The 121,896-nt window shown below is 45.8% G+C and overlaps 1 protein-coding gene across 2 annotated transcripts; it reads left to right on the plus strand.

Moving 5' to 3' along the window:
* Window positions 1-32,430: 32,430 nt before the first annotated feature.
* Window positions 32,431-121,596, plus strand: SOCS7 (suppressor of cytokine signaling 7). 2 transcript variants are annotated; one of them, XM_073572484.1, is made up of 10 exons: window positions 32,431-33,150; window positions 56,973-57,037; window positions 60,692-60,796; window positions 65,764-65,865; window positions 97,553-97,683; window positions 97,770-97,938; window positions 98,242-98,370; window positions 98,715-98,850; window positions 117,447-117,604; window positions 120,069-121,596. In XM_073572484.1, exons 1-9 carry the CDS (start codon window positions 32,552-32,554, stop codon window positions 117,565-117,567), a joined length of 1,557 nt encoding a protein of 518 aa, XP_073428585.1. In that variant the 5' UTR covers window positions 32,431-32,551; the 3' UTR covers window positions 117,568-117,604; window positions 120,069-121,596. The 2 variants fall into 2 exon arrangements, with proteins under 2 accessions (XP_073428585.1, XP_073428587.1); XM_073572486.1 differs by lacking the exon at window positions 65,764-65,865.
* Window positions 121,597-121,896: the final 300 nt, after the last annotated feature.

A 121,896-nucleotide genomic window follows, 5' to 3' on the forward strand; every position in this document is an offset into this window, starting at 1 on the left:
CGCAGAGGTATCCTATAAGTCTTTTCTCCTGGGGGAAACGGCCGCACTGGGCTCACCGAACCAGACAGTGCCTTACTCACTAGGCTGCCCCACGGTTCCAGAACCACAGCCGGGCAGTGGCTTCTCCAACCATCAGCCTTCCTGGCTCAGCATTGCCCTTAGCAACCGACTTTGCAGTCCTCTTCCGTTGTTCCCAGCAACAAGGCTACAACAATGCCCGCATTCTCCATCAAATGTGAGGTAGCGCTGTCATTTAGTTAGGGGATTCTCGCTAGGCAGCGAACAAAACACATCCAGCACTGGGTTTTCCTTAAACCAAACCAGTCCATGCGGTTTATTTAGTAGCATAAACCCATAGAAGCAACATAAGTACATAGCATCTGCATAGCGTCCATTATAGTGCTTCACTCTGGTTATCAATGTCCAGTACGCAGGCTCTCTTAGCCTCACAATTATCTCACCCACGTCAGGGCTCCTCATGCGGCTTCAGCATCCCGCACACGTTTATCCCCTCCAGGGAACTCAGGCACACATCGCCATTGCTCACAGCGTCCACACGAGCTATCAGGCAGGAAGCTCCATCTCAGCGGAACCTTCCACACTGGACCAACCAGGTCCCAGCATTCACCACTTGTGACTCACCCTGGCCACATTATATCGTTCATAGCCACGTCCACTGGGTCACATGACTCTGACCTCATCACAGGTCCTTCAGGCATTTTCACACTCTTTACAACCATGCTTTAAACACACCCCCTGGGTGGGTTTGTAGGTAACCAGAACTCGCCCATCTCTCTAGTTACCCGGAGACTTCTCCCTTACACTTTGAAACAACACCTCAGCAATGATATTGCTGATCACACATACACAAGTCTCCATCTCAAAGCCACCCACTTTGAGATACACAACGGCCACTCAATACTCTGCCATTCATCCTTTCCCCTGGGACCTCTACCCAACGCCCCCTAGCGGACACAGTGGACACCACATAGGTTAGGTGAATATATCAACCAACGTGGAAACAAATGACCAACTAATATGGTATTATAATAATAAAATAAAAATAAATAAAAAAAAATAAAAAATATATAAAAACGGGTTGACCAATTAATATGGCATTAGAATTTTTAGGGGGTTAAGGGGACCATCTAATATGGTATTAGAATTTTTGTGGATTAAGGGGACCAACTGGTATGGTATTAGAAATTGAGCGCAGTCTCTGCAGAGAAACCTGAAAACAAAGGATTAACCTGGGTATCCAGATGTGTTCTTTCTTGTGGTAGTAGGTAGATGCGGTAGACAGACTGTGTCTTGCTGCTTTCAAACTGTATTCACTGATGATAGCCTATGGATAAGAAAACAAAGCGCTCACGTGCTCAAAAATAAAGGAGTTGTTGTAGATAATGACCCCTTTAAATGGATCCAATATGAAAGATGAAATCCAATTCGAGGGTTTTGTCAGGTCTGGTATTCTATACAAGGCAAATTATGTCTTACATTTTTTAGGATAACTGACCCCTTTGACTCAGAGATAGAGATTTCAAGGGGTCAATTATCTTGTGAATATATAACTATAAAAGGTGCGTTCCCTCTAAATGATTTCACAGCAGTATCTATGGTAATGAGGGGTTAATAATATAGTACACTCTTATATATGTTGGTAGAGATGTTTGTGGTAGTAATCCCTCTTATTCAGAGCTTATTGAAATTTGATACCTCCGCTTTATGAGAAAGCTATTATCCTTGTGGCCTCGCAGTAGTCAGCCACTTTTCCTTGTGAATATAAAACTACAAAAAGTGCATCCCCTTTAAGTGATTTTAAAGCAATATCGGTGTATTGAGGGGTTATTTATATAGTGCACTCATATATATTGGTAGAGATGTTTGTGGCAGTAACCCCTCTTATCCTGAGCTTATTGAAATTTGATACCGCTGCTGTATGAGAAAGCGGTTTTCCTTATGGTCTCTCAGTTATCAGCCACTTTTTTAACAGCAGTTGCGGCTCTTCTCAGCTGTTTCAATAGATGTGCGCTTATATCCCCAGCAGAATACAGGGATCTCTACCCCATTTAAACCGGGGAAAGCAAGGCCCAGGCGGGGGTTTACTTGCTTCTGAGTGGAGCGCTGAGCCTCTGATGACAGCGGTTGGTGTTCAATATGTCAGGAACTTAGATGTAAAACATGCAAAACAGAAGCCGCGGAGACACCATCACATGTTTCTCAACGCAAGCAATGACCAGCCAGGTCTTTCCCCGGGAAGGAACAACCACGGAAAGGGCAGTCTCCAATGAAGGAAACCACCTATGCCAAAACATGGTATCCATCCACATACAGCTGTTTCGGGGTATTGCCCCTCATCAGTGTGGAGTAGGAAACTGGCTGGTAGGAGCAATGCCTAGTAAAAGACTGTGAAAAATGAGGATGAATGAACTCATGGAGATCAACATCCCACACTGCGGAGACACCATCACGTGTTTCTCAACGCAGTGATTCTAGAGCACTGCTCCCATCCCTTATGGGAAATATGCAAAACATGCAAAACAGAAGGGATGGGGGCAGTGCTCTAGAATCATTCATCCTCATTTTCCACAGTCTTTTACTAGGCATTGCTCCTACCAGCCAGTTTCCTACTCCACACTGATGAGGGGCAATACCCCGAAACAGCTGTCTGTGGATGGATACCATGTTTTGGCATAGGTGGTTTCCTTCATTGGAGACTGCCCTTCCCGTGGTTGTTCCTTCCCGGGGAAAGACCTGGCTGGTCATTGCTTGCGTTGAGAAACATGTGATGGTGTCTCCGCGGCTTCTGTTTTGCATGTTTTGCATATTTCCCATAAGGGATGGGGGCAGTGCTCTAGAATCACTGCGTTGAGAAACACGTGATGGTGTCTCCGCAGTGTTGGATGTTGATCTCCATGAGTTCATTCATCCTCATTTTTCACAGGAACTTAGATGTAAGCTTTTGGCAGTCTCATAGGTACAATAAAGGGCTGCTGTAGCATATGAGGTAATTAGGCCTCAGAAATGTGGCCTAGCAGGCCTCCCTCAGGCTGGAGCCAGCATAAGTCCAAACTTCGCCAATTTGCACAATATTGGGTTTATTTTGCTCTAGATGGTGAGCTTGTGATGTCTCTTAAATGGATGGATAATAAAAATCGATTGTTTGCAGGAATGGATGTCGCTTTATGTAAAAGTTCCTCAGAGCTCATAGATTGCACCTCTCACTCCATGACAGTTTTAGGCCATGCCCCCCTCCATTAGTTTCAAACTGGAAGTATTATGACAGGCGCTGTGTGCATAGTTGATGTGTGAGCGGCATGGCTGTGCTATGAAACGCACACAGTCCTGGAGTGATGTTCCCCTTAAAATTCAGTGGAGATACTGCACTCAGGCACAATGTAACACTCGATATGACCACACAGGGTATTATTAGGAGATACACGTTGAGAGTACTCTGACAGACCACTAAGTGTACAAACAGAAATATGACCTCGGCATTAGGTTACCTACAGACTGAGTTTTTGCATTTTTCAAAAACGATGAGTTTTCTATTGGATACCACTTAAGGAATCGCTCCTTCTTTGCGGTATTTTTGGGGGCGTTTTTCTTTTTGAAATTTTTTTTCTCCTGAATTGTTTTTGACAGCCTTCTGATTGGGCAGTGCCTAGCTTGGAGCGCATTCCTTCAGGAGGCACAAGACATAAGAACAGCAAAGTGGTTTTACAATAGAAATGAATAGGAAGAGTACTCTTTAACCCCTTACTGCCATGTGACGTACTATCCCGTCCATGTGCCCTGGGACTTAATTCCCAGGGATGGGATAGTACGTCACAGCGATCAGCGGCGCCCACGTGGTGAGCGCCGCTGATCGCGGCCGGGTGTCAGCTGATTATCACAGCTGACACCCGGCACAATGTGTCAGGGGTGGTCACGGACCGCCCCCAACACGTTAACCCCTTGCACACCACGATCAAACACGATCGCGGTGTACCGGGGGTTAAAGGGAAGCATCGGCAGGGAGAGGGCTCCCTCCGTGCTTCCCTGAGCCCCCCACAGCAGCGCAATGTGCAGCGCTGCTGCGGGGGTCTCCTTCCCTGCAGGTCCCCGAATCCAAGATGGCAACGGGGACCTTCGGGGGCCTGTAGGGAGCTGGCTTCCTCAGTGCCTGCAAAGCGCAGGCAAGAGGAAGTCTTCAATGCCTGTGACAGATCGCTGATCTGTCACAGTGATCTGTGATGTGAGAGATCAGCGATCTGTCACAGGACAGTGATGTCCCCCCTGGGACAACCTAATAAAGTTTAAAAAAAAGTGTTAAAATAATTTTTAAAAAATCGCTAAATAAATTAAAAAAAAAGAAAAAATATTCCCTAATACATTCATTTTTTGGAAATAAAAAAACCAAAACAATAAAAGTACACATATTTGGTATCGTCGCATCTGTAATGACCCGCCCTATAAAACTGTCCCATTAGTTAACCCCTTTAGTGAACCCCTTAAAAAATAAAAAATGAAGCAAAAAATAATGTTTTATTATCATACTGCCGAACAAAAAGTGCAATAACGCGTGATCAAAAAGACGCATATAAATATCCATGGTACCGCTGAAAACAGCATCTTGTCCCACAAAAAAACGAGCCGCCATACAGCATCATCAGAGAAAAAATAAAAAAGTTATTGCTCGCAGAATAAAGCGATGCAAAAATAATTATTTTTTATATAAAATTGTTTTTATTGCATAAAAGCGCCAAAACATAAAAAAAGACATAAATGAGGTATCGCTGTAACCGTACTGACCCGAAGAATAAAACCGCTTTATCAATTTTACAGCACGCGGAACGATGTAAACGCACCACCCAAAAGAAATTAATGAAACGCTGGTTTTTGTTCATTCTGCGTCCCAAAAATCGGAATAAAAAGCGATCAAAAAATGTCATGTGCCCGAACATGATACCAATAAAAGCGTCAACTCGTCCCGCAAAAAATAAGACCTCATATGACTCAGTAGGTCAATACATGGAAAAATTATAGCTCTCAGTATGTGGTGATGCAAAAACTATTTTTACAATAAAAAGCGTCTTTTAGTGTGTGACAGCTGCCAAATATAAAAACCGCCATAAATAGTAAATCAAACCCCCGTTATCACCCCCTTAGTTAGGGAAAAATAATAAAATTTAAAAAATGTATTTATTTCCATTTTCCCATTAGGGCTAGGGCTAGGGTTAGGGCTAGGGGTGTGATGGGGTTAGGGGTGGAGTTAGAATTGGGGGGTTTCCACTGTTTGGGCACATCAGGTGCTCTCCAAACGCAACATGGCGTCTGATCTCAATTCCAGCCAATTCTTGTCATGATCCAAGGTGGATCTGACAAGTAAATGGACAAAGTGAACTTTTTTCCCTTTGGCTTGGTGCCAAAGTGGGTTGATTGCCCCCGGTGGCCATTAGAATTATTTCACGTGGTGTTGTTTGTTCTAAGTTGCCCCGGTGGTGGTGAGTGGTATTACACTTTAGTTTTAATGTGCACGTATTACAAATCAGGTGTGAGGCTCTATAAAAGAGTTTCAGGTGTGTTTGATGATCGTTGGTGACATTGATAGTTCGTCATTTGGGAAGCAAGCCTGGGTGATGAAGGAGCTGAATGAGAGTCCTGGGCAGCCCAGCCAGAGGGGTTGAGTAAGCTATGGAGTCTGCAAGGAGTGCTGGCATGGATTGGTGGAGTTCAACGTTGGTGTCTGCAGGAAGGGCTGGCATGGCATGGTGGAGTCGCAGTTTATGGTGTCAGCGGGAAGTGCTTGCATGGCTTGGTGGAGTGGCAACTATGGTGAGAGTTGCACTCAGCATGCTGGACTTGGTTGCCGAAAGCTGGACTCAAGCATGCTTGACTTCTTGGCAGAAAAGTTGGACTCGAGCATGCTGGACTTTTTGGCAGAAGCTGGACTCATCTTTGGGACTCTGTTTACTGGGCAGCTGCAACTGGTGGTGGACTCTGCTCCAAGGCTGCACTAGGGTGATGGATTTGGTTATGGTGATGTATCCGGTTGGAGGAGAAGATGCACGCAGGTGGTGGGCTCTGTTGCAGGGAGCGTACGCAACAGAGCAAAGCTAAGTGGTGTTCCCCCTGTATTGTCATTTTTCCTTATGTGTGTTTAGTGCAGTGGTGGGATTAGTTTCTGCACCGACCTATTCCCTAGTGAGGGTTTAGGTGCAGGGCGAGTCAGGGTTTGAGGTACGCGTGCGTCGCTCGGTGCGGAACCGGCATAGGGAGCGTTAGGAGTGCAGGGACTCTGGCTCAGGGGAGTACAGGAGGTCTCCACGTCTCTATTCCCTATCGCAGGGCCCACCATTGTTATTATTACCCAGGTTTCCCCTTTATTATTTAAATTCGCCTTACTGGAGGCAGGGTTTCCAGACTACGGTATATATAACGTGTATTACCTAAATTCGCCAGTTGGAGGCGGTGTATCCAGCTGCACGTTTTATTATTTAAATTCGCCCTACTGGAGGCGGTATATCCAGGGACACGTGTGTCATGGGTTCGCCTTGCGGTACTCGCTGCGTCCAGACACACGTGACCGTGACAATTCTGAGTTGAATAAGTCAAATGGTGCTCCTTCCCTTCCAACCTCTGTCATGCGCCCAAACAGTGTTTTACCCCCACATATGGGGTATCAGCCTACTCAGGACACATTGCAAAACAACTTTTGGGGTCCTATTTCTCCTGCTGCCCTTAGGAAAATAAAAAATAGGGGGCAAAAATATCATTTTTGTGGAAAAAAAATATGATTTTTTTATTTTCACGCCTGGGCATTATAAACTTCTGTGAAGCACTTGGAGGTTCAAAGTGCTCACCACACATCTAGATAAGTTCCGTGGGGGGGTCTAGTTTCCAAAATGGGGTCACTTGTGGGGAGTTTCAATAGTTTAGGCACACCAGAGGCTCTCCAAACGCACAACACCCGCAGACCATTCCATCAAAGTCTGCATTCCAAAACATCACTACTTCACTTCCGAACCCCGACGTATGCCCATACAGTAGTTTTCTCCCACATATGAGGTATCAGCGTACTCAGGACAAATTGGACAACAACTTTTGGGGTCCAATTTCTCCTGGTACCTTTGGGAAAATAAAAAAATTGGGGACTAAATGATCATGTTTGTGGAAAACTACGATTTTTTTATTTTCACGTCCGGGCATTATAAACTTGTGTGAAGCCCATGGGGGTTCAAAGTGCTCACCACACATCTAGATAAGTTCCTTAGGAGGTCTAGTTTCCAAAATAGTGTCATTTGTGGGGGGTTTCCACTGTTTAGGTACATCAGGGGCTCTCCAAAGGCAACATGACACCCGCAGACCATTCCAACAAAGTCTGCATTCCAAAACGTCACTACTTCCCTTCCGAGCCCCGACATGTGCCCATACAGTAGTTTTCTCCCACATATGGGGTATCGGTGTACTCAGGACAAATTGGACAACAAATTTTGGGGTCCATTTTCTCCTGGTACCCTTGGGAAAATAAAAAATTGGGGACTAAATGATCATGTTTGTGGAAAAAATACGATTTTTTTATTTTCACGCCCGGGCGTTATAAACTTCTGTGAAGCACTGGGGGGTTCAAAGTGCTCACCACACATCTAGATAAGTTCCTTGGGGGGTCTAGTTTCCAAAATGGGGTCACTTGTGGGGGGATTCCACTGTTTAGGTACATCAGGGGCTTTACAAATGTGACATGGTGTCCGATCTCAATTCCAGCCAAAAACGTCAAATGGCGCTGCTTCTTTTCTGAGCTCTGCCATGCGCCCAAATAGTCGTTTACACCCACATATGGGGTATCAGCATACTCAGGACAAATTGCACAATAACTTTTAGGGCCCTGTTACCCTTGGAAAAGTAAGAATTGAGGGTGAAAAGATCATTTTTGTGGAAAAAATTGTCAGGAACACCGCACTGCACTTGCTCACTGTGCCAGTGCGGGTGTCCTGAGTACAAAGACAGTACTCACAGATACCTGTGGAGCAGGGCGGCAGCGGTGACGATGCGTGCTTCAGAGTATCAGGACCTGAAGCACATGACTGCTGGGGGCGTGGCCTAAGCTCCACAGATCTAGGAGCTGCAGGGAAACTCCTAGAAAGGTAACTACGGGGCAATGTTACCAAGGGGCATAGACAGAGACAGAAACCAGACAAAGCCAGGGTCAAAGCACCAGATAGCAATACAGTACCACGGGGTTTAGACAGAAAGGATAGTCAGGACGTAGCAATAGGTCAGAAAACCAGAACGGGCAATAGACGGTACAATAGGGACAAACTGTAACGGAGTAACGATAGCCAAGCCAGGAGGTCAGAACCGGAGAAGACAGTAGTACGAAAGTGAGAGACGGAGTACAGAGTGAGGGAACAGGCCGGGTCATACACGGGAATCAAACAAGCAACGCAGAATACACGCACACCAGGGGTCAGACACACCAGAACAACAGTATAGCTGACAGAGAACCCTGGTAAAGAGTGAGTATAAATACCCCTCCCAGATCCACAAAGAGGCCACGAACACTTAACCCTGTGAGTGCAGGGCAAGAACCCTGTTCAAACCATGACAGTACCCCCCTCTTAATGGGGGGCCACTGGACCCCCACGCTTGTCTGGGTATCTGGCGTGGAAAGCCCGCACCAGACGATCGGCATGCACCGAACTGGCCGGAACCCATGACCGATCCTCCAGAGAGTACCCCTTCCAGTGTATCAGATACTGGAGTCTCCGGCGCACCCACCGGGAGTCAACAATGCGCCCTACTTCATACTCCAGCTGCCCCTCTACCAGCACTGACGGAGCATTTGATGAGGGATCCTCTCTCACCGTCCCCACAGGCTTTAACAGGGACCTGTGGAAGACATTAGAAATTTTAAAGGAGGTGGACAGCTGCAGTCGGTAGGCTACTGGGTTAACAACCTCCACAACTTTGTATGGGCCAATAAATTTGGGGCCCAGCTTTATAGAAGGTATCTTAAGCTTGATATTGCGGGTGGTTCTCATGAGACTGAGGGAGAATCATTTGTATGCCAAGCTGGAAAAATGCTCATTTTTCATGCAAGAAGTATCCTTTCTGGGGTTGATTGTGTCAGGAGAGGGGTTCCGCATGGATCCTAAGAAAGTCCAGGCTGTTACGGAGTGGGTGCAACCTCATGACTTGAAAGGGTTGCAACGATTTTTGGGCTTTGCCAACTTTTATAGGAAATTTATTAAGGGCTTTTCGCAGGTGGTAAAGCCTCTAACGGACCTCACTCTCAAGGGAGCTGATGTAAAAAATTGGTCTGTAGCTGCAAAAACCTCTTTCATGACATTAAAAAAGTGCTTTTCTTCAGCCCCTGTATTGGTACAACCCGACCCGTCAAGACCTTTTGTCGTGGAGGTTGACGCCTCGGAAGTGGGGGTGGGGGCAGTTTTGTCTCAGGGCCCTCCTACCCTTACTAACCTGCGCCTTCTTCTCTAAAAAATTTTCCTCTGCTGAGAGAAATTACGATGTCGGCAATAGAGAGTTGTTGGCGGTAAAGTTGGCTTTTGAAGAATGGAGGCATTTCCTGGAGGGGTCTGTTCATCCCATTACAGTCATCACTGATCACAAAAATTTGGCCTATATCGAGTCTGCCAAGAGATTGACCCCCAGACAGGCTCGGTGGGCACTTTTTTTTTCTCGTTTTCAGTTTACCATCACATTCCGCCCGGGATCTAAAAACATCAAGGCAGATGCCTTATCCCGAAGCTTTGATTCGGTGTCCCCTCCAGAACCTCCCTCCTCCATTCTTCAGCCAGGAGTAGTGGTGGCCGAAATCTCATCTGCGTTACAGAGAGGGATTTTGGAGGCCCAGGCTCGGGCTCCTGGTGGTAAACCCCCGGGTAAATTGTTTGTACCGGAACGTTTCCGTCTCGGACTCATGCAAGAATTTCATGATTCTGTGTTGAGTGCTCATCCTGGGATTGCAGCTACCCGGGGGGCAATTGCGAGGGATTTCTGGTGGCCCTCTATGGTAACAGACATTAAAAAGTTTGTGACTGCATGTGGGGTGTGCGCTCGTTCTAAAAGTTCTCAGGTCCGGCCGGCCGGGGAATTGGTGCCTTTGCCAATTCCGGATAGACCATGGACACATTTGTCCATGGATTTTATCACAAATCTTCCTCCTTCCAGGGGCAACTCGGTGATATGGGTGGTGGTGGATAGGTTTTCAACACAAGCTCACTTTGTACCTCTCCCCGCGTTACCATCTGCTGAAACCCTGGCCCGCTTATTTATGCAGCATATAATTAGGTTACATGGAGTGCCTATGAATGTGGTGTCAGACAGAGGGGTACAGTTTGTAGCCAGGGTCAAAGCACCAGATAGCAATACAGTACCACGGGGTTTAGACAGAAAGGATAGTCAGGACGTAGCAATAGGTCAGAAAACCAGAACGGGCAATAGACGGTACAATAGGGACAAACTGTAACGGAGTAACGATAGCCAAGCCAGGAGGTCAGAACCGGAGAAGACAGTAGTACGAAAGCGAGAGACGGAGTACAGAGTGAGGGAACAGGCCGGGTCATACAAGGGAATCAAACAAGCAACGCAGAATACACGCACACCAGGGGTCAGACACACCAGAACAACAATATAGCTGACAGAGAACCCTGGTAAAGAGTGAGTATAAATACCCCTCCCAGATCCACAAAGAGGCCACGAACACTTAACCCTGTGAGTGCAGGGCAAGAACCCTGTTCAAACCATGACAAAAATATTGTTTTCTAATTGTACCGCTGTACGTTATAAACTTCTGTGAAGCCCTTGTAGGTTCAAAGTTCTCACCACATATCTAGACAAGTTCCTTGGGGGGTCTAGTTTCCAAAATGGGGTCACTTATGGGGGGTTTCCACTGTTTAGGTACATCAGGGGCTTTCCAAACGTGACATGGCATCCGATCTAAATTCCAGCCAATTTTGCATTGAAAAAGTCAAACGGCGCTCCTTCCCTTCTGAGCTCTTTCATCCACCGAAACAGTGGTTCCCCCCAACATATTAGGTATCAGCGTACTTTTCCAGTCCAATTTCTCCTTTTACACTTGGGAAAATAAAAAAAATTGAACCTGAAGTATTTTTTTGTGAAAAAAAGTTAAATGTTCATTTTTTTTAAATATTCAAAAAATTCCTGTGAAGCACCTGAAGGGTTAATAAACTTCTTGAATGTGGTTTTGAGCACCTTAAGGGGTGCAGTTTTTAGAATGGTGTAATTTTGGGTATTTTCTATCATCTAGACCCGTCAAAGTGGCTTCAAATGTGATGTGGTCCGTAAAAATAAAATGGTGTTGCAAAAATGAGAAATCGCTGGTCAACTTTAACCCTTATAACTTCCTAACAAAAAAAATTTTGGTTCCAAAATTGTGCTGTTGTAAAGTAAACATGTGGGAAATGTTACTTATTAAGTTTTCTGTGATTTAAGGGCATAAAAATTCAAAGTTGGAAAATTGCGAAATTTTCAACATTTTTGCCAAATTTCCATTTTTTCACAAATAAATGCAAGTTATATGAATGAAATTTTACCACTATCATGAAGTACAATATGTCATGAGAAAACAATGTCAGAATCACCGGGATCCATGGAAGCGTTTCAGAGTTATTACCTCATAAAGGGACAGTGGTCAGAATTGTAAAAATTGGCCCGATCATGAACGTGCAAACCACTATTGGGGGTTAAGGGGTTAAGTGATTTTTCAGGATTTTTTTTTGACCAGATAAAAAAAAACTGCATGTGCACATACCAATCACACTCGTCATAAAATGGGAATCTAAAATGAAACAACATATAGCCCATGATGTGGTATTGGAGTAAAGTGGATTCTAAAGGGAGGACCTGGAGAGCATTCTAAGTAAGAAAAGATTGGGGCTTTATTCACATTCACTTTTTTGTAGACAAGATTGATTACGATATCAGAAAAGTATATCCAGTGAAGAGCCGCTTTCCATTCTTTTTGCTCATGTCAAGTCATTTGTGTTTTTGGAACATTGTGTGTCAACAGAATATACAATATGTTTTCCCTAAAGCCTAAAATGGTTTATTGTGTTCATTTCTGCAATAGTCTCATGAACTGACAGTTCTAATCTGCGATTTAAATACCAGATTATGATAGAATTCTGATCCAGCTTTTCTTTCAGTATGTCTGTAAATCCACACTTTTTCGCAATCATGACACTAGCTCCATTTGATGTTAAGCCTGCAAGGTTTTTTCTGTTCACTTTTTTTTTTTTTTACAGTGCACACACATTAGGATTTGCCTCCCCTTGCTGGTTCCAATGGTCATCACATGACTGTAGGTACGCAGTTTGCATATTAGGGGTCACATGCCGACTAGAGTCTGAATAGAACATTGCAAAGCATGACTAAAACTCGGGAGGTAGAAAAGGATGAGTTATCCAATAAAAACTAATTCATGACATGATTAGTTTTTTAAGGAGTTTTTGGAGAAATTTTCCATTTCATAAAGCGGTTTGGAAGAAATCAACAGCTATGTGCACATGGCGTCTTTTAGACACTAGTACTGCTTCTGAGTTTTCCCTGGCGAAGCACCTTCAGGAAAACACTGTGATAAAACACTCCGGGATCGCCTTTGCTGGGGTCAAAGGTCACATGCGTTCAGCATGAAACTCAGGTGCAGAGCTGGGATTCGTGTATAACTGACCCTGGGTCAGGTTTATTAACGGTGAAAGCAATGCAAAAGGAAATAAAACATAAAACAAATCCTTGCCTGTCTGGCACTAACTAAACAATGGACTACCTAACTACCAACTGCCGGGCTTCTCCCGTCCAGCCAAACCACAGTTGCAGTGGGCACTGCTTCCACTCACGTGTGTCTCTCACACAGACAGGCTCTCTGTGTTCCCAGGCTGAGACACTCACACAACCACCTGGCATCCTTTTATATCCACCTCCCATTATTCATTAGTAAGCAGGTGCGATACTGACCAGACTAGGCCACATAGGAAAGGAATCTGGGTGAGATATACCTGCCCTCATCCACTATTCCCACATGATTCTCACATATCCCCCCCCTCTGCTCAGACCACTCCGGTCGAGCAATGACACCCGCCAAACAGTGCACTCGGGACAGGGCATCTGCGTTTCCCATCTGTACTCCTGGGCGGTGCTCCACCGTAAAAGTGTAGGCCTGCAGGGCAAGGAACCACCGGGTCACCCGGCTATTCCGTTTCTTGTTCAAGTGCATCCACTTGAGAGGGGCATGGTCAGTGATCAGCCTGAACTTTCGGCCCACCAGGTAATATTTGAGGGCCTCTAGAGCCCACTTAATGACGAGGCACTCTTTTTCTACGACTGCATACCTTTGCTCGTGTTTATTCAGCTTCCTGCTGAGATAGAGGACTGGGTGTTCCACTCCGTCCCTCACTTGTGAGAGTACGGCCCCGATACCGGTATCAGAGGCATCCGTTTATACCACAAACTCACTGCGGAAGTCTGGAGTCACCAGTACGGGCTGAGAGCAAAGTGCCCGTTTTAGGCTATGGAAGGCTTCTTCAGCCGCTAAACTCCATTTAATCATGACGGAGTCTTTCCCTTTTGTAAGATCCGTCAGGGGGGTAGCGATGGCTGCAAAATTGGGTATGAACCGGCGATAATAACCGGCGATCCCCAGGAAGGCTTGCACCTGCTTCTTGTTGACAGGTTGTGGCCAGTCCTGAACCGCCTGAATCTTATCAACCTGGGGTTTAACAACACCTCTCCCAATTACATACCCCAAATACCGGGCTTCTTCTAGCCCGATGTGACATTTCTTGGGGTTCGCGGTTAGCCCTGCCTCCCACAGGTCGTCAATCACAGCTTGTACTTTCTGGAGATGAGTCTCCCAGTCCAAGCTGTAAATGACAATGTCGTCCAAATAGGCCGAAGCGTACTGCCTATGTGGCCTCAGGACTCGATCCATCAGTCTCTGGAAGGTCGCCGGTGCTCCGTGCAGTCCAAACGGCATATACACATACTGAAATAGACCTTCTGGGGTAGCAAATGCTGTCTTTTCTCTGGCAGCCTCCATCAGAGGGCTCTGCCAATACCCCTTTGTTAGGTCTAGGGTCGTAATATACCGGGCTTTTCCTAACCGATCTATTAACTCGTCGACCCGGGGCATGGGGTAGGCATCAAATTTTGAGACCGCATTCAGTTTCCTGAAGTCATTGCAGAACCGGATGGTGCCGTCCGGTTTAGGAATTAGCACAATCGGGCTGGACCAAGCACTGTGCGATTCCTCAATGACACCTAACTCTAACATTGCCTTCACTTCTCGGGAAACGGCTTCACGGCGCGCTTCCGTTATTCGGTAGGGCTTTACGTGAACTGTGACACCAGGTTCCGTTACGATGTCATGTTTCATTAGCGTAGTCTGCCCGGGTTTTTCTGAGAAAAACTTTTGGTTGTGAAGTAGAAATTGCCTGACCTCAGTCTTTTGCCGCTCTGAGAGAGTCTCTGCAACCCGTACCTCCGGTATGGTATGCGAGCAGACAGGACGGGCCAGCTCCGCTGACAAGGCAGACCGATCCTTCCAGGGCTTTATCAGATTTACATGATAAATCTGTTCAGGTTTCCGTTTACCTGCCTGGTATACTTTGTAGTTTACTTCACCAACTCTTTCCTTGATCTCAAAGGGGCCCTGCCACTTTGCCAGGAACTTACTGTCCACCGTGGGGACCAGGATCAACACCCTATCTCCGGGTGCAAACGTTCGGATCTTGGCGCCCCTATCATAGATTCTTTTTGGGCTCCTTGAGCCTGTATCATGTGTTCTTTGACGATAGGCATAACAGCCGCAATACGGTCCTGCATTTGTGTGACGTGATCTATCACTGTTTTAAACGGAGTGACCTGACCCTCCCAGGTTTCCTTTGCAACGTCTAACAATCCGCGAGGACGTCGGGCGTACAATAACTCGAAAGGCGAGAATCCCGTGGAAGACTGGGGTACTTCCCTGATGGCAAAAAGCAAATACGGAAGTAAATAGTCCCAGTTCTTCCCATCCTTGTCTATCACCTTTCTCAGCATCTGCTTCCGAGTTTTATTGAACCGTTCGACCAACCCGTCTGTTTGAGGGTGATACACGGATGTGCGTAACGGTTCGATTTGTAACAATCGGCAGAGCTCCTTCATTACCCTGGACATAAAGGGGGTCCCCTGGTCGGTGAGTATCTGTTTTGGTAAACCGACCCGACTAAACACATGCACCAGTTCCTTGGCAATCGTCTTGGTGGCCGTGTTACGCAAAGGGATGGCCTCCGGGTAACGAGTGGCATAATCCAAGATGACCAGGATATGTTGGTGTCCACGTGCAGACCGTGGAAGGGGCCCAACTAAATCCATCCCAATCCTCTCAAACGGGACTTCAATAATAGAACCGGGGCTTAGGTGCAGAGGCTTGGCAGTCAGGACAAGACTCACAATATACACGGATATCGTGATGCATGCCTGGCCAAACAAAACAGTGTAATATCCTTTCGGTGGTTTTCTGGACTCCCAGGTGACCTCCCATCACATGTCCGTGGGCCAGGTCCAGCACCTGCCGCCGGTAGGGTTTTGGCACGACTAATAGTTGCACCGTATCTTCCCCCTTTTTCTCTATCTGATAGAGTAAATCATTCTCCAGAACCATGTAAGGATATGCCAGCCTAGAGCCAGGTTCTACGGGTACCCCATTTATCACTTTTACATTTGTCCTAGCCTGAGAAAGGGTAGGATCCTTTATTTGCTCGCTTTGGAAGTCATCTTTCTGAACTTCTAAATCCGGCAAACGGGGAGGTGGACGGCTGTCGGCCTCCTCCTCTTCCCCGGTCTCCTCTGTATCACCCGCCATGACTGAAAACGGGAACTGCAGGTCATTTCCCGCAGACTCTTCCCCCGAGTCTTCCGGGGAGACCTCTTCCCGGGGTTCGGGACCCACACGCGCCCTGGGAGAAGAATCATGTACACTATTACCCGAGGGCATCAACTGATTCTCCCACAATTGCCAGAAGTGGGGAAAATCCCGGCCCAAGATAACATCATGCAATAACGCCGGGACGAGTCCCACTTTATGTTGCACAGACCCATAGGAAGTAGTAATGCATATGACCGTGGTGAGGTACAAACAGGTGTCTCCATGCACACACGTTACAGAAAATTTGTCTGATGGTCCAGTCGGGGCTGACACCAGACTGGCCTTCACCAGAGTCACCACACTTCCCGAGTCTAACAATGCCACCACATTTTTGCCATCAACAGTTAAATCACACAAGTGTTTTTCCACATCCTTTTGACCGGCATTCACACTCACTACCCGTGCAACCATAGACATGCGGTTTTTAGAGTCTGTGACGTCGCACTGCATGGGTTCAGTAGTGACCGGACAGTTCGCAGCAATATGTCCCATCTCTTGGCAGCGGAAACACCTAACGGGCCCCTTGCTTAGACCATAGTTCGTTACTTTCAGCCTCGCAGTGCGGGCAGTCCCGTTTTCCTCCCCCACTGTCTTAGGGATTTTCCCATCTCCCCTACTCCCTGGAACAGTCTTACCGGTTCCACGTGGAGATGATGAAGAACGAGGTGGGGTAGCGTCGTCTCGGAGTCCTTCCGCCACGGAGTAACGTTCAACCAGATCCACCAGTTGATCTGCCGTCGTAGGATTTCCATGGCTTACCCACTTCCTCAGGGCTGGCGGTAGAGCTCTCAGGTACTTGTCCATGACGACTCTCTGGATTATCTCTGGCGATGTCAGCACCTTGGGTTGTAGCCACTTCTTCGTCACGTGGATCAGGTCGAACATCTGTGACCGCGGTGGTTTATCCGGCTGATAAGTCCATTGATGCACTCTCTGTGCACGGACAGCGGTCGTCACTCCCAGCCGGGCCAAGATCTAGGCTTTCAGTTTGTCAAAGTCCTGCGCAGCTTCAGGCTCTAAGTCATAATAAGCCTTTTGGGCCTCACCGGAAAGAAACGGGGCAATCAGGCCGGCCCATCTTGCCTTCGGCCATTTTTCTCGCAACGCCGTCCGTTCAAACGTGGTCAGGTATGCCTCGACGTCATCTTCGGTCGTCATTTTCTGCCAGTACCGACTCACGTGAATCACTCTCGACTCGGCTTCCAGGTTAAGCTCAGGTAAGCTTGCCAAGCGCTGCGCCACCTGCTGGAGAAGCGAACGATCGGTAACTGTCATGTCCACCAACTCCTTCAGCTGGGCCATCATCACCCGATTAGCTTCTTGCTGGACGGCGGTGGACTGTACCAGCGCTTTCACCACGTCCTCCATGCTCATGCTTGCAACGTGATGCCCACATTCTCCACCACAATGTGATAAAACACTCCGGGATCGCCTTTGCTGGGGTCAAAGGTCACGTGCGTTCAGCATGAAACTCAGGTGCAGAGCTGGGATTTGTGTATAACTGACCCTGGGTCAGGTTTATTAACGGTGAAAGCAATGCAAAAGGAAATAAAACATAAAACAAATCCTTGCCTGTCCAGCACTAAGTAAACAATGGACAACCTAACTACCAACTGGCGGGCTTCTCCCGTCCAGCCAAACCACAGTTGCAGTGGGCACTGCTTCCACTCACGTGTGTCTCTCACACAGACAGGCTCTCTGTATTCCCAGGCTGAGACACTCACACAACCACCTGGCATCCTTTTGTATCCACCTCCCATTATCCATTAGTAAGCAGGTGCGATACTGACCAGACTAGGCCACATAGGAAAGGAATCTGGGCGAGATATACCTGCCCTCATCCACTATTCCCACATGATTCTCACAACACCTGCAGTTATTTTCCTTAACCAGCTTTGCTGTTGTCCTCACGGCGTCACCAGCATCCTTTACTTTTACGCTAAACTGTGAAGTATGGAGAGCGCTCAGATTCTGATCAGAAACCGTCCAGAAAAATAACCTTCTTTTAACCGTTTTAGGGTGTCCGAACCCTGAGGCAGTTAAAAGATATGACATTACATGGTACATTTTCACAGCAAAGTCATTTTGACATTACTTGCATTATGTTCATTTTATTGGGCACTTTTGTGGTACTTTTTTAGGAGGATTTCAGGTGGAACATTCCTGAAAAAGATGCAGTGTTCATGTAGCCTTGAATTGTTTTGGTGGAGTTTTTTTTTTCTTAACTTACCACTCCAGAATTTTCTATTTCAGAGCTGGAGAGGTGCAACTTATCTAAGTTCCTTGGCCCTAGTATTATACGAGGAGTGTTCAATAAATTATCTACCCCAGCATGTTCTGTCTGTTAGAGAGCTGAACTTTTTTGTGTATATTTTGGGTCAAGTAGTTTAAGGGTAGGGAATCAACTGAAGATGACCCCTGTTAAGTGCCTGAAGAAGCATCTTCAGAAGAAATGTGCCGTAAAGTGAAGGCCATGATTTTGGAAGATCATTGGGTCAAAGTCAATGTTATATAGCTCTTGAGTTAGGCATTTCAGTTGGAATGATTTCTAGTATCATTCATGATGTTTTGATTATGTCAAAGGTCAGTTCCGCGAATGTTGACGCATGAGGAAAAAAAAGAATTTAGAAATATTTAGAGAAAGTTTTGCTTTCATATTCAGGTAGATAAATTATTAATCACCCCTCATACTTTCCAGCCATTGTCTTCAGCTGATTCCAACGCTGTGCCAGTCCTGCGGTCGCAAATTTTTACCGCAACTTCTGACTAACTGGAAGTCAGAGGTAGCGGTCACATGCTCTTAAGGCAAGTCTATAACAGCCTCATTCTGGTTCTCATAGACTTACCCTGAGTTATCACTTCAGGATCAACAAGGAAATACTGGAGCGATCCGGCAGGTCACAATCTTCAGAACACTGAATGGAGTGGCACCGATAACAGATGAAGAAGGCAGCTGGTAAGTATAACGCTAGGGGCAGGAAACTTACATTAGTTACTTAGATTAGTTACACCACTCCAGCCCTGCGATAAAAAAAAAACTGGAGTGGTGCTTTAAGTGTTTTTTTTTTACAGCCTTTTGATTGGATAGTGTTTAGTTTGGAGTGTTTTCCATCAGGAATTGCTTTAAAGAAATGACATGCACTCTTTTTCCACCACCCAGCATTTTTCCAAACTGAAGTGGAAGAAAAACACACAAAACATATGAACAGCAAGGTGGTTTTACAATAAAATTTAATAGGAAAAGTCTTTAATGCATTTTTTGAGTAATTTCTGGGGGTCTTTTGAGCGATCTAGCTCAAAAAGGCACCTCGAAAAACTACATGTGCACATATTCTTGCGCTTACTGTGTGACTCAGGTGAATTTGTAGACATTTCAGTACGCATTTGCAGAGATTCAGCTTATGTAACTTTTTAATTAATGGGAACTGTCACTTACATTTTTGAGATTGTCACAACAGGCAAGTATTGTATTTTGTATTAGCCACAGTCTCCAATTTGACATTTAATATATTTAATCAAAACAAGCATTCTTGAAAGCGTTAATGTTTTTCCTTTGCTGTATTATGTGAATAAAGGGCAAAGACCCCCATACCCAATATTCTAAAGTCATTCAAAATCGGTGGGACTTGGCAATAGTCTAATGTGCATGGAAGCTTCCCGAATTTCCCCCGTCAGATGATGTAATGGAAGAGAAAGATCCAACCTGTTGAATTTCACCACACGATCTTTGTTTTTCTCTGGGAGATAAGACGCTGCTAGACTCTGCTAGAGGAGTCTGACAGCGGCTCTCATAGAGAACACAGGAGCACTTGACAAAGCTAAGCATTCGTGTGCATGGGGAGCTCGGGGGAGACAACAGTTAGACAATCGATTATTCGGTTGATAACTGTCTAATGTGTATTGGGGCCTAAATAATCCCCATATCAGTAGCTTTCATAATTTGGAATTGAATATATTGTTCAATAATAATAATCTTTATTTTTATATATCGCCAACATATTCCGCAGCGCTTTACAGTTTGCACACATTATCATCGCTGTCCCCGATGGGGCTCACAATCTAGATTCCCTATCAGTATGTCTTTGGAGTGAGGGAGGAAACCAGGAAACCTGGAGGAAACCCAGGGTTGCGTCATCCACAAGAAGCAAGCAGGAGTGCGGCGATCATTAAGAAGATGTTAGGCGCGGGACCAAGATATATTATTAATGAAAAAAATTGTGATGTAATTTCCTTGTTCAACCTCTTTTTCATTCTCCAATTCAAGACCATAATGTCATTACATACCATGTTCAAATTTATAATGTTTACACAGACAAAACAAATATAAGTGAATATCTATCTATCTATCTATATGTAATACCAAGCCCGAAGGTTTAGTAATGAACAGGTATCAGCCACATACCCTCATTAATAAAACTGTGCATAAAGAGTTAAATAATCACACACACTCACCAGCCTATGTAGGAGCAACTGTAAGAAATCTGCGTGAAAAGCAATATCTGTAAAAAAAAAAATTCCGTGGACTCCCGCATAATTTTCATAACAGCAGAGGGAAAGCAGATGGATGAGGGCTGATGTTATATTTCTGTGAAGGAACCAATAGCCATAAAAGTTCCCAGGCTATTAATATCAGCTCACAGTTGTTTGGTTAGCCTTTACTGGCTAGTTTACAGGGGAACCCAAGAATAAAATTGACACGGGTCCCTCTATAAAATCAAACCAGCAAAAGGCTAGGCAGACAGCTGTGGACTGATATTAATAGCCTGGGAAGGGGCCATGTATCTTGGCATCCCCCATCTAAAAACATCCGCTCTCAGCTGCCCCAGTAATGGTGCATCTCATAGATGTGCCAATTCTGGCACTTAGCCTCGCTCCTCCCACTTGCCCTGTAGCGGTGGCAAGTGGGGTTCAAATTTGTGTGGTTGATGTCACCTTTGTATTGTCAGGTGACATCAAGCCCACAGGTTAAGCCCCGTTACACACTGCGATATCGCTAGCAATATCGCTGTAAAGTCACCGATTTTGTGACGTTGCAGCGATATTGCTAGCAATATCGCTGCATGTGATACTTACCTCCGACCGGCTCCCCCGCTGGTTATCGCTGATCGCGCGAGAAGCTCCTGGATCATTCCTCGTCGGTCACTTCCTGCGGCACAGGAGGACGCAGGATCGCCTCATCTGACAGCTAAGTAGCGATCCCCGACCCCAGCGATGTCGCTAGTGAGATCTGTCTGTGTGGCAGCTCACTAGCGACCACCTAGCGATGCACCAGCGATCCTGACCGCGTCATATCGCTGGTCGGGATCGCTGGTGAGTCGCTAGGTGTAACGGTACCCTTAGTAATGGAGAAGCGTCTATAAGACACCTCTCCGTTACTAATCCTACAGTTACATGGTAAATAAACACACAGCCAGAATAAAGTCCTTTATTTGAAATAATCACAGACTCTATTATTTACTTTATTGAATCTAAATTTACCATACTTACTGAACGCCTAAACTCCAATGCCCTCAGCTCCTGCAACAAAAATAAAATAATTAACCAACATATAATACTGTCCGACGTAGTCCATTTAATACTGAGTGTCCCACGATGATCTCACGTGTAGAACAGTCACATCGGGAGTCACATATTCTCTGCCCACACACTCTTCCTCCTTCTGACATAATATCCTTTGAAAATTCTGCAGAGTTTTGGGCAGCAAATCTGCAAACCTTTTTACACCTGCGTTTTTGCTGCGGATTTGACTGACTCAATGGAAGTCAACGGGTGAAAAACGCTGCAGGTCCGCAAAAGGAACTGACATGCTGCGGAAAATAAAACGCTGCAAATAAGGAGCGGAATTTCTGGATCATGTGCACAACACTTCAGGATTGTCATTGATTAACCTTGCTTTAGTATTCCATTGCGTTTTTGGAGCATTTCCGCGTGGAATAAAACGCTGCGAGAACGCAACAAATCCGCATCGTGTGCACATAGCCTAAAGGTCTATTTACATGGACTGACCAGAGTAACATTTCAACTGTACAACTTCCGAATCGTAAATTTTTACCTTTGGGCGGTCGTCTAAATGCCTGTTTACAAGGCAGACCAATGTAAATGATATGCAATGAGTGATCTATACTAGATCGCTCATTGCGCAGAGCATGCCATAGTTATCAGCAGTCCAAGCCCTGTTTCACGGGATGATGCATGGCCAAGAACGATGATCTTTTGTGCTACACAAAAGATCATTTCACCGTGTTGTGTCTCCAACATTTAATTCAGAATCCCTGATTATCTGCTTGTTAAATGTTTTCAGTGTTTTTGGCTCCATCTAGAGACCAGAGTCATAACCGCAGTGTTATTCTATTTTACTTTCACTTTGCTTCTATTTTCCCTCCATGCAATGCATTCTGGTAAGCCTTTGCAAAGGATTATGGTCAGTCCAGCCCCCATTTTCCCTCCAGTTCTCTATTTTCCTTCAGCCTGCTTCCAGGAAGCATCTCATTTCTCTTCTCCCCTTGTGAGCGCATCGCTGGTAAGTAATCATGCTTCCGGTATCTAATTTCTGTCCGTTATTAGCCTGCTTAGTTAGTTTTCCCTGCTGAACTAGTAGTGCAGATCTTGATTTATAATGTATATATGTATTCCAATGTACTCTGTATTGACTGAGTGTATTTATATGTTTGTATTGTAGTTTCACCGCACCAATATACTGTACCATCATGTTCAATAAAGCACAGATTCAACCTACAGTCTCCTTATTGGACCCGGTATAGCGGTTTAGCTGCCTGTATAAGCTACCTGAAGTCTGCTTCATTTAGTGAGGACAGAACAGTGAAACAGCAGCCTTCCAGCTAGTGGGAATTCAGGGAAGAGATAGTCTTCCACCTTGCAGGACTGCAGTGAAACAGCGGCTATCCAGCTAGTGGGAACTCAGAGAAAGAAGAGTCTTCCATCCTGCAGAGGCCAGTTACACAGCGGCCACCCAGCTAGTGGAATTCAGGCAAAAGACAGCCCTTCATCCTGCTTGCAGGAACTAGTGAAACTGCACTCACCCAAATAGTGAGATTCAAGTCACACAGAGACTAAAATAGCTACAGCAATCTCTGCACAGCCAAGCATTCCCCCAAGACACCATGTCCCACAAATCACACAGGACAAAATCTGCTACATCCATCTCCTCAAAGACTATATCTATCAGCAGCACAGTTGCCATTGCCCGCGCAAATGCTGAAGCCGCCAAAATGCGAGCAAGCTATGCTGAAGAAGAGATGCAAATTAAATTAGAGAAAGCATGCCTAGAAGATCAAGAAAGTCACGCATAGACAGAGAGAAGTCACGCTTAAAAAGAAATGAGCAAGCGAGAGGGTTATGCATAGAGATAGATGAGCAAGAGAGAAAGACGCAGTTAGAGAATGACTACCTTGCCCCTCGCCAGGTAACCAACTTGAATCACCTTGATGACACACCGCACGTCAGACCGAAGCAATATGACACCGGCTGGCGCCACCCTGAGGATACTAACAGGTATGAACACACCTCACATCACTATCAGGGCGACCCATCACCAGTATACTCTGCTGACAAACAGTTCACAACAGAATTTGCTAAGTTCTTCACACAACGTGATCTGGTTGCCAAGGGACTTATGAAATTCACTGACCACGCTGAAGGTTACAGAGCTTGGAAAGCTTCCTTCCAAAATGTCACTAGAGACTTGGGGCTACAACACAGGGAAGAGATAGACCTCTTAGTCAAATACCTGGGAGAAGAGTCAGTCAAACACGCAGTAAGGCTCAGAGTCATTAATATAAACCACCCTCAAATCGGCCTTAAAGAGATCTGAAAGAGGTTAGATGAGTGATACGACTCAGCAGAGGTAATAGAGAGAGTCTTGTTCAAAAGAATCAATGACTTTCCTAAAATATCTAACAAGGGTGTACAGAAACTTAGAGAGCTAGGTGACCTGCTAAAGGAAGTCCTAGTTGCCAAATGTGAAGGTGACCTACAAGGACTTGCGTTTCTTGACACAGCCAAAGGTGTTAACCCTATAGTCCAAAAGTTGCCCTACAATCTACAGGAGAGGTGGCTCACACGTGGTTCCACTTACAAATACAGTGTTCATTCCCTCCCTTCTCCATTTTTGTAGACTTTATACATGAACAAGCGACAATCAGAAATGATCCCAGCCTTGACTTTGCAATGTCATATGCCACACCATCACCAGCTGCAGATCCAAGCAGAACATCTGTGGCAGTGCACAAGACTTACGTTTCTTCTCCAAGTTCCAATTACAGGTCTGCTGGCCGTTCTCAATCAGAGACAAAGGTACAAGACCCTGATAAGCAGTGCCCGCTCCGTCAGAAGCCTCAGCCTCTCCTGAAATGCAGAGCCTTCAGGGGAAAATCTATGCCAGATTGCAGAAGCTTCCTGAAAGAGAATGGTATCTGCTACAAGTGCTGCTCATCGACAACTCATCTCGCCAAGGATTGTAAGGTCAGCGTAAAATGCACAGAATGTGGCACCACAGATCATAACACTGCCCTACACCCTGGCCCAGCTCCATGGATTGCACAAAACACGCCAGCTGACAGTGAGCATGGCGGGGAGGAAAGGAGCACTGATGCGGCTATGCCAGTGATCACTTCACAATGTACTGAAGTCTGTAAAGGGACAATAGACAGTAGGTCCCATTCAAAAATATGCCTCGTCAGGGTGTACCTAAAGGGTCATAGAGACAAAGCTGTGAGACTGCATGCTATCTTGGATGATCAAAGTAATCGATCCTGGCTAGATCAACATTCTTTGACCTATTCAACATCAAAGGGCCAAGCACCCCCTACTCATTAAAGACATGTGCAGGTATTGTGACAACAGCAGGTAGCCACTGACTACCAAATTGAGTCCTTAGACAGACAACTCTGCCTACCACTACCTACAATCATCGAGTGTAACCAGATCCCAGACAATAGATCTGAAATACCTATGCCAGATGTGGCAATCCATCACGCTCACTTGAAACGCATAGCACACCTTATACCGGAACTCGACCATCAGGCACAGATAATACTGCTGTTGGGAAGAGATATCCTACAGGTCCATAAAGTGAGATGTCACATCAATGGACTCCACAATGCTCCCTATGCCCAAAGGCTAGACCTAGGATGGGTCATAATAGGAAACGTATGCTTGGGACATATGCACACCCCATCTTCTGTGACAAGCATGTTAACAAATACATTGGAGAAAGGACACCCATCTCTGTTTCAACCTTGCAACGAGTTCCATGTCAAGGAACTACCCCACAGCATCCAACTACCCAATCATTTAATAGACTTTACTCATGACAGCAGTATGGTGTCAGGAAGCTATGAGGATCAGTTGGAGTGCACAGTCTTCCAGAGAACCAAGCAAGACAACCAAGTAGCAATGTCGGTAGAGGACAAGTTGTTCTTAGAGGTAATGTACAAGAGACTTGTAAAAGATGAGACCAACAGCTGGGTCGCACCTCTTCCCTTCAGAACCCACAGACCACGTCTACCGAACAACAGAAACCAAGCATTAAAACGCTTCTCCTCTCTCAAACATAATCTACAAAAGAAACCATAGATGAAAGATTACTTTTTCACCTTCATGTCAAAGATTTTTGAGAACTGCCATGCAGAGCTAGCTCCCACTCTCAAAGACTCTGAAGAATGCTGATTCCTACCCATGTTTGGAGTATACCACCCCAAGAAACCGGGCTAGATTAGAATGGTGTTTGGCTCGAGTGCTAAGTTTGATGATGTCTCCCTGAATGAAGTTCTACTGACAGGACCAGACCTCAATAACAAACTGCTGGGAGTACTTATGCGCTTCCGTAAGGATTCCATTGCTTTCATCGCTGACATCCAGCAAATGTTCCATTGTTTCCTTGTGAGAGAGAGAGACAGGAACTTTCTAAGATTCTTCTGATACAGAGACAATGATCCTACTAAAGAGGTCACAGAGTATCGCATGAGAGTGCACATCTTTGGCAATAGTCCTTCTCCTGCAGTCGCCATTTATGGTCTCAAAAGGTCAGCTCAAGAAGGAGAAACAGAATACGGATCAGACGTCAGACTATTCATAGAAAAGGACTTTTATGTTGACGACTGTCTGAAAGCCATGCCTTCAAATGAGACTGCCATCAGTCTTCTCAGGAGAGCCCAAGAGATGCTTGCTTGCTCTAACCTCAGGCTTCACAAAATAGCCTCAAATAGCCAAGAACTCATGAAAGCATTCCCTTCACAAGACTTGGGTAACGGTCTCAGAGACCTGGACCTGGGGTCAGACCCCACACCAATGCAACGCAGCCTTGGGCTTCTCTGGACTCTACAGTCAGACACTTTTACCTTTCAGGTCAGCCAGGAAAAAAGCCTTTCACACGCAGAGGTGTCCTGATTACCATCAACAGCCTGTATTATCCCTTGTGTTTCGCAGCTCCTGTTACTATACAAGGCAAAGTCATACTAAGAGACTTAACTAAGGAGACATCTGACTGGGATGCACCTCTACCACCTGATAAGAGAATCCAGTGGGAAGTATGGAAGAACTCTTTAGCAGCCCTCTCCAACCTGAATGTTCCAAGACCATACACCCCTGTGCCGTCTACAGAAATACAAAGCCAAAGACTGTATTTATTTGCAGATGCTTCTGTCAAAGCAATTGCTGCTGTTGCCTATCTCAAAACTGTAGACTCCAAATGTCAGAGCCACATTGGATTCGTTATGGGGGAGGCCAAACTTGCTCCACAACCAGAGCAAACTATACCAAGGTTAGAACTTTGTGCTGCAGCCTTAGCCTTCAAATTAGCAGAGTTCATCGCATCCGACATGGACATCGACCTTATACAAGCCAAGTTCTACTCAGACAGCAAAGTAGTCCTGGGTTACATCCACAATGAAACCAGACGATTCTACGTTTATGTCAACAAGAAAGTGCTACGAATTAGGAGATCAGTTCATCCAAAACAGTGGCATTACATTCCCACGACCAAAATCCTGCAGATCATGCAACTAGAGCAGTTGACGTAAGTCAACTAGGGAGCACAACATGGCTTTGAAGACCAAAACTATTGTACACTGAGGAACGGTTTCCAGACACCTTTGAACTAGTGAGAGTGGACTCAGATGCTGAAATTCACCCTCAGATGTCTACACTTCATACATTGACTCCAGCTATTGTCCTCACCCAGAAAACAGGACTATCCAGTGCCCCTCCAGGAGGATTCGACGCTAAGGACCATTACAAGCGCCAATGGAGACAGGTACAAAGTCTTGCCAATACTTTCTGGGACAGGTGGTGCAAACAATATTTGTCTACCCTGCAGCCACAGACGAATTGGCAATCTACCAGGCCTAATATGAGGATTGGTGATCTCCTCCTTGTGAAAGACTGTCAAGCCCATCGGAACCAGTGGCCACTTGGTCTAGTGACTGCAACATTCCCTAGTAAGGATGGCAACGTCTGCAAAGTTGAACTGAGGATGGCCAAAGGGAATGAACTTAAGACATTCTCCAGACCAGTAACTGAGCTGGTCCTATTGTTGTCTTCGGAGAAAATGAATAGTGACATCCGTTTGATGCCAGAAGGAGAGTGTTCTGTCTCCAACATTTAATTCTGAATCCCTGATTATCTGCTTGTTAAATGTTTTCAGTGTTTTTTGGCTCCATCTACTGACTAGAGTCATAACCGCAGTGTTATTCTATTTTACTTTCACTTTGCTTCTATTTTCCCTCCGTGCAATGCATTCTGGTAATTCTTTGCAAAGGATTATGGTCAGTCCAGCCCCCATTTTCCCTCGAGTTCTCCATTTTCCCTCAGCCTGCATCCTGGAAGCATTTCATTTATCTTCTCCCCTTGTGAGCGCATCGCTGGTATATGATCATGCTTCCTGTATCTAATTTCTGTCCCTTATTTGCCTGCTTAGTTAGTTTTCCCTGCTCAGCTAGTAGTGCAGATGTTGATTTATAATGTATATATGTATTCCAATGTACTCTGTATAGACTGAGTGTATTTATATGTTTGTATTGTAGTTTCACCGCGCCAGTATACCATCACGTTCAATAAAGCACAGATTCAACCTACAGTCTCCTTATTGGACCCGGTATAGCGGTTTAGCTGCCTGTATAAGCTACCTGAAGTCTGCTTCATTTAGTGAGGACAGAACACACCGAATGAATGAATGCATGTTTTGCTCGATCATGAGGTGATCAGCAATCTGGTTACACAACAAGATAATTGTGAAAACAGCGTTTTAACAACGCTTGCTCTTCATTATCTTGCAGTATAAATGCCCCTTTGTGGCTCGGTGAACAAAACATTGAAATTTTGGATCCATAGACAGGAAACTCCCCAGAACTAAATCCCATTGAGAACCTTTGATGAATCCTTAAAAAGTGGATAGACAAACAAAAACAAAGAAGTTATGATAAACTGCAAGCACTGATTAGACACGAATGGGTTGTCATAAGTCAGGTTTTAGCACAGAAGCTGATATCTAGCATGTCAAAGCGAATTGTAGAAAACTTGACAAATAAGGGACAACACTGTAAATATTTAGTTTTTTGTATAAAGTTGATTTATATGTCAATAAAAGTTTGTATCTTATGAAATGTTTATAACTGAATTTAATTTTATTTATTTTCCTCACTTATAGCACCAGCACAGCGATTTACAGACATTATCATCGCTGTCCCCATTGGGTCTTACAATCTAGATTCCCTATCAGTTTGTCTTTGGAGTGTGGGAGGAAACCGGAGTACCCGAAGGAAACCAATGCAAACACGGGGAGAACATACAAACTCCTTGCAGCTGTTGTCCTTTTTGGGATTTGAACCCAGGACACCAGCTCTGTAGAGCATCGTATACCTTAGAAATATCTGCATAAAAAAATCTAAACCAGAAGCAGCAAACTTTGTAAAGAATTAACTTTGTCTCAGTCTCAAAATGTTTGGCCTCGGCTGGACATTCAACATCTTCCATTAGCCTGCAGCTACTCTGTGGACCAAACTCAGGGGCCACTTCAGTAAAAGCTAGATCCCCTCTTAATATTTAGGACTATTCATTGTTTTTTAGAAAAAGACTCAACCTTCTTCCAATGTTACTTATGGTATCACTTATGGAAACTGACAGAAAAATAAAAATCAGTATGGGCTAGATCCCAACAAATGAAAAAAAGAGCCTGTTCCACAAGGTACGATTTTTTTTTTGCATGGGCGCTCAGTATGGATGATGTATGTCAGTGTACAGTATATTATACAAATGCATATGTTATTGCTCAGTGCTAATGCCAAGAGATTTCCCCAAATTATGAACCAAATGTAGCCAAAATGCTGTGAGGACAGAACCTTCAGAACTTTTCTGATGTTGTCTTTTTAGTTTTGCTTATAATTACTTATAATTATAATTAGGGGCAGCACGGTGGCTCAGTGGATAGCGCTGCAGCCTTGCAGCGCTGGAGTCCTGGGTTCGAATCCCACCAAGGACAACATCTGCAAGGAGTATGTTCTCCCCGTGTTTGCGTGGGTTTCCTCCCACATTCCAAAGACATACTGATAGGGAATTTAGATTGTGAGCCCCATCAGGGACAGTGATGAAAATATGTGCAAACTGTAAAGCGCTGCGGAATATGTTAGCGCTATATAAAAATAAAGATTATTAAAAATAAAGATTATTATATTTACGGTATAAATTACAGCTACTAAAACCAAACCACCTGCCATAATATGAAAGATAGCTGCTAATCTCATGGGTGATCAGCTAAGTGTAACAAATCATGCTTTGGCTGCCCAAACATTGTTACTTAGTTTTGAATGACATTCTGATTCCATGAATACAATGAGATCAGTTCTACATGACGCAATGTGTAATTATTCTACTTGTAGGTAGAAAATGTTAAAAAAAATCAGTTGTTGCAAACCCAGAACGATACATGCAAAACACATGATGCAAGACTGAGCCAATGTCCGCAGAGAGTGCAGAACCTGAGAAACATTACTGTAATACTCATTCCCAAACTATGTTCAACCATCATTAACAAAACGAATCCCGAGGGAATGGAAGGCAGCTCAAGTCATAATGAAATTAAGTGTTCTGTAAACTTAACCATATTCAGCAGAACTAGCCCTGGTTGTATATCAGATGTTCTAAAGTTACAATCACGTCGACAGTACTCCTGCTCATAATGCTGCCATATAGTGTCAAAATAATACTCCTTTAAATTCCACCCCTCTAACTGCAACACCTGGATAGAATAGATACCGACAGTCCAGAACCTGCCAGCACTGTGCTCATTTTTCGGAAACAATCCCAAAAACTTTAGGGATGTGGAAGGGGGAAGGTTTCCAAGTAGGATTGTGGTCAGTTCTATAGACAGGAAATAAACATCCCTCCCAACCGTATCAGGGGCATGTCCAGCTTTCTACTATGTTTTTAGGACTTAGATACAATTGAAGATAATGGTAGAGCAGGAAGCCTTGAGCTCTCCGCACCATCTATCTGTCCTCTGAGGTTCAGCGCAGGAGGTGCAATGACATCACTACATTGTACCTTACCACACAGCGGATATCGGAACCTGATCTGCTCATTGGAGCTAGGTAGGTAATTTTTTTAATATGACAGTAAAGTGAAAGGGTAACATACTGTGGAGAAGAGTAGGCATCATACTGTGGCAATGGACCTGATCAGGGTGAACATTTTGACTCTCTATTTCCAGCTTCAAGTTGGCAGAATGGAATTAGAGGGACACTTTTAAGGGTCAAATAATACTGTACTGTGATTGGACTCCCAAATAATACCGTCATACACTAATAAATAATACTGGTTGCTCATAGTTAAGTCCTGAGATTGCCATCCTCATGGCGCCCTCGGTAATGGAGTAACCCTGCCCAGCTTGCCTTCCCTCAGAGACCAGACCTGTTCATATTTGTTGCCTTCCCTCAGAGACCAGATCTGGGCTTGTTACAGATATATTAGTTATTAGATAATAATCAGAGCGCTCCACACCAACACAGCTTGGAGACGGACATCTGCTGGAAGCAAAAAACAAAAAGTTCTTTAACTTACTAAAAGTTGAGACCTTAAAGGTATTGTCCCCTTTCAAAAAACGTTTGCCTCTTGGTTCAATAGAGATTAAAAAGAAATTGAGCTTTATTTAACATCCTTGAATCCAATGCTGGGCCTCTGCTCCGGCCCCAGCCTGTTGTTAGGCTGCAGCGGTGTTGTAACATCATTGGTGCTGCAGCCAATCAGTGAGCTCTGTCAACATACACAGCACGAGGGCGTTCAGTTCAGTGATTTCACCAGTGCGGCCAAACAGTAGAGACCGGGGCAGCAGTGTAGACAGTGCTGGACCGGGGGATGGTACATAATGCCCAGTTTGGTCATTTTTAACCCCCTTCCCACGTTGGGCATAATAGTACGCCCATGTCGGACTCCCTCCCTTTCATGTGGGCTCCGGTGGTGAGCCCGTGTCTTTTCTGGCACACGTTGGGGCACAAAAAATAAACACACACCCAAACCAAGATTACGAAAAATGGAGGCGCTACGGGTCTCGGAAAATGGCGTAATTTTTTTTTTTTTACAAACTTTGGAATTTTTTTCACCACTTAGATAAAAAAGAACCTAGACATGTTTGGTGTCTATGAACTCGTAATGACCTGGAGAATCATAATGGCAGGTCAGTTTTAGCATTTAGTGAACACAGCAAAAAAGCAAAACAAAAAACAAGTGAGGGATTGCACTTTTTTTTTAAATTTCATCGCACTTGGAATTTTTTCCTGTTTTCCAGTACACGACATTGTTATTATTATTACAGTACACGACATGGTAAAACCAATGGTGTTGTTCAAAAGTACTACTTGTCCCACAAAAAATAAGCCCTCACATGGCCATATCAACGGAAAAATAAAAAAGTTATGGCTCTGGGAAGAAAGGGAGCGAAAAACGAAAACACAAAACCGAAAATACCTCTGGTCATGAAGAGGTTAAAGGTAACTGATCCTATGGGCAGATATCTTTTTAAAAGGGGATAAGTCTTTTAAACAGTCAAAAGAGAGAACTTAAAAAAACCTCAAAACTGTGCAAAAGAAAAAAAGACTGTTGCCCATAGCAACCAATCAGAATGCAGCTTTCATTTTACCAGAGCCGCTAAAAAAATGAAAGTTTGAATGGTTATAGGCAACAGAGTCAGTTCTCTTTGTGTTACTGCTCATTCGAGCCAAGAGACAGCACATTACATACACTCTGCCCCAAAAGGCACGATAGAGACAAGCAATCTGATTGGTTGTTCCAGATACTGCTAACCTGGTGTCAGGCCCCTCCCACCATATGTTTACCTTTACACTCATCACGGGAGCCTCTGATCCACCAAGAAAATGGCGGCTGTCTTATCCGACGACGCTTTTCTGATGAATTGGCGCATTTGACAGCTCTGTGGGCGGAGCGTCATTCCACTGCATGGAAACAAGCCCCGCAGCTGTCACTCAGCACACCGGAAGTGACGTCGTCTTGTATCGGATACGGGGGGCGGGCTCCGATGAAGGAGCTGTCGGAGCTCGGGCTGCGGAGCTGGGAGAGGCCGAGGCTCAGGCCGGGGCCTGCAGAGCCACCGGGGACATGCGAGGCGCAGCGGCAGAGGAGGAGGCCGCGTCCTACCGGGTGCTGAGCCGGCTGCTAGGCTGCGGAGCAGAAGCCGGGGAAGAGGCGGCCAGACCCAGGCTCATGGTGTTCCGGAATATGCTACGAGGGGAAGAGGTGGACGATGCGGAGGCCTCCAAAGAGCCGGGGGCAGGAGTGGAAGCGATGCCCGCAGAAGGGGCGCCGTCTCCGGCAGAGCTCTGCAACCGGCACCGCAAAGCCGCGCAGCCTGGGGAGGGCCTGGAGCTGCAGCTGGGGGCGCTGGGGCTGCGGGGGGCCGGCTGTCCGTGCGAGGAGACCAGCGATGCCCTGCTGGTGCTGGAGGCCCCCGAGGCCCGGAGACTGGAGGAGGAGGAGGACGACGGGGAGGCTGCAGCGGGAGACGGGCAGGCCGGAGCGGCGGTCCGGAGGAGTTCGGGGAGGAAGGGCTCACTGCGGATCCGGCTCTCTAGGATCTTCCGCACCAAGAGCTGCGCCGGCACCGCGGGGGCTGCGGACAGGAGAGGAGCCGGGGAGCTGGGGGGCTCCGGGGGCAGCCTGACCGACATGTCCCGGGACAAGGAGCTGGAGCTGGGCAGGTGAGAGTCCAACAGGCCCTGCCTGGGGGCATGAGACCGTCCAGAGCACCCGCTGGGAGACATTAGGGGGCCGGAGTGGTGCGTGTCGCTCAGATGTAGCAGAAGGTATATTTCCTGGAGGCTGTGATTATTGGGGTCCTCAAGCACCGCCCCCGTATACATCTGGGGTGACAGACAGTATGGTGCCTGCGCCCTTTTCGTTTTTTTTTTTTAATCAGATATTTTTTATTGAAATTTTTAAAACATAACATCACTTATTTCAAAGTACCCCACATTCCTTACCACATTCCCTACCACCCCCTCCCCGATCCCTGGTCCAATGCTAAATTATACCAAAATAGATACAAAGCACACATCCTAAGGCACATAGTATGATAATGTACACATAAATCATATTCAGAGTACCATGAACATGTTGTTACGATAACAAATTTACAGACAACAAACCTGGAATGTTCAGCCATCCTGCCCAGATTTTTTCAAACATCACCGGCCTTCCTCGTTTAAGATAAATGGCCTTCTCTCTGCACAATGTAAGGTTAAGCTTATTTACATATTCTTTCTGCGTGCGGACTTTATCCGAGACCCAGTGATACGCTATTAGTTTCCTAGCAATAACGAGCTTCTAGCAACTGATGTTTGTAGATGATCGTCACCCCTCACCTCCTCCACACATCCCAGTACAGTGGGATCTCTGGGAATGTCCTGCTCAGTGGCTACATATATTAAGAACCATAATCCAAAATATCAGTATGCACGGACACGTCCAGAGCATATGTAGAATATCCGCATTATCAAGCGCACATTTGGGACACTTTGAATCCGGTCTCAAACCCAAATCAAACAACCACTTTGGAGTTCTCTAAACCCTGTAGAGGATGTATAGTTGGGACAGACGACTGGGCTCACTAAGGGACAACTTCGGGATCATTTGCATTATTGATTCCCATTGGTCTGCCGAAATCCCACCTACTTTTTGTTCCCATTTCATTAGCGCCGTTATCGGGTGACCTAATAGCACCTTTGAAAGGAGTTCCCCATACACAAAAGAAATCAATCCTCTCGTGAAGTCAGCAGACCGAGCCTATTAATTACAGCATCATGATGTATAATAATAGGATGCATTGTATAAGCATGCCTCACCTGTAAATACTGGTAGAATGTAGAGTGTTGAAGTGGGAAATCTCGTCGCAGGTCATCAAATGATTTGAAGACACCCCCCCCCCCCCCCCCCCCATTTATCAGCTGTGCAAGCCACCAGATACCCACACGTCGCCACTACGCGAACCCTTTCAATGTCCTCAGTTGCAGCAAATGTGGATTATCCCATATGGGACCATACCTCGTGAACCCAGCAATTCCTCTTAAACTTTTGATTTTACCCTACACCTTAACCATAAGCATTACCGTCGGAAGTTTAGCTAGCCAAGGTCTGAATTTATTCGCCTCCATCTTAGACAATAGAGGTCCCGACCCCCAAGAAACTGTAGAATCCCTCGACCTCCCCCCATCTCCTCAGATGCGTCTTCCGATCCCCCCTGCTAGATGCTGACACTGGGAAGATAAAAAATATAACCAAGGGTTAGGCAATGCCAGCCCTCCCTCCTCCTTACCCCTTTGTAAGTGTTCTAACTTGATCCTCGCACCCTTTTTTAGCCAAATAAGTTCCCTGAATAGTGCATTAATTTTAAAGAACCTATTTTGAGGAAGCCAAATCGGGGGGTTATGAAGAACATACAAAAGTTGTGGCATAATCACCATTTTCAACAGATTCACTCTCCCCACCATTAATCTTGGCTACAAGCGGTGAGAGATTTAAACGCTCATAAGACCCTTTCACATTTAGCGATGCACCAGCGATCCGACCCGGTCAGGATCGCTGGTGCATCACTAAGTGATCGTTAGTGAGCTGCCACACAGGCAGACCTCACAGCGATGCAGCAGCGACGCAGCGCACAATACTCATCTTTCACACACAGCGATCCTGACGCCCTCCCGCCCGCCTCCACACGTCGCTCGTCGTCACAGCAGGAAGCTGACGAGAAATGGAGCCGGACATTCTCGCACGATCAGCGAAGGATAGCGGGGGAGCCGGTCGGAGGTAAGTATCACACATAGCGATATCGCTATAACGTCACAAAATCGGTGACGTTATAGCGATATCGCTATGTGTAAAACCCCCTATAGTCTGGTATGTTATTAGATAGATTAATACCCAGGTATTTAAGGCACGACACTACCGGCACCTGTGGAACTCTGATCACAGTTGGGTCTAATGGAAGAATAGCAGATTTTTCCCAGTTTATAACTAGTCCCGAGACAGCTCCAAATGAGGTGAGAAGTGACATTGCACTACTCAGTGATCTGTCTGGGTCGGCTAAGAACAAAATAATATCATCTGCATAAAGAGCCACTTTCTCCTCCAATGCCCCATACGTAAATCCTTCAATTTCCGGGTTTAGTCTTATCCTCGAAGCAAAGGGCTCCACCGCCAGGGCAAAAAGCAGCAGAGATAGAGGACAGCCCTGCCTCGTACCCCTGTGAAGAGGGAATGGCCCAGACAGCAATCCGTTCGCCCGCACTCTTGCCAATGGTGCAGAGTACAGAAGCTTAAGCCAACCAATGAAGCCTGGACCAAAATCCATGCTGTATTTCCACTCCACGCTGTCAAATGCCTTAAGGGCCTGTCACACTAAGCGATATCGCTAGCAATATCGCTATAACGTCACTGGTTTTTGTGACGTTATAGCGATATTGCTAGCGATATCGCTATGTCTGATACCTCCGACCGCTCCCCCCGCTAGAAAGCCCAGCTGAGTGAGCGCATTAAGGTACTGTCACACTAAGCGATATCGCTTGCAATATCGCTATAACTTGTGACGTTATAGCGATATTGCTAGCGGCATCGCTGTGTCTGATACTTGCCTACGACCCGCTCCCCCGCTGGTTATCGCTGATCGCGCGAGAACGTCCTGGACCATTTCTCGTCGTCAGCTTCCTGCTGTGACAACGAGCTATGCGTGGACGCGGGAGGGAGGACGTCAGGATCGCCTCGTCTGACAGGTAAGTAGCGACCCCCGGCGATGTCGCTGGTGAGATCTGCCTGTGTGACAGCTCACTAGTGACCACTTAGCGATGCACCAGTGATCCTGACCGCGTCATATCGCTGGTCGGGATCGCTGGTACATCGCTAAGTGTTACAGTACTTTAGCAGCATCAAGAGACAGGACCGCCCTTCTCCCCACATTATCTGCCCCCACCTGCGTGTTAAGATACAATCTTCTAATATTTATGCCCGTTGACTTACGAGGCATAAATCCCGTCTGATCCGGGTGTACTAAAGATTCCACTACCTTCGAAAGACGAGTGGCCAGTACCTTTGCTAATAATTTGATGTCTACTGTCAGAAGGGAAATTGGCCTGTACAAGGCCGGGAGGGTAGGATCCTTATCTTTTTTCGGTAAGACAGTAATAATAGCTTCCCACATGGATGGCGGGAGGACCCCAAGTCCAAGACTATCATTAAGTGTAGTCGGAGTAAGTAATACCGACTTATATTTTTTATAGACTTCCACTGGCAGGCCATCCACCCCTGGTGCCTTGCCTTTAGACATAGTGCTCAAGGCCTCCTCAAGCTCATCCAAACACAGGGGTTCGTCCAGCAAACTTCTGTCTGCGTCAGAGTGTCGTGAGAGCTTAGCTAATCCCAAAAAATCCTCAAGATCTTCTGCAGAAGCCCCAGAATGAGAGGAATACAGGTTAGTAAAGAAGGCCCCCAAAACTCCCAGGATTCCCAGCGCATCAGTAACATGTGTCCCATTTTCACCACTGAGCCCAGGTATGAACGATGACCCCTTTTGTAATGGCGTTATAACTGAGTAGGTGCCCCACACTTTCTGCATCTTCAAAGAATTGGGTCGATTGGAACATACGTTTCTGCGCTGCCACTTCCAGAGACATTTTGGTCACTCGCAACTGAGCATCCTTAAGTCTCTGTTGTGCACTGGGAGTGACCTGTATTGAAAAAGCCCGGTCTGCATCTTCCAATTCCTGGAGCAAAAGTTTGGATTTCATTCTAGAACTAGATTTAATCTTTGAAATCTCACGTATGAACATACCACACAAATATGCCTTCAGAGACTCCCAAACCCCCGGACTAGAGGCCGAGTTCTCATTAAACCCAAGAAATTCCTGTAATTCAGACGTAAATGAATCCGTCTTGTCCACTAGTTGTAGCCAAAACGGATTTAAACGCCAAAGCGGCCTATCTCTTGACATATTATCTCCTTTAATTATAATAGACACTGTCCTCGATAGATATTCAATATTCATAATTTTCCCCAGTATGAGACCGTCGCCCAGAGCCAAGTCAATACGAGACAAGGAGGAAAAAGTAAAGGAGAAACATGAGTACTGATATACCCCAGGATTCCTGCATCTCCACAGATCAGTTAAGGCTAGTTCACGCAGGAGCGCCCCGAATGGTGTGCAGTTGCCTTCCGGTTTTATAGGTGCATGATTACCTCTATCCCAATGGGCATCCAAAATGTTGTTAAAATCACCCACCACTAAATATGGGACTCCTGGAAAATCTCTAAAAAAAATAGTTAGGATTTTATATATGATTTTGCTACTATATGGCGGAGGAATATATATAGATATGAGTACCATCGTGACCGCAGACGACATACAATACAAAAGAACAAATCGCCCCTCTTCATCTACCACCGCCCGATTACATGAAAATTGAGCACCCCGTCTAATTAGTATGCTGACACCTCTAGAGTACTGGAAGTATGTAGAATGATATCCTGCCACTATCCACCTTTTATCCAGAATATTAAGTGTTTCATGTGTAAGGTGCGTCTCTTGCAAGCAAATTACAGTTAGTTTGCGGTCCATAATAAAAGAAAAAATCGCCTGTCTTTTTACTAGGGATTTCATTCCTCTAACATTCCAGCTAAGAATTTTAATGTCCCCCATAATTGGTATTTTTAAACTTAAACAACAATATCCAACTAATCTTAGCTAAATACCTTTGGACATATGTGCACCTATCAAAGGACCTAACAACTCCCCCCTAATAACACATCCCAACGTAACTCTCAACTGTATTAGGCCCATCCCAAAGAAGGACAGTGTTATCCCCCTTAAAATGTATAAAGCCAAATACCGGGCGCTTTAGTTCCTATCTCGTCCCCCACATATTTCAGGATAATGCCCCACAGCACAGCGCAACCATCTAGACACAGGAACAGCTCAAAACGTCCAAAAGATTCATGTTTCTTGACCATAGTCTTCCACCTCCCTTCTTAGATGTTGTTCGTTCAGATCCAACCATTCAGCTGCCTCTGTAGCTTCCAGAAAAAAGAGATTTGTTCCCAACTTCCACCCACAATTTGGCCGGGAAGATCATAGAGTACTTGAGGTCAAGGGCCCTCAGTCGTTTTTTAATATCAACAAATTGAGCTCTTATTTTTTGCACTTTCGGTGAAAAATCCGTATAGAATGAAACTCTAGAACCATCAATAGTTAGATCGGGGTGGTCTCTTGAGAACCGAAGAATACTGTCCCTGTTTCTGTAGAATTTTAGCCAGGATGGGTCTTGGTGGATGGCCAGGGGGAGGGGACGAGCCGGGACCCTATGAGCGTGCTCCACCGCATACAAGTGAGTCAGATTGTCTGGCCCAACTTTTTCCTTTATCCAGGCTTTGATAAAAGTAATAGGGTTTTTGCCCTCGCAGCGCTCCGGGACACCGACAATACGGACATTATTGCGCCTGGACCTGTTTTCCAGGTCATCCGTTTTATTCCATACAGCAGCAAGATCTTTTTTGAGCTTCTTACTATGCTGCGCAGAGTTAGACTGCATTTTCCACCACACCAACTTTTTTTTTTTTTTCTAATTGCCCAGTTCTGTCCTTAACTGTGTAGAGGTAATATTTTACATTCTGCATTGACTCCTGTAGAAAGCCCAGCTGAGTGAGCGCATTAAGGTACTGTCACACTAAGCGATATCGCTAGCAATATCGCTATAACTTGTGACGTTATAGCGATATTGCTAGCGACATCGCTGTGTCTGATACCTATGACCCGCTCCCCCGCTGGTTATCGCTGATCGCGCGAGAACGTCCTGGACCGTTTCTCGTCGTCAGCTTCCTGCTGGGCTTCCTGTGGAGCCGGGCGGGAGGGCGCAGGATCGCCTGGTGTGACAGGTAAGTAGCGACCCCCGTCCCCAGCGATGTCGTTGGTGAGATCTGCCTGTGTGGCAGCTCACTAGCGACCACTTAGCGATGCACCAGCGATCCTGACCGCGTCATATCGCTGGTTGGGATCGCTGGTACATCGCTAAGTGTGACAGTACCTTTAGTAATAGCTGATCCACATTGCATAACAGCCACCAGCACGTCTTTTATAGTGGGTTCAGCAGGAACCTGCAGCTTCAGCGCTGTGAGCTTTTTCTTACTTTGCTCCACGAGTTCTCCCCAGCTAGCCAGAGCCTCCTGGTTCCTCTGCCCTCCAGCACTCTGTCTCCTCCTCCCCCTCTTCACTCATCCCCCGCTCTGTACCTTCTCCTCCGGTGCCTGGATCTTCTCCAGCTGTTTGAGGAGATACCATCTCTATTTCCTCCACTCGGGCAAATCGCTGCAGCCGAGCCACTACTCTATTTCTGGTTGCACTATCAGCTTCTGCATCTGCCAAAAGCATGCGCTGAAGCAGCGGCGCCATCTTGGGAACCAGAGGCCATCTCTCCTCCAATCCTCCTTTGACCATTTTTCGGCATGTTGCATGCCAGGAGTGCTCCCACGATGGCCCTACGACCTCCACCAGTCCCCAGAGCCTCTCCACAGGTAATTACCGGCTGTGCTGTGGGGATTTAGCAGCAGTAATTAACTACAACATGCGGGAGCTCTGCAGGCACATGTCCTCCTCACATGCTGCTAGGCCACGCCCCACCGCCTGCGCCCTATTCTAATGCAGCCGTCTGCCCATGCAGTGTCATCTGTGCCATTCACCCCCAATGGGGAAATGGAGCCATAAAACAAGCAACTTAATTTACTTCTGATCAAAAATCATCTCTCTTCTCCAGAATGGGGAGACTTTAGATTTTCTTGTGTATTGCCCATTGCAACCTGTCCGAGGTGGCAGAGTTCTTAGGTGAGAAGTGCAGGGCTTGTCTAGGTCGGCGAGCACTCATGCCACCAATCTGAACGGTCAATCGTACAGGATCCTGGGAGGCAGGAGAGGGCTGCGCACCTGAAAAATGCTCACTGGATGATGATTTTTAAGGCTGTGTTCACACTGTTAGGAAATTGCAATTCCCTAATTCATGTAGATGCAGGACAGATGCAAATCGCACCTGAAGATTCCCATTGCTTACAATGCAGTCAGTTTATTTTCTATTATGGTGTCACTTATTTACTGGGATAATTGTCATTGCACTTTCTAAGGGATGCCATAATAGGTACCAATACCACCTCGTTATAGGTAATGGCGTCTTTTGCACCTGTCGTGTGACAGATTCATCTCTGTGTGAATGACCAGTTTCTGATCCCAGAACACAGATGTGAAGAGGTGAATTTATCTGTACAATAACTGGTTGTACTGATCATATAATAATTCATAGCTTCGCCATTTTTGTTTTGAATTTCACCTCCTTTTAAGGGCTCAGTCACATGTCCGTTTTTTGTGTACAAATGCCATCCTTTTTTTTCACGGATAGCACTCGTACCCATGGCAGATTACTAGGCTGTTCACAAGGCCGTGATTTTTTTTTTGTGTGTGTGTGAACCCCTACAAAATTGCAGAGACATGTCTGATATTGAGCCAAGTGTCTGATCGAACTTGGCAATGAGTCTGCGTTCTTGAAAAAAATCAAACACCACTCGGATGCCGTCTTTGTGCTGTCTTGTATCTCGCTGAATGCTCTAAGGTGAAGAAACCTTTTTTTTCTTCTAATCAGTAAAAAAAAAACTGATGAAACACTTTCTGGGATTCTTTTTTTTTTTTTTTTTTGTGCCCATCAGTGATTTGACAACTATCTGTCAATCACTGATAAAGACCGCCCACTGGACCGAAAATATCAGAGCAGAGGATTAAATGATTAAAACTTGGGTTATCCTGAATCTTTTATCCATAACTATATATCAATGTGCTCAGTTCCCCGTGCTCTATAACGTGGTGCCTGCATTTTCATGGTGACAGGTTCCCTTTAAAGGGAATCTTTTTGCCTATCAGCTGCGGCCACCGCCATCAGGGGCTTATCTACAGCATTCTGTAATGCTGTAGATAAGCCCCCGATGTAACCTGAAAGAGAAGACGTCCTCTTCATTCCTGCCCGTCGCGACTCCGGCACAGGCGCACTGCTCTACCTTATTGAGGGCAGAGCAGAGTACTGCAGGCGCTGGACCTTTCCTGGCGCCTGCGCACTGCAGTAATCTGCTCTGCCCTCAACAGGGCAGAGCAGTGCACCTGCGCCGGAGCCGTGACGGGCAGGAATGAAGAGGACGTCATCGCTAGAAGATGGGCGGGACTGAACTGCGACTCCCTCCGGACCCGGAACGCTCCTGGGTGAGTATAATATATCTCCTTTTTCTTCTCTTTCAGGTTACATCGGGGGCTTATCTACAGCATTACAGAATGCTGTAGATAAGCCCCTGATGGCGGTGCCGGTAGCTGATAGGCGAAAAATAGGGTGACAGATTCCCTTTAAATACTGGTGTCATGGTTGATTGAGATTATCAAAGGGAATCCCTGTGCATTCATTTTTTTTTTGTATAGCTAGAAAGCCCAGGGCCATCGGATCATATTCCTTAACGCTAGGGCATGCTTAGATATTCCCTGACTTCCACCTATCTATCAATAGTATATAGGTTAATGAACCGGCATGTACCGTAAATATATTCCAGTACATAATGGTTAAAACATAAAAATGAAATAGAACCGGACAGCAGGATTTGTGCTTCAAGGGTATTAAAGAAGCCCTTCCATTATGTTTTTTTTTTTTTTTTTTTGCACAAAATGTGTATATGTAGTGAGTATATTCACCTACCACTGCCTACCCTATTCCAGCTCCTCTTCTCAGTGACGTTACCGTTCTTCAGACTCTCCAGATCACAGCGTAACCCAGAAGTGTTTTTTACAGTGTAAGTCTATAGAACATTATAACGTTGCTTTATAGGTTACATTGTAAAAAGAGGCTTCGGGCTCACTCACAGAGCACAGAGTGACCTAGAGAGTTTGAAGAGCACCAGTGTCACTGAGAAGAGGAGCAGAATGATGCCGGATATTGGAGAAGGGGGAAGGTGACTATATGACATGCACAATGTACACACTACACTATATACATAGGTTTAGTGAAAAAAAAACTTCATGGGAGGGCTTCTTTAAGGAGCGCGTTATTATCTCGCTAATATTGTTTTTAATGAACCCTGTACTATTCTTAAGTCCTTACTCAAATGTCCATGTTCATGTGCTCAAAGAAAAAAAAAGGGTATGAGTGTCATCAGTATTTTGCACACACATGGCCTGCAAAAAAACATGGACATGTGAACAGCCCTATATACTATAATGGGAATGTGTTCTATGTGTTTTCATTTTAAAAAATAAATCTGTGTGCTAATGTATATGTGCCAAATTGACCTCTGCATATAGTACAATATGCAAACCTCGCCACAGCCAAGATGAACGCCCACAAAAGAAAAGTTTAACCAGTGGCATGCAAAATGGATAATTAATATTCTGGTACTCAGGGCCAAAATTAGCCCAGTATTCAACTCTTTAACCCCTTCACGACCCATGACGCCTACATAGGCGTCATGAAAAGTCGTGCCCGAACGACCCATGACGCCCCCGTAGGCGTCATGCTATAAATAGCGTTCCTGCGGGTTGGGTGACCGGGGTCACTGAAAGGTCACCCGACCCGCACACAGAGGACACTCTAGGGTTAATGCCAGGGGGCATGGCTTACCCCCACATGCCTACAATCGCTCTGATTGGCTGTTAAAAGTGAAACAGCCAATCAGAGCGATTTGTAATATTTCACTAATGAAATTTTACATTCCAGCCATGGCCGTTGCTGCAATAGCATCGGACATGGCTGGACACTGACACCCGACACCCACACACACACACACACACACCGACTGGCGGGGCCAATCAGTCGCCGCCGTCATCATCTGCTCCCCCTCCCCTTCCGATTGCTCCCCTCCACCTTCCGATTTCCCCCCCCCCCCACCTTCCAATTCCCCCCCAGGACCTTTGATGTCCTGCTGTGGCTCCCGGTGTCCCGTCGTCCGGATCATGGGAGCCACCATCTTGCAAAATGGCGGGCGCATGCACAGTGCACCTGCCATTGTCCAAGATGGCGGCGCCCATGAATTTGCCGGCTGCCCATTAATTTTTCATTTTGATCACTGTGATAAACTCTCACAGTGATCAAAATGAAAAAAAAGTAAATACACCCCCGTTTATCACCCCCATAGCCAGGCACAAATAATAAAATAAAAAAAATATATATTTTTTTTTCCATATAGGGTTAGAATTAGGGTTAGGGTTGGAATTAGGGTTATAGATAGGGTTAGAAATAGGGTTAGGGTTGGAATTAGGGTTAGGGTTGGAATTAGGGTTAGGGTTGGAATTAGGAATAGGGCTGGAATTATGGTTAAGGTTAGGGGTGGGTTGGGATTAGGGTTAGGCTTCTGGTTAGGGTTAGAGTTGGGATTAGGTTTAGGGGTGTGTTGGGGTTAGGGTTATGATTAGGGTTAGGGGTGTGTTGGGGTTAGAGTTGGAGTTAGAATTGAGGGGTTTCGACTGTTTAGGCACATCCTGGGGTCTCCGAACGCGACATGGCGCCACGATTTATTCCAGCCAGTTTTGCGTTCAAAATGTCAAACAGCACTCCCTCCATTCCGAGCCCCGACGTGTGCCTAAGCAGTGGTTTACCCCCACATATGGGGTATCGGCGTACTCAGGAAAAATTGCACAACAACTTTGGGGGTCTAATTTCTCCTGTTACCCTTGGGAAAATAAAAAAAAAATTGGGGACTAAAAAAAATGATTTTTGTGAAAAAGTGATTTTTTTTATTTTCACGGCTCTGCGTTATAAACTTCTGTGAAGCACTTGGGGGTTCAAAGTGCTCACCACACATCTAAATAAGTTCCTTGGGTAGTCTAATTTCCAAAATGGGGTCACTTGTGGGGGGTTTCCACTGTTTAGGCGCATCAGAGGCTCTGTAAGCGTAACATGACGCCCGCAGACTATTCCATCAAGTCGGTATTTCAAAACGTCACTACTTCTCTTCCAAGCCCCGACATGTGCCCAAACAGTGGTCCCCCCACATATGGGGTACCAGCGTACTCAGGACAAACTGGACAACAACTTTTGGGGTCCAATTTCTCCTGTTACCATTGTGAAAATAAAAAATAGCGGGCTAAAAAATCATTTTTTGAGGGAAAAAGTGTTTTTATTTTCACGGCTCTGCGTTATACACTTCTGTAAAGCGCCTGGGCGTTCAAAGTGCTCACTATGCATATAGATAAGTTTCTTTGGGGGTTTAGTTTCCAAAATGGGGTCATTTGTGGGGGGAGCTCCAAAGTGTAGGCAGACAGGTTCTCTCCAAACACGACATGGTGTCCGCTAACGATTGGAGCTAATTTTCCATTCAAAAAGTCAAATGGCGCTCCTTCCCTTCTGAGCCCTGCCGTGCGCCCAAACAGTGGTTCTCACCACATATGGCGTACCAACGTACTCAGGACAAACTGAACAACTTTAGGGGTCCAATTTATCCTGTTACCCTTGTGAAAATAAAAAATAGCGGTCTAAAAAATCATTTTTGAGGAAAAAAAATGATTTTTTTTATTTTCATGGCTCTGCGTTTATAAACTAGATAAGCTCCTTTGGGGGTCTAGTTTCCAAAATGGGGTCACATGTGGGGGGTTTCTACTGTTTAGGCACATCAGGGGCTCTGCAAACGCAACATGATGCCCGCAGAACACTCCCATCAGTCTGCATTCCAAAATCACGCTCCTTCCCTTCTGAGCTCTCCCATGCGCCAAAACAGTGGTTTCCCCCCACATATGGGGTACCAGCGTACTCAGGACAAATTGCACAACAACTTTTGTGGTCCAATTTCTCCTGTTAGCCTTGAGAAAATAAAAAATAGCGGGCTAAAATATCATTTTTGAGGAAAAAAAAATATTTTTTATTTTCACTGCTCTGCGTTATAATCTTCTGTGAAGCACTTGGGGGTTCAAAGTGCTCACCACACATCTAGATAAGTTCCTTGTGGGGTCTAGTTTCCAAAATGGGGTCACTTGTGGGGGAGCTCCAATGTTTAGATACACAGGGGCTCTCCAAACACGACATGGTGTCCGCTAACGATTGGAGCTAATTTTCCATTCAAAAAGTCAAATGGTGCTCATTCCCTTCCGGGCCCTGCCGTGCGCCCAAACAGTGGTTTATGACCACTAGGGTGACCGGATCTCATATGGGGGGGAAAAAATGTCAGAATCTTGTTCGTCTGGACCCCACAAAACGATTCCCCTTTCCAGATATTGAGAGAGCCAAAATTTGAGCTCGATCAAACGACGTTAACCCGTGCCACTCGTCGCTCAAAGTTTGAAAAAAATCCAAATTGAGGTATTTTAAGATTTAGGTATTTTGCATAGTCTGTTAGACTATAAAGAATGTGACAACAACATTGCAGAAATAGCCCTGACCAAATTTTCGAACCTTTTGTGGTATTTGAATGCAGAGTTGGTGGGATTATCGTTTTTTGATCCCACCATTACAGACAATGAAAAGTTGTTAATGGCTAATAAATTGCTCAGTAGCACAGATGAACCATCAGAGCACGCTAACCTACATGAGTTGATATTTTTACATAGTTATCTAATCTATTCTAGAGCTTTTGTTAAAGTAGTTTTTGAAACGTCAGAATATAATGCTCGGCATTTGCTTACAACTTGCAGGACATATTGCTTTTGTTCATCTTTTGTCAGAAGGTCGTTAAAGTCGGTTACTTCCTACCTCTTTTAATTTTTCTTTCCTAACTTTTGGATTTACAACCCTAGCGTGCTCTGATGGTTCATCTGTGCTACTGAGCAATTTATTAGCCATTAACAACTTTTCATTGTCTGTAATGGTGGGATCAAAAAACGATAATCCCACCAACTCTGCATTCAAATACCACAAATGGTTCGAAAATTTGGTCAGGGCTATTTCTGCAATGTTGTTGTCACATTCTTTATAGTCTAACAGACTATGCAAAATACCTAAATCTTAAAATACCTCAATTTGGATTTTTTCAAACTTTGAGCGACGAGCGGCACGGGTTAACGTCGTTTGATGGAGCTCAAATTTTGGCTATCTCAATATCTGGAAAGGGGAATCGTTTTGTGGGGTCCAGACGGACAAAATTCCGACATCGATTTTTTTGTGGTCACCCTAATGGCCACATATGAGGTATCGGTGTACTCAGGAGAAATTGCCCAACAAATTTTAGGATCCATTTTATCCCGTTGCCCATGTGAAAATGAAAAAACTGAGGCTAAAAAATTTTTTTGTGGAAAAAAAAAAGGCCTTTTTTTAACAGATCAATTTGTGAAGCACCTGGGGGTTCAAAGTGCTTACTATGCATCTAGATAAGTTCCTTGGAGGGTCTAGTTTCCAAACTGGGGTCACTTGTGGGAGAGCTCCAATGTTTAGGCATACAGGGACTCTCCAAACTTGACATGGCAAGCGCTAAATATTCCAGCATATTTTCCATTCAAAAAGTCAAATGGTGCTCCTTCCCTTCCGGGCCCTGCCGTGCGCCTAAACAATGGTTTATGACCACATATGAGGTATCGATGTACTCAGGGGAAATTGCCCAACATATTTTAGGATCCATTTTATCCTGTTTCCCATGTGAAAATAAAAAAAATTGATGCTAAAAGAAAATTTTTGTAGGAAAAATTAAAATGTCCATTTTTCCTTCCACATTGCTTTAGTTGCTGTGAAGCACCTGAAGAGTTAATAATCTTCTTGAATGTAGTTTTGAGTAGCTTGAGGGGGTGCAGTTTTTAGAATGGTGTCACTTTTGGGTATGTTCTGCCATATAGACCCCTCAAAGTGACTTCAAATGTGAGGTGGTCCCTAAAAAAAATGGTTTTGTAAATTTTGTTGTAAAAACGAGAAATCGCTGGTCAACTCTTAACCCTTATAACTTCCTAACAAAAAAAAATTTTGTTTCCAAAAGTGTGCTGATGTAAAGTAGACATGTGGGAAATGTTATTTATTAACTATTTTGTGTCCCATAACACTCTGGTTTAACGAAATAAAAATTCAAAATGTGAAAATTGCGAAATTTTTGCCAAATTTCCATTTTTTTTCACAAATAAATGCAAACATTATTGACCTAAATTTACCACTAACATGAAGCCCAATATGTCATGAAAAAACAGTCTCAGAATCGCTAGGATCCGTTGAAGCGTTCCTGAGTTATTACCTCATAAAGGGACACTGGTCAGAATTGCCAAAAATGGCCAGGTCATTAAGGTTAAAATAGGCTGGGTCATGAAGGGGTTAAAGGGCTTTTCCTAACTAAAGTTTCATTGAGATGTCGGTGACTTTTTTCTCATACACATAGAAAACTTTTCATCAATGTGCTGGTCAGATTTTCTTCAGCGTCTGGTCAGTGTCACTTCTTACAAATTAAAGTTTCAGCATATGAGAACATTTTTTTAAATAACTTCTATCAAAAATGAATATCAGACAGCAATCAGAGTGCAGTTCAAATTTATTTATTTTTTTTAATTTTCTCCTCTTCCACAGAACCATTGGCAAGTTTGATCCTTGACTAATCTAAATTGGACATGTCTCCACATTTTGGTGCGGACCATGCGGTCCACAAAAATACATGGGCACATGGACACTCTTATAATTTATAATGAGGTTTGAGTTTTGTCTATGAAAAACCAGTATGTAAAAACCAACATCTGAATAAAGCCCTAAGGATGTGAACTGCACTGTCAGTTGAATTTTCAAGATCTGTGGTGGTCTTCCCTCTCCATAGATTTTTTTTTTTTTTTTTTTTTATAGGCAGTAGGTGTAATTTGATCCATCACGCCAGGCAGATTTAAGAAAGATATACATCTTTGTACCGTGTTAGCCAGTGTATAGAAAAATAATTACAATTGAGACTCCTCAGTGGTTGATACCTTTTAATGGCTAACTGAAAAGATGGTAACACATCTCGAAAGCTTGCAGTTTACCATCTGTTCAGTTAGCCATTAAAAGGTATCAACCACTGAGGAGTCTCAATTCTGAATATTCTTCTAGGCAGATTTAGTTTTCTAGGGTGAATGATCAGTGTGAAAAGTAACATTTTTTTTCTCTAGTAAAGTATATTGCAAAGTGTTGAATCTTCACTTCTAGTTATGAGTTTGATTAAGTGTAATTACTATACAAGTTATATAGCTTAAAGATCTATTGAACGTTTACGTTCTGATTGGTGGATCTGAAAATTGTAAACACCACCACCAATTCCAAAAAAAGTGAAAATGTACAGGAAACTGATTGTTCACTGGGCATAAGTAATTCACAAATTGCTCTATTAAAATATCTTATTTATTACAGATACACATGAGTAGTTATCCAATACAATAAGGCTCAGAGACCCCAAATGCCTTATGAGCATCACCAAGGGGGTGCGAGCCTTACAGAGCTGCTTCATTCTAAAAAATTTTTGGTGATCATGGACTTCACCTTTGTCGTCTTTTCACATGTATCTATGACAAAACTTTATCACTGGTGTCCTATTTGTACTCTATTTTGTTTATACCACAGACAGAATATTTCTCATTTTGAGGGCAAATTAATGGATGGAGAATTGCAATCAAAGGAGCTACAGATGTAATGTAATAGCATAGAGCTTAAACACTTTTATACTGCTCAGATATGTTATGGAAATCTGACACCATCTTGCAATTTCCTTGTATTATTACTTGCTCAGTCATTTATCCATATGGCTGCCATGTAATACTACCATTACCCTGCAGTAGCCACTACAAGAGAAATGCCTTGCTGGACTGATGCTTGCCCAGGCAAGCAGCAGTTTGCCAGGAGCAGGATCTGTGGCGTTGCAGGGTGCATTGGATTGTGGCAGCGCTCACATTCTGGAAGGGGCTGTCCAGCACCTTAAGACGTCTGATGTGCATGTAATTATGCACCCCTGGTCTAAATTACTGCTATTGTTAACCCCTTACTAACATATGCTGTAATAGTACACACATGTCGTACTCCCCCTGTCTTTCCAGGTACATGACAGCTGATCTATACTGCTGACGTGCCTGCAACATCCGCGGGTGGAATCGCAGACCACTGTTGTCATTGCCAGATTGCTATGAGCACCGGCCATGGTTGGCGTTCATAGCAAGTGAGCATTTCTGCTACACACAGGCGTTCTGATCGTCACCTTTATGTAGCAGAGGCAATCAAAGTACTGCAGCTTCTAGTCTCCCATGGAGACTATTTAAGCATGTAAAAAGTTTTTAAAAATATATATATTAAAAAGTTCACCTCCACCCCTCTTACGCTCCATTTAAAATAAAATAAAAAAATCAAATCTACAAATATCTAGTATCGCCGCTTTTAGACTCGATCGATCTATCAATATAAAAAAAATTAACCTGATCGCTACACACTTTTTTCAACACTTACGTAAAAAAGAACGTATACGTGTTTGCCCCGGGGCTCGTAATGACCTGGAGAATCATAATGGCATGGTTTTAGCTCTTAGTGAATGTGTTAGAAAAAAAACAAAAAACTGTGGAATTTCACCGCACTTAGAATTTTTTTTTCCTGTTTTCCACTACACGAACTAATGATGTCGTTCAAATGTACGACTTGTCCCACAAAAAAAACAGCCCTCACATGGCCATATTGACCGAAAAATATAAAAGTTATGGCTCTGGGAAGAAGGGAAGCAAGAAATGGAAAATGCCCCTGGGGTTAAGACCTAAAGTTAAAGATGACGCATTTTCTTTGTATTTTAGGCAAATATATTATATATATTTTTTCATAATAGATAACATTTTTGTTTTCATTTTCAAAATTAGAACTAAGGGAAGTAGGCCGATTAAGAACTTTGGGCACCCTTGAAGATTTGTCCAAGGTTTCAGACCTTAATTAGCCTGTTAGGGTTATGGCTTGTTCATTAAAATCATTCGGAAAGACTAGGTGGTGCAAATTTCCCAGCTTTATGAAAAGCCAGCCTCCTCTAACCCTGTGCCAAAAAATTAACAGCCATGTGGTGTTCTAAGCAGCTGCCTAGCACTTTGACAACGAAAGAGGTGGAAAGCAAGTGAAGGTTATAAGATGATAGCAAAGCGTTTTCAAGTTGCCCTTTCCTCAGTTCAAAATGAAATTAATAAATGGCAGTTAGCAAGAACAGTGAAGGTCAATATAAGGTCTGAAAGACCAAGCAAAATTTCAGGGAGCACTGCTTCTAGTGTTGGATTGCTAGAGAGTCATATCAGAACCCCTGCTTGACTGCAAAAGACCTTCAGATAGATTTAGCAGAATCTGTTGTTGTGGTACGTTGTTCTACTGTTCAGAGATAACTGCACAAATATGACCTTCATGGAAAAGTCATCAGAAGAATACCCCTGATGCCTTCTCACCATAAAGTTCAGTGTCAGACGTATGCAAAAGAACATCTAAATAAAAGCACCAAAATGATCTACACTGCTGCTGCACCTGTGTCCATGCACCTGACTGAGGTGTCAAACGCTGTTGGCAACCATGCCCGAGCTCCCAGTTGCCAACCCAACAGAAAAAACGAAGCATGCATCTGTGCAAAAATTGAAGAATGAGGGTGGCACCCACCGTCCCATAAAATCCACTTTATTGAGGCAATTTAAAACATCCAGAACAGGGGAGTCTCATGTGGAATGTGGAGGACGACGGCCGTTTCTTGCAGAATTTAAACATCCAGGACCTGTAGAAGCGCATTTGTGCGAAACTGCCGTCGTCCTCCACATGAGACTCTCTAAGGATTGACATCTCCGTCATTTCTTTAATCGCTTTAAGAACACCCTCCCAGAAGGCTGCCAAGGCTGGGAACGCCCACCATGTATGTGACATCAAACCCACATGGGCCACATACTCCTGGGAGCCATTTATGTAAGCCAGAAGAAACAGGATACCATCTAGATACTATTTTATAACTACTTTCCTGAGCTTTAGTGGCTCTATTAGATTTGAGAGAGGTGGAAATATTTATACCATTGTTCTCTTGTAAAGGTTTGATGAAGCTCCTTTTCCTACGCCTTACAAAAAGGGGGAAGCGTATCCTGATCACTATTTACTAGAAGCTTATAGATATCAGAGATTGTATGTACAGGGTTAGTAGGAGCCATACATAGGGATTCAAACGAAGAAAGGGGGCGCACCCATCCGAAATGATTAGCAAATGTAGAGAATAAATGCCCTAGTTGAATATATTCAAAAGAATATCTCGCTTTCTGTGGACAATCACCTAGAATAGCTGAGAGGGGAAGCAATACACACTCAGGGCCCATATGATTAAGATGCCAAAAATATATATTTTTGTAACTGTTCACAGTAACAGCAGTTTTGACCAGTGGCACCCAAACACATTATTTATTATTATAGCGCCATTTATTCCATGGCGCTTTACATGTGAGGAGGGGTATACATAATACATACAAGTACAGTAATCTTAAACAATACAAGTCACGGCTGGTACAGGATGAGAGGACCCTGTCCGCGAGGGCTCACAATCTACAACGGGATGGGTGAGGATACAGTAGGCGAGGGTAGAGCTGGTCGTGCAGCGGTTTGGCGGATCGGTGGTTACTGCAAGTTGTAGGCTTGGCGGAAGAGGTAGGTCTTCAAGTTCTTTTTGAAGGTTTCCATGGTAGGCTGATATGTTGTGGTAGAGAGTTCCAGAGTAGAGGGGATGCGCGGGAGAAATCTTGTATGCGATTTTGGGAAGAGGGGAGTACAGAAGGAGATCTTGTGAGGATCGGAGGTTTCCTGCAGGTAAGTACCGGGAGACTAGGTCACAGATGTACGGAGGACTCAAGTTGTGGATGGCTTTGTATGTCATGGTTAGGGTTTTGAACTGGAGTCTTTGGGTAATGGGGAGCCAGTGCAGGGATTGACAGAGGGGAGAGGCCGGGGAATGGCGGGGGGACAGGTGGATTAGTCGGGCAGCAGAGTTTAGAATAGATTGGAGGGGTGTTAGAGGGGAGGCCACAGAGCAGGAGGTTGCAGTAGTCAAGGTGGGAGATGAGGGCATGGACTAGGGTTTTTGCAGATTCTTGGTTGAGGAATGTATGGATCCGTGAAATATTTTTGAGTTGAAGTCGGCAGGAAGCGGAAAGGGCTTGGATATGTGGTTTGAAAGAGAGATCAGTGTCAAGGATAACCCCGAGGCAGCGAGCTTGTGGGACTGGAGAGAGTGGACAGCCGTTTACTTTAATGGATAGGTCTGTTGGGGGGGGTCACGTGAGATGGGTGAAAGATGATTAATTCTGTTTTGTCCATATTAAGTTTTAGAAATCTAGCGGAGAAGGATGAAATAGCAGACAGACATTGAGGGATTCTGTTTAGTAGGGAGGTGATATCTGGTCCAGAGATGTAGATCTGTGTGTCATCAACATAGAGATGATACTGAAAGCCATGAGATTCTATGAGCTGTCCGAGGCTGAAGATGTAAACGGAGAAGAGCAGGGGCCCTAAGACTGAACCTTGCGGGACTCCCGACGGATAGGGGGCGCGGTGAGGAGGTGGTGTGCGAATGGGAGACGCTGAATGTCCGGTCTGCTAGGTATGACACAATCCAAGATAGGGCCAAGTCTGTGATACCAAGAGATGAGAGGGTCTGTAGTAATAGGGAATGGTCCACTGTGTCAAAGGCAGAGGACAGGTCAGGTCCAGGAAGAGGAGGACAGAGTAGTGTCACTTGGCCTTGGCGGCTAGTAGGTCATTGGTGACCTTAGGGCAGTTTCAGTGGAGTGGTGTGGCCGGAAGCCGGATTGCAAGTGGTCAAGGAGGGAGCAAGAAGAAAGGTGGGAGGATAGTTCAAGATGGACGTGTTGTTCCAGTAGTGTTGAGGCATAGGGGAGAAGTGATATAGGACGATAGCTAGATACAGAGGATGGGTCCAGAGTGGGCTTTTTGAGGATAGGTGTGATTGAGGCATGTTTAAAGCTTGAGGGGAAAACACCAGTTGTTAGTGATAGGTTGAAGAAATGGGTTGGGATGAAGACTGGTGAGGTTTGGGATGAAGCATATATTACAATCACGCTGTTACCCTTATTGGGTCAAGCGCTGACTATCTGCTACTGATGTCTGACAGCCCACTGTGCTAACCTCACTCTGACAGCACAGTAGCCAATCATACTTGAGTTCTGAGCAGGGAAATCCATCTAAGTGGTTAGAGCTACTGAGCTCACTGGCTGCCACTCGGTTGATGTGTCAGCACCACGGCCACTACGAGTTACTGGAAGTAGCCTCCGCACTAGACATGATGAGTAAAGTGTGAAGGCCCAAGATTTTGCTATTCTTCATGTATGGTTGTTAAGCCCCGCAGCAGCACATCTGACACATGAGTCGTCGGAAAAAGGAGAGGTTTGCCTATTAACGTGGAAAGTCGCTCAACATTTTAAGAGTAAACTCCAAGAAAAACTAATATTGTTCCACTAGGACACACGTCATGCTCAGCTCCCTCAGACCCAAATCTAAGGAAAATGTACATTTAAAGGAGTTATCCACACCCTAAAAATGTCTTCATAAACTGTCAAGTCTGTGCTATCAAAAAAGAAAGCATATCCACCTTATCAATCCCTCCCCACTTCTCTCCCACCACTAGCCCATGACTCCTGCCAATCTGCATGCTTCCTCTTTTCGCTAAACGGCCATGTGATGCTGCCGCAATCACATGCCTGACAATCTGATTCCTGTGGTCACAAATTTATTTTGGAAGATGGGTTCTTGTATGTATTCAGTATCTTATACACACTAACAAATGCATTGCTCTGCCCTGTTCGTGAGGGCACTTGCCTCCATCTGTCCCAGCAGGGGTGGTCGGTCACAGGCTGCTCCTGCCGTGTGATGGCATCATATTCGGACTAATAATGACCATGCTGATGTCTGTCAGCTTGTTATTGATGCAGACTAATCTCTCATTTTTGCTGGCTGGCCCTACATCTTGAAGGAGGGGTTCTCTGGGCACAGACTGACAGTTGGCTTTTTATTCTGTTTTAGGCTATCGGCAAAGTAGTTTTTTTTTTTGCCATTGGCCAATTGGGTTGTTTTTAGGGTTACTAGCGGCAAAGATGTGACGTAATGCAGCATGGACATCCACATATGTACGTCCGGGGCTTGGGTGGTGATGACTGCAGGTCGAGCTGCTATGTAAGATCTGTGCTGTAGCGGGAGCAAGAATTATTTCCTATGGCCGCTGTAACAATGGAAAGCACCAGACTTGTAAAATCCGCACACAATGTCATCCTGTGACCAGGTAGAACCCTAGATAATACGGCATGCTCTGATCCCTGAGACGGGGAGACGCTTGCAGTAAGTCATTTGTGGGGGCAGTGTTATGACTGCTGCAACATTTGATATTTTTTAGTTTCTTTGCCATGGGAACTCTGTATTTTCTTGCATGATTCGTGACAGGGTGCCAGGCCCTCCTTCGGATCCTCTGTCTGCACGCAGTGGAGGTGGCATTGCATTGCTCTACAGGCTTTCTTTGTTTTCTCTATAGTTATGCACAAATGGTAAAGCCGGAGAGACAAAAAGCACAAATAGGGTCTTATCTGACAGCCAAGTGGTATAAGCTATTACAGATACGCTCACCTGATAAAGCCACATGATGGGCCACAATTAGTACTGACTTCAATGACTGGAAGTTCATGGAAAATCCTCATGTTCTTCATTGATCTATATACGACGTCAAGGTTACAACCTAGAAAGTGGTGTGTATTGTTCCTATGAGCTGTGACTACTACATATGCAACCATGTTCCTGGACTTGGTGAACAATGAGGGATCACATTCTTTATTTTTGTCATCAGTCCTAGAAGGTGTCCTCATTGATTCAATATTGACTGGCTGCGTTATAGCCCTATATACTATGGTGAAACAATAGCTAGTAAAAATGAGTATATATAATAATAATAATAATCTTTATTTTTATATAGCGCTAACATATTCCGCAGCGCTTTACAGTTTGCACATATTTTCGTCACTGTCCCTGATGGGGCTCACAATCTAAATATATGGCATCAAGAGTTGTCAGGTGACTTGTTCTAGTTTGGACAGTTTGATAGGGGACACCTGACAGCTAAGTTCCCTAACTGCATCAACAGGTTTGGCTGACAGACATATATGCTAATTGTATGGTCATCCGTAGATAGGATGCCACCAGACATGTCTAATGATGGCTCTCTTATGGAGAACCAAGGCGTGGTTGGTCAAGCAGACGCTACTGTGTGTGGGGAAGAGATGGCTGACTGCTACCTAATGAATATGGCAGGCTTTAGAGAACAAAAAGACCAGCAGTCCAAAGTCACATAAGATTAAAGGGAATCTGTCACCCTTTTTTTTTTGCGCCGGCATTGACATCGGGCTTATCTACAACATTCTGTAATGCTGTAGATAAGTCCCCGATGTAACCTGAAAGATAAGAAAAACATGTTAGATTATACTCACCGCAGGGGGCGGTCTGGTCTAATGGGTGTCGCGGTCCAGTCCAGCTCCTCCCATCGTCACACGATGCCGTCCTCTTCTTACTTTCTGTAGTAACTCCTGCGCCGGAGCCACTACAGGACGGGAAGGAGAGGACAGCATCGTATGAAGATGGGAGGGACCGAACCGCGACACCCATTAGACCAGACCGCCCCCTGCGGTGAGTATAATCTAACATGTTTTTCTTATCTTTCAGGTTACATCGGGGACTTATCTACAGCATTACAGAATGTTGTAGATAAGCCCCTGATGTCAATGCCGGCAGCTGATAGAGCAAAAAAAGGGTGACAGATTCCCTTTAAGTTGGACCCTTAATGACCCCATCAATCATCTCTCAGGGATTCTCATACATTAGATGGTCAGCTGAACCCCGCAATATCGTCATGCTTAGCCTACGTTGGTCTATCGTGTGTGGAGTTATACCCACGAAGTATATTTTAATGAATAGATCTTGAAATAATAATTGGTTCCACAATTGGATGTTTAAACTTTTTTTTTTTCTGTGCTGAGATAATCTTATAAACGTGCCCCTGCTGCCTGACCGTGCAGGAATATGGTCTGATCATACCACATCTTCTGGGCAGGGGAGCTAACGAGAGTATACAGACAGGACAGCATGGGATCACAGCTGCTTTCTGTGAGGTAAAACATTTTCCTGTCTGTTTGAAAACATGTTTACCTCATAGAAAAAAATCAGCTGTGATCCCAGGCTGTACTGTCTGTATACTCTTTTTGTTTTTTGTTTTTTTTTTTCTCCCTCAGAGCATGAGGCCTCAGGTAGTATGGTCAGATGCAGCCATTACACAGTAATTTTCCTTTTTTTTTTTTTTTTTTTTGTACACATCCACTTGAGGAAATTTTATTTTTACTCCCAAGATCTATTAATTGAAACATACTTTATGTTCAATTTCTGTCATAATCACAGACTAGGATTATTTGAATCCATGTGGTTTGCTCTGCTTGGTGACGAGTAATATTCTTGCGTTATCTGATATGTCCTGTTTTCATGTGATATCTGTGTTACCATAGAAATGACAGTGTTGTTTTTTGGTTTTTTTCAGGAAGCCCCGTTTGACCAGAACTCAAAGTGCCTTCTCTCCGGTCTCCTTCAGTCCCCTCTTTACTGGTAAGTGGTTAAAAAAACAAAACCTTTTGCCATGATTATGCGTGTTCCCATTACATTGTTTAAAGGGAAGGTGACATCCAAAAAAAAAATTTTTCAGCATTTGAAAAAATGTAAAGAATTAATGTTTACATTTTCTTAAAAAATATTATCATTTGTTTTTAATTTTGTAAAATATGAAAAATAATTTTAAAAGTTTGGCATTTCCACTTGTTAACACTAGGGGGAGCAGCTACTGAAGTTTGGCACAAAAACCTAGTGCAACTAGCTCACATTACTGCACTGGAGTAAATATGGGCGGAGTCTGCTGACGTGTGTGATGTCACTCCTCTCCTCCCCTTCTGGGTGTTTGCTAAGGGAAAAGAGGATGAAATCTAGGAACACAGTGAGCAGCCATTTTGATGGGGCCTGCAAAGTTACTGACTGTCTTTTCATGTAAAGTCTGGATCAGAACAGGCCACCAATCAGCAGAAATGTTTCCTGGATTTCTGTGGAGCAGACAAGCAGACGGTCCATCCATGTGTATAAAACACAGCGCTCTATGTACATTCCCTGGCACCGATCAGGGTGTCCCCCATAGACCAGCACACTGCTCTCCTGAAATACTCTGTGCTGCTGTCGCCCTGCTCCTTCCACCATACATCAGGCCCCTGTCGCCTCGCTTTCACACATCGCCAGGACAGGATCTGAGGAGAGGAATGGGGTCTTCGGTCACTGAGGATGGCAGGCAGCAAGGATTCTGGGAGTAGGGTGACAGCAGCACAGAGTATTTCAGGAGAGCAGTATCACAAGGGATAGGATTAAGGGCCTGTCACACTAAGAGATATCGCTATAACTTGTGACATTATAGCGATATTGCTAGCGACATCGCTGTGTCTGATACTTACCTACGACCCGCTCACCCGCTGGTTATCGCTGATCGCGCAAGAACGTCCTGGACCGTTTCTCGTCGTCAGCTTCCTGCGGCGCTTCCTGCTGTAACGACGAGCGACACGTGGAGCCGGGCGGGAGGACGCAGGATCGCCTGGTGTGACAGGTAAGTAGCGACCCCCATCCCCAGCGATGTCGCTGGTGAGATCTGCCTGTGTGGCAGCTCACTAGCGACCACTTAGCGATGTACCAGCGATCCTGACCGGGTCATATCACTGGTCGGGATCGCTGGTACATCGCTAAGGCTAGTTTCACACTAGCGCTTTTGAGCGCAGCGACGGCCTACGCACGGCCGCCGCTAAGCCCCGCCCCTGCCACGCCTCCGCCTGTAGCTCCGCCTACCGGCGCATGACGCTGCATGCGTCCTGCGTCCCCTATCTTTATCACTGGGGGCGCAGGCCGTGCGCAGTATGCGTTTGGCGGCGCATGCGTCCTTTTGACGGTGCGCCGACCTGCGCCAAACGCAACCTGCTGCAGTTTGGTTGCGCCGACACACCGTCAAAAAGGCGCATGCGCCGCCAAACGCATACTGCGCACGGCCTGCGCCCCCAGTGATAAAGATAGGGGACGCAGGACGCATGCAGCGTCATGCCGCCGGTAGGCGGAGCTACCGGCGCAGGCGGGGCTTAGCGGCGGCCGTCGCTGCGCTCAAAAGCGCTAGTGTGAAACTAGCCTAAGTGTGACAGTACCTTCAGATACACAGCTCAGCAGTCAGTATCACACAGGATTAGATACACAGCTCAGCAGACAGTATCACACAGGAGAGGATTAGATACACGGCTCAGCACACAGTATCACACAGGAGAGGATTAGATACACGGCTCAGCACACAGTATCACACAGGAGAGGATTAGATACACGGCTCAGCAGTCAGTATCACACACAGGATAGGATTAAATACACGGCTCAGCAGTCAGTATCACACAGGATAGGATTAGATACACGGCTCAGCAGTCAGTATCACACAGGATAGGATTAGATACACGGCTCAGCACACAGTATCACACAGGAGAGGATTAGATACACGGCTCAGCACACAGTATCACACAGGAGAGGATTAGATACACGGCTCAGCACACAGTATCACACAGGATAGGATTAGATACACGGCTCAGCACACAGTATCACACAGGATAGGATTAGATACACGGCTCAGCAGACAGTATCACACAGGATAGGATTAGATACACGGCTCAGCAGACAGTATCACACAGGATAGGATTAGATACACAGCTCAGCAGTCAGTATCACACAGGATAGGATTAGATACACAGCTTAGCAGACAGTATCACAGGAGAGGATTAGATACACAGCTCAGCAGACAGTATCACAGGAGAGGATTAGATACATAGCTCAGCAGTCAGTATCACACAGGAGAGGATTAGATACACGGCTCAGCACACAGTATCACAGAGGAGAGGATTAGATACACGGCTCAGCAGACAGTATCACACAGGATAGGGTTAGATACACGGCTCAGCAGTCAGTATCACACAGGATAGGATTAGATACACGGCTCAGCAGACAGTATCACACAGGAGAGGATTAGATACACGGCTCAGCACACAGGAGAGGATTAGATACATAGCTCAGCAGTCAGTATCACACAGAAGAGGATTAGATACACGGCTCAGCAGTCAGTATCACACAGGATAGGATTAGATACACGGCTCAGCAGTCAGTATCACACAGGATAGGATTAGATACACGGCTCAGCAGTCAGTATCACACAGGATAGGATAAGATACACGGCTCAGCAGACAGTATCACAGGAGAGGATTAGATACATAGCTCAGCACACAGGAGAGGATTAGATACATAGCTCAGCAGTCAGTATCACACAGGAGAGGATTAGATACACGGCTCAGCAGTCAGTATCACACAGGAGAGGATTAGATACACAGCTCACCAGACAGTATCACACAGGAGAGGATTAGATACACGGCTCAGCAGTCAGTATCACACAGGACAGGATTAGATACACGGCTCAGCAGACAGTATCACAGGAGAGGATTAGATACACGGCTCAGCACACAGGAGAGGATTAGATACATAGCTCACCAGACAGTATCACACAGGAGAGGATTAGATACACGGCTCAGCAGACAGTATCACACAGGAGAGGATTAGATGTCCAGCAGATTGCCAAGTGTTTTGAAACAGCAGGGAGCAGCTCCTCCTATGTTTTGCAGGGGCAGCAGCTGGTCGGGTGATTTGGAAAGAGCAGCTCGGTCTCCAGCAGCTCGTCCTGGTTCCTCTCTTACAGCTGGTATGTGCAGAGTGAACAGCCAAGCCGTTATGCTGGAACAGTACAGCATCCAGGGCTTGCAATAGAGTTTAACTGAAGCTAACAGGAAAGCACTGGGCTCTAATAAGATGGCGCCTGGCCACACCTACAGCTGTGAATTGAGCTGCCCACAGAGGCGTGGCCAGTTCACTCCTGATGCAGCTGCAATGATAGAGATAGGGGTCGGGAGCCGACCGTTATGTCTTATGCCTAGGGACAGCCGTAAATGAGCATGGAAAGTGTCATTCAGCAGCCAGAGAGGTAAGATGGCAGCCCCCAGTGGCTGCATTACTACAGAAAAAAAAAAATCCATACACACCACTGAGTCAAGCTTAGGGGACAATATCTTTTTAAACTATTTTCTTTTTTACATTCAATTATGAAAAAACACGGCACCTTCCCTTTAATGTTGTCATTTTTTTTATTTTTTTTTTTGACAGGTGAAACGGTATCTCTTGTGGACGTGGACATATCACACCGAGGTTCATGCTCTACCCACCCCCCTACCCCACCTCCACCACCTCGCAGGAGCCTGAGCCTTCTAGGTAATGCCCTGTCTGGTCGTCTTTTATGCCCCTTTAAAGGGACTGTGTTATCCAAAAACAACCTGTTGATGGTTTTTGTGTCAAAGGGAACCAGTCAGTTGAATAAACACCTATAAACTAATTATATGGCTGCATCTGTCTTTTAAGTCTTATACTGTTCAACAACATACATACTTAGATTGATAAAAGACCTGGGTCCATCAAGTTCAACCTTTCTCCACCAATTGTACATTTTGTGACTAATTTAACTATACCCCGCAATGTTATATGTATTGGGGAAATCATCCAGCCGTTTTTTAATAGCTGTTATACTGTCTGCCATTACTACCTCCTGTGGTCGGCATTCCACAGTCTGACTGCTCTTACGGTAAAGAATCCTTTGCTGTTTAGCTGCCGGAATCATCTTTCTTCCACCTGTAATGAGTGCCCCCTGGTCCTTAGTATGGTCTTTGGAAGGAATAAGTCATGTGCCAGTGTCTTGTACTGGCTACACATATATTTATACATATAATTGAGATCTCCTCTGAGGCGTCTTTTTTTCTAAACTAAACAAGCCCAACTTATCCAACCTCTCGCAATATGAGAGGCCTTCCATCCCTTGTAGTAATCTAGTTGCTCCCCTTTGAACGGACTCTAACTTCTGAATATCCTTTTTAAAATGTGGAACCCAAAACTGGATCCCATATTCTAGATGTGGCTTCACCAGTGATTTATAAAGTGGTAACAATACTTTGGGATCAGAGGATTTTCTCTTTTTATACATCCTAAAATCTTGTTTGCTTTTGTGGCTACTGCTTGACATTGAGTACTGCTGCTCAGCTTACGTGTAAGGCTAGTTTCACGCTAGCGTTTATTCGACGCAGCGCACAGCGCCGCTAAGCCCCGCTCCTTGCCTGCCCCATCCGGTCATCGCCGCCTACTATCGCACATGGACGCTTGCGATCTGCGCACCCTATCTTTAACATAGGGTGCGCTGGCCGTGCGCTAGTAGGATTTTGGCGTGCGCTGCGCACTTTTGAAGGTGAGCCCGTGCGCGCCGAACGCAGCATGTTGCATTTCGGCGCGCACGGCGCACCTTCAAAAGTGCGCAGCGGACGCCAAAATCCTACTAGCGCACGGCCAGCGCACGATCTGCACACCCTGTGCTAATGATAGGGTGCGCAGATCGCAAGCGTCCATATGCGATAGTAGGCGGCGATGACCGGAAGGGGTGGGCAGGGACCCGGCAGAGGGCGGGGCTTAGCGGCGCCGTGCGCTGCGTCGAATAAACGCTAGTGTGAAACTAGCCTAACCGGAATACCCCAGTCCTTCTCCTGTTCTGTAGTCCCGAGAGTACTCCCATTTAATGTATGTGCAGCAATAGGATTACTCAGTCATAGGTGAATTACATGAATCTACATTAAACCTCATTTGCCAAGTGTTAACCCATTTGGTCATCTTATCCAGATCGTTTTGCAATATTATAACAAAATTATAAATTGAACAAAAGTAGCTAATTTTGTATAGATTTAAAGCTGCAAAAAATGAAATGACAGAAAAAAATTGAGAATTGGCTCTAGTTTTTATTTTACAAGTGTGGATCGTGGAAAATTTGTTTTGCAGTAATTGTATTGAAGCAAATTCATATTAGGTTGGCAATATCCAGGGAAGAGAAACACTTCAGCCTGGTACAAAAAAATGTACAAAATGAACCATTGATTCTAAGAAAATTGTACTTCCTCCGTTACACATCAAACAAGGACGAATGAAAACTTTGTAAAGTGCATGCAACAAGAAAGTGATGGCTTTAAAGTATTTGGCATAAATTTGCCTCGATTAAAGGGAACCTGTCAGCAGATTTAAAGAAAAAAATTAATCCATTTGAAAATTGTGCCTGCGCAGTAGCAGCTATCAGTGTATATGGAGGTGATCCGATAGCAGCTTCTATGCTGCTACATGCATCGGTGGGGCCAACTTGCTAGAGAAAAAAGTTGCGCAGTAGCAGCTATCGGATCACCTCTATATACACTGGATTTCATCAACCAAGGTATCATTTTAATCAGTATAACTGCTCCAACCTGACACTGTGTGTAGGTTACTGTGCACAACAGGTTCCCTTTAAGTCATGCAAAGTTGAGAGAGCTATGTTTGTTGGCCCACAGTTTAGGGAGCTTTACACGGACATTAAGTATGATGACGTACTTTAGGCTGTCGAGAAGGTAGCATGAAACAGTTTTAACCCCTTTACCATCTAGCACATTTCCTTTTTTTTTTTTTACTCCTATTCTTCCCAGAGCCATAACTTTTTTTTTTTTTTTCCAGTCAATATAGCCATATGAGGACTTATTTGCAGGACAAGTTGTATTTTTGAATGACACCATTCTTTTTACCATATAGTATTCTGGAAAACGGGGAAAAAATTCAAATTGTGGTGAAACTGCAAAAAAAAGTTCAATTCCACAATTATTTTTTATTTAACATGTTCACTAAATGCTAAAACTTGTAAGTAAAAAATATTTTTGCTCATTTCACCATTTTCTTAGACCCATAGCTTCTCCATTCTTTGGGGTTTGGGGCTGGGTGTGGATTTATTTTTTGCGCCCTGAGCTAGAGTTTTTATTGATACCATTTTGGGGTAAATATAATGTTTTTATCACCTGTTATTGCATTTTATTGCAATGTTGGTGGCAGCCAAAACAACATAATTTTGGCGCTTTCAATTTTTTTCTTGTTACTCAGTTTAACAATCTCATTAATTTACTTTATATAGATCGGACATTTTTGAATGCAGCATTACCGAATGTGTTTTTTTTTATTTTTTTTTTTTTTTATTATTTTATTTTCAATGGGGCAAAAGTGGGTGGTGATTTGAACTTTTATTTTTCATTTATTTTTCTATAAAATTTTTTTTTTTTTTTTTTATTTCACTGACTTCAGTATTACTCTTAGAAGACTTGAAGCTGCAATCATCTGATCACTTGTGTCACACATAGCAGGGCGTCAGCAGGAAACTCTAGATTGTCCAGCAGTAGAGACCCTCCAGAGCCACACTACAAACTGCAGGCAAAGAGAAAGCGCCCAACTTGAAATTGCAATAAATGTAGTTATTTAGTTTATTATGTTCTTTGGCCCATGTAATGACAATTAGTCATAAAAGTTCCGAATAAATGTGTGGAAGTTTTTTTTGCTTTTTTTTTTTTGTTGTTGCAAATTTCACATTGTCAGCATGAATTGTCTATTCATTAATTTCATTGCCCCACAGCTCCTATTTTAAAAACTAGAGCTAGTGATGTAGCAATATGATAATATTCTGTTCTCGTGTGGTCATTGAAATGTATGTGACCTCATTTGAATGCATTTACAATGAATTCCTGAGATTTTGTTGAACAGTGTTATAGGCAACACAGTAGTGTGGGGGAAGTTTACAGTATATTGTGCTACTTGCCTTTTTTAAACTTTTTTTTGCCACATATCCAAAGGATCTTGTCTAGTTGAAAAATGGTGCACTATGGGTGGACCAGTCATGGTGTGCCTGGCATGCCCACTGAGACATTACTGTGATCTGCCCTTGCTGTTTACTTCCTTAACTTTGCATCCCGTGTTTGCTTGTGAACTCCGCAAGCAGAGTAGCCTCACACCGCTGGCATGTAGGGAGAGATCCTCAGTGCATGCCTGGGAGTCATGGTATACACAAACAGCCACGGGATGAAGAGGGTGAGGCCGGGTCAGGGAACACAGTCAAGCCTCAGTAGGCATGCTATCAGTAGACAATCTTTTCGAATGGTCAAGGTCCTTTTGAATATGTGGCGAAAAAAAGCTCTATATACTGTAAGCTTTCTCCATGCAATGCGGTTGCTTGTAATCAGCATTAAAAGACACATGCAGCCATATAATTAGTTTATACATGTAGATCCAGCTGTTGGGTTCAATGTATTTTTAAAGATCGTTTTTTTAATTTTCTTACTTGGAATTTTAACAGATCCTTGTTTGTGTAGAAGTACAAGGTTATTCTGCAAGCTGGGGGGTCTGGTGTGGTCAGTTTTGTAAAGAGAAACTGTCAGCACGATTTTGCACGTTAAAGTAAAGGGCATGGCCTTAATGACGCTATTGTACAGATAACCTGAATGAAGAAATCCACATTTGAAGTTTTAATGCAATAAGCTTTAGGTGCCTATAGGTAGGACTGTGGGTAGGTTTTCTGCTCCTGTCCCCGCCTCTAGTGTCTTTATTTGCCAACTGTTTGAAAGTTTGTGCCGATGTCCTCCTCCCAGTGGGCGTCACTTGAGCAGATTGAGCTCCAGGCGGTCTTCAGTAGTATGTCACTGGTGGAGATCTTGGCTAATCATTGAGCTGAGTCTCATTCTGTGCATGCACCGCCACCAGCGTCATTTTATTGAAGACCACTGGGAGGTAGAGCAATCTGTGTAAGCGCCACCCGCAACAAGGATAGCACTCCTTGTGCACATTTTTAAACAGAAGTTCAAATCCCACCAAGGACAACATTTGCAGGGAGTTTGTATGTTCTCCCCGTGTTTGCGTGTGTTTCCTCCGGGTTCTCCAGTTTCCTCCCACATTCCAAAGACATACTGATAGGGAATCAAGATTGTGAGCCCCAACGGGGACAGCGATGATAATGTAAAGAGCTGCGGAATGATAGCGCTATATAAGCAATGTATAATAAAATCAAATGATTAAAGAACAGCAACCATCAGGATTTCATCACTAAAGGTATCTATTTAATCTGTAGAACGGTTCCATTACAGCCATGCATTTTACTTTAACATGCACAATTGTACTGACAGATTCTCTTTAAGAACTCCTGTAAAATAGAAAAAATCAGACTGCATTCTTCAGCAGCCAATCAAAATTCCATTTTCAAAGACAAAATGCATGAGCAAGATTTTGGATAGGTTCATTAGGATTCTGTCCATTGTGTGTGTATATCTTACTACACTATAGTGTGTATATATACATTTTCCTTCTTACAGATGATATTGGCGGTTTACAACCAGCGTCTGTTCTAGTAGGTCCTATGGGGTCCTCGCTCCAGTCGTTCCCACTGCCCCCTCCACCACCTCCACATGCTCCTGGTTAGTCTTTGCTACTATAAATTCTAATATCAGATATTTATATTGATTTTGACATTACATTTGATTGCATTGCACGGCGAATAAGTCTCCTTACCTTGACAAGCCACAGCTGGCATGTCACTCTCCGCAAGGAGAAACCTTACTTCTTAGACCCTAGTCCAGTGCCTCTCACCTTGCCAAATCAGATCTCATACTTTGCACTGACGAGAGCCAACAGCTCGAAACACCGTGTCTGCAAATTGAGATTCTGATTTGGCTTGTATCCTAAGTCATACTAAAAGACTCGTTAAAGGGTTGATTGTGCCTTGTAGGATCGCTACTACCAATAGGTGGCGCTGTAGAGTAAAAGTCCTCTTTCTTTCTGAAGAGGCAATTTGCATATTATTTTGCGATAATTTTTAGGCGTGCCATTTTTTTCCTCCTGATTTTAGCTTATAGTACAGGTTTAAAAAGTTTTCGTGGACTACATGTCCTTTTGCAGAGAGTAACATTTTAGTGGAATTCCTGGACACACTGTGTAATCATTGATATAAATCCACTCTCCAACAAGGAAATACTCCCAAATTTGCTACAGCTATACAACCACTCTCTTGTTGCGAGTTCATTACCATCATCCATGAGAGGCAATTATTACGATTATCCCTGAAAAAGGGAAAGATCCTCAGCTCCTTGAGTCATATAGAACTATTTCTTTATTGACGGTTGATATTAAAATATTAGTTAATAGGCTTTCAGGAATTATGTCTAAAGTGATACATTTATGGCCAACAAATCCACAGCAATTAATTTGTGCTGCCTCTTTTTCAATATGCAGCTCCCAGCGGATAACATTGGGCATAGAGTGGTACTGTCGTTGGATGCAGCAAAGGCCTTCGATAGCATAGTGTGGAGCTTTCTCTGGGAGGTGGTGAAGAAAATGGGGTTTGGACCCACGTTTATATCATAGGTGCAGTTGCTACACTCCTCCCCTACAGTTTAAATCAAAGCAAACGGTGAACTGTCTCAAAGCTTCAGATTATATAAAGGCACAAGAAAGGGGTGCCCTCTTTCCCCATTGTTTGCCATTGCAATAGAACTCTTAGCGGCAGTAGTGAGGAATTCTTCTGAAGTTAGAGGATTTCATTAATGGAATATAGAAGAGAAGATTGCATTATATGCGGATGACCTTCTGCTATTTCTGGAAGACCGTTAGATCCCTGAATAGTGCAATGGCTTTGGGTAGTTGTCAGGTCTGATTATTAACTGGGATAAATCTGTACTATTCCCTTTAGATGGTCCGGTAGACCGTTCACACATTCAGCATACCAAAATAGAGGTGGTTTCCCAGTTCAAATACTTGGGGTTGGTAATATCGTTCCCTCTTACAGATTATGAATAACCAAATCTACTGCCTCTTCTAGACAAAATTAAGTGGAAAATGGGGAGCATGGCGATGTAGTGGAGCTGAGAGGACGTGCTTAGGCAGAGCTCCCATAATCCTGACTTACTCTGTCGCCTAATTGGGGGACACAGAACCGTGGGTGTTATGCTGCTGTCCACTAGGAGGCGACACTATGCATAATCTGAAAAAGATTAACTTTGGCTCCTCCTCTGCAGTATACACCCCTGGACGGTGTCAGCCTTCTCCAGTTTTTGCTTAGTGTCGCAAGGAGGCACACCTTTTTTTTCTTCCGTTTTTTTTCCTTTTTTTGTCCGGAAATACAGATGAAGAAAAGTGGGTCTCCAGCGAGACTCCCGGCATGGCTCCCTCCTCGGTCCCCTATTAGGGGTACCCGGTTGAGGTCGAGGTGGCTATTCCCCATGTCGCTCCCTCCCCAGTACCTCGGGTCCTGGTTCGAGGTCGAGACCCCCCTCCTTCCCCAACCCCTTTAAGGGGTCTGGGTTGAGGTTGAGGCGAGGATGAAGACCCCCTGACGCTGACAGACGCACCCTCCCTAATCCCCCGCAGGGGGCATTAGGTTGAGACGCCTCAGGTAGGGTCAGAGATCAGGCAGCATTCCGCAGCTTCCAGGGACCCCAGGCCGGCTGAGGGACCCTGTTGGGGCCGGGGGAGGGTGCGGACTGGATGGCACAGCAGAGACAGGGCTTTTCTGCGTCCCTGTCTCTGCAACAGCAGCGGCCCCATAGCGCTTCAGGGGCCCCCCATACAGAAACCGCTACCCCTGCTACCCCCACCGCTATCCAATCGACCATTCTGGGGGGGTCTGGTACCAATCCACCCCCCCACCCCCCCCCGGGACTACCGCGCCGCTCTGGAGCCCTCCTGGGCATCAGGCCATTTCCCCGCCCCCCGGATGACCAAAATGACACGCTGGAGTGTCATAGAAGGGCGGATTGAGGCAGAAAGGGCGCGTTTTTACACAGCCCAGCGCGCCCTTTTCAGCTCTCCGCCCCCTCCTCCCTCTCCTCAGAGTCCCGGTGGCCATTTTTTCTGGATGAGATCCAGGAGAGGAGCATCACAGCGGTCTCCGGGGGGCACAGAACTGGGATCTGTCGGCGCTGGACCTAGGGGCACACCGGTGGGGTAAGCTCACAGCAGGGTTCTCATTACTCAGCTGTGAATCTATACTTCCTATAAGGCTCTCTGTGGGTTCCCTCTGCGTAGCCACCCCTGTACGATCCCTTATAGCCAGCCTCTGTGCACTATGCTGGGCTCAAGGAAGAGAACCAGGCAGGAATGTTTCTATGCATTCTGCACAGCCTGCAAAGCCACGCTCCCTAGTGGTAGCACATATCCGCACTGCCGGGACTGCATCCTGAACTCTGGGTCAGAACCCCAGGGAGTCCCTACTGACGCTTCAGTGTCACAGGCCACGCCGGAATGGGCAACTCAGATGTCACAGTCTATGACACAGTCCATAGACAACCTAACTGCCACATTGCTGCAAGCTCTGCAGAGTCGGGCCCCGGCTATGGACGGTACACAGCAAACGGACAGCTTGTCTCAGGAACATGCTGCTTCCGACTCTCACAGACGTAAGTGGACCCACAGGTCTCGATCACCTGAGTCGCACTATAGCACAAGGTCGTCCCCCTCCAGGGAGAGACAGCGTCATTCCAGGTCTCCTGGGCAGTCCCCTGCCACAGACAGACAGTGCAATTTACCACAGGGATCCCCCACCACAGAAGACCCCCGCCCCAGGTCGCCCTCCAGGGATCTCCTTAGCGAGGCACAGGATTCGGAGGGCATCTGTGACTCCGACTCAGATAACGAAACGGTCAGGTCCGTCGTACCTTCTTTGGCTTGGGCCAAAAAACTACAGGAGGGTCTTCAGGCTTCAAATCCTGAGCTCTCGGACCAAGCGGTCCAGATAGCAGTGGTAGCAGACTACATGATTCATGCAGCCCTGGATTCCGCCAGAGGTGTAGCGGTAATAGCATCAAACGCCATCACGATCCGACGCATCCTCTGGCTGCGAGAATGGAAAGCGGATGCGGCCTCAAAGAAGTCCCTCACGCGACTTCCGTATTTTACTGGAAGACTTTTCGGCGAAAAGTTGGACACCATGATAGCCAATGCCACTGGGGGTAAGAGTACCTCTCTCCCTCAACTAAAACCGAAACGCACGTTTAAACGAAGAAACCAGACGCGATTCCGATCCTTTGGGAATTCCTCGGGCTGGTCCGTTTCGCGCCCAGTGCAAAACCGTAACCGTTCTCCACGCAGAGACAACCCACAGACGCAGCAGCGACCGGACAGGGCTTGGCAGTCGAAAGCAGGCCAAGCGAAACCCAAGGGAGGAAAACCTCAGAACTTCGCTTCATCATGACTCGCGACCTCCGGAAGACACCCCACCAGTAGGCGGCCGACTTTTACTCTTTCAGCAAGTCTGGCTGCCTATTACAGAAGACAGGTGGGTCAGGGAAATAGTGTCTTCCGGATACAAGATAGAGTTCACTTCCGTTCCACCGAACCGGTTCTTCCTTTCTATTCCTCCAACACCACCAGAAAAGGCTCGTGCTTTCCACCAAGCGGTTTCCTCTCTCCTTCAATCTGGAGTTGTGGTGCCGGTTCCCGCGAACGAGCGATTCCGAGGATTCTACTCAAATTTGTTCGTAGTCCCCAAGAAAGGAGGCGGCGTCCGACCCATACTGGACCTAAAACAGCTCAACAATTACGTACGGGTCCGTCATTTCCGCATGGAGTCCCTCCGGTCCATCATTGCATCCATGGACCAGGGAGAATACCTCGCCTCCATAGACATACAGGATGCGTATCTCCACATACCAATTGCTCCCGCCCACCAAAGGTTTCTCAGGTTCGCGGTCAACCAAAACCACTACCAGTTTGTCGCCCTTCCGTTCGGACTCGCCACGGCTTCAAGAACGTTCACCAAAGTCATGGCGGCCACCATGGACGTCCTGCACTCAAGAGACATTCTAGTCGTCCCGTACCTGGACGACCTCCTCATCAAGTCTCCCACTTTCAAAGACTGCGAGGTCAGTGTCTCAATCACACTAGACACTGAGTCGCCTGGGATGGCTAGTCAACCTACAGAAATCGTCGACTATCCCAACTCGGACTCTAACATTCCTGGGAATGGTATTCGACACCGCCAGGGGCCTGGTGCTCCTTCCCAAGGACAAGACACTGGCCATCCGTCTGGGAGTTCGCACACTCCTTCGCAGTCCTCCTCGATCTCTCCGGTTTGCCATGAGAGTCCTCGGCAGGATGGCAGCAGCAATAGAGGCAGTGCCAATTGCCCAGTTTCACCTCAGGGTCCTTCAACTAGCCATACTCAGATCTTGGGACAGGAACCCCTTCTCCCTCGACAGGGAGTTCAGGTTGACGTCATCAACCAGGAGGTCCCTGCATTGGTGGCTCAAACCAACCTCGCTTAAACGAGGGAAGCCCTTTCTCTCAGGACAATGGAAGATCCTGACTACCGATGCAAGTCTGACAGGCTGGGGGGCGGTGCACCTACATCACAGGGCACAGGGCAAGTGGTCACCGAGGGAAGTGACATTGCCCATCAATGTTCTGGAAATCAGGGCCATCCTCTTGGCACTGAGAGCCTTTCATCACTTGCTTGCAGCCTCGCACATACGGATACAGTCGGACAATGCCACGGCTGTGGCATACGTGAACCACCAAGGCGGGATCCGCAGCGCCCAGGCGATGAGAGAAGTGGCTCATATCCTCTGCTGGGCGGAAGACACGAGGTCGGTACTTTCTGCAGTACACATTCCGGGTGTAGAAAACTGGGAAGCCGACTTCCTCAGCAGGCAAGGAATGGACTCGGGGGAGTGGTCTCTCCATCCCGAGATTTTTTACCAGATCTGTCAACGCTGGGGAACCCCGGAGGTGGACCTAATGGCATCCCATCTCAATACCAAGGTCCCCAATTTCATGGCCAGGACACACGACCCGCGGTCGCTCGGAGTGGATGCCCTGGTCCAGGACTGGTCCCAGTTCCGACTCCTGTACATTTTTCCACCCCTCCCCCTAATCACCAGGGTCGTGAGGAAGATCAAGCAAGAGAGAGTTCCGACCATCCTCATCGCGCCAGACTGGCCCAGACGTACATGGTACGCCGACATCGTCCAACTTACGGCAGACGCCCCCTGGCGTCTACCCGACCGTCACGACCTTCTGTCTCAAGGTCCGTTCTTCCACCAGAATTCAGGGGCTCTCAATTTGACGGCATGGCCCTTGAAAGCTGGATTCTAACCCAGGCAGGTTTTTCACCGGCAGTCATTGCAACTATGATCAGGGCAAGGAAGCCTGCCTCCGCCAAGCTCTATTATCGTACCTGGAGAGCTCTCTTTTCTTGGTGCGAATCTCATAGACAAGTCCCACTTCCTTATTCCCTCCCGAAGGTACTAGGTTTTCTTCAATCGGGCCTAGATGCCAAGCTATCCTTAAGTTCGCTTAAGAGTCAGGTGTCGGCGCTTTCAGTCCTTTTTCAAAAGCGCATTGCTATTAAACCGCAAGTAAGGACTTTCATCCAGGGTGTTTCCCGATTGGTTCCTCCCTACAAACGTCCGCTGGATACGTGGGACCTCAATCTGGTCCTGACAGCATTGTAAGCTCCACCCTTCGTACCTCTTAGAGGAGTTCCACTCTCCATTCTGTCTCAGAAAGTGGTTTTTCTAGTGGCGATCACCTCGTTACGCAGAGTGTCGGAATTGTCAGCACTTTCCTGCAGACGGCCTTTCCTAGCCTTTCACCAGGACAAGGTGGTTCTCCGCACGGTACCATCCTTCGTTCCGAAGGTTGTGTCCAACTTTCACCTCAATGAGATTTCACTGCCATCCCTTTGCCCTGTTCCGGTTCATAGAGTGGAGAAGGCTCTACATACGCTTGACCTCGTCAGAGCATTGCGGATTTACGTGTCCAGGACTGCACCTTTCCGGAAGTCTGATTCCCTCTTCATTCTTCCAGATGGTAGTCGCAAGGGACTGCCGGCTTCCAAGGCTACCCTTGCCAGGTGGATCAAGTCCACCATACATGAGGCCTACCGACTTAACAGTTCCCCTCTTCCGGCCGGTATCACAGCACACTCTACACGGGCAGTAGGGGCCTCCTGGGACATTCGGCATCAGGCTTCGGCACAACAAGTGTGTAAGGCGGCCACTTGGACTAGCCTACACACGTTTACGAAACACTACAGTGTTCATACCCAGTCCTCAGCGGATGCGAGCCTGGGTAGACTGGTTCTGCAGGCGGCAGTACCCCAAGTCTAGGGAACGTCAACACAATATTCGTCCACTGCTTCCCACCCAGGGACTGCTTTGGGACGTCCCACGGTTCTGTGTCCCCCAATTAGGCGACAGAGTAAAGGAGATTTTTGTGTACTCACCGTAAAATCTTTCTCTTAGCCTTTAATTGGGGGACACAGCTCCCACCCTGTTGCCCTTACGGGCCGTTGTTTACTGTTGCGTTCTCATATTGTTCTTTGAGCTCGTACATAGTAGCCTTCTTACAGGCATGGATATGTTATTTGGTTACGTTCCTCCTTATGCTTTGGCACAAAACTGGAGAAGGCTGACGCCATCCAGGGGTGTATACTGCAGAGGAGGAGCCAAAGTTAATCTTTTTCAGATTATGCATAGTGTCGCCTCCTAGTGGACAGCAGCATAACACCCACGGTTCTGTGTCCCCCAATTAAAGGCTAAGAGAAAGAGATTTTACGGTGAGTACACAAAAATCTCCTTTTAATCCGGTATTTACACCACCCAAACATGACTTACCTCGATGATAGTGTGACCCCCTGGGCTCCTGGAGAACTCCCGCTTCTGAGGAGGTGCGGTATGTGGCTTCGGTCTGTGTGGATCCTGGAAAATCCGGGCGGGAAACTGAGCCAGCAAGGGGCGGGTGCCATTTCTGCTGCACACCATAGAAGTTGGAGGCACAGCACCGAAGAATCCTCTTCAGGCGCGGCTGACCAAACGGCACATTGGACTCACGGAGGTACACGGGGAGGAACACGTGGTGTGAGCTCTGAGAAATGAGCCCCGCATTTCCCCATTAGAGAGAGACATCGCCTGCTGGTGTCCGCCATTATATATTAATCCAGCACTCTTACTTTTATCTCTGCTGCTTGGGACTGAAACTGTGGTGGCCGTGGCAATCTGCTGACAGCGCTCTACTTCAGACCACATACTGGGGTTTGTAGTGGGACTCTTAGGGCCCCGCCACACATAGCGACTCACCAGCGATCCCGACAATGATATCAACGTGTCAGGATCGCTGCTGAGTCGCTACATGATCGCTGGTGAGCTGTCAAACAGACAGCTTCACCAGCGTCGCCGAGCGCGCGGCGTCGCTGTGTACTTTAGTTACCACCGCGCTGATGCAGGGAGCTGGTAACTAAGGTACACAACGGGTTTCTAAGCGGCGTGCGTCACTTAGAAACCCGATGTGTACCTTGGTTACCATCTCCCTGCATCAGCGCGCTGGTAACTAAGGTACACATCGGGTTTCTAGGCACAACGTGCCCCCCCTAGAAACCCGATGTATACCTTAGTTACCAGCTCCTGGTTGCTGGTCTCCCACCTCTCACACACAGCGATGTGTGCTGACCAGCAACCCCAAAAATGTCCAGGGCTTTCCATCAACGATCAGCGATACCGGCAGGGGGGCCGGTTGCTGATCGCTGTCACACAGCGATCTTGCTGGTGAGATCGCTGTTGCGTCACAAAGCTAGTGACTCAGCAGCGATCTCACTAGCGAGATCGCTATGTGTGACGGGGCTCTTAGGCGGAGTTCACACATCGCGGTTTTTTCGCGGCGGTTTTAAACGCGCGATTTTGCCGCAAAAACTAAGCATCCCGTGCAATCCTATGGGATTCCGCAATGCTGTGCTAATGCTGCGTTTTTTTCCACGGCGGAATCGCTTCGCGGTAAAAAAACCGCAGCTTGCTCATTATTTTAGCGGAATCGTGGCGATCCCACACCCATAGGATTGCATTGTTCCGCTTCCCGCATGTGGCTGTACCCACCATGCGAAAAGTAAGCAGAACGTTTGCGGCTGGTACCCACGGTCTGGAGGAGAGGAGACTGTCCTCTGGGTTTTGGGTACCATATCCCTGTAAAAAAATAGAATTAAAATAAAAATTATTGTTGTTCTCACCTTCCGGCGTCCCGCGCAGCCTTCCCGCCTCTCTCCACGCTCCCGGTCCCAGTAATCCTTTGCAAGAATGACCGCGATCACGTCAAGATCTTGCAGGAGCGCGAAGTCTCGCGGTCATTCGCGCAAAGGATTACTGGGACCGGGAGCGTGGAGAGAGGCTGGACGCCGGAAGGTGAGAATAACAATAATTTTTTTTTTTTTTTTTTTTTTTTTTTAATACATCCTATCTTTTACTACTGATGCTGCATAGGCAGCATCAGTAGTAAAAAGTTGGTCACACTCGTTAAACACTATGTTTGACAAGTGTGACCAACCAGTCAATCAGTTCTCCAAGCAATGCTACAGATAGCTAATTACGCTTGCAAATCGCTATTTTTTCCGCGGGAAAATCGCAGGAATTTAAAATGCGATTTTCCCGCGGAATGGAATTCCGGAATTCTCGCGGTAACTTCCGTGAGAGTTCCTCTACGTGTACACATAGCCTTATAGTAAGCTTTCATTGCACAGAAACTGAAGTTGCAGTGGGTACACCAACTGCTAGTGAAGTAGCATGTTAGACTGATGGCAGCTTTGTGCTTTCGCTTTCATTTCTCCCTGCTCCCCATGGCTGGCGTTATAGAGCAGGGTTCCCCAACTCCAGTCCTCAAGGCCCACCAACAGATCATGTTTTCAGGATTTCCTTTGTATTGCACAGGTGAAGCAATTATCACCTGAGCAATACTAAGGAAATCCTGAAAACATGATCTGTTGGTGGGACTTGAGGACTGGAGTTGGGAAACCCTGTTATAGAGGATGTAGCAGCTTGCTGATAGTGCACCATATCATACCTGGAAGGGGTCTGCAGAGCAGACCAAACAAACTGGCTGTATTACTTCACATTAGTAAACCAAGAAATCGGTGCTTTCCACTCTACAAAAAAGCTGCTACAAGTAGGGGCAGGGGAAGGGAAGAAATTATACTTGACCAGCTAGCTGTTTCTCATAAACGTTAATTATGAACTGATCAAAGAGCTCAAGGGCGGCTGAAAAGTAAAGGAGTTTGCAGGACCTGACCCCTCTCAAGTGTTAAAGCTGCAGATCAACGTAAAAACCGCGCTTCTGACGGCAAAGAGGGTGGCGATCAAGAAGATCTGACCCTACAACAAGCATCTGAACAGTTAATGCAAGCCATATCTCTAACTAGAACATCCTTGTCGGGGAAAATAGCTGGAGATTCATTCGGAAGTGGGGCGTCTTCGGCAGGATATGCAAGCCATGAGGGGGCGCATCACGGAAGTTGAAACCAGAGTATCCAGCCTGGAAGATAATCTTGTACCTTTGGAAACTAAGTTGTCAAAGGCTCCATAAATGCTTGGAGGCAAAAGGCAGACGACCTGGAGAACAGAATGCATCGGAACAACATCCGAATTATTGGATTACCAGAGCACTTGGAAGGTCAGCGACCGGAGCAATTCTTGGAAGGATGGCTCAGAGACACGTTGGGAGGCGAGTTCTCTTCATCTTTTTCCGTGGAGAGGGCTCTTGGGGTACCTACAAAATCTCTTCCCCCGGGTAGTCTGCCACAACCCTTTTTGGCACACCTCCTCAATTGCAGAGACACTATCCTCCGTATGGCAAGGCAAAAAAAAGTCCCATTAAATTCAACGCCGCCACAATTTCAATTTTTCCAGATTTTTCTATGGAGCCGTAGAAGCAGCGGGCTCAATTTGTGGAGATCAAGAAACAACTCGGAGAAAGGAATATTCTATATTCAATGACTTACCTAGCTGGACTTCGACTTGTTTATGAAGGCTCCTCCATATTTTGTACAACCTCAGCGGAGGCCGTGGAGTGGCTGCAGTCCCACACAGGAGCGAATGGAAAGTTACCCTGATTTATCTACTGTTGTCCCTACACGGGTGTATGCGAAAATGGAACTTCTTGATATCTGTAAAGATAGGAGCTCTTTCCACCAGCGTCCAATATAACATCAATACCGGACACTGTGTTCAGTGAGGGTACCCTCTTTTTGGGACTGCAGCAGGAGCATGAGATTGTGCTCCTTTTTGAATCTTACTTTGTTTTTTCTTGTTTTAGTATTGTTGGTTAAGGTTTATATAGATACTGCTGCCAGAATATCATTGATGCTATCTCTAAGGTTTATTATGTGTGACAATGTATATCATATCTGGATAAGGGAACATGGGATCTGAAGTAATATGTATGACCTGGAATGTGAGAGGCCTTGGATCCCCCCGAAAGAGAGTTAAGGTTTTTTCTCAGCTTAAGCGTCACCGCACTCACTTTGTGGCCCTGGTTGAGACACATCTGACCAGGGATTTGGCCCGTTGTGTGCAGAAACCATGGGTACAATGGTCTATACATGCATTTCATACTAGTTACTCTAGAGGGGTGTCCTTGTTAATCCACAGGGACGTTAGATGAGATGTTAAGGAAGCTCGGAAAGACCCTGAGGGCCGTTTTGTTTTTGTGCATGCATCGGTAATAGGGATGAGCGATATTGCCCAATATCGTATCGGAATTCCGATATTGGAAGATATCGGAATTTCCGATATCAATGCAAGTCAATGGGAGAAAAAAATCGGAATTACAAAATGACCACTACAGTGCTATATAATGGATAAAATGGAGGGGAAACACCTCAGGATAATGGGGAAGGAGTTTGCAGAGGAGCAAAAAAATCGCTAGAAAAATGCACATAGTGAAAGCTGTAGCAGGAAAACTGGTCGCCATCTTCTTAACAGCGGTGTTTTTTCTTTGGGTTAGGATTAGTTGGGGTAGGGTTAGGGTTTATGGTTAGTAGGGTTAGTTAGGGTGAGGGTTTTGCTTTTGGTTAGTAGGGTTAGGGGTTAGGGTTATTAGGGTTATGGTTAGTAGGGTTAGGGGTTAGTAACATAGTAACATAGTTTTGAAGGCTGAAGGAAGACCTTGTGTCCATCTAGTTCAGCCTTTTTTTAGTGCAGCTGTTCTGCATTGTTGATCCTGGGGAAGGCAAAAAACCCACAGAGTAGAAGCCAATTTTCTCCTTAGGGAAAAAATTCCTTCTCCTAAGCTGGGTCAACCATCTACCTATAATATTATGTTATTCGTATCCTTCTATACTGTTACAAGAAAAGCATCTATTCTTTTCTTAAATTCATTCAGTGAGTTGGCCATCATCACTTAGGAAGAGAATTCCAGAGTCTCACTGCTCTTCCCGTGAAGAACCCTCTTCTATGCTGGTGCAGAAATTGTGTTTCCTCCAAACGAAGAGAATGCCCCCTTGTTCTTATCACAGACCTTGGTACAAACAGTTCATTGGGGGAGATCTCTGTATTGCCCTCTGATATACTTGTACATATATATTAAGTCTCCCCTAAGTCTTCTCTCTTCTAGAGTAAATAAACCTAATTTTGATAACCTTTCTGGGTATTGTAGTGAACCAACTCCATTTATCATTATAGTAGCCCGCCTTTGAACCCTTTTAAGTTCAGTAATGTCTTTCTTGAGCACCGGCCTCCAAAATTGCACACAATACTCCAAGTGTGGTCTGACGAGTGATTTGTACAGAGGGAAAATTATGTTTTCATCTCGTGTCCCCAGACCTCTTCTAATGCATCCCATGACCCTATTTGCTTTGGTGGCAGCTGCCTGACACTGGGCATCCCAATTTAGCTTCTTATTGACTAAGATGCCTAAGGCTTTGTGCACACGCTGCGGATTCAGCTGCGGGTTTTTCCGTGCGGAACCGCAGGTAAAGTGACATGCGGTTTTCCTGCGGTTTTGCCCTGCGGTTTCACACCTCTTCTATGTCAACGTTGTGAAACCGTGGCGGAATCCGCAGAAACAATTGACATGCTGTGGTTTATAAACCGCGGAAAAAACTGCAGCATGAGCACAGCGGTTTTTAAAACCCATAGGGTTACATGGTACTGTACCATGTCTGCGGAACTGCTGCAGTTCGGCAGGGCCAAAACCGCAGCAAAAATCGCAGCGTGTGCACATAGCCTAAGTCTTTTTCCATGTCTGATTTCCCCAGCAGTTTCCCATTTAGTAAGTAATTGTAGCATCTGTTTCTCCTTCCCATGTGCATAACCTTGCACTTATGTGTTAAACCTCATTTGTAGAGTTGAGCGACTTTGGTCGGATCGGGTTTCGTGAAACCCGAATGAAACAAAATAAGTTTCAGATGAAACTCGTCCGACTAGAGCAAAACAAAGTCGGAGTTTCGTCCGAAACCTGACCCCAATGCAAGTCAATGGGAAATAAAAGTCGGACGAAACTCCGACTTTTTTTGCTCTAGTTGGACGAGTTTCATCTGAAACTTATTTTGTTTCATTCGGGTTTCACGAAACCCGATCCGACCAAAGTCGCTCAACTCTACTCATTTGCCTTTTTTCAGCCCAATTCTCCAATTTACTCAAATCTGTCTGTAGTTGCAAACTGTCCTCCTTTGTGTTAACTACCTTACATAGTTTTGTATTATCTGCAAATACTGATATTTTACTGTGTAAGCCATCCACTAGATCAGGGGTCCCCAACCGCCGGTCCGCGGCCCAGCACCGGGCCGCTGCAGTGCCCTTGCCGGTCCGCGGACACAAGGGGAGCCAGGGGCGGTCAGTGGCGTAGCGGGGGCAGGGGCGGCGCGCAGCAGTTCTTAGCGGCGTGTGTAGCGGCGGCCAGGGAGCGATCCAAGCAGCTCCGCTGCCTGCAAGAGGGAATAGCAGGAGCGGAGCTGCAAGGACCCGTCCACTGCGTCCAGCTTCCTGCCCGCCGCCCGCGCTTCCTGTCTCTGACACAGAGAGGAGCGGGCCGCTGCTGTGTCAGAGCGAGGAAGCGCGGGCGGTGGGCAGGTGAGAGGAGAGAGGTGGTGTGTGTATGTGTGTCTGTCTGTCTGTCTGTCTCTGTGTGTGTGTGTGTGTGTGTGTGTGTTTGTGTAGCCTGGCCCTGGAGGAGATGGGGACATGAGGAGAAGGCCATGAGGGGAGTGATGGAGAGACGGCAGTGATGGGGTGAAGGCAATGATGGGGAGACATCAGTGATGGGGTGAAGGCAATGATGGAGAGACGGCAGTGATGGGTGAAGGCAATGATGGGGAGACATCAGTGATGGGGTGAAGGCAATGATGGAGAGACGGCAGTGATGGGGTGAAGGCAATGATGGGGAGAAGGGAGTGATGGGGTGAAGGCAATGATGGGGAGAGGGGAGTGATGGGGTGAAGGCAATGATGGGGAGAGGGGAGTGATGGGGTGAAGGCAATGATGGGGAGAAGGGGGTGATGGAGCACTCATTCAAAACCTATGGTGAGTTGAGTCACATTATAAATGTTATTTAATTAGAAGTATGCACTGCTACACTACAACCATGTCCATAGCCCCGCCCCCTTATGACCAAAGCCCCGCCCCTGCCACACCTCCATCCCCGCCCTGCCGGGCCATGGAAGAATGGTCTTGCTTGAAACCGGTCCCTGGTGCAAAAAAGGTTGGGGACCACTGCACTAATCATTAATAAATATGTTTAATAGTAGGGGGCCCAATACAGAACCCTGTGGTACCCCACTAATAACCCTGGCCCAATTGGAGTATGCACCTTTTATAACCACTCTTTGTTTTCTATCACTAAGCCAGCTACCTACCCAAATTAAGATTAGTTGGGTTATGGTTAAGGTTTAGGGTTAGTAGGGTTAGTGGTAAGGGTTAGGGATAGTTAGGGTTAGTGATTTTACATTATTAAATTAAAACTGCCGGTGGTGGTGTCAATATGCTCTTTGACTGACGTGTGTCCGCGTTTAGCTCACCTTGCTTTGCAGGGAGTTTCCAGGAGCACCACGTGGAGGAACGGATACACTCCCTTTAAACCATGCTTAGTCTTCATCTGCTGATTATATTACTGTTGTTCAGTAATTCTGCATATTGATATTCTGCTTTTGGGTCATGTACATCTGCTCCTACTGCTTCCTAAACCTCCGTCTATGGTTATTCTGCTATTGGCTGGTCGCAGAATGTCCCAAACTCAGAGGAAATACGCAGAAGTAACAGTAGGCACAGGAACTTGAGAGAACCAGCTGGTGAGTCTGGAACCTGTATAGGCAGCAGAAATCAGCATAAGAGCCAATGGAACTAACGGGCACCAGCTGACGTTACCGGAGCCCATTAATGAAGCAGGAGGTACCTGTGCCAGAATGCACTACCAAGGACCAGCAGACATTACTGGAACTCGGATACCACAAAGGAGGGACCTAAGCCATTGACTCTACTGAGAACCAGCTGACGTTACTGGAACCCAGATAAGCAGCAGAAGGTAAAAGTGCCAGTGGCTGTACTGGGCAACAGCTGACATTACTGTAGCCCGGATACCACAATGTAGTAGTGACATAAGCCAAAAGCACTGCCGAGAAGCCCAAAAAACCCCACAAAGACGCAAGTTCAAGAGCAAAAAGATGGAGTCTGGTCTGGGGACATCTGCATCTGTCTTCCTGTCTTGGGTCTTCTGCATCTGTCTTCCTGTCTTGGGTCTTCTGCATCTGTCTTCCCGTCTTGGGTCTTCTGCATCTGTCTTCCCGTCTTGGGTCTTCTGCATCTGTCTTCCCGTCTTGGGTCTGCTGCACCCGTCTTCCCGTCTTGGGTCTGCTGCACCCGTCTTCCCGTCTTGGGTCTGCTGCACCCGTCTTCCCGTCTTGGGTCTGCTGCACCCGTCTTCCCGTCTTGGGTCTGCTGCACCCGTCTTCCCGTCTTGGGTCTGCTGCACCCGTCTTCCCGTCTTGGGTCTGCTGCACCCGTCTTCCCGTCTTGGGTCTGCTGCACCCGTCTTCCCGTCTTGGGTCTGCTGCACCCGTCTTCCCGTCTTGGGTCTGCTGCACCCGTCTTCCCGTCTTGGGTCTGCTGCACCCGTCTTCCCGTCTTGGGTCTGCTGCACCCGTCTTCCCGTCTTGGGTCTGCTGCACCCGTCTTCCCGTCTTGGGTCTGCTGCACCCGTCTTCCCGTCTTGGGTCTGCTGCACCCGTCTTCCCGTCTTGGGTCTGCTGCACCCGTCTTCCCGTCTTGGGTCTGCTGCACCCGTCTTCCCGTCTTGGGTCTGCTGCACCCGTCTTCCCGTCTTGGGTCTGCTGCACCCGTCTTCCCGTCTTGGGTCTGCTGCACCCGTCTTCCCGTCTTGGGTCTGCTGCACCCGTCTTCCCGTCTTGGGTCTGCTGCACCCGTCTTGGGTCTGCTGCACCCGTCTTCGGGTCTGCTGCACCCGTCTTCGGGTCTGCTGCACCCGTCTTCGGGTCTGCTGCACCCGTCTTCGGGTCTGCTGCACCCGTCTTCGGGTCTGCTGCACCCGTCTTCGGGTCTGCTGCACCCGTCTTCGGGTCTGCTGCACCCGTCTTCGGGTCTGCTGCACCCGTCTTCGGGTCTGCTGCACCCGTCTGCCCGTCTGCTGCACCCGTCTGCCCGTCTGCTGCACCCGTCTGCCCGTCTGCTGCACCCGTCTGCCCGTCTGCTGCACCCGTCTGCCCGTCTGCTGCACCCGTCTGCCCGTCTGCTGCACCCGTCTGCCCGTCTGCTGCACCCGTCTGCCCGTCTGCTGCACCCGTCTGCCCGTCTGCTGCACCCGTCTGCCCGTCTGCTGCACCCGTCTGCCCGTCTGCTGCACCCGTCTGCCCGTCTGCTGCACCCGTCTGCCCGTCTGCTGCACCCGTCTGCCCGTCTGCTGCACCCGTCTTCCCGTCTTGGGTCTGCTGCACCCGTCTTCCCGTCTTGGGTCTGCTGCACCCGTCTTCCCGTCTTGGGTCTGCTGCACCCGTCTTGGGTCTGCTGCACCCGTCTTCGGGTCTGCTGCACCCGTCTTCGGGTCTGCTGCACCCGTCTTCGGGTCTGCTGCACCCGTCTTCGGGTCTGCTGCACCCGTCTTCGGGTCTGCTGCACCCGTCTTCGGGTCTGCTGCACCCGTCTTCGGGTCTGCTGCACCCGTCTTCGGGTCTGCTGCACCCGTCTTCGGGTCTGCTGCACCCGTCTTCGGGTCTGCTGCACCCGTCTGCCCGTCTGCTGCACCCGTCTGCCCGTCTGCTGCACCCGTCTGCCCGTCTGCTGCACCCGTCTGCCCGTCTGCTGCACCCGTCTGCCCGTCTGCTGCACCCGTCTGCCCGTCTGCTGCACCCGTCTGCCCGTCTGCTGCACCCGTCTGCCCGTCTGCTGCACCCGTCTGCCCGTCTGCTGCACCCGTCTGCCCGTCTGCTGCACCCGTCTGCCCGTCTGCTGCACCCGTCTGCCCGTCTGCTGCACCCGTCTGCCCGTCTGCTGCACCCGTCTGCCCGTCTGCTGCACCCGTCTGCCCGTCTGCTGCACCCGTCTGCCCGTCTGCTGCACCCGTCTGCCCGTCTGCTGCACCCGTCTTCCCGTCTTGGCGGTCTTCTACCGGAGTAATGTCTTCTTGGCAGAAGGTGCAAGAGCCACATTTGCCTCCGCAACCTGCACGCAGTCTTCCTTACTCCGCAGTCGCAGCAGGGGAGGAGCAGGGCCTACTGGCACAGTCGAGACCAGCCTTGAGCGCCTGGTCCCGGAGTCCACGTAGGGGACTCCTACACTGCCGACACCACGTATAACAGCAAACTGAGCTGGAATGATGTACGGCGGGGGCGTGGAACAGTGTGGCGGACACAACCGTGTAACGGCGAGTGTTGTTGAGACACGGTTTGGAGCAGGAGGTCCCCGTGCCCTTGGGCACTCCCGAGAACCAGCTGGCGATGCTGAAACTCGGTTTAACCCTCGGGGGAGGCACCTGTGTCTGCACTTCACTGCCAGGAAACAGCCGGCGTGGCTGGATCCCGCCTCTTGTGCTTCTGCCTATAGGTGTTTGGCATCAGTCGTCCTTTTTTTTCCACTTTGGTCTAACGAGGTACAGCTGACGGTACTGTTGCCCAGAAACAAAGCATGCTGTGAAAGTGGCAGTCACGGAAATGGGCACTAGCTGGCGGTACTAGAGCCCAGAAACACGGCATGCTGCGAAATCAGCAGTCACGGAAATGGGCACTTGCTGGCGGTACTAGAGCCCAGAAACACGGCATGCTGTGAAATCAGCAGTCACTGAAACGGGCACTTGCTGGCGTTACTAGAGCCCAGAAACACGGCATGCTGTGAAAGTGGCAGTCACAGAAATGGGCACTCGCTGGCGGTACTAGAGCCCAGAAACACTGCATGCTGTGAAATCAGCAGTCATGGAAATGGGCACTAGCTGGCGGTACTAGATCCCATGGAAAACAGTATGAGGTGAAAGAGTCAGTCACAGAACCAGGTGCTAGATGTTGGTAGTAGAGGCCAGAGCACTGGCATAACAGATGACGCTGTGTGCAACATAGGCACATGACAGAGCATGCATACTTCTACCAACCAGTCTACTCTGGCCCAGGGCAGCAAAAGTCACCAGAAATCAAGGCCTGGCTCATTTTTACGAATGTAAGCCGGTCCACATTTGCAGCGGATAGTCTGGTACGTTGGTCTGTTAGTACATTGCCAGCTGCACTAAAGACGCGTTCAGAAATCACACTGGCACCAGGACAAGCCAGGACCTCCAAGGCATACTGGCTAAGCTCGGGCCATGTATCCAACTTGGAGACCCAAAACTTGAAGGGGGCAGATCCATCTTGAAGCACACTGACAGGGGTGGAGAGGTATTGTGCCTCCATGTCACGGTAACGTTGCCTCCTAGTGCGTTGCACTGTCTGTGCTGATAGTGCCCGAACTGTTTGCGGGTTCAGAAACCGTTGGAACAGGTTGGGTATACTGAACCTGTCAGTAGCAGATGTACTGCTTCTGCTACCGGCTTCTGAACGGATTCCGCTGGGCCCAGGATGCACTGAGGTGCCTGCTAGTGCACGCGCATCACTGCTATGCGGTGGAAAAGAGTACATGAGTGAATTAACCAGTGCGTCTTGGTACTCCTGCATTTTACGCGCCCAGTTCAATGGTGTAATTAGGCTTTGAAGGCTGTCCCGGTAACGTGGATCTAAGAGGGTGGCCACCCAGTAGTCATTTGTGTGGAGAATACGAGCCACGCCTGGGTCGTTTCTCAGACAATGCAGCATGAAGTCACTCGTGCTGAAGGCTGCCAACTGGCCATGCATCGCTGTCACCAGCTGGAGGAATGTGCTCTGGCTCCTCTGCATCACCCCATCCATGCTATATCTGGTGACTACTAGTAGAGTGCTGTGTACTTTCCTCCTTTGGCTCATCCTCATAGTCCTCCTCATCCTCCTCGCTTGCTGTGTCCTGCGTGGACCTTTGTGAGGCACCCACAGAGCTTTGTACCAACCGGGCCGATGAAGATTGCCTGGTTGGTGCAAGTGTCTCATCATACTCCCTCCTCTTCCTGATAAACCTCATCCCTTAGTCCTTTAAGTGATGATTCTATAAGGAAAATAAGGGGAAAAGTCAGGCTGAGTAGGCCAGCATCCGTGCTCATCATCAGAGTGGAGTCCTCGAAGCACTTCAAAATGGTGCATATGTCCTTCAAGGATGCTCACTCTGGTTGTAAAGTGTGAGGGCTGAGATGTGTGTCGCCGCCTACTTTGCGCCTGATGCAGCTTCAACTCCATAATTGCAGGTTGCTGCTCACACAACATCCGCAGAATATGCAAAGTCGAATTCCACCTGGTGGGGAGGTCAACAATGATGCGGTGCTCGGGCAGGCCCAATCTGCGCTGCATGGCTGAAAGGCACGATGCAGCCATGCTTGAACGCTGCAAATGAGAGCACACGTATCTGACTTTGTGCAGCAGCTCCTCAAGGTCAGGATAGTTAATAACGAAACTCTGCACCACCAAGTTTAGGACATGGGCAAGGCATGGAATGTGAGTCAGACCACCTAGGCCCAGAGCCGCTACCAGGTTTCAGCCGTTGTCACACACCACCATACCTGGCTGGAGGTTGAACGGCGCAAGCCACGTCGCTTTGCTCCTTGAGCGTGTTCCACACCTCGGTTGCGGTGTGGCTAACATCACCCAGATAAACCAATTTCAACACGGCCTGTTGATGTTTGGCCGATGCAGTGCTGAAATCGGTTGTTGTGATACGTCTGGGTGCAGGCGAGTTTGACGAGGAGTATGAGGAGGAGTCAATTTGTACGGAGGAGAGGCCTGCAATCCGTGGAGTTGGCAGGACCCGCGCACTTGCATTGTCTACTTCAGTTCCAGGCTCAACTACATTTACCCAATGGGCGTTGATGGAAATGTAGCGTCCCTGGCCATGCTGACTGGTCCACGCGTCGGTGGTTGGTCAGGTGGACCTTGCTACTAACTGCATTTTGTAGCGCATGCTTAATTTTACGCTCCACCTGCTGTTGCAGGGCGGGGACGGCTTGCCTGCTGAAGTAGAAGCGGCTGGGAACGCTGTGTTGTGGGATTGCAAACCCCAACATATCGATAAAGGCTGGCTTGCTCACCAGCCAGAATGGTAGCATTTCCACTGCAAGCAGTTTGGCAATGTGAGAATTCATGCCCTGTGCTCGTGGGTGGTTTGCCGAGTACGGGCGCCTTTTCTCCCACACCTGTGACAGATGGCTGCACACTGGATTGGGAGTGTGAGGATGCCAGCGATTGGGATGCTGATGCTGACGAAGTACAGACATTGTGCCGCCGTACAACACTGCCTGCAGATGCACCCTGGCATTCTGGCGAGGAAGCGGGAGCAGCTGTTTGCGAGCTGGAGGAAGAGGTGGCTGCTGTGGCTGAAGAGGTGGAAGGTGGGGGACCAGCTCCAGGTGGCGAATCATCTTGGGTGTGATGCTGCCACTCCACAGGGTGCCTATTCCTGACATGCGTCAACATATTGGTGGTATTAAGGTTGCTGACATCCTTCCCTCTCTGCACAGTTTGTCGACAAAGCTTGCATCTGACTACTGTAACGTCATCTGCAACTTGGTCGAAAAAGGCCCATGCACCACAACTCTTGGGCGCACCCCTTGTGCTCTTTAAAAGAGCCCTGCTCCTAACGGGTGCTGAAGTTGAGGGAGCCGACAACCAATTTTTCCCTCTTCCTCTCCCACGTGGACGGCCGGCCACGCTGCGCCAAACCTGCAAGCTCTTCCTCTGAGCTATCCCCACTTGCTTGTTGCCCCTCAGCATGCCATGATGGGTCAAGGACCTCGTCATCCAATACAATTTCGTCAGCAGAAACTGGCAGCTGAGTTTCATGATCTGCTGACTGGGGTCTGGTCACTGTGGGCACTGGCCCACCCTCCACTTCTTCCTCAGACTCACACAGTGGTTGCGCATCTGTGCACACTACCTCTTCTACAGCTGCAGGAATGCTGTCTGGCTGGCACACAGATTCTGAGAAGAGGATTAAGGTTGGCTCCTGGCCCTCTGAATGTTTGGGCAATTTAGTGGGCGGTGAAGAAGCAGATGGGAGCTGCTCTTCAGTGGCCTGACCCGATGTGGTGGAGAGGTCCTGGGAGGATGCTGCGCTCATTGAGGTGGATGCCTCAGCTGCCATCCAACCAACAACGGTTTCTACTTGATCCTCTCATCAGCCTATGGCCCTGCGCTCCTAACAAGCTGCGCATAAATGACTGCTGCCGGATGAAAGTAGGTGCTGAATGACTTGGGCCTGCTGCTTGCTCTGGCTGTGCACCATGTCTAGCTGCTGATGCACCTCTTCCACGGCCGCCGCGTGGACGACCCTTACTCCCTGCCTCCTTCATCTCTATCGATGGATTCAGAACGGCAAGAAAGTAATTATTAGGGATTAGTGTGCTTATTCCTGTAGGACTACAAACGGGTATAAGAAACACTAATGGCACTGTATGATGGTGTGTCTGCTACACTTTATTTGAATCTAGTGTGGCCTACACAGAGTAACGTGTGTTTGTGGTATTGGTGTACACATTACGGTCGGATGTCACAGCGCAGTAAATGACACTGCTGTGATACCAAAAAAAAGGATTCTCCGGGACTGGGCCAGGTGCTGTGTGGGGCCAGGTGCTGTGTGGCACCAGCCACAGAGGTTGTTTGGGCCCTCACAGTACAATCCTTATATAGTGTTTAACTTTAACCTCAATAGATGCTGTGAGGTAAAGTAACACTTATAGGGGCACTGAGAGTGAATTTACTGGTGAAAAATTTGGGGGTGCGCAATAGAACAGGCCGCACTAGGGGTCCTGCAGTCTGATGTGACTACAAAGACTGACCTAGTGGGTGCTGCACACCCCAAAAAAAAGCACACAGGCGGTCTGCGCAGCAGAGGTGACTATACTGTGCAAAGCGCACCAGGGAACTGGGGGTGGTTTGGGTCCCTCACAGCACAATCCCTATATAGTGTTTAACTTTAACCTCAGTAGATGCTGTAAGGTAAAGTAACACTTATAGGGGCACTGAGAGTGAATTTACTGGTGAAAAATTTGGGGTGCGCGATAGAACAGCCCCCACAAGGGGTCCTGCAGTCTGATGTGACTACAAAGACTGACCTAGTGGGTGCTGCACTCCCCAATAAAAGCACACAGGCGGTCTGCGCATCAGAGGTGACTAAACTGTGCAAAGCGCACCCGAGCACCAGGAAAATTGAGGGCTAAATGGGGGTAAGAGATTGGGGGGGGGGGTTCTGTGGGGGAACCCCTCACTGAAAAATCCTTTTATAGCATTCACCAAAATGTACTAGATGGTGAAGCTACACTTTTAGGAAAAAATAGGGGAAGGGGATTTAAGGGATGAAAACAAAAGGCTGAGACACAGTGCTGCAGCAAGAAAGAGAAGCTGCTGCAGTGAATGTGCGCTGCACTGTCACACTAAGCACCTCACTGAGAGCCTGCACAGCACAAAAAATGAAACTGAGCGGGGTCAGTGAGGGAAAAGACTGCTTCTGTAACACACGGGGGCTGCTACAGTCGCTGAAAAACAATTTCTATCGCTATAAAGGACCTGTCACACTAAGCGATATCGCTAGCAATATAGCTATAACTTGTGACGTTATAGCGTTATTGCTAGCGATATCGCTGTGTGAGATACCTATCTACAACCCGCTGGTTATCGTTGATCGCGCGAGAACAGGCTGGACTGTTTCTCGTCGTCAGCTTCCTGCAGCGCTTCCTGCTGTGACGACGAGCGACGCGTGGAACCGGGCGGGAGGACGCAGGATCGCCTGGTGTGACAGGTAAGTAGCGACCCCCGTCCCCAGCGATGTCGCTGGTGAGATCTGCCTGTGTGGCAGCTCACTAGCGACCACTTAACGATGCACCAGCGATCCTGACCGCGTCATATCGCTGGTTGGGATCGCTGGTGCATCGCTAAGTGTGACAGTACCTTTAGATCCGAGATCTCTCTCTATCTCCAACAGCAACCTATCCCTATCTGCTTTCACAGTAGAGTGAGGCTAAAATGGCAGGCGCAGCCTTTTATACTGCCTGATCACACCATGCAGCCAGCCAATCGCAGCGCAGCCCCTAGCTAGCAAGTTTGGACGCCTCCTACCAAGCTTAGGGGAGTTACACAATGTTGTCAGCAATTCTTCTGCTTCTGATTGACTCCACGGAGCGCTCAGAGGCTGAAGGATTATGGGATTTCCGATGTGAAAAAAATATCGGAATCGGAATTCCGATATCGCAAATATCGGGCCGATTCCCGATATTTCAATATCGGAAAGCTCATCCCTAATCGTGAATATGAAAAACTACGTAATAGTGTGTGTTTATAACCCACCCCCGGCCAAGATGTCAGTTATTAAAAAGGCGGTAATCTTTGCCCTAAATTATCCGGATGCATTAGTCATGTGCATGGGAGATTTTAATCTTGTTATGGATAATTGTCTCAATAGACTTAGACTGGATCATGGGGTCTCCGGGGCCACTCCATCTCCATCCCCGTTACTCATGAAGGGTAGCGGTTGGGTGGATCTGTGGAGGATGCGTCATCCTGAGGTTAGAGAATATACCTGTCACTCATCCATTAGACAGACCATAGTCCAATAATACTTAAACTCCAATTCGGCCAGTCAAGTCACTATATATTTTGGAAGCTAAACCCAGTTTGGCTCAAATTGATAGGCCCCCAATGACATGACTCTGGCCCAGGTGGACTGCTTAATTCCGTCTCACCCTGAACCCCAAAATATTTTTGTTCTGGGATGCCCTTAAGGCATATTTAAGGGGATGTTTGTCCTCTACAAGTTCTTATATTAAACGGACGACATCAAGGGAGGATGATGAGATGGAGAGGCGCCTGAGGGATTTGGAGGCAACTTATATAGCTAACCAGACAAATGAAAATAGAATTGAGTGGTTGAACTCCTATAGATTATATACTCAATACATAGATACCAAATCTAAACGTAAACTATTCTTTACACGTCAGTCATATTTTGAATTGGGGAATCAATCCAGCAAACTACTGGCATTTATAGTGCGCCAGCACAACACATCTAATACCATACGTCAAATTAGAAAGCCTGATAATTCGGTAGTAACCACAATTGATGACATACTTCAATGTTTCCATGATTACTATAAAACATTATATAGCTCCAAAGGTAGTTTCAGCACTTTGGAATGTCTTGAGTAATTATCAGATGTGGAGTTTCCCACGTTAGGCCCTACTCAACAAGCCTTTCTGGATGCAGACTTTACCATAGAGGAAATTAATGGAGCTATTGGGGATCTAGCCTCTGGGAAAGCACGTGGGCCGGATGGGTTTCCCATAGAAATGTACAGGAAGTATCAGGATGTTTTGACGCCACTCCTCTGAAGGCTGTGTGCACACGTTGCGATTTTTAAGCGTTGTCGCGATTTTCGCCGCGAAACCGCTTAAACACATACAGAACGCACTCCATGCATTCCTATGGCACTCCGCACATGCTGTGCTAATGCTGCGATTTTTTTTTCCCGCGGCGGAATCGCATCGCGGAAAAAAACGCAGCATGCTTATTCTTTTTGCGGAATCGCCGCAATTCCGCACCAATAGGAATGCATGAGATCCGCTTACATCCCGCATGTGGCTATGCCCACCATGCACAAAGTGAGCCGCTCATGTGCGGATGGTACCCACAGTGTGGAGGAGAGGAGACTGTCCTCCAGGCCCTGGGTACCATATCCATGTAAAAAAAAAAAAAATAAAAAAATAAAAAATCGGGTTATATTCACCTTCCGGCGTCCCGCGCAGCCTTCCCGTGCCTCAGCGATACTTCCTTTCCCAGTAATGCCTTGCGGCAAGGACCTGTGATGACGTACGATCTCGCGAGATCGCTATAGTATCGCGAGACTTTACGTCATCAAAGGTCTCGCAAGGCATTACTGGGAACGGAAGCATCGCTGAGGCCCGGGAAGGCTGCGCGGGACGCCGGAAGGTGAATATAACCCGATTTTTTTCAATTTTTTTATTTTTAACATTAGATCTTTTTACTACTGATGCCGCATACGCAGCCTCAATAGTAAAAAGTTGGTCACACTCGTCAAACACTTTGTTTGACGAGTGTGACCAACCTGTCAATCACATTCCAAGCGATGCTTCAAATCGCTTGGAAAGTGCTTGAATTTCGCACGTGAAAATCGCGGGAAACACCCGAAAAAAAAGTGCAAAAATCACGGAAAAGACGCAAAAAAACCTGCACGTTTTTCCTGGGAAGAATTGCGTTTTTTTTCTGCATACGTGGGCACATAGCCAAAAGGTGTTCTGGGAAACTTGGTAGAGAGGCTCTCTACCAGACTGCTTTTATGAGGCAAATATAATAATTCTTAAGAGGGGAAAGACCCCCTAGACTGTGGATCAGATCGCTGGTAAATGTGGACTATAAGATCTTCACTAAGATCCTGGCCACTAGACTGAATTCGGTGATACTTGAAATAATACATCGAGACCATACTGGTTTTATGCCCGGGAAGAATACGTCTATTAATATTAGGAGGGTTCAGTCGGTTCAGTACAGCTCCCTGGTGCCAGATTAGTGGGCCTTGGCCTCGTTAGACGCAGGCATTTGACTCCCTTGAGTGGTCCTTCTTATCCGCATGTTTACAAAAATATGGTTTTGGTTCTAAATTTCGGAAGTGGATTGGTGCAATGTATATGAAACCAAAAGCCCGAATAATAATAACTCTATATCCGAATCATTCTCTTTGGCAAGGGGAACACGTCAGGGGTGTCCCCTCTCCCCAGCCCTCTTTGCTCTCGCGATCGAAGCACTGGCGATACGTATAAGATCCACTCCGGTCATTAAGGGTATAGATATAGCAGGCCGTTTGGACGCCATTGGCTTATATGCTGACGACATGGTGATATTCCTGGATAACACAGAAGAAACATTACCACATGTTACTGCCACAATAGGCAAATTTAGTAATTATTCAGGATTATTTATAAACTGGGCTAAATCCGCTTTCATGCCTCTCTTCCACGGTCCAATAGATCACCTTGAAACGTTATCTCTACTGCCTGTTGTAACTAATTTTAACCCCTTCATGACCGGAGCTTTTTTTGTTTTTCGCTCCCCTTCTTTCCAGAGCCATAACTTATTAAATTTTCCGTCAATATGGCCATATGAGGGCTTATTTTTTTTGTGGGACGAGTTGTGCTTTTGAACGACATCATTGGTTTTAGCATGACGTGTACTTGAAAATGAGAAAAAATTCTAAGTGCGGTGAAATTGCAAAAAAAAGTGCAATTCCACACTTGTTTTTTGTTTGGCTTATTTGCTAGGTTCACTAAATGCTAAAACTGACCTGCCATTATGATTATCCAGGTCATTACAAGTTCACAAACACCAAACATGTCTAGGTTCTCTTTTATCTAAGTGGTGAAAAAAAATTCCAAAGTTTTTTTTTAAAAAATGTGTAATTTTCCGACGTAATTTTCTGACATTTTTCGTGATCTGGGGTTGGGTGAGGGCTTATTTTTTGCGTGCCGGGCTGACGTTTTTAATGATACCACTTTTGTGCAAATATGTTCTTTTGCTCGCCCGTTATTGCATTTTCATGCAATGTCGCGGCGACCATTCAAGATGAGGATTGGGAAGATATTCTTGAATCTCCAACCGAGGTGTCTCCGTATGCTAATCAACTATATATAGTACACCAGTCTTATCTGACTCCGTTGCGATTTATTTAGCATGGGGTGGTCTCAATCTTCAGAATGCTCAAGATGTCATACAATTGATGCGGATTTTATACATATGGTGTGGGGGTGCCTAATTATCCTGTCCTTCTGGAAAGAGGTAACTTCGTTGTTGACCTCCCTTATATGCACTCCTGTTCCTCTTAACCCGTTTGTGTGTCTGTTTGGTGTGCTAGAGGAAGAGATATTGGGGTTAAAATTTTCCTACGTGAGACACTCTTCTTAGCTAGGAAAATCTTGGCCTTGCGTTGGATGGGTAATGCACATCCATCTCTTAGAGCTTGGGTTGAGTTGGTGAATTCAGTTATACCTTACGAGCGCACATGTATCAAAATAGGGGTTGCCTGGGAAAGTTTAATAAGATTTGGTACGTGTGGGTACTTCTTGCCTTACTATATCACCATGTAGACAATAGTTTGATACCATCATAATAGCTGTATTGAAGAATATATTGATTCACACTTTAGGCTGAGTTCACACGTGTCGTTTTTTTCGCGTTTCCGCGGCGGTTTTAACCGCGTGATTTTGCCGCGAAAACGTGAAAAATAAGCATCCCATGCATTCCTATGGGATTCCGCAATGCTGTGCTAATGACCTACTCAAAAAATGAATACACCAAACGGAGTCCAAAACATTAAGACTCAAATATATTTATTACATAATTACCAATGAGTATACAGAACCAGACATAGTAACATACCATAATTACAACAAAATACATATAAAAAATGGAGTGTCCTTGAAAAAGCCACGGTAGGCGAAACGTACGTTGGAGGGAGCCTGGACACATTGAGCCACACATTACGGGTATATATGATTTGGATTTATATATAATTTTTGTAATTTTTTATAATTTTTGTAATTTTTATGCACTTTATTAGGAGCTGTTTTTTCAGCCCATATATATTATGCACTTTACTCTTATTATCCTCATCATCATTTCTGTATGATTATTTATTTATAGTGCTCACTTTGTCCTTTTCATATGCATTTTTTATATGTATTTTGTTGTAATTATGGTATGTTACTATGTCTGGTTCTGTATACTCATTGGTAATTATGTAATAAATTTATTTGAGTCTTAATGTTTTGGACTCCGTTTGGTGTATTCATTTTTGAGTAGGTCATTGTATTTATAATGAATATCCATTTATGACTTATTTGGTGAATTTTTTTCATTCAGTTGGTTTAATGCTGTGCTAATGCTGCGGTTTTTACCGCGGCGGAATCGCTTTGCGGTAAAAAACCGCAGCATGCTCATTAATCGCGGCGATCCCGCACCCATAGGAATGCATTATTCCGCATACTTTCCGCATGTGGCTGTGCACACCATGCGAAAAGTAAGCAGAACAATTGCGGATGGTACCCACGGTCTGGAGGAGAGGAGACTGTCCTCCGGGCTTTGGGTACCATATCCCTGTAAAAAATAGAATTTAAAATAAAAAATATTGTTATTCTCACCTTCCGACATCCCGCGCAGCCTTCCCGCCTCTCTCCACGCTCCCGTTCTCAGTAATCCTTTGCGAAAATGCCCGCGATGACGTCCGTTCTCGCGGGATCGCGAAGTCTCGCGGTCATTCGCGCGACGTCATCGCAAATTACCGCGAGACGTCGCGAGAGCGTGGAGAAGGCGGGAAGGCTGCGCGGGACATCGGAAGGTAAGAATTAACACCATTTTTTTTTTTTACATTTTATCTTTTACTACTGATGCTGCATAGGTGGCCTCAGTAGTAAAAAGTTGGTCACACTTGTCAAACACTATGTTTGACGAGTGTGACCAACCTGTCAATCAGTTCTCCAAGCGATGCTACAGATCACTTGGAAAACGCTAGCATTTTGCAAGCTAATTACGCTTGCAAAATGCTAGTTTTTCCGCGGGAATTTAAAATGCTATTTTCCTGCGGAACGGAAATCCGGAACTCTCGTACGTGTAAACTTAGCATTATAGTTTCACAATGTCATTATCATTGTGAAGGTTGTTTTTGGAGGCAGGATAGTAGTAGTTTTAGTTTTATGATTGATATGTTGAATGTTATGTATCACTTAGAGCTATGCATATCCAAACATATAGAATAATGAACAATGAACCCTTTTTTTTTCCTTTTTAATTACCCCTTAATAGTCCATAGGCCTCGCAAGGGAGTGAGGATCTGTGGGATTGAAGTCTGTACAAATAGCTCATTATGCAAGCTTGTTGTTTTACCATAATGAACATGTATATATTACATTGGTTATGTACCAAATATGTTTGTTTGCTGTTTAATAAACAAATTAAAAAAAAAAAAAATTTAAGTGGAAAATAACAGCATGGTGTAAACTCCAACTGTCTGTGGTGGGCAGGTTAAATCAAGATGTTGATGTCTCAGATTTTATAGATTCTACGTAGTGTGAGCCAAATGGGAGCATTATCTAGATTCCATAAGATAAGTACGCTTTTCAGAGATTTGATTTGGCATAAAGGGCAGTCCAGAATTAAGGCCCTTTTACATTTACCGATGCACCAGCGATCCGACCCGGTCAGGATCGCTGGTGCATCACTAAATGATCGCTAGTGAACTTTCACACAGAAAGATCTCACAGCGATGCAGCAGCGACGCAGCGCACGATACTCACCTTTCACACACAGCGATCCTGACGTCCTCCCGCCCGCGTCCAGCGTCACTCGTCTCACACAGCAGGAAGCAGACGACGAGAAATGGAGCCGCCCGATCTCGCGCGATCAGCGATAACCAGCGGGGGAGCCGGTCGGAGGTAAGTATCACACACATAGCGATATCTCTATAACGTCACAAAATCAGTGACGTTTTAGCGATATTGCTAGCGATATTGCTATGTGTAAAACCCCCTTAAGATTAGAAACTTTTCAGAGACCAAAAGACGACGGTGGCCTGGTACTGCCCAATACATGGTTATATTTTCTGGCGGCTCAATGCCAGCAAGTGAAGGGATGGAAAGAAAGTGATACGGGGCAGTTCAGTCTGTAAAATTATTCAAAACACTGTGGGACAGGGGCGCCTTGTGGAAAGTTTACAGGCAGGCATGTTTGGGGGTCTCTCAGTATACCCTACATTGGACTTCATTTCCAAGGGTTTGGCTTAAAATCAAACTGAATTTGCCAAACTAACAGTTCGGGAACTGGAAGAGTATGGGTATACAGTACGTTCACTAGGAGGTTGGCAATGAGGGGCTTGAATCCTTTGACTGTCTGCAAAAAGAGTTCCATCTACCTGATAATTGCTTCTTTCAATACTTTCAACTAGATGTAAATACTTATGTCCCCCCCAAAAAAAATTGAGAAAAGTATTCAAGCAGTGATACCTTTATTGGCTAACCAGAGAAATTTTATTTGCAAGCAAGCTTTCAGAGCTCAAAAGGCCCCTTCATCAGGCTGGTTTACAAGTGAATTACTGAGAAGAGATGGTAACATTTAAATAGAAATTACAACAGGACATGAGGTGATACAGGCCAAGGAAATTAAATTAAGGTTTTTGTTACACATGTAAATGAGGTGGCAGTGTTCTATTAGAGATCTGAAGACCTTCTTGTGGAGGTTTGAACTGTGTCCATCTAATGAGTCATGAATCCAGGTGTCAAATTCAGTCCTGTTAGAGAATGAAACATTTATAAATTTATACTCCCAAATTTTCCTTTCTATGTCACTATTAAAATGACCTTTCAATATTAGGACTTTTAGATCTGCCAAGCTGTGTCCAGGTCTAGAGAAGTGTATTCCTACAGGTGTGTCCAGCTCATTTTTTATCATGTCTATGCAGATTCATCCTTGTTTGTAGTTTTTGCTTCGTTTCTCCTATGTATGTCCCTGCATTGTACCTTGTACATTGTATCATGTACACGACCTTGGAGGATGTACATGAAAAATAGTCCATGATCTTAGTCTTGATTTGTGTTGGGTATGGGGACTTTATCTGTTGGTGATATGTGGGTGCAGGTCTTGCATTTCTTAATGTTACAGGGGACTGTGCCTGTCTTTGATGGTGATGCGAGGGCACTTCTGACAAGGATATTCCTTAGGTTGGGAGGCTGTTTGTATGAGAGCAGTGGCAGTTCTGGGAATATTGCTTTCAGTCTGTGATCTCTGTGGAATAATACTTTCAACTGAAACACTCCTATTGAGCCCAATGTAAAGTGAAGGATGTTAAAACTCATAGAGATGTAGTATTCAACACTATTTGCTCAGAGGGAGTCACGAAGGGGGTAATATCCAGCGTCTATAATGACCTTCTCTTTGTCCTCCTTAAGAAATTCCCTCTGTTGGTTAGACAGAAATGGGAGAAAGAGATTGGTGCTATCACAGATGAGTGGACTTCGGTGCTGGAATACATACCCAATCTTTCACTTAGTGAACCCAAACGACTCTCACAGCTCTGTCATTCACAGAGTATACAGATCACCTGAAAGTGGTCGGACGGACCAAAAATGCAACATGCAAAAACGCATACGAACGCGTGCAAACGCTAGACCATGCACCCCCATGTTAAAGATAGGGGCGCGGGACGCATGCGCATGAACGTGCACGAAGCGCAGCGATAAACGCTAGTGTGAAACCAGCCTCAAAAATGATTCTGGATTCCCGAGGTGCGCCCAACAGGAAGCAGGAATATTGCACGTTTTATGGTCTTTCCCGCGACTGCACTCACGCTGGGGAGCAGTTTGGAGCCATATAGAATCAGCCTATGGGTGCGTGGTGACTAGTAATCTCTCACCTGCATACTGGGATATGTAGAGGAACTGTGTACTGGTGAGACTGGGGAAACTTGCCATAGCTCTATTACTATACATGGCTAGAAAACTGAATGCTAAAAACTGGATGGTATGGTATTCTGAATTACAAATGTTAGGGGGGATGCAGATCTGCTATGTAAAGCATGGTGGAAATGAGAAAATGAAATAATAGAAGGGTAAAATCACACACTGGGTGGATTAACAAATTAGTTGTCATTCTTAAATATGTACTTTGTGAATTGGAAGGAGTGCTGTAGGTAGTTGTACAATGTTTGGTCTGAAAGCAGCTATATGCAAATATGTCTTTTGTTACTATTTTGCAGATCCTCTGCCTCGATTGGTACCTCTTCGTCCTCCTGAGTGTGCCCCAGTTCCGCTGGTACAGCCCTTACAGTGCCCGATTCTCCGGCAGGATCCTAGTAGTTTTGCTGCAAGTTTGAGAGAACTGGAAAAGGTTGACTTTGGTTTATATATGTTCTGCTGATTATGTTCTCTCTTCTTTTAGGCAGTTGAATTTATTTTTCGTACCTCTTCTTACAGTGCGGTTGGTACTGGGGTCCTATGAACTGGGAGGATGCAGAAATGAAGCTAAAAGGGAAGCCAGATGGTTCATTTCTTGTAAGAGATAGCTCTGATCCCCGCTATATCCTGAGCCTCAGCTTTCGATCACAGGGAATCACCCACCACACACGCATGGAGCACTATCGAGGTGAGAGCCAATGGTGCCATATCTGAAGCAGCCTGACTATTGATGGTCGACACCAAACACAGATTAGTGCAGTTGTAACAATAATAATGGCGTGTGCCAACATCTGCACAGATTTTTCCCAATGTGTGTGGGTGAGGGTTTAAAATCCCCATTTTCTAGTGTTTTACTTAAATTTGTTCCAGATTTTCAATGCCAAATCCACAATTTGTCTGAACGTAGCCTTATGGTTACTTCACAATTTAATTTTCTGCAATGTAGATATGATGCTGATATATTGGACTTTGTTTTCCGCTTGCACTTTAGGCACATTCAGTCTGTGGTGCCATCCGAAGTTTGAAGATCGATGCCAGTCTGTAGTAGAGTTCATAAAACGGGCTATCATGCACTCAAAAAATGGGAAGTTCCTGTATTTCCTGCGCTCACGGGTGCCAGGTTAGTACATGGAAGTGCAGTCACTATCCTAGGTGTGTGTATGACTGCCTGATAAGTCACCACATCAGACACATTCCCCCCTTCCCTCCATGTATATCGTCTACATAGACTTGAGCAGCAGCATGGTGGCTCAGTGGTTAGCACGGTTTCTTTGCAGCTCTTAGGTTCAAATCCCACCAAATAACGAGTTTGTATGTTCTCTCTGTGTTTGCGTGGGTTTCCTCTAGGTTCTCCAGTTTCCTCCCAAACTGATATGGAATCTATATTATGAGCCCCAATGGGTCTTTACATTTTATAGGGGACTTAGTTGGTAGAATTATATTCACCCAACCTCTCTCTTTCAGGTCTTCCTCCTACGCCAGTACAACTATTATACCCTGTGTCCCGCTTCAGCAATGTGAAATCTCTGCAACATTTATGCCGCTTCCGTATTAGACAACTGGTCCGGATAGACCACATTCCTGAGCTCCCTCTACCTAAGTGAGTACTGAGGCCTTAGTCCATAGCCTGAGGCCACATCCTGTATGTTTTCTGAGATGATTGGCCATAATGTTGGGTAGTTGAAAGCCACATTAGACTGCAGCAAATTGTTGCACTTACTCACAATTTCCAATTCACACACGCTTAACGTTCAGTAAAATTGGATTGAAAAACAATTCTTTCTTAACAAAACCTTTTAGTCCACATTCCCACGTGTTGATTGTGCTACAGATTTTCCAACGTAGATTTCTCAGCGAGCTATTTGCAGTACATTATAGTTAGCAGCATTGTGGATAATATATATACTGTGTGACTGTGTGTATATGTGTGTGTGTATATGTGTGTATGTATATATATATATATATATATATATATATATATATATATATTTATTTTTTTTTTTCTTTTTTAACACAATGAGAATATTAACAATAACAACTATTAGAATCAATAAGTCTGCGCACCTACGATCAGGAATAGTAGTGTTTTGGACTTGGTGTATTTTCGATGCGTCCAAAACTGTGCATTCTGCATTGCGCAGCGGTGTTTTGGAATTATGCTGATTTACCGCCTCTAAGATTAAGCGTATATGCTACAGAAATTAACATGCTGCCTTCTCGGAAACCCGCACCACAGGTGGGTTTATGCAGCGTTACAAAGCACAGTGGGCATGGCATTTCCATAAATCCTATCCACTGTGTTTGTAATATAGAACACAGCGTTTTAAACGCAGCGAAAATACGCTACTATTACTGATCGTAAGCACGCAGCCTGAGAGTCCTCAATGTCCACTAAAGCCAGTTCAATGTCTGACTTTAGATCAATATTATGTAGTTGCATAGAAAGAATCAACAATCGAAGAACCATATACATACAACATCATACGCAACACAGTCATACCAGTCCTTATGCCAATCATCCTCACGTTATGCAGACATATGATGGAGCTAAATATACAGAAGGCTCTGCTGGAAGTCCCTTAGGGCATTGTCTGCTATTGCTAACCACTGTCCCCATGCCTCATTATATATATAGCCACATTTCTTAGTCGAATAGAGATCTTTATATAGTGGAATATAGTTGAGTAATTGCAGCCAGTGTAGCGTACTGGGGGCTTCTGTGGATTTCCATGTTAATGTAATTATCTTTCTAGCACAGAACAACAGAAATATGAAAAAAAGACTGTTTTAGGACCCATCAATAAGGTCATGTATAACACCCAGCAGGCACACTTTAGGAGACAACACCCTAGGGAATGCAAAGTGTTCAAGAAGAAACAGAAGTAGCTCCAACCAGAATGGAAGAATTTTTGGACCAAAGTGCAGAAAGGATTCCACTGCCGCTTGACAATGAAATAGGGATTTTTGTGTACTCACCGTAAAATCCTTTTCTCCGAGCCAATCATTGGGGGACACAAACCATGGGTGTTATACTGCTTGCCACTAGGTGGACACTAAGTGAACACAAAAAAAAGTTAACTCCTCCCCTGCAGTATACACCCTCTCACTGACTGGGAGTTCTCCAGTTCGGTGAAAAAGCAGTAGGAGCATTAAACAAATAACAATAGCCATAACTCTGTCAAAACCTAAGAATGCTACAGTGAGCCAATAGGCTAAACAGGGTGGGTGCTGTGTCCCCCAATGATTGGCTCGGAGAAAAGGATTTTACGGTGAGTACACAAAAATCCTTATTTCTCCTACACCTCATTGGGGGACACAAACCGTGGGACGTCCTAAAGCAGTCCCTGGGTGGGGAGCATACAACTGCTAATACCCCATGTACCACTGACTCAAATGTGTGGTACTGCCAATTGCAGGATGCGTCTGCCAAGAGCTGCATCCGCAGAGGCCTGAGAATGAATTTGGTAATATTTTGTAAAGGTATGCAGACTGGACCAAGACGCAGCCTTGCAGACATGTTCTGCCGATGCCTAGTGCTTGAGAGGGTAGAATGCGCCTTAATCCCTGCTGGGACAGGTGTGTCCCTGACACAGTAGGGTTCCTGAATAGCTAAGTGAATCCACCTGGTTAGCGTGGCTTTTGAAGCGGCTAGACCCTTCCTATGCCCCTCAGGAAGTACGAACAGGGCATCTGACTTGCGGAAGGGAGCCGTCTGTGAGATGTACCATCTCAGAGCCCTAACCACATCCATGGTGTTGAGGGCCTTCTCAATGCGATGGACTGGTGCCGGACAGAAGGAAGGCAAAAAAATGTCCTCATTGAGGTGAAGGGAAGACACGACCTTGGGCAGGAAAGACGTGGACGTCCTAAGAACTGCCTTGTCCCAATGAAAATTCAGGAACAGAGGACGGCAGAACAGGGCCGCCAATTCTGAAACTCGTCTGACATAATTGCCACTTAGACCACCTTCCAAGAGAGAATAGCTAGTGGTACGTCCTGCAGTGGTCCGAAAGGAGCCTCCTGTAATGTTCCGAGAACAAAGTTAAGGTCCCATGATTCCAATGGCCCTTTATATAGGGAGTTGCCACAGGGGAAACTCCCTGAATAAACGTCTACACCTGTAGTTTGGTGGCAATTTTGTTTTGGAATAGAGCGGACAAGGCTGAAAATTTGGCCCTTGAGCGAGCTAAGCGCGAGGCCTGACTTCAATACGGATTGTAGGAATTCCAATATGGAAGGAAGGGAAAACACCAGAGGGGATCAACCATAGTCCTTGCACCACGAGAAGAAGGTTTTCCAGGTGCGGTGATAAATACGCATGGACACGGGCTTCCTAGCACTAATCATAGTGGAGATCCCGTTGTGAGAAAAACCAGCCTGTGCTAACAACCAGGATTCAATGGCCACGCCGTCAAAGACAGGGCCCCGGAGATCTGGTGGTAAATCAGGCCCTGTGAGAGTAGAGCCATGCGATCTGGAAGTCGCCGGGGAACGTCGGCGACTAGTTGTACTAGTTCTGCGTACCATGGTCGGCGCGGCCAATCTGGCGCAACTGGGATTACTGGTACTCCATCTGCTCTGATTTTCGTGATGACCCTCGGGAGCAAGGGAAGAGGGGAAAAATGTACGGGAGCCAGAACCGGTGATACGGCAGCACTAGGGCGTCCGCTCCGATGGCACATGGATCGCGCGATTGGGCAATGAATCGAAGAACCTTGTTGTTTAGTCCTGAGGCCATGAGATCCACATCCGGAGTTCCCCAGCGATGGCAAATCTGCTGAAAAACTTCCGGATGAAGAGAATACTCTCCTGAGGCAAGGCCTTGGTGAGAAAATCCACCGCCAATTGTCTACCCCTGGATGTGGATTGCTGAGATGGGCGAATGGTTGATCTCGGCCCAGTGGAGGATGTGACTCACTTCGTGCATGGCCATCCTGCTCCAAGTATCCCCCTGACGGTTGATATATGCCACGGCCGTGGCGTTGTCGGATTGGATCCTGATGGGGTGACCTGCGAGGAGATGGTGAAAACTCAGTAGGGCTTATCGTATTGCTCGTACGTATCTCCAAGATGTTGATGGGGAGGCGTGACTCTCGAATTGACCAACGACCCTGTGCTGTGTGGTAACGAAAAAAACGCACCCCAGCCCAGAAGAATGGCGTCGGTGGTCACCACCGACCATCGTACTGGGAGAAAGGACATCCCTTGATTCAGGGAGGATTTCAGTGTCCACCACTTGATGGCTTGTCCGACCCGCAGGGACAGAAGGGACAGACGGACCAGGGAGAACGGGTTCTTGTCCCAAGTTAACAGCAACGCATGTTGTAAAGGATGGAAATGGAACTGTGCAAATGGGACCGCTTCCATCGCTGCCACCATCTTTCCGAGAACTCTCATGCTGAAACGTATGGAGTGAGAAACCGGTCGGAAAAGAGTCCGCGCTACCTGTTGTAAGGCTCGGGCCTTTTCTGGAGGGAGAATGACCAACCCGCGGGAAGTGTCTAAGAACATTCCCAAAAAGGAAATCTGCTGGGCCTGTGTTGGGGAAGACTTTTCGAAGTTTATCTTTCGACCCAGGCGAGAAATTGTATTTACTGTGATATCCACGGTTCCCTCGCAGACTGGAAGGGACGGACCTTGATCAGCAGGTCGTCCAGATCAGGCAATACCACCACGCTGCCTGGCATCCTCGGTTGCCACGGTGGCATATGCGTCATCAGAGGCGGCCTGGCTATGACGTTGATACACTGAGGTATGTGTGTATCTCTATGGTAACAGGGATTCCTAATCCCATAGCCACTATTGCGCGACCCTGCATGGTCATATGAGTCACATGATTGGCATACTTGCCTGTGATTGGTGGACATAGCGTTTTTAATCCCTTCACTTCCCCTTTCCGACCACCCCTTGAGAAAGGCATTTCACGCCGAAACGCGCGTCGGGGGGACACACACTAGGCGGGTTGCCTCTTATCCTTACCAGGTATGACTTTAACACTTTATATTCTCATTACATTTTACTATCCATTATGGATACATGTCTGGTGATGTGGACACTATGAGGCCTATTGGGGGATGTTCAATTTTGCTACGAGCAAGTATAATTACATTTATCTTTGCTGACAGGCACTACATATGTGCTTTATACTCCTTTCTTTCCCCCTCCCGCTACATGTGTGTCCTTTGGTGTTTTCTGCATGCACAAGCAGACTTGGATTTCCCATGTCACTGTGTTTTTCACATGCTCTGGTCTTATTGATTGTTTAATAAATTATATTTTGTATTATCATATCCTTTTGTGAGATTTTTGGTTGTTTGTTTTTTCCTCATATTCACTCCCCGAGCGTGAAGAATGGCCATGACTGCGTCCATGACCTTGGTCAAGACCCTGGGGGCGCTGGCGAGTCTGAGGAGCAAGGCAACGAACTGGAAGTGTTCCTCTCGAATTGCAAAACGCAGGAACAGCTGGTGGGGCGGGAAATCGGGATATGAAGGTAAGCATCTTTGATATCGATGGAACTCTCCTTTCATGGAGGCGACAACTGATCGGAGGGATTCGGAATCGTCGTACCCTTGACAAACTGATTTAACTGATGGTTTGAATATAAACCCCTGAACCATTCATCTTGAGGGACCAGAATGATGACTCCGTCCCTTTGCGGCGAATGAGCGGCCCGAAGGAAGGCTGTGACTGAATGAAAGCAGACGGCCGCCTACTTTGTCGGTGTCCGCCGGATACCGCAACAAGTCATTGAGAGACTATCTATGGGATCGGGCTACCCTAGATTCAGATGCGCTTGGCCTGGGTTTCCAAGAGCAGTTAGGTCTGTAAAAGACCTGAGAACCTCTGTCTCCACGCAGGGACCGACCTGATCCGGAAGAGAAGATTGTGGAGGACGAGCTGGAGCTGTTGCGAAAAGGTCGAAAACGAGTCTGCCGTTGATTCCGAAACGGCCGGACAGCCCTTTGTTGGGGAAGAGTCATACTCTTCCCCCCGGTAGTGTCAGAAATGAGCTGGTCCAGTTTCTCTCCAAATATGCGACCAGTTTGATAGGGCAGAGAAGTAATCAATCTTTTGGAGGTGGAAGCTGCCCGCCAGTCGCGTAGCCATAGGGCTCTTCTAATGGAGACTGCATTAGCGGCTGCCTGCCTGAGCAGTGCAATTAGTGGCATCTAAAGAGGCATCCACTACAAAATCCCCTGCGTGAATTATCTGCCTGGTGACACTGGTTGCCTCCGGAGGAAGATTGTTACCCTGGAAGACAGTAATTAAGACTTCTGCCCAAGCGGCCATTGCCTTAGCCACCCAAGTCGCCACAAAAGATGGGAAAAGTGACGATCCTGAAGCTCCAAAAACTGAGCAAGCGAGGTAGTCAGTTTGACGATTGGAGGGGTTTCTGACTGAAGAGCCCTCAGAAACGGATAGAAGCAAGTTGCGATACAGGAGGATCCACCGAGGGGGACTGTAACCAATCCTTCATTAGATCTGGAGCAAAGGGGTATTTAGCCTCGATAGGCTTTTGCTCTGTGAACCGTTTGTGGCCAGTCCCTATGTTTCTGGACAATGTCCTTAAACTCGGGATGGCTGGCAAATACCCTGCGTACACGTTTAGTCTTCTTAAAGGAGATAACCTGTTCCGGAGCGGGAATATTTTCCTCGTCCAACGTCAGAAACTTGTTGACTGACTCTATAAGAGAATCAAGCAACTCTTGGTCATTTGGGAGATTCCGAGGGACTGACGTGTCAGACTCAAATTCAGAGTCATGTTCGCTGCGAACATTAGAAGAGGGAGAGCGAGAGACAGAACTCGCCGATGCTGAAGCGCGAGCGTGACTAGGGGACGCGTCATGGGTCCGCTTTCTAGAGACCTGAGGATCCCTTGAATGAGTACGGAGCGGTAAAGAACAGTGTGCTTCTTAGTAGCCCCCTTTTTTGCTTACTTAGATTGAGACATAGTGCCCCTGAAAGGGTTACAAGCAGAGCCTGGGCTGCAGCTGCAGGGAATGTGCAGAGAAGGGGTTGAGCTTTGCTCTGAGAGTAGATGCAGCTTACCCGCAGTCCTGATGATGTGTCCCCGGGAGGAATAGCGGTGGCCCTGTAGTGTCACCAGGTGCTGTCCATCAGTGCGCGCGCCCCCGCAGCCATCACAGAGCCTGAGGTGAAAGGACATGGCCCCGAGACTAGCAGGGTGCTTCTCGTACAGAGTGAGAAGCGCCAAAGACGTGGGCGGCGGCGCTGACTGTGGACGTCGATATGTAAATTGCGGCCTAGTAGGCCGAAAAGCCGGGGACTAAATTTTTGGACCTACCTGCGGTGAGCGCCGGGTGAAGGAAAGAACGGGGGGCTGAGACGGGGCGCCGGTGTACCGCTGCTGAGACTGTCAACGCTTCTCCCAGGGACCAGGATCCGACCCCATACCTCCAAACCGGCGCTTGCGCCGGCTGCGCTGTCCAGAAACCTGCAGATCTCATCTTCCCGGGTAATGTAGCAGAGCCGAAGGAGTTCTTTAAGGGGTATACCTCAATCGATCCTCCCTATGGCTAGGGGGATGGAAAGGCCATGGGGCTGATTCAGGGCATCCAAAAGCGCTCCTAAAGTCTTCTCCCTGCACTCCGTGTGCTCCTTGCGCTTGCCCTCGTATCCGTGTGGGGAGACCGGGACTGTAAAGGAACTGTCGCCCAGAAGAATCAGGTATGCCCCAGTCGTCGCAGGAAAGGGTACGGGGAGATATACTCCGCGTTCTCGCCTGTTGTTGGTTCGGGGGAGAGCGGGCCGTTGACAGGAACTGTCGCCCCCTTCACTCCGTTAATTAAAAAATTTACAGAAAATGCAAAAATGAAAATAAAAACGGTGGAGTCTGAAGCCAGACCCAAGTGCCTGCTACAGACACTAAGCAAGAACTGGGGAATTTCCAGCCAGCGCGAGAGTGTATACTGCAGGGGAGGAGTTAACTTTTTTCTGTGTTCAGTTAGTGTCGTCCTAGTGGCAAGCAGCATAACACCCACGGTTTGTGTCCCCCAATGAGGGTAAGAGGAAAGCACAAATCATTCACACAAACCACCTCAACCTTTCATGAGTATTTTGTACTCTTGTCGAAAATTTGTGTGGTTGAAACCGTTCCTAACACTCGCCAATGAAAAATAACTCCTATCTTGTACCTCTCCCTATTCCTCCCATGTTAAGTCCAGGATATCCACCACTCATTTCACATTACCCTTATCAAAAAGACCTGACAGCAGATGACTGTACAGAAGAATATGCTTGTGAGAGGTTTAGTTAAATCAGTGGTCCCGAAGAGCCCTTCCAATTTTGAAAAGCCTAGGGCTACTGAACCTACTCCAACTCTGCACCAACTTGTATGTATAAGAACTTAGCAGATTCGGGAACCCCATATCTGGTATGCAATCCAGAAGTATATGTCAGAAATTCTCCTACAGTTCTCTTCAGTATCCCATTGACGACATGTACGTGCCTGGAAATCCCACACCTGTGCATTCTGCCTGTCGTCGCTTTTCTATACTGTGGGGAATTCACCTACTGTGCGCCGGAGATCACTGGGACTCAAAGTTAGTGACGCTTCAGTGCCATAGCAAATCTAAACTCAGACTCTGCAGAGGAGAAAATGCAGGCAGAATGCGCAGGCTCGGGATTTCTGGCTGTGCACAGGACGCCAAGAGACACTGACGAGGAGGAGGAGAAATCTTGTATAATGAAGACTGGAGGCAGTCTTATCTTCCGAGCAGCGTACGCCCCATAGCCCAGAAGATCGAAACTATAAAAGGTGATTTTTACTGAACAAGGAAGCATACAGGTATGACTAATTTCAGCTGTATACAACCCGTATGCCAATATGAATAATGCAAAATAGTGGCAGCATTGTCCACGTCAATATTTATACTCCAATACATTACCTGAGCGGCCAGGAAGTAAATTAATAATTTAAGAGCCACCAGGCCTCCATGATAGGTGACTCCCCTACCCGCCACCTCCACCCACCTTCCTTGCCAGTAGAAGGTCCAAATCAAATTTTCCAAGAGGCGAAATGTTCCTCTGGTAATCATAACCAGGGAGGAATCAAAATAAATATAACTATTTGGGCAAATAAATCATTTTAAAGAGATTTATGCGCCCAAAAAGGGTTAAAGGGAGATATTATTTGGATCAAATACTTATCAGCAACTGGTACACAAACATCTTGAGTCTGCTACTGGCTGTATGAAGCTGACAGAGGGAAAAGAACAGTTTTCTACCAAACTACAAAATAACCCAATTCATCCTCTAACCTTAGGAGGTACCATATTTTGCTGATAATAAGACTCATCGGGCCACACGATGGATCTCAAAATTTGGGGTGCAATATGGGGAAAAGAAAACTTTTAAATAAAATCGTGTATCTTATGATCCCTTTTAACTGTAGCTGTCCTGAGGGGGCGCTTCAGGAGGCTGGTGGCGGCAGAAGTGGGGCTAGGGATCTCAGAAGGTGGGTGAACAGATTTCATTTTCCTTATGATTTGCCTTTAGCGGGCTTTGGAATAATGGCTGCAGATAGCAGCTCATGTGCAGGTTTAGATATCGAGAGATAAGATAGTTAACAATAATTGACATAGCGGAAACACACACAGAGTTCCCCCTCACTGGGAACTAATTAGAGTAACTCCCTAATAATAGCATATCTTACAGAGTGAAAAAGGAGCACCCAGCTCAACGGTGAGTATAATGTATAGACATGACAAAGTCAAATTTAAGAATATACAAAAGTCTTTTTTTTTAATAAATCACAAAATACAAATTATTTACAAATAGCCACTAATAGCAAACACAAGACGAGAAGATAGGAGGGGTAGGAAACTAGGTGGGAACAGTCATAATAGGCCTCACTAAATCAGTTAAAGCACATAGCTATATGCCCTGAGCACCTCCATAATAGAGGTCAATCCCAGGTACACGGGTACAGTTAAATCAATATTTATATCACTGCCCATGGATAACAGTAAATGTCATACTTAGTGATGTCCCTAGTAACCAAGGATTAAAGTGCCACTCATAGTGCATTAATAAGATACATGCTTACTTAAGTTGGAGAGAGAAGCACCAATACACTGTGCACTCCGAAGCCCCGACGCGCGTTTCACGTGATCTTGCTTCCTTGGGGGGCCGTGTGGAGACCATACCTGTGTCCCCCTTATATAGTGCCCATATAGTCTGAATAAATGACGCCGTGTTGATATGGCGCATGAGGGGCGGATCCAATGTCGCGTGTGCGTCTCTTCCGGCAATCCAGGCTACAATGCGGGTCAAAAAACATTTCCTGTAACGTCATTGACCCGCATTGCGCCTCAAATGGATGCCTTCCGGGGACGCAAGCAGAGAAAACGCGGCGCATGCTCACCCCGTGGCAGCCATTTTAATTAAGGGAAACATTAAGGGGCAGATAACACAGACATGGTAAGTATATATTTGCATTACGAGACATAAGCATGTTCCACCAAATATATATATACAAAAAAACACAATATAAAGACATCAAAAATGGGCAAATAATAAAAAAAATAGTCCCTAAGACGAAGGATTTCCATTATCACAGGAACAAGGGATCCCGTATTCTGGATCCTCCGCATGATCTTCTTAAAAAACCCAGTAATGATGTCCATTGTCCAGCAGAAAATTGAGGATGGGGCAGAATAAAACAGAAATGGGGAAAAAGGGAAAGGAGAAATAAAAAGGGGAAAAGGAAAAACAACAAAAGATGAGAAGAGCCCCACAAGAGAACATCCCAATCAGGCTCTAGATAAAAAAGAAATAAAACGTACAGCATTAAAATGAGAGACAGACGACAATATATCCCAAAATTGTATTGTAATCACAGGAAGGGAACAAACGATAACTTCTCATTCAGACCATGTGGGGACATCGTGCCCAAAGTAACTATCCATCGACACTCAACCTGCGCCAGCGTGCGTTTAAGGTTACCCCCCGGGAACACAATGTACCCTGTCAATACCACGGACACTTAGTGCCGATGGGTCACACCCATGGCACAGCTTGAAATACCTAGGAATCTTTTTTAATTCTGCATCATCATCTGAGTTCTTAGCGACCACAATGGCCCTCACGTGTTCCCGCACCCTGATTCTGAGCTCCCGAGATGTGAGGCAAACATAAATTTAATTGCAGACGCAGACAGCGTAATGTACCACATGGGTGGTGTTGCATGAAATATACAAAGTAATCCGGTAATCCCTACTTTCGTATGCAGAAGTAAAAGATGTCACCCTATCGATATTGCAACAGACTATACAGGATCCACAAGGATAACATCCCCATTTTTGCTTCCCCGCGCCAAATAGATTTGGGGAATTGGTCACATAATGACTTCTGACAAGCAGATCTCTCAGACTTCTCTCCCGTCTTGCCGTAAGCAGTGGGCGATCAGGAATCACACGTTTAAAAATTGGGTCTGTTTTGAGCACAGACCCTAATGCCTAGTTAGTATCTCCCGAATTGAGTTCCATTGGTTGTTATATGTTGCGATAAACGCAACGGTGGATCCTTAATGGCCTTGGATCGTTCTCCACAAAGTAACTGATCTCTCGAAATTCCTTTGGCATGATTATACCCCCGCTTGATAGTCCTACGATCCCGGAATCTGCTTTTAAGGTCACGAGCCTGTGCCTCAAAGATTTCATCCAGTGAACAAATCCTCTTCAGTCTTAAAAATTGGCCTATTGGAACAGATCATATAGTTGAGGACACATGCGCTGTTGTAGCGTGTAATAATGCATTAACGATGTTTCCTTCCGGAAAACATCGGTTTGAATTATACCTGTGTCATCAACAAAGATTTTAATATCCAAGAAATCAATCTCCTTCATGGCAATTATATGTGTTAATCTGATATTATAATTGTTCTGGTTAAGTTCACTGATGAAATCACGAAGCCCAGGCTCAGGACCCTGCCAAAAAATAAAAATTTCATCAATATAACAATACCAGCACTGCGCTTGGGCAGCGGCGCATGCCCCCTCCCCGAAAACCTCCCTCTCCCAAAAACCAAGAAAGAGGTTTGCATACGAGGACGCGCCCATCGCTGTGCCACATTGTTGTAAAAAGAGATGAGATCTAGTCTCCCGAGATAAATTTGCCCATGCGCTGCTTCCAATTACCAATTTCCTGAAGCCCACCGCAGGGATATCATAGGGAAAATGGACTCTGTTCACCGGTGCCCTTCTGAGATCCCAGACACTGCAACATCACCCCACTCGTTCACCGCCAGCCTTTTGATGCAGCGACCCTGCCTCCTGTGACCCCGCTCCACCACTGCCAGCTCCCGGTAATCTCACTTCGGATTATAAGACGCACTCCCATTTTCCTCCTAAACTGGGAGAAAAAAAAGTATGTCTTATATTCCAAAATAACGGTAATACATGGAAGAACCGATGTCCGCCAGATATACAAAATTATCATCTGCATATTAGGAGACTTTTTGTGTTAAATACCCTCAGATTATACCATTGATGTCCCGAATCTGCTGAATAGCCAAGGCCAATAGCCAATTGTGGATGAAATTTCACCCAAAAACTACAGCATAAAGTGACCTGTGGGACAGATATGCAATCCATAACATGTGGATTTCACTTTTTGCAGTGGAAATACTAAAATTTTGCAAGATTTAGTGTGAATTTTGCCGCAGCTGATTTTACAGCGAATGTCCCTCTGACGAAAGTCTGCTTTGGATCATTTTGTGTGCAGAATTCGAGGTTTGCTGCTCCATTTTTAAACAGGGATGTGGAAGGTCGGTAAGCTAAACCTGCGACTCAGACTCCTCAATTTCCCTTACACTGACTCCCACATATATTGCTTATATTTAAGTGAAAAATTTATTGTAGTACAATGTGAGCATCAGACATTTAATTTTTATGATGCAATAATCAATGTAATAATAATCTATGTAATAAACTATGCAAGTGGCAAAAAAAGTTTTCAACAAAAACATACTAAATAACATTTAGGCAGTCTATGAATTTGTTCTAAGAAATAGAATTGCCTCCATCAGATCCTCCTTCATAGATGACCTCAAATCTGACCTAATAATTTTAAGGCCAGAAAACAACCTATCTACACTAAGGCCGGTTTCACATTTGCGTTAAAGGCCGCAGCGTCGGCCTGCGCACGGCCGCCGCTAAGCCCCGCCGCGCCTCTGACGGTAGCTCCGCCTCCGGGCGCATGACGCTGCATGCGTCATGCGTCCCCTATCTTTATCACTGGGGACGCAGGCCGTGCGAAGTATGCGTTTTGACGGTGCGCCGATCAGCGCCAAACGCAACCTGTTGCAATTTGGTTGCGCTCGGCGCACCGTCAAAAGGACGCAGGCGCCGCCAAACGCATACTGCGCACGGCCTGCGTCCTCAGTGATATAGGGGACGCATGCAGCGTCATGCGCCCGGAGGCGGAGCTACCGGCAGAGGCGCAGAAGGGGGCGGGGCTTAGCGGCGACCGTGCGCAGGGCCGACGCTGCGGCCTTTAACGCGAATATGAAACTGGCCTAACTTGGGTTGGAGGCAAAGCCGTAACCACATGGGCAACATCTCTAACAATTTCCAAGTTTAAAGGAATTGCCTCATTTACAGTCAGTTTTGATGAACGGTTGAATTTTTCTATTTCTTCGAGAGCAAGTGAAACATTTTGCTGAAATATGGTCAATCTGCTTGCTATAGGAGACGGAGTGAAATCTTTTTCCTTGCGGCAACGCTTTGCCTGCTCCATGGCATCCAAATACTTGTCAAAGTCAAATGCCTCATCTGATGAGGATAAAGATATGGCAGCAGTAGCACTGTCAGGACCCAAGTCCTCTTGCGCCTGGCAGTCCTCCTGTAGGCCACTCATCCTAACTGCTACCTCAGTCTGAGCTTCTTTTCCTTTAGTAAGCCGTTGATCATCAAGCAGTATACGATGACTTGGGTCCACATAAGCAGCTGCCAGAAAAATTTAATTTTCCAATAGCTGTGTCTCTCTCCGTTTCATTAAAGCAGAAATGCTATCTGCGATTAAATCTCCTCTTTGGGACAGGCAAAATAGCAAGTTCTTCCACTCCCTTATGAAAATGCCAGGAGTTAAATCCTCAGCTTGTAATTTTTTAGTCACGGTAAATAGGTGATTAAGCAATTCCTTCAATTCAGCCACCTGTGTCCATTGACCTTCATTTAGGGTTACCTGAGGGTTCGTCATATCTTTAAGAAACGGTTTTTAGTTCAATCAATCGCTCAATCATTAAATAAGTGCTGCCCCACCGAGTGGCTTGATCGACAATTGCCCCTTTCCCAGCACGTCTCTTCAAGATGGAATCAATTTTAGGGGTTCTGTCGGCAATAACCAATTTCCTCACTTTTCTAATCAGATTTCCAGCATGTCCCTCTTGCAGACTATAGGCCCCGTCACACACAACGATATCACCAGCGAGATTGCTGATTTTGTGACGCCACAGCGATCTCACCAGCGATATCTCTGTGTGTGACATGGATCAGCGACTGGCCCCCCTGCCGGGTATCGCTGATCGCGCTCTATTGTCCTGGGCCATTTTTTGATCGTTGGTCTCCCGCTGGCCAGCGCGCATCGCTGCGTGTGGCAGCGAGAGACCAGCGATCGGCGCTGCTGGTTTCCAAGGTAAACAGCGGGTAACTAGAGCTGCGCGGCTCTTGGATACCCGCTGTTTACATTGGAAACCAGCAGCGCCGATCGCTGGTCCTGATCGCTGGAGAGTCTGTCTATGTGACCGCTCACTAGCGATCTGCTAACGATGTCCCAGCGATCCCATCCATGTCGTATAGTTGGTGGGATCGCAGAGACATTGATACGTGTAACGGGGCCTTATCTCTTATTGCCAGCTGCAGCGTGTGCACAACACAGCGCATGTGATGAATAGGAAAGTGTTTTGAAGCAGCTTCAACAAGATCATCTATTTCTACAGTATAATTTTGCTACAACTTCTGTTGTAATATCTGTTTGCTCCTCAGTTACATGAACAGCACTGTGGCCTTCCATCTCAAACATACTGAATCCTAAATTTTCTTCTAGCTGTTGTTCATTACTCTCATTCATCAGTTTAATTGCACCTATCATGTTAGAAGCATTGTCCGTTACAATAGCAAGAACCTGTTCTTGTGAATGTAGCCTTAGATCAGGAATAGAACAGCCATTTATGGGACATTTCATAACTTTCCCAAATTCCTATGAAAAAATATTCTGCATTGAACTACTGTACCCAATTTATTAAATATTTTAGGAGTCAATCCATTTTATACCAACTCCGGCTTCACCAAAATGAGCACCGACTCTACAGCCCTGTTTTTAAATGTGTAATTTCTCATATTTTGCAGCTCTCACTATGCATTTCAAGGGGTAAAATATGCTTGACTCTCCCACTACTAGTATTATCACAATTATTTTTTTTTTTTTTTTTTTTTTACATAATATCAAGTAATTTTTTTTGTTTTCCCTTAAAATGTTTCTTCTTTTTGTTAAAGATTTTAGAGCCTTTTTGGCTCCTTCTTGTATTTTAGAATGGATTTTATTGCAACATGTGGTCACTTGGATTTCATCGCATGTTCAGAATTCTTTCAGAATTGTATAGAAATAGTCATTTAGAGATCATGAGGATAAGATCACATGACAATGACTGGTTCAGTGTGACCAGCAAACAGTGTGATCTACTCTTGACCTAATGTACATCAGCCTGGTTTAAGAACCGGTGATCATTCTCAGTATGCAAGACTATAGTGCCAGGTTTCTACAGAAATAATTTTTTTTTTTTTAACCCATGATTTGCCTGAAAGAAATTCTTTCTATAGTCACTGTATATATGGGCAAAATCCCCTCACTTTTATAGGGGAAATGGTTTTTAATAAGTGTTAAATAAAAAGAATCACTTCATATGTAGTTATTAATATGGAAGTCCCCATAATGGAGAATATAATTAATACATTTTGCAAAATTGTCTGTATAAAGTGTGTGTTGTTTCAGAAAATGAAGTATTTCTCCCAGAAAATTATTGCAGTTACACATGTTTTATTATACACATGTTTGTTTCATTTGTGTGTGTGTTGGAACAACATAAAAAAAGGGAAAAAGAAGAAATTTGGACTTAATTTCACACAGCCCGAAGAATGGGTTGGCAAAATTGTTGGCACCCTCAACTTAACATTTAGTTGCAGTAATTTATTCCAAAGGTTGTGCAATCAATCGCTTTCTATAACCATTAACAAGCTTCTTAAACTTCTCAACTGAAATTTTGTACCACTCTTCTTTTGCAAACTGTTCCAGGTCTCTCACATTTGAAGGGTGCCTTCTCCCAATGCAATTTTAAGATCTTTCCACAGGTGTTCCATGGGATTTAGATCCAAACTCATTGCTGGACACTTCAGAACTCTCCAGCACTTTGTTTCCATTCATCTCTTAGGTACTTCTTGAAATATCTTTAGGGTCATTGTCCTGTTAGAAGACCCATGACCTATTAAGCAAACCCAGCTTTCTGACAACGGGCACTACATTGCGACCCAAAATCCATTGGTAATCTTCAGATTTCATGATGCTTTGCAAATACTGAAGGCACCCAGTGCCAGAGGCAGCAAAACAGACCCAAAACATCTTTGAACCTCCGCCATATTTGACTGTAGGTACTGTTTTTTTTTGTTTTTGTTTTTTTATTTCTTTTAAAGCTTCATTCTGTTATGATGAAAGGTAGAATGATGTGTTTTACCAAAAAGCTCTATCTTGGTGTGATCTGTCCATTAGACGCATTCACAGAAGGATTCTTGCTTAATCAAAAAATCTTGGCAATCTGCAGTCTAGCGTTGTCTGTAAGCAGTGAGGGTCGGGTTTCCTACTATAGCAATTTCATACAAATGTCAATGTATAATTCGTGCTGACACTGATCCACCCTGAGTCTGAAGGACAGCTTGAATTTTTTTGTAACCTTATTGAGGCTGCTTATTTACTATCTGAGCTTTCTTTAATCAATTTTTCTCTGCCGTCCATGTACAGGAAGATTTGCTACAGTACCGTGGGTTATAAACTCTTCAAGGTCTCTGGAAATGGACTTGTAACCTTGAGATTGTTGATATTTTTCAACATTTTTTTGGTTCTCAGACAGTTCTCTTCTCACTCCATGCTTAGAGAAGGAGGCACACACACACACACACACACACACCAAAGATTGCGTCAGCTTCTTTTTATCTGGTTTCAGGTGTGATTTATTGCCACACCTGTTACTTGCCACAGGTAAGTTTGAACGAGCATCACGTGCTTGAAACAAAGTTGTTTTTAGCGTTTTGTGTGAAATTATGCCCAATTTGCCTTTTCGTCTGTTTTTTTTTTTTGTTCCAATAAACGCAAAAGAAATTAAACGTGTAATTGCAATAATTTTCTGGGGGATATTTCATTTTCTAGAACCATTTTAAGGCTGCTAAACACTTTCGGCATGTGTGTAAAATATATATAAGCCCTGCTAAATGCAGAATACATCGATGCATGACAAAATCCCTGCCTGTCGTCTTTTCCCTACTACTGTTCAGATCAGTGTTATGTAAATACAATTCTCCATCCTATGTAATTATCATTTCCAGCATCAACACTAATTATTAGTCACAGCCAGGCAGAGCCCCTGCTAAGTGCTGTTTATGTTGCTCTGGGAGGTCTGGGGGCTGTGCTGTTGTCTGCTGCTGTCTGGCAGCTTGTTCACCCCTTGTCAGATCATAAACAACATTGCTAATGCTCATGTGTGCTGCTGTGTGACCCACATTATAGAATGGGAGGCTATGGACTTCTGAATACAGACACCACTTACTCTTTACCACTCGCAGATCTTGGCACGGTTAAGTGACACTGACTTTCTGCCCAGATTCATTTTCTTTTTTTTTCTTTTTTTTTGTTGTGCAAAAAATGTGACATGTCTAAGGCTGTTATGACTGCACATGATTATAAAGTATTTTTCCCTAAAATCAATGTCGCTAGTAAACATTTTTGACCAATACCTGCGTTTTGGACAGATAGTATGCTCATCTCTTTATTTACCACTGCATAGATGCCCAACTTCTGAGTAGCAGGAAGATTTTAGGAGTCAGTTGTCTCCAACTTTTGGCTTGCGTCACGTAGTCTGTGACTTCCAGGGTATGCCGTGAGTTGTACCACTACACCATCCGAAGAGTCACTGCTTCGTACTAATGCTTTTGTACTATTACTTTTCCAAAAATAAATCTAATGTAGTCACAATTTAATTGAATATTAAGATTATGTTGGGTGGTCTGAGAATAGAAATTCGGGGATGAGCTGCAATGCCAGAGCGCAGTCTGTGAGCAATAGCTAAAATGTTTTCAAAAACTAAATCCTAGGCTGCCCCTTTAATATTATGATGAAAGGCTCAAATATGTAAATTTATTTAAAAAAAAACTGAGTTTTTAGGTTATACATTTTTGGAGTTTGGAATATCCCTTTATCATCTAGTAGATAATTAGTTTGGTGTGAGTTCCACCGATTGCCAGAATGTGTATCTTTCATGCCTGGCTCACACTTGGCCTTAAGACCATAGTCCGGAGACATTGAATGCACCCTGCCTGTCCATTCATTTTCTGTGTACGAGAGTGCAGACGTAGCCGAGTTCAGCACTGTGAACGTCATCTGTGCCAAAGATGATGATGGAGCAACAGGGCACATGATTGGCTGCTTGTCTCAGATCTTCTGGGTCATGGTCTTGTGGCCAGTGGAGAAAGGATGGCAGACCTGTCGGGTTTTGGAAAATGGTTGGGTGCTAGCAGGAGCCTATACAGTTATATCAGTTTTTACTGATAGTTGTCGTTTTTGGAGATTGGAACATATATATATATTTATTGGTGTACACTTGTTTAGGTAATGGCCCATAGATATCACCTTCTTGCTTAATCCTAAAGTACAAACAACCTTGATTACTACTGTAAAGAATGTGGTTATTATGTTCGCTGACTTCCCCATTAAGATTTCATTGCTTGTTCTTGTATTGCGTATACAAGAATATGGAATGTTTTACAGGCGCATTTGTGCTTTTATTGTGTTTTTAGTAGTCATAACAGCCCTTATAAAATAGTTTAAATGTCTCCACCCTAGTTACTTAGCAAACTAGGATATTGTGGAAATGTTATTTTACAAGCCGTCTTCCCATTTCTTCTTCAGGCCTCTCATCTCATACCTGCGCAAGTTCTACTACTATGATCCACAAGAGGAAATATACCTGTGTTTAAAGGAGTCCCGTCTTGTTCCCAAAATGGAGTCTGGGACAGAGAGCTCCACGTAGCAAGGCTTCTACATGTAACTTATTGTGTTAGACCCAGGTAATTAAGAGAATTTTCATTGTAGCTTGAAGAGTATTAAACATTTCTTTTTACTTTTAAAGTCGTTTTTCTGATACATGGTTTTCTCCTAGACAACCCAACTCTGTGTGTTCTACTAGGACATATAAAAGTCATATAGGTAGTTTGTTGCTCGGCATGTACACCTCCACACCCCCTGTCAACTCTATTTCATCCGAAAGCTGCTATAAAATGCTAATAAGGTCTGATGAGGCTTCTGATAGTCAAGGAAAGCTGGATCCACACTGATGGACTTTGTTACGGTGATATGCATGTAACCCTTTTCCCAACCTCTGTCATGTGATTGCTGTCAAGTGTACATTTGTGTGAACCGGCTCCATAAATGGCAAATGCCAGTTGTATTATACAGTCAGGCATCTTCCTCCATCAGCAGCGATTGGCGCTGTCTCTAATCACTTTTTTGTTTAAAGGGAGCTTGTCACCCAAAAAAAAAACCGCTGTTAACATGCAGATATTGGGTTAATCTGCAGGTTAATATTACTAACCGGTCCAGCACTCAAAACTTACCCGAACTCTGCGGGGAGAAAGGGAACTTTATTCACCCTGGCAGTCACGAGGGTGGTGCCGGTGCTGGTTCAGTCACCTTCTGAGTATAGCGAGAGGCAGCTGTAACCTTGCCCCTAGCCCCAACTGTCAGTCAGGACCGGGGACACGGTTAGAGTTGCTGCTCTATATACTCGGAGTGTGACTGAATTGGAGGTTCCCCAGTCATTTATTCCCCGCAGGATTTGGCAAAGGCTAAAACGCTAATAAACCTGCAGATTAACCCCCATATCTGCAGATTAATAGAGTTTTTCTGGTGACCAGTTCCCTTTTAAGTGCTTCAAAGCCGCTGTTAATTTCTGACCACAGCATTTAAGTTTTGTAATCAAGGAATGGCAGATCCCGCTCCAACTTCATAAGAGATTTCCAATACATATGGCATTATCAAAGTATTGTAGTATATAGTACAAGTCATAAAACGATCGCACTGTCAAGTCCCTAAGGGGACTAAAAAGTAAATAATCGTAATAAAAAAACACCTACAATTTTAAATCTCCCCCTTTTCTGACATTGAAAATAAAGAACTGGCAAAATGTTTTTATTTTTTATCTATGCATCTGTAAAATGAATTGACCTATATGGCAATCTGTGTAAAGGTAAAAGAAAAAAAAAAATATCGTAGTTTTCAGACAATAAGATGCACCTAGGTTTTAGAGGCGGAAATTAGAAAAAAAACAACTTGTGGTCAATTCTGTATCTATCCTCTATCCTGGTAGGCATGGCCCCCACCAGAAAAACATTAAAACAAATATATAAATAAATTAAACCATTATACTTGCCTTACTGTGCTCCCTCGCAGCATTTTGTTCTGATGCCTACAGCTAATTTATGCTTGTAAACAGGGCATGGCAGTAATGTTATGCGTTGCTTACAAGCTGAGGACAGCTGCCAGAATACTCACTGCTCTTCACGCCAGGAATGTGCGCAGAGGGCAGTGAGTATTCATTGCTCTTTGATAGCGAGCACAGTGTTAGCCGCAGCATCCGGGCATTCACATGTGCCCGCTGCAAAAGTGAATGAATAATCACTGCATTCCACGCCCATGAGAGCCATTTATGCTTGTAAACAGGGCGTGGCAGTAATGTTATGCGTTGCTTACAAGCTGAGGACAGCTGCCAGAATACTCACTGCTCTTCACGCCGGGAATGTGCGCAGAGGGCAGTGAGTATTCATTGCTCTTTGATAGCGAGCACAGTGTTAGCCGCAGCAGCCGGGCATTCATGTGTGCCCGCTACTAAAGTGAATGAATAATCACTGCATTCCACGCCCATGAGAGCCAGCTGCTGCGGCTAACAGTGTTTCCTCCATTAAAGAGAAATGGGCTTGGAATGCAGTGAATATTCATTTCTCTTTAGCAGGAGGCACAGGAGTTAGCCGCAACCGCCAGCTCCTGCTTCCTGTGACCCGCTGCTCCGCCTCTGATGCTCCCCCACCTCCCCAAAACAGCCAGAGACGGACGGTACATTCAGACAATAAGACGCACCTCCCATTTTCCTCCACATCTTTGGAGGGGAAAAGTGCGTCTTATAGTCTGAAAAAAATACGGTAATCAAACTGGCAGAATTGCCATACTTTAGTCACTGCTCCTATCTCTAAAAAAATAAAATGCATTAAGAAGAAATCCAAATGTATGTTCCCTTAAAAGGCAGCAATAAACACGACAGCTCGCAGCATAAAAAAGCAAGCCCTTATTCAGCTTAATTGAAGGGATAATCTAATAGTTGTGGAGCTCAGAAAGTGGCACAAACCAAATATTTTTGTTCTTTTACAAGGTTGTGAATTATTATTTTAAACTATTAAAATATTTAATAGCATTTTATTTCTTGTAATGTTATAGGCTGACTTTTCACACCAGACTAATGTTCACCATATCTCTTGGTAGGAAGCGTGCTGGTATGAGTACACTGGACCCCACCCCAGGGGATGGAGGAATATGACTGGGGGGACGAACCTTCAGAGGACCACGTCTAAGTCTCCCTCTACATTGCCCCCTGTAAAGACTAAGGGGTGATACTTGGACTTGGGTGTCACATTGCCAGCACCCTGATGTACCCCCCTGATCTCCAAGAGCCCCCACTGGAATGTAAGATGCTGGTCAGCATTCTGTCAGCATCCTTACTATGTTACAGTATTGTATTTTGATGATTTCATTGTAATGAAAGTGAACAACAGGGTTTCTTACCCACCATAGCTACTGAACAACTGGATGTCATGGATTGTCTTCAGGGTTTCCTGTGTGAGCTCCACTTGATACTCATTTACAATACTAGGGGGTTTCTTTCCTCCAACAAAATGGACATTAATTTATTTTATTAGTGAAGGTCCACGGAGACCGTGCATCTCATGAACAGAACTGGAAGTCTTCTTGGTCCATTTTCATATGGTGGACAGACTACTACTAATGACCGCCTTGCCCTCCACCTACTGGAGGGAGGACGCATCTGAGTTTTACTACTGATGGGAAAGAGAAATTCTCCGTAGTGCTGAATGTCCTTCCGTCCTGTCATGTGGCTTCTCACATTTTGATCTCTCAGTGCAGGTCTTTATAACACTGGATAAAGGTTACCACTGGAGATAATACATTAATCTCTAACAGCATGGTTATGGCTGTCCTATACATGGGTCAAATATTCCGGTAATTCTTGCACCCGTGGTGAGTGCCAGCTGGCTGCTGCAGCCAACTTATGAGCCCACACAGAGTTGATTGTGGAACCACAATTGTTTAGCCTTTTTTATTTTATTTTTGTATTTATCCTGAGGGGTAAGGATTTATTTCTTCTTTTGTTGCCCTTAAAAGGGAAAAAATGTAAATTTAAACTCATGGAGTAAAGTGAAAATTATCTCCAGCACAACCTTAAAACCCCCCTTCCCTTCCTTTCCTTAAATTCAACGAATTTTGTGTATATTTTTGTTTCTGCGCTTAATTTATTGAAAATAGTTTGTGTAATTTATTTTATTGTCTTTCTTCCTTGTTGGATTTTAATATATGGAAACTGCTGCAAAACTGGCCATGCGTGCATATTTGGGATGTCAGAAAAAAAAATCAGTTGAAGGTGTCCTTCCCAGCCCTGTTTGTATATACTGTGTTATAGGCATGAGAGGGACACATTCTTTCCGGTTTAATTTTTATTTTTTAAGCATATATTTTTGAATCTCCCCTCCCCCAAGAATGATTTCTTTGTAGACGTTGAATAGAAGATAACTGCAAAAATTGTTTTGTGTTAGTGATGAGTCTTTCTATTATTATGTCTCTCCCGTCCTCTGCCCACCCCAAGACATTAAAGCTTTCACCTATGTCTTGATTTAAATTCCTGTCTCTAATTATAATTGACTTTTTTTTTCCTGCCATGTTAATTACTTAAAGACGGGAGGAGAGTGGGTTTAAAATAAACAATTTAGATATAACTCCATTCCCTTGTGTGATTGTTGTCTGCGTTACTGTTATAACGTGTAGGCGCTGGATCCTTGGTTATCATGGCTTTGTCCTCTAATACACAAGTACTTACATATGTCATATCCAATACAGACTTGTAAGCCCTCTTAACATGGACCTATCACCTCTGCGAAGAACACAGAAAATGAGCCTTTTCTCATAAACTTGTCATTAGCAAATCAGATTTCCCTCAGTATTTGAGAGATGTGGATTTACTGCCTCACCAGATTTTGCAGTCACTTTATTAGCAAGTCTTCTCAACAGTGAGATTCTGCAC

This window comes from Dendrobates tinctorius, unplaced genomic scaffold (genome assembly GCF_039654945.1).
Source record: "Dendrobates tinctorius isolate UK_male_01 unplaced genomic scaffold, ASM3965494v1 ptg000032l, whole genome shotgun sequence".
Classification (NCBI taxonomy): domain Eukaryota; kingdom Metazoa; phylum Chordata; class Amphibia; order Anura; family Dendrobatidae; genus Dendrobates; species Dendrobates tinctorius.

What these genes read in the sequence shown, in the direction of transcription:
- SOCS7 (XM_073572484.1), top strand. Translation starts at nt 32,552, where the DNA reads ATGCGAGGCGCAGCGGCAGAGGAGGAGGCCGCGTCCTACCGGGTGCTG. An exon ending in CTTCAGTCCCCTCTTTACTG is followed by an intron (nt 57,038 to 60,691) that starts GTAAGTGGTTAA and finishes TTTTTTTGACAG; the next exon opens with GTGAAACGGTATCTCTTGTG. An exon ending in CAGGAGCCTGAGCCTTCTAG is followed by an intron (nt 60,797 to 65,763) that starts GTAATGCCCTGT and finishes TCCTTCTTACAG; the next exon opens with ATGATATTGGCGGTTTACAA.